This window comes from Oncorhynchus kisutch, linkage group LG6 (genome assembly GCF_002021735.2).
Source record: "Oncorhynchus kisutch isolate 150728-3 linkage group LG6, Okis_V2, whole genome shotgun sequence".
NCBI lineage: Eukaryota > Metazoa > Chordata > Actinopteri > Salmoniformes > Salmonidae > Oncorhynchus > Oncorhynchus kisutch.
In genome coordinates this window covers 53,897,092-54,018,987 of record NC_034179.2, presented here as the reverse complement: position 1 = coordinate 54,018,987, position 121,896 = coordinate 53,897,092, and the positions used below count along the sequence as shown (strand labels likewise).

Genomic DNA, 121,896 nt, shown 5'->3' with positions numbered 1-121,896 from the left:
TGTCTGTTATCAATTGTTGGAAAAATGACTTGTGTCATACACAAAGTAGATGTCCTAACCGACTTGCCAAAACTATAATTTGTTAACAAGAAATTTGTGGAGTGGTTGAAAAACGAGTTTTAATGACTCCAACCTAAGTGTATGTAAACTCCCGACTTCCAACTATATATAATTCAGATATATACTAAAGAAAGGACACAACACAGGTTTTAAAGGTAATATTTTTTGGGAATGGTTTCTCTCGCATCTTCGCAATGTTGAAATTTTAACGGTATAGTTATTTTTTTTTCTTGTCTAATTCAAGTTGTTTATTTAAATGTATTTTGTTCCTAACACCATTCCTCCATGTTTATTGGTAAAAGCAAACATGCTAGTGAGTTAGAAATCCATTTTACAAACAGAATAAATCAAAAATACATACACTTCCTGAAAATATAAACAATAACAAATCCCCCCAAAATATTCTTCCAATAAGTGTTTTACATTTTACACTACCATGTCATAGTAGCGTCCACAAGGTAGTACAAACATTGGGAGAAAATCCTCAAAGCAATTTCTGAAATCTCACTGAAGTAATAGTCTTGCCATTAGATTTCTCCTACTGAAGTTATCAAGCAAAGGGCTGTTCATATGTTGCTGTGAAATATGCAATCCAAACAGGAAAAGCACATAGCAAACAAGGGTACTGTGCAGTGAAAAACTACAATTTCTTATTATCCGCATTGTCCTTCTAGAGCAACCCTTTTCCTGGAGAGCTACCGTCCTGTAGGTTCTCACTCCTACCTTAAATCAAACCCAAATCTAATAATCAGCTGGTTGATAAGCGGAATCAGGTGTTACAGCTGGGATTGGAGTGAAATCCTACAGGAGGGTCGCTCTTCACGAACAGGGTTGGAGAGCCCTGTTCTGGGGTCTGACTGGCGTCCCTTTCTCACATTCCAATGGGCTTTTTATTGATCTCCAAAAAGAAACATGTTGTGACCTAACTGATATCAAATTGTCATGCTGATAAAGTTATCGCCAAGCCTCACACTGATAGGACAGTCAAAGTCTAGAGAGGAGTCTTACTTTCCTGTTACTCCAATCTCCTAACTTTCCCAAGAAGACTGCAAAATTAACAAGGGTCAAAATCTTATAGGGGCTACGGCAACATAACCGTTTTCAGCGCTTATATTGAATCCAATGGTTTAGTCTTGAGTTACAACAGGGTGGTTGGTCCTGGCCAAATAGGAAAGCATAACACGCTATATGGTTCAATATCTATACTTCAGGGGCATCTCTAAAGAATTTCAGCTCTCCCTCTCTTGAATAAATGTAAATACAGTATGGAAATATAGCTTTTGTTTTTCATCAATTATACAAGAGTTGATGTTAGTTAACACATTCAGAGCCACCAACGTTTCTCCACTTGCAGGGTGGTATGGGGGGGGGGATCCTCACTCATTAACATCCGGTGCCTCGCTTATGTGGAAATGGATTCACTTGCTGATGTATGTAAATTAAGATCCGAAACTGTGCATGGAAACATTACCAATCTGGTTATTTGACAACTCTGTCAAAACCATACATTTTCCCTTGAAGATGAATCCTGGCAGAGATGAGTTGGTATGAATGTGTCTTTGATGTTATGTGAAGTGACGCTACAAGGGATGGTTTAAACACAAACCTATGTTAAATAAGCAGAGTAAGTGGGACCTCTTTTCCTGACAATTTCCACATCCATTCAAATGACTAAAAATGGGGGGGGGGGGGAAGTATCAAAGTAAATCCTATTGCAAACATTTACAACATTTACAGAAGAAAAATCACTCATCTCATAAAAAGTCAGCCTTCTGCTGATTACGTAAGGCAAAATTAGAGATACAAATCAAATGTTCAGTATACATTCAAACAACATTGTCTACAGAAATCCAACACGTTTGACAATAAATGACTAGCTCCTCATCCAAATATGTCTTTGGCTTTCAGACGACTAAGGGAAGATGACTTGGGAAAACAGTTGTTACACACCATCTCAAAAGTGCGTAACAGTCTTGGTGTTCATATGTACATAAAGTGGCACCACACATTTAGTCGACAACAAAATACTCAGGGGAATATCAATTGTATCTCGAAATTCAAGACGGAGGTTGTATCTAATTTGCAAGGGCATTTCAACAGGGGACTGTAAACTTAGTGACCTCTGCTGATAGACTGAGACGGTGAGATCTGTGAGGGTGTGGCCGTCCCTAGACTGAGGACCTTTGAGCCTCGAAATTATAGACAACATTAGCCAAACAAGGGAGCGAAGGAAACCATAGCTTAAATATATATAAAAATAACTAGCTATTCACAGTAGTCACAAATGTTGTGTGTTACCGATTATCTAGTAACCACATCGAAACATACATCTATTTATAATGGTTTAGATTTTTTTCTCAGAAAAAGTGAGATTTGAATAATTATTCAGATGTTTGAAGAGAAAAAACAGTCTGCCTTTTCAAGCTTCAAACGTATCATTAAAGGAACTGCTTTCTCTCATGTGTTTCATTCTTCAGTCTCAAAATACTGGAAATTGCAACAACAAAAAAACAAGTGATTTCGTCAAATCGGCTTGAATTTGTTTTTAAAAAATAAAGTAATTCCCACTAAAAAGTGTGACGTTCGTATTGCATTCATCGCCTCCATGAACGACTCTCGTACTCGTCATCCTCATCGTCGTCTTCCTCCATAAGCAGGTAGGGGCTGACTTCCTCCTGGAGGAATGAAATCAAAGAACATGCATTTTGATGTCATTAAAACATTGACTAAAAACGATCTATAATTCCGCAAAATAAATACAAAACTCACTAAATCAACCATTTTGCAATCGATAATTCGTATTAGGACACAGCTATTCTGCACTCTTATTTATATAAATTTAATTCTTATTTATTAACATGACACGCTTTTCCAAAATGCCTAAATGGTAAAAAAACAGGAAATGTATGGGGGAGAGATGTATAGTAACGTACCTTATTGGCCTCGTCCTTCAACGACTCCTCTTCAGGTTCTGTGGACATGGATGGAGTCTTCGGCTTGTGCCATGAAATCTGTAGAACGCGACCTTTGAACTTTGCTCCTTGGTTTGCAGCCTATAAAATGTGAAAATTATCATGAAGGGTGAAATTCAATTCAAACTTGTGTTAACTGTCTGTTATAAAGGCATCTAAATGTTACGAGCTACTGTGTGTCATATCTGCAGGACATACATTCTCTGCTTCACTCCGGGTCTTGAACGTTATGACAACGCTGGTGGCATCCTGATCATGAAGCTCTTGTATCTCACCAAATTTCTGTGACAAAGACAAGAATAACAAACAGCCCGTAAGTGCCAGTGGAAACTCCTTTACACATCTTCTCAGGCATTGTTTTTACTACTATAATGATTCATGCTTTGTGCCACAGGATGAGTTCTAGCTCTGACTTTCCAATGTTAAAATAAGCCATTTTGGGGGAAACATGCAACTAGCTGGATAGGATAAGATGTGATGGTTGTATTTCCTTACCACAAAGTGAGGCAGCAGCTCCTCCTTCTCTTCCTGTGTGACTCCCATGATGGCGATGGCCCGGGGCCTGTGGTCCACCACCATGTGATTGCCCCCTCCTCTTCCTCCTCCTCTGTGTCCCCGTCCCCTGCCCCTTCCTCGGCCTCGGCCCCTGCCCCTGACGCCTATTGGATCATCCACCTTTCCCCGCCCGGTCGGTATCAAGCCCAACCACGTGGCCTAGGGGAACACAGCCAACAAAGTCATCAGATCCACAGCTACTCCTCAACATCACACAAAATGAGGTGCCACCTGGCACTATTAGGAGAGTACCACAGAGACAGATGTGGAAGCAAGAAAGACAGTTGTGCCACCTGGCATATCCTCAGCAAACAGTGCCATGCAGCATCAGTATCTAGGAAGAAAATGTAATGCCACTCAGAACAAGTCTACCACAGGTCTGGTATCCATCTTTAATGAGTCCAAGGGAATATGGACCAGCAGGCTGATTGTGATGGGCCTGATGTCTTGGAGCGGCAGGTAGCCTAGTGGTTAAGGGCGTAGGGCGAGAAAACAAAAGATGGCTGGTTCAAATCCCCAAGCTGACTTGGTGAAAAATCTGTCTGTATCCTTGAGCAAGGTACTTAACCCTAAATTATCCTGTAAGTCGCTCTGGATAAGAGAGTCTGCTAAATAACTCAAATGTAAAAATGGTGAACGCCAACACTCGTCCTTCCCCACCCCTCCTACTAAATGTCATCCCTCTATTTTCTTACAAGGAACACGAGCTCAAACTTTAATGAAATCAGATGCATCAATGTAGGATATGTGTTTCTTTAGGATTCGTTAGTGGGTGTCCTCTGGGCTTGGTAAGTGCCTGCAGTTTAATGTGCAGAAGAGGGATAAAGCAATGCATATTTCATGGAAGCTAATTTAAGCACACCAGGCTGGGAAAGCCATGCAGAGGTGTTGCCATGAGAAGAAGAAAAACAACAACGAGTTTGTTGTTTAGAACCTGATCCTCTGACACCGAGGACGTGTTTTTCCTCTGGAATTGATTGTAGAATTTTTATTTTTGGGGTATGCCGGCAATGATTTTGCCCTGGTGCAGCACCCCAGCTAAATGACTGCAGAGGAAACACTGGGCAACATATGTGACTAGCAGCAAACGAGAGAAGCTGTGTGGCAAGGTATACGTTCACATCCAAGGTGATGTCCTGCTGCTCGCTTCAGACCACTCTTCTAAAAGGTTGCACATTTGTTGGAGTTGTCTTGTCTGCCACTACTCTTTCAGTATGCCAGAACACTGCCACATTCCAGACATGGTCATTAGTTCTAGAGAGAGGACTTCCGAAAGTATGGATACTCCGTCTACCCACCTCAACCTGTAGCTGACCCAGTTTCTGCTTCAGGTCTGTCGTGTCCTCTCCAGAACTCATCTTCTTGTGGAAATCAAGCTCTGCATCCAGAAGCTCCTTTTGTTTCTGAGGGAAAGCACAAATCAAACAGAGCCATTGATATTACATTTGGATTTCCCCAATGCATGAACTACATAGTATAAGCAAATACTGTAAATGGCGGTGATGGCGCAATTAAGTAATTACAGCCCTATATGATATGGTAGGTAGACTCACATCTATCTTGGTCTTGGACTGGGCCGTTGAGTGGGAGGCTGGGTTCATCTCGTTCTGGAGCTGGGAGATCTTGTCGGTCAGATCCTTCAGAGTCTTCATAAGGTTGGCCCTCTCCTCTGGCTTCAATGTGGCCCGGTTCTTTTCAAGTCTGTTTATTAGAGCCTATAGGAGGAAGGACATGAGATTGACTAATCAGTGCTAGACAAGCAGGGTTTTCCAGGACAACACACAGGCTCTTTTGGTCTTACTGGTGTCCTTGGTTTTGATAGTGAATGGACAATGTGATGATGATCACTGCATGTGGCTTATGTGCAACTGTAAAATGGAAGGTGGTGATGGTGGTATCCTTTAAATTATTAACTACACTGAACAGAAATATCAACGCAACATGCAACAATTTCAAAGATCTGAACCGTTTATAAGGGAATCAGTCAATTGAAATAAATGAATTAGGCCCTAATCTATAGATTCACATGACTGGGAATACAGATACAATCCATTTGGAAAGTATTCAGACCCCTTCCCCTTTTCCACATTTTGTTACGTGACAGCCTTATTCTAAAATGAATTAAATCATTTTTTGCCCCTCATCAATCTACACACAATACCCCACAATGTCAAAGTGAAAACAGGTGATTCGAAATTGTAGCAAATTTATTACAAATAAACAGAAATACCTTATTTAGATAAATATTCAGACCCTTTGCTATGAGACTCAAAATCAAGCTCAGGTGTATCCGGCTTCCATTGATCATCCTTGAGATGCTTCTACAACTTGGAGTCCACCTGTGGTCAATTCAATTGATTGGACATGATTTGGAAAGGCACATACATCTGAACAGCTAACCGATCGCTGCAGCTGTACAGTCTATCGGTAAATAGCCCACCCAATTTTACCTACCTCATCCCCATACTGTTTATATTTATTTACTTTTCTGCTCTTTTGCACACCAATATCTCTACCTGTACATGACCATCTGATCATTTATCACTCCAGTGTTAATCTGCAAAATTGTAATTATTCGCCTACCTCCTCATGCCTTTTGCACACAATGTATATAGACTCTCTTTTTTTCTACTGTGTTATTGACTTGTTAATTTTTTACTCCATGTGTAACTCTGTGTTGTCTGTTCACACTGCTATGCTTTATCTTGGCCAGTTCGCAGTTGCAAATGCGAACTTGTTCTCAACTAGCCTACCTGGTTAAATAAAGGTGAAAATTAAAAAAAAGGTCAGAGACAGGATTGTGTTGAGGCACAGATCTGGGGAAAACATTTATGCAGCATTGAAGGACCCCAAGAACAGTGGCCTCCATCATTCTTAAATGGAAGAAGTTTGGAACCACCAAGACTCTACCAAGACTCTTCCTAGAGCTGGCCGCTCAGCCAAACTGAGCAATCGGGTGAGAAGGGCCTTGGTCAGGGAGGTGACCAAGAACCCAATGGTCACTGACAGAGCACCAGAGGTCCTCTGTGGAGATGGGAGAACCTTCCGGAATCTCTGCAGCACTCTACCGATCAGGCCTTTATGGTAGTGGCCAGACTAAAGCCACTAAAGCCTGAATGTCAAGCATGGAGGAAACCTGACACCATCCCTACGGTGAAGCATGGTTGTGGCAGCATGTTGTGGAGGATGTTTTTCAGCGGTATTGACTGGGAGACGAGTCAGGATCGAGGGAAAGATGAACGGAGCAAAGTACAGAGAGATCCTTGATGAAAACCTGCTCTAGATGGCTCAGGATCTCAGACCGGGGTGATAGTTCACCTTTCAAAAGGACAACGACCCTAAGCACACAGCCAAGACAATGCAGGACAATGCAGGAGTGGCTGTGAATGTCCTTGAGGGGAGCCCAGTCAGAGCCCGGACTTGAACCCAATCGAACATCTCTGGATAGGCTTGAAAATAGCTGTGCAGTGACGCTCCCTATCCAACCTGACAGAGCTTGAGAGGATCTGCAGAGAAGAAGGGCAGAAAGTCCCCAAATACAGGTGTGCCAATCTTGTAGCGTCATATCAAAGAAGACTCAAGGCTGTAATTGCTGCCAAAGGTACTGAGTAAAAGGGTCTGAATACTTAAAAGTGATATTTCCCCAAAAATGTTATACATTAGCAATAAATTATAAAAACCTGTTTTTGCTTTGTCATTATGGGGTATTGTGTGTAGATTGAGGGGGGGAAACTAATCAATTTTAGAATACGGCTGTAACGTAACAAAATGTGGAAAAATGCACTCTATGCATCTGCTGGTCAGAGATACCTTGGAAAAAAAAAAGTGGGGGTGTGGACCAGAAAAACCAGTCAGTATCTGGTGCGACCACCATTTCCCTCATGCAGCGCGATACATCTCCTTTGCATAGAGTTGAATCAGAATGTTGATTGTGGCCTGTGGAATGTTGTCCCATTCCTCTTCAATGGCTGTGCGAAGTTGCTGGATATTGGCAGGAACAGGAACACGCTGTCGTACATGTCGATCCAGAGCATCCCAAACATGCTGAATGGGTGTACAGGTCCTTGCGACATGGGGCTGTGCAATATCATGCTGAAACATGAGGTGATGGATTAGGATGAATGGCACAATGGGCCTCAGGATCTGATTACGGTCTCTGTGCATTGAAATTGCCATCCATAGAATGCAATTGTGTTCGTTGTCCGTAGCTTATGCCTGCCCATACCATAACCCCACCATGGGGCACTCTGTTCACAACGTTGGCATTAACAAATAGCACTACCACACGATGCCATACACGTTGTCTGCCATCTGCGTGGTACAGTTGAAGTCGGAATTCATCTGTGTGAGAGCACACTTCTGCCAGTGGCCATTGAAGTCAGCTACAACTCTGAACTTCAGTCAGGTCAAGACCCCGGTGAAGCACAAAGATGAGCTTCCCTGAGACGGTTTCTGACAGTTCTTCGGAAATTCTTTGGTTGTGGAAACCCCCGTTTCATCAGCTGTCCGGGTGGCTGGTCTCAGACGATCCCGCAGGTGAATTCAGATTTGTAGGTCCTAGGCTGGCGTGGTCACATGTGGTCTGCGGTTTTGAGGCGTGTTGGAAGTACTGCCAAACTCTCTAAAACGACATTGGAGGCGGCTTATGGTAGATAAATTAAATTAAATTATCTGGCAACAGCTCTGGTGTACATTCCTGCAGTCAGCATGCCAATTGCACACTCCCTCAACTTGAGACACGTGGCATTGTGTTGTGTGACACAACTGCACATTTTAGAGTGACCTTTTGTCCCCAGCACAAGGTGCACCTGTGTAATGAGCATGCTGTTTAATCAGATTCTTGATATGCCACACCTGTCAGGTGGATGGATTATCTTGGTAAAGGAGAAATGCTCAATAACAGGGATGTAAACACATTTGTGCACACAATTTGAGAGAAAAATATGCTTTTTGTTTCATATGGAACATTAATGAAATATTTTATTTCATCTCATGAAACATGGGACCAACACTTCACATGTTGTGTTTATATTTTTGTTCAGTATATATGTAATATAAGCAAGCATACCTTCTGGCATTCAATCTGTTTCTCAAGCATCTCCTGTTTTTTTTTCCTCATGTCCTGTTGCAACTTCAATGTCTCCTGAATGAACAAAGAACAAACCAAACACTTGATTAGAGTGGAATTTAGATTTTTGTATGAAAGGTGATGATACACTGAAGCTTATTCAAAATGCTAACAGCAAAACTGACTTGCCTGCTTCTTTTTCAAGACCTCCAGTTCTTCAAGTGCTTTGGCAGTTTTACCAAGTGACTTGGATGTTGCCTTGAGGACTGTGGATATGTAGGGTCCCTTCTGAAGGACCCCAGAGGAGGCGAGGAGTGCCTGGGATAGAAAGAGACAAACAGACCCTTTGATTACTACCTTACCCCCTGTGTCAATCCACTCTCTTTGCCAAAATACAACACCGTGCTGCAGACATTTATAGGTGCACACTCAGACCCACAGAGCATAGGAAATTACTGCTTACTGCTGCAGTGTCCGTGCTGGGGTGCAGGGAGTCCAGTTTGCCCCCGGCCACAGCCCCAACACCGTGGCAATGTTTGGGCACCGTCTTATTATTCAGCACATAGGCCCCGGGACTGTGCTGCTTTATCACCTGCTGGTTTATACAGAAAGATAGAAAGTAATGCATAGATGATGATCACTGCTGACCTGGAACTTAGAACTTCTCTGTTCAAAACCAAAACTGCTGGTTGAATGAATTAATGGTTTGACCAGCTAAGAAAAGTTTTTTTGCAGTAGTCACAAGTGCGCTGTTCACCTTGTGGACGTTGGGTTGCTGTTGCCCCATGGCAGAGCTCTGGCTCAGTCCGTCCCCCTGACCCTGACCCATGCTCTGTCCCTGCTGCTGGGTGTTGGCCTCTCGGTGCCAGTACACACGGATGAAGCGGTTGTTGAGCACCGCCTCAATGCTGGAGATGGCCCGCCGTGCCTCTTCGTTGGCTGTGTACTGGATCAGAGCTGCCTCTGGGTCACCACCAAACACCACCTATTGGAGACGGGACAGGTCAAAGAAGATACAGGAAGTAATGATATAGGCAAGCAGGTGTGTCCTTGATTACCATCGAAAGTATGTAGACGCCCCAATAATGATCTAAAACGTTCCTGTGTTTAGTGGTACAAATGATATCAAGAAATTGTGAGTAAAGTGCTGTCGAGATAAAAAAAAAAAAAGCGAATGAAACAGTCATGTTACTCTTACCTGAATATTCACGATGGTACCAAACTTGCTGAAGTGTTCATTCAATTTGGTGATGTTGTTGAGATCTCGGGGGATTTTGCGAACTTCCAGCTTAGTGTTTACATAGTGATTCTTCTTGGGGAAGCCCCCGTGTTGGGGCTTGTTGTTGGGGAAGTTGAGTTGGTTGTTGGCCTGGTAGTTTGACCTGGAAGAGAATGACAGAAGTGAGTGACAAGGCAGAGGAGCCAATGACAGTGATCTGTGAAACGGAGTTCGGGTCAAGTAATGAGCCATCTAAATCCAGGCTCTTACAGAGCTCAATTAAAACTGTAATTGAACTGGAATCGCTCACAACGCTGCAGTGGTGGAGGGTGGGTACTGTGCATGTTCAGGGTGGCCCTTGTGTGTGTGTGTGTGTGTGTTCTTACTTGTCCATCCAGAGTTTTTTGGGCAGCTGGCCCTCTGTGGGCCCCAGGGGCCTCTTCCTGCTCTCCTGCTCGGTGCTGCTGTAGCGGGACACACTGCTGGGAACACTGGCCACCGCTGGCTCTGTCTGGATCACTATGTTAGCTGCTGGGAAAAGGAGAAAAGCAGTCGGTCGTAATGACACAGCTAGAATCTGGACGACAATAAGGATATGTAAAGTGATTCTAGCTGCTCGAGTTGTTTGATCCTGTTCTCCAAATAAATTAACATATGGAACTTGTCTCATGTTTCGTATTGGTTAGGAGCAGAGGAAAGGCCCAATCTAAATAACTAAAGTGACTGTGTTAAATAAAAGGGATCGATTAATTAAAGTGGGACAGGATAGACCCACATGTGATACCTCTGGATCCCTGGCCATCTCCAGAAGTGAGGCCAATCAGGTTGGGTCTCTGGGTCTGGATGCGGGGGATGAACTGCCTGTACTGGGGCCGGCTGGCTGCAGTGATGCCTGGAGACTCTGGGTTGTAGGCCTCTGGGTCATAATTATCTGGCAACACAAGGGATGGGACACATCATTAGAAGAACTAAAACAGCATTTTACACTGTGGAGAGTGACAATTCCCAAACAGGCATATCTGTAATAACACCTACTTTAACTGTATGCATGCATGCTTACAAGGAAAACCTAAGTATAACCATACTATTGAGCTCAATATTATAAAGTCTGATTTTTCTATATAATAGGCTATGGCTTTGGACTGTCAAGAATGCATGCACTAAGCTAAAACATGGAGACACCCAGAGCAAGTAAAATAAATACACACACACGCAGAGTTCCTCTGTCAAGTGTCTGTGTTCTTTTGCCCATCTTAATGTTTTATTTTTATTGGCCAGTCTGAGATATGGCTTTTTCTTTGCAACTCTGCCTAGAAGGCCAGCATCCCGGAGTCGCCTCTTCACTGTTGACGTTGAGACTGGTGTTTTGCGGGTACTATTTAATGAAACTGCCAGTTGAGAACTTGTGAGGCGTCTGTTTCTCAAACTAGACACTAATGTACTTGTCCTCTTGCTCAGTTGTGCACCGGGGCCTCCACTCCTCTTTCTATTCAGGTTAGGGCCAGTTCGCGCTGTTCTGTGAAGGGAGTAGTACACAGCGTTGTACGAGATCTTCAGTTTCTTGGCAATTTCTCACATGGAATAGCCTTAATTTCTCAGAACAAGAATAGACCGACGAGTTTCTGGCCATTTTGAGCCTGTAATCGAACCCACAAATGCTGATGCTCCAGATACTCAACTAGTCTAAAGAAAGCCAGTTTTATTGCTTCTTTAAATCACCACAACAGTTTTCAGCTAAGCTAACATAATTGCAAAATGGTTTTTCTAATGATCAATTAGCCTTTTAAAATGATAAACTTGGATTAGCTAACACAATGTGCCATTGGAACACAGGAGTGATGGTTGCTGATAATGGGCCTCTGTACACCTATGTAGATATTCCATTTTTTAAACATACACATATATATTTTTTATCTGCTGTTTCCAGCTACAACAGTCATTTACGAACAATTTGATGTTATTTTTAATGGACAAAAACAATTGGCTTTTCTTTCAAAAACAAGGACATTTCTAAGTGACCCCATACCTTTGAACGGTAGTGTGTGTGTGTCTGTGTTATATATATATATATATATATATATATATATATATATAGAATTATTTTGTATTAAGAGTAGAGAGATGGATGGCATTTCAATTCATTCATTTTCTCACGTATGTGGGCAGGATTAGTCAAATAAAGTTTGCACTTATCTAATGTGCACCTTACAGCACCAACAGTAGATTTCCAGTTCAGAAACAGTGTGACCCTCTGGTCAACATATGTTATTGCACCCTAAATAAATGACTTAATCATGCAGGCAAGGCAGTAGGACACAAAAACAAAACTAACACCACCACCCAAAAAGGAAATAATTTGCAAAACGTGAATGAACCATAAACATTTTAAACCATTATAATTTCTGTCTTTCCTCACTTACTACAGTCAAACTGAACAATGCCATTTGGTTCACATTGATTTGAAAGATGCTGTATTTCAAAGAAAATAAACTGACAAAAAGTTAAATAATATGGGAGCTATGCTTAAAAGTACCACTTTTCCATGCCAATTGAGATAATCATAGCTGCTTACATTCTGACTGAGAATATTGGGGGTGTAGAGAGACTGAAGAAGATGGAGGTGGTGGAGGAAGAGGAGGAGGAGGTCCCACTCCAGGCGGTCCCAGAGAGGAGGCAGAACTCGCTCCTGAGTTGTTGGGAGTATCTATCCCACTTGCTGGTATTAATGGGGGCCCTATGGGAGATACAAATCCAAGCTGAACCCAGTTAATACTAGACAAAAGCCATTTACTTAAACAGAAAAGGCTAGGTAAAGCAGACATGCAGTATAGGGTGAGCACTAGGGTAAGACAACAACAAAGACAGCTGTTTCTCTGAGGTGCGTATCTGCACTGAACAATTTCAAAGATTTTAATGAGTTATAGTTCATATAAGAAATCAGTCAATTTAATTAAATTCATTAGGCCCTTATCTATGGATTTCACATGGCTGGGCAGTGGTGTAGCCATGGGTGGGACTTGGAGGGCATAGGCTTACCCACTTGGCAGCCAGGCCCAGCCAATCAGAATAAGTTTTTCTCCACTAAAGTGCCCTATTACAGACAGAAATAGTCCACAGCAATGACATTGTAGGTAGCTTATGGTGGAGAAATAAATATTACATTCTCTTACAACAGCTCCGGTGGACATTCCTGCAGTCAGCATGCCAATTGCATGCTCCCTTAAAACTTGAGACATCTGTGGCATTGTGTTGTGTGACAACTGTACATTTTAAAGCGGCCTTATATTGTCCCCAGCAAAAGGTGCACTTGTGTAATGATCATGCTGCTAAATCAGCTTCCGGCGGGAATGAAGCCCTCTACCTTAAACAAATGCTAACGGCTTCCTACTCAATGATGTAAACCAGTGGTTACCAACCTTTTCTGAGTCTAGATCACCTTGAGTCAAAATGCAGGCCGATTTAAAAAAAATATATATATTTTTTTTAAATGTGACTTAAAAAGACGTAAGCCTACACAATAACCTATTAAAACAATTCCGTAGCAATGAGGTTTGTATTAGGCTATATGCAGAATACATTATCCCTGCATATTGGCTATGCTTGAATTGCCCTGCCAATGTTCTTCTCAAACCATTTTGAAATGATATTTTAGGTATATGATCACACTGGCAATTGATCATTTGCTGAGCATAATCATTTTTTATTTTACTGGACTGATGGCCTGCATCTGATGGTCAACCTGAGGGGAGGGAGAGCGTATCAGTGAGGCTGCCTCTCACCCGACTCACCGTCCCTCCCTCCGCTGAGAAAAGGGGACAGTCTTCCAGCTGATGGCGAAACTCAAGTCGAAGTAGGGAGAACGTTCAACACTTTTATAAGCCATAAAATGCGCAAAGTGTTGACAGTGCTGAATAACAAGTTAAACATGAAGTTACTAATAAAAACAGCAGTGCTTTGCTGTATTCGTTGAATCTCTATCTAGTCATGGTTTTAAAAGTTTTAAAAATCTCAGAGTATCAACTTTGCTGTGCGCTCAAGACTTATTTTTACAGTCTAAGAAACTGTGCAGACACGGTGATCTGAGCTATCGGATTGGCCAGCAGTTGGCCTGTAGGTGCACTTGATTTGCACTCTGGGCCTGCCTGGTAGGCGGAATTCTACCTTCAGACACATGAAACGGTTCAAAATGGTCACACTTTGCCTTCCCAGCGCTAGGGCTGCTGAATCAAGTGCGCCTAACGCCAACAGCATGAAGCGAATAAAAAAGAAAAACTTAATTGCCAGGCTTTATCGTTGTTTTTTTTACAGAAATGTTTGGTGATCAACTAGGAACGCGATCGACCGGTTGTTGACCACTGATGTAAACAAACATCCATGCATCCTAAAATGACTCTCACCACATTAGGATCTAAAGTTAGGGCCCTGGGTTTTTCCTAATCATGTGACCTGACCAGGAAAAACACTTGGCCTTAACCTATGTCAAACACAGACTGGTAAGCATTCAGGGATCAGGAGTGATGGTCGAATTGGAGACGGCATCATAGCAGAGACATGGTAACAGTACTCACCAGGAGGAGGCATAGGGAAGATGCACGGTGGGGGCGGCTGGCCGTGGGGGGGCATGGGCATCCTGATGGCAGGGGGCGGCTCGGTCATGGGTGGCATGGCCATCCGGGCCGGCGGTGGCATTCCAGGTGGGGGAAACGGGATCATAGCGGGCAGCGTGACGTCGTCCACAATCAGAGGATCATTGCCGTGGTCAAAGGGACAGAGGTCACCACGCACACAGAAACCTTTCTCTGCGGAAGTAAGAAAGGAAAATCGATGAAAATTGCTTAAAAATGATCAATTACATTCTTACCATAATTGCGCTCAGAATTGCTTTCCCCCCAGTCATATAAAAAATTACATCAGCCATAAATTAGATGCATCTACTTTGCAACCGTTTTGTTTAGAGCTCTTGATAACATCCAGGCAATTCTCTGAACCCTCAATGGTGGGGCAGAGTGAGAAATATCGCTGCGCTGTTGAGACTGTTGGATAAATATAAACAGTGTCCCATTGGAGAAGCAGCTCTAAGCCTGATCTGCACTCTCAGGGGAAGGATGTTGAACCTGGGTCATTAGTGGTGCTTTAAAGGCTCACACTTACTGAGGTTTAGAATGCAACCAACCTACCGCATTGAATTCATAAACAAACAATTGGCTGATATTTGACTGTAAATAAATATTTGTACAATTTGACTACTGTAGACACATGAACTTAACACTCTACAGCTAAGGCTCCTAGCATATACAATAACTAGAAGGCCATCCAAGGCCACCTGCTTCAATATTGAAATCCTTTCACAAGTTTTTGCATGTACATTAGAAACTATTTTGGATATGGATGAGTTAGTCTTGTCGTTCAGTCACTAAAACCGATAAAAGATGTTCAGCTACATAAACAACAGGTCATTATTGTAAAAGAGAATGGGTTCTCAATGACTTACCTGGTTAAATCAAGGCACAAGTAAAAGCCAGATATTGTTGCTAGATTAACTGTAGGGCTAAGAGACATAGGTAACATCTAATTTCATAATATAGACCTAAGATCAGAGTGAAATGAGACTATTTCAGTTGAAAAGTCATTCTCCAGAATAACCCAGAGGTGAGCCCTTACCGTCGTAGTCGCGACAGCGGTGCTTGACTGAAGTGCTCTTGTTGAACAACTTGCCCTCCCTGTGATTGGAGTAGTAATTAGACCAGCTCTCCGTGGTGCTGTCGGGCAGGTGAGCGGGCGCTACCACGGTAACAGAGCTGGGGACAGCTTGGCCAGCAGAGGAGGGGAACGGGTGCTGCTGGGGGGTTGGCAGGAGAGGTGGCGGATGCTGGTGTTGCTGCTGTTGTTGGGTACCCAGGGACACAGAGGTGGAGTTGAAACTCTCAGGCTCCTTCCTCTCCACTTCAAACTTTGACCTGTAATCTGTTGAACATACAGAGACACAGAGAAAAGCTTTAACCCAAAAGTCACAATGCGAACTTAACATTACTTTACACCACTGGTTCAAGGTTTAGTTTAAAAAACGTTGAAGTACTACTTAAGTCATTTTTTGGGGTAGCCATACTTGACTCCTATAATTATATATTTTTTTACAACTTTTAACTCCACCACAAACCTAAAGATAATATTTACTTTTTACTCCCATACATTTCCCCTGACACCCAAAAATACCCGTTACATTTCGAACGCTCATGCAGAACAGCAATATGGTCCAATTCACACACCTATCAATATAACTTGTTGTAATCCCAACTGTAGTGTGCCTGTCTGTACAAAAAAAAAAATTGTGTCATCTGTTTTGCTTAATATAAACAATTTGATGTGTAGCATTTACTTTTACTCAAGTATGACAATTTAGTACTCTTTCCACCACTGTACTTCAGTACATTTAAAACCAGATACTTTTAGATTTACTCAAGTAGTATTTTACTGGGTGACTTTCACTGGAGTCATTTTTTATGAATATATCTTCACTTTTACTCAAGTATGACAATTGAGTACTTTTCAAACCACTGCCCAGAATTGATCATAATCTTTATTATGAGACATCCACCCCACAGAGGATCTCCCCAGTACAAGTCCAATCAATAGGCTAATTTCTTGAATCTTGCCTCTTCTTAGCAAAGATTTGTTTTCAACCTTTTAGGTTAACATTTGAAGTGAAGCAGATTTATCCATGTCCGCGCCCCTGTGAGTCTCACCTCTCCCTCTGCTGTGCTCCTTGTCCCTGCTCATGTCTCGGCTCCCACTTCGGCTGCGGCTCCTGCTGCGGCTGTAGCTGCGCCCACGAGAGTTGCCTCCGCGCCGGTCATGTCTATCGCGGTGGGAATCTGTGCTTTTACCGTGACGGTCCATGTCACGCCGCTTGCGGTCGTCTCGTCTGCGGTCATCACGGCCCCTGTGTGGTCAGGCGATCAAGGCATGTTGGTTAGTTATTTAGCAGCACTTTTTATACAGTACCAAACTTTTCATGGTAATTTGTACTACTGATGTGACTATCATTTCAACAACAAGACCTACATTGTGTGTCAAAGATCATTAGACATAAGGGCCTAATCAAACCAACATCTTGACCTCCAGAGAGCATCATCACTGTCAAGAGGTGAACTCACTGGAGAGAACCAGGAAAATAACACAAACATAGATATCAGCCTTACCTTGACTCGTTGAAGTCAGAGCGGTTTCTCAGTGGACTTCTTCTCCTCCTGTTATCCCCCCTATCCTCTTCTACATTTTCAACCTTAAGATTAAGAAAATAACAATAATGAGCTATATCCCAACCATCAAAGACTGAAACATAATACAACAGAATGGATTCTGCATGAAGCCAGTTTAACAAATGCCCTTACCTCCACAGCCTCCTGTTTTAGTACAGGGAGTTTGGTGTCCTCTTTGGGAACTTCCTTAGCTACTGGATTACCCAAGTAGTTTTTGGTGGTCAAACATTCAAAGAGCTTATCAACAAATCCAGTGGTTTCTGTAATAGGTGAAGTATCAAGGCATAAGACTTTTATAAACATTTCTCTTGAATTATTTCAGACTATCATTCAGTCACCTAAATGTTTCCACAATGGAACTACTAGTTTGTGATGAAAAACAACACTGACATTAATGAGTTGCGTGTCCTACCTTTTTGTAAGAAGACATCCAGTTGATCTGCACAAAGTGCTTTTAGCTCTTTCTCAGTTTTGTCCTTCTTTACCAAAGCCACAACATAATTGGCTAAAGCAGAGGGGTCAGCATCACATCTGCAAAAGCAACATTACCCATATTGCTCAGAACAGGGTTTGTATCAGACAATATCTGTCAATAATCATGTATAGCCAAGCCAAGAAAGTTTGAGATTTTGAATTGAGGCAGGTTAGACACTAATCTAGTTCTACCTAACATATATGTTAGCAATGACAACACACACTTATATAAACTGGGATGTCAGGCTTTCTAACTGGCTAGCTAGCTGGTTGGCTATAAATGCTAGACGTCACTACTAGCAGTGTCTAGGGGTAGCTAAGCTACCTTAGTCACTACATTTATAACTACGCCAGTCTAGTTCATTTAATATCCTAACTAGTTCATTTAATATCCTAAGTTACCCATACGTCACAAGCCACACTTGCTGTGCAATAGTAATATCAATGATTATCGTTGATTGGGACGATGTTGATTGAGTTTAACTAGCCAACTTTAGTTAGCTGGTAGTCAGACAAAGTTAACTAGTTAGCTAGCTTTCCAGCTGGCTAGTTAGTTAATGTATTGCGGCAGCGACACCAAAACACATAACGTTATCTAGAATGCCTTCATGTGATCAGTGTCTACAATTTGCCCAACATACCAGATATGCAGACTGTTTAACGCCGTATAATTTACACAAACGTTCAATTGGTATTTGCACTGCCACATAGCAAGCTAGCGGTGGCGTAGCTAGTTAGCGTGCTAACTCGTGCAAGCTAGCTAAGTGTAATTTCAATTCATCACTCACATTGGCTCCAGGAGTTTTGCGAGCCACGACTTCAAAGCTTCCACATTTTCTATGATCATCGTGAAAACGGCTTAATAATACTGACTATAAGTTCAAGGTGTGTTGTGATATTCCTACTTTCATCGTCTATAAATGTATATTAAGCTTAGGCCTTTACTAATCACTTCACTTGCAGGTCGTACGAGTTGCTTTACGTTCAAACACAGGCATGGCAACATAAGGTTCATTGCTATTTTGGATCATTGGGACGTCCCAACTCTGACGTTACCCCCATTGAAATTGAAAATGTTAAGGTTAGGGTTTGATAATGGTTAAGGTAAGATTTAGGGTAGTGATTAAGGTTCAGGTTAGGGTTAGGGTTAAGGGTATGGACGTCCCAAGGATACCAGATAGCACTAACCGCGACATAACGGGCATGTCGTAAGCCAATCTGCTGGCCAAACCAAGGGGTTGTCACTAGTTATCACAGCCACAAGGTCTACAGAAAATCGTAAACATTAATGAAAACTAAAATGAGCTTTTTGGTCTTAATTTAAGGTTAGGGTTAAGCATACGTTTACTAGTTTTGTCAAGGTTAGGTTCAAGGTTAGGTTTAAAATCAGATTTTAAGAAGACAAGTTGTATAAATGGGCGGGGTTTATATATTTGTGGATGTGGTAACTAGTGACGACTAAACCAAGGGGTAACCATCATTCAACTTTTGTAGTAGGAAATATTTGTTTCTCTTTTGGTCCATTCAACAACAGAGCGATACGACCCTTGTTTCAGCAGGATGTTGTATCTATCTATAACTTATGTCATGCCTTATTGGAATGGGTGTATTGATAATATCTGTTGGAAGTTTGGATGTTGCCACACACATACCTACTTGTTTACAAAATTGAAGAAGTTTCCTTTAAAATGATTCATAAATATTATCCTGCCAACCACTATATGAAGAAGTTTAAGGAAAATATCAACTCAAATTGCTCCTTTTGTAATGACCACCCAGAAACAGTGTTGCATCTTTTTTGGCATTGTATTCATGTAAGAAAACTGTGGCAAGACATCAGTAGATTTATAATTGAACACTTTTATGAAGGTCTTACACTGTTGTGGGGAGATGTACTGCTTGGATTCTTTACCTACGATAGGAATAAGCTGAAACATTTTTATGTAATTAATTTCATTATTCTTTTGGCCAAATTTCATATTCACAAATGTACATTTTACGAACAAAAAAAAAACACATTTTCTTACCTTACAAAAAGAAATTGAACTGTATTTTAAGACAATTAAATACTCTACTAATAAAAAAGCTGTTAGAATTATAAGTGTATGTATGTCCCTTAAGGTCTTTGTGTAATGTGATATTGTACCCCCTAGCTCAATTGTCCATTGTATATAATCTATATATACTTGTGTTCCCTCATGTTCTCTCTGTATTGATTTGTTCTCAATAAAAAATAAAATCATAAAAACACTTTTGTAGGATTTCGCTCTAGGTTTTGCAAATTTATTTAAAAATTCAATTTCAAAGTTTCAATCATACTGGAGCCAGGCCAGGGTTGACTCTTCACTCAGATGGTAGGAAAATAAGACCTTGCCTAAAATCGTATCAAAATCATTTCACCTTGTTAAAAAAAAAAAACATATATATATATATATATATGTATAGTTTATATGCATTTATATGCGTTGATATATGTGTGAAATATTTTTATTGTGTTTTTGTACTCCAGAGAAAGTAGTCTGTGTCCATATGCTGTAAAAGAGCCACTCGCTTATACTACATTTCCCAGAAGTCTGCATAGGCTGTCCCTTGCTGTAGTGTAGATGTCATCAGCCAAGTGCCGAAGCTGTTGGCGTGTTTTTTTTTGACAGATTATCAGTTTTTACCGTTTTCTGTATATTTCTATATCAAAATGACGGTACGTCGTGGCTACTTACTCCACTTGTGCATGTATGATGCTTTTCAGGTTTAATGCTAGTCATGTTATGCATAACTAGCCAACTACTTTGTTAGCTAGCACTTAGCTTCATTAGCATTAGCTAACTTGAACTAGCTTGCTAGCTAGCAGCTAACACGTTACTTAGAAAAGACGAAACTAGACACCGGGAAGAGACCTACGTCTGGCTATCTAGTTAAGACGCCTATTTGATGTTTAATAATAATAATAACAAATATACATTTAAATTATACATTACATTAATTTTAGGAACGGAAGGGAACAGCTAAGTTGGACTTCCTCAGAAAGATAGAAGAGGACATGCAGCAGAAATGGGAGAAGGAAAGAACGTTTGATTGTGATGCACCCACCACTATTGGGGAAAGCACCAAGTAAGTCTACTGCAACTGTTATTTTATGATCATCAACGCTCTATTTTAGTTTTCATGTCCACTTTTCCCAACCAATTTCTAATGGACCACCCTCTCCTTTGTAGCAAAAACAAATACTTTGTCACCTTCCCCTACCCTTACATGAATGGAAGGCTGCATCTTGGTCATACTTTCTGCCTTTCGAAGTGCGAGGTAAGATTTATATAGATTTGACTTACACTTAGCACTATAGGTCTTATGTTAAATATCCTCTGTGAAAGATTCATTTTACAATTTGCTGACATATGTCTTTTTCTTTGTAGTTTGCTGTTGGTTTCCAACGCTTGAAAGGGAAGCAATGCCTATTTCCATTTGGGTTACATTGTACAGGAATGCCAATCAAAGTGAGTTAATTTTAATCCCTTGTTTGCTGTGTACATTATACATGGTCATGGTTGGAATTTAGACATTAAAATGTATTTTAATCCACAGGCCTGTGCAGACAAGCTGAAGAGAGAGATGGAGGTTTATGGGAACCCACCACAGTTTCCTGAAGAGGAGGAGGAAGAAGAGGAGAAGCCCAAGTTTGCAGATGAGTTCATCATCAAGGACAAAGCTAAGGGCAAAAAGGTGAACTTTAGATGAAAATTTCAATTGATCCTCTGCGCTACTCATATTCTTGGGGGAAATTGTTCCCATTCATACACCATGTAATCTCATTGTGATCTCTTGTGTGATCATCAGAGCAAAGCAGTGGCAAAGGCTGGAGGGTCAAAATTCCAGTGGGACATAATGAAGTCTCTGGGGTTGAGTGACATGGAGATAGTGCCGTTTGCAAACGCGGCGCACTGGCTGGAGTACTTCCCACCCATGACCGTGAAAGACCTGAAGATGATGGGTGTGAAGGTGAGTGATAATGTCTCGAGGCTGCCTGCTGGTTCGACTTAGGAGGCGCGCACACCTCCAACCGCTTCCGAGTATATTACTTGCTAATGTTCAGTCTTTGGATAACAAAGTTGATGAGCTTAGAGCAAGGATTTCTTTCCAGAGAGACATCGGGCCTGTAACATACTTTGTTAAATGGAAACATGGCTCTCTCGGGATACTCTGTCGGAGTCGGTGAAGCCAGCAGTATTCTCAATACATCGCGCAGAAAGGAATAAATATCTCTCCAGGATACGGAGGGGTGTATTTCATGATTAACAACTCATGGTGTAATTTTAGGAACATACAGGATCTCAAGTCCTTTTTGTTCACTCGACGTAGAATACATCAATTAAATATCCACCTTATTATCTCCCAAGAGAGTTCTCTGTCATTGCCACGGCCGTTTACATCCCACCTCAAGCCAATACCTCGACGGCCCTTAAGGAACTTCACTGGACTGACTTTATGTAAACTGGAAACCACATATCCTGAGGCTGCATTTATTATAGCTGGGGATTTTAATAAAGCAAATCTGAGGACTAGGCTGCCGAAATTCTATCAACATATCGACTGTACTACTCGCGCTGCTAAGACTCTACCATTGCTTTTCAAACTTCAGGAATGATAAGAAGGCCCATCCTCCTTTTGGGAAAATCTGACCACCACTCCATCTTGCTCCTCCCATCCTATATGCAAAAACTAAAACAGTTCTTCGAACTATTCAACGCTTGTCTGACCAATCGGAATCCACGCTTCAGGATTGTTTTGATCACGTGAACTGGGATATGTTTCGGGTAGGTTGCGAGTATAATCTAGATGCATACACGGATACGGTGACTGAGTTTATAAGGCAGTATATAGGAGATGTAGTACCCACTGACTATTAAAACCTACCCTAACCTAACCATGGATAGATGTTAGCATTCGCGAACCACCGCATTTAACCATGGCAAGGTGACTGTTTATATTCTGCCATATTACCAGTATAGTTATTCAATCCGCCAGGCAATCAAACAAGCTAAACCTCAGTATAGAGACAAAGTGGAGTCGCAATTCAACGGCTCAGACACAAGACGTATGTGGCATTGACTACAGACAATCATGGACTACAAAAGGAAAACCAGCCATGTCGTGGAGACCGACGTCATGCTTCCGGACAGGCAACCGCAAGGCTATCCAGAGGGTGGTGTGGTCTGCCTAACATATTACCGGGGGCAAACTACCCGCCCTCCAGGACACTTTCAGCACCCAATGTCACAGGAAGGCCAAAAAGATCATCAAGGACATCAACCACCCGAGCCACTTCCTGTTCATCCCGCTATCACCCAGAAGGCCAGGTCAGTACAGGTGCATCAAAGATGGGACCGAGAGACTGAAAAACAGCTTCTATCTCAAGGCCGTCAGACTGTTAAACAGCCATCATTAGCACATTAGAGGATGTTGCCTATAGGCATAAACTTGAAATCTCTGGCCACTTTAAGGAATGGAACACTTTAATGTTTACATATCTGGCATTACTCATCTCATATGTATTTACTGTATTGTGGACCATGTTAGTCAGATTTGGGTATATGTTGAGTAATTTGTTAGATATTACTGCACTGTCAGAGCTAGAAGCACAAGCATTTCGCCACACCCGCAATAACATCTGAAAATCATGTGTATGTGACCAATACAATTTGATTTAATGACAAGAAACCAGTAAACTGAGCTTGATTCTTGTATGCAGTACCATGAATCCTGATGTTAAAGGGTAGGGAGCAAAAACGTAACATATGGATTTGTATTAGTATATATATATTCAAGTTATAACAAATTTTGTATTTTTCGAGTAATTACATAAAACCGATCAGAATGCCGATGTCATGCCGGAAAATGTTTTTCCGTGGAGTGGGTAATATGGACTGCCTTGCAAGCCAGCCTATTCCCTATACTGTGAACTCTTAACATAAATAACTTAAAATGTGTAACTTCAAATTAAACCATCGTTTGCACTGATTACTACTGGTTTCAATAAAATGTTCAGGCAACTTACAAGCAAATACTTTATGAATTTGTTACAAATCAGCTTGCAAGTTTGCGAGCCAACTTGCCTGCTAACGTTAGCCCTACCAGCCAGTTGAGTCAGCCAGTTGCTATCAATACCTAGCTTACAGATGCAATAAAGTAAACCAAAGTTTGGGAAATGCATAACGCCATCTAACCAGTTATCAAGTAATGTTATATACAGTTGCCTTAGCCAGCCAGTTAAAGTTAGATATTTTTGCCTGTTCGCTAGCCTAGCCCGCTAACTAGCCTAGCTAGCCAACCACCATGGTCGATATAGCTACGTAATAAGCCAGAAATCAACACCAACTAGTATAGCAGAGGCAGGATCCCACAGAACACACAAAAGCCAGCCGATATAAAGTAGAGACTTACCGATTGACGGCTGAGTTAGGAGCGAGGCACTTCAGAGCAAGAGACTGCTTCACTGGTCGAGGGAGAGTCAACTAATCCAATAGCGATATAGTGTGGTAAATCCAAGTAGATAGGAAGAACGGGTTGAAAAATTGACCAAACAAATTGGGGGATGAAAAAGAAGTCCAGACAAGGTACTAAATAGTTCAATCAGGTACAGGAGAAGTCAGAGCAACCCAGACTAGAAAAGCAGAGCAGGATCATCCGTCCCCCACATGTGGGGAATCTGGCTGTTTTTAAGTCAAATTTTGATTGGTGAATTGTAGCTCACCACTACCAATACTCGGTCTGCATGGCTAATGGTTAACGTTAGCCAGCTCAAGTTAGCTAACGCAGAGTAGATTCTCCATATGATGAGAGTACATTGTGGGTAGTTTAGAAGATATATCCTGAAATAATTGAATAAATATGTAAAATCATAACTGTTTGAAGTTATAGGTAACCAGATCGTGACCAATGTTCCCTTTTATTTTGTAACTAAGCAAATTTCATGTCTCCTGGGCACTAACTTGAACATTGTGGAAATTCTATGCAGCTTCCAGCTCACGCGTTTACTGTGAACACTGAGACTGTACCTGCTTTTAGTTTTAACAGTGGTCAAGTTGGCTACTGTCACTATTTGATCATAATGTAGGCCTACCAGAGTGTCCTACCGTCAAGAACAATGGAGAAAATGCATCCCATAACAGCTTTAACATGGAAATAGCTCTTCTCATTCAGCCTACTGTAGCACCCAATGTATGGTGTTCAATGTAGGCCTACATTCCATGAGACTTTTGAAAAAAACACGCATGGCTTGATATTACCCTGTTTATCAACTTGTCCTTCAGACAAGGTGACTGAAAATGTTGTTTGATGCAAGAAACCACTTTCAAAATAAAATAGATAATTATTCCCATACCATTATCAGAATCTCAAATTATGCTACACTCTGCCTATAGGCTTCAATAAGCTAAGTAGCCAGTCTCAAAATACAACACTGCCCCTTTAAGACAAAAGAAACAGATCTTTACCTGACTCGCTTTTCAAAGATGTTTAGAAATGTACACATTTTGGCCTCCCGAGTGGCGCAGCAGTCTAAGTCACTTACAGATCCTGGTTTGATACCGGGCAGTGTTGCAGCCGGCCGCGAACGGGAGATCCATGAGGCGACGCAAAATTGGCGCAGCGTCGTCCGGGTTAGTGAAGGGTTTGACCGGCCGGGATGTCCTTGTCCCATCGCGCTCTACCGTCTCCACTGGCGGGCCAAGCGCATGCACTCTTGACACAGTCACCAGGTGTTTCCTCCGACACATTGGTGTGGCTGGCTTCCAGGTTAAGTGAGCATTGTGTCAAGAGGCAGTGTGGCTTGGCGGGGTCGTGTTTCAGAGGATGCATGGCACTTGACCTTCGCCTCTCCCGAGTCCATGCGGGAGCTGCATTGATGGGACAATTGGATACCACGAAATTGGGGAGGAAAAAGGGGATACAAGAATAAAATGCATGCACACATTTTATGCTCTTGAAGGACGCAATCACTCCCCTATTGCTGACTACAAATGATCTATAACTGGGCTAATACCTCAATAACTGGATAGAATATGTACAAAATGTGCACACGCGACTACATGCAGCTCTCGCTTTGATATCACAACAAGCGCATCTACTCACGACCGCTAATGCTGTCAACACAGTCCAGTTCAAAATAAACGGCACAGATCCATATCTGACAATGGTCTATTTGCATCTAGGCCTACTGCATCTCTGATTGTTTATGCCGCACCGGTCTGTGTCGAGTCCGGGCTGAGTCGTGCGTGTCAATGCAATAGAATCCTACTTCGATGCTTTCTGCCTACAACAAAATCTCTTGCATTGTTCATTTTGGTATGTTGCATTGAAAGTGGGTAATACTGCGTTGATTAGATCACAATTGCCGCAGTTAAGGGAATAGTTCATAGTGCTAACAGGGAAAACTAGAACAGTGGTCACCAACCTTTTCTGAATCAGTGTAAGCCTAATCTAATGCTCAGATTCTTTTTAAACATGACTTAAATGTAAGCCTATGCAAAGTTAACCAATTAAAAACAGTACTGTAGCAATGACATCCATGTATGACTATTTGAAAGTTAAATGTGTGGTTCTCAAGTTAAGATTCAGACCTAAATGTACAGATCAACAACCATTACTTCACTTTGAAAGTATTTCAGGTGCTGTCCAGGTTCTTAAGCATAATTATATCACAGGTGGACTGGCGACGCTCCTTCATCACAACCGATGTCAACCCGTTCTACGACTCCTTCGTGAGGTGGCAGTTCATCACCCTGAAAGAGAGGAAGAAAATTAAGTTTGGTAAAAGGTATGTTTAGAACTTGGAAAGGTTTATTATAACCTTGCAATGTGTAAACCTTGTAGCATTATTACATAGAATGTAAATCAAACTTTTTGCAGGTATACCATCTACTCTCCAAAAGATGGACAGCCATGTATGGACCATGACAGGCAGACTGGAGAGGTGAGATTTTCTTGCCACTACATGAACTTTTATTCATCACATGCTTTGGAAAAAACAGGTAACAATGAAATGCTTACTTACGGGCCCTTTCCAACAATGCAGAGAGAAAGAAAATGGAGAAATAATAATAATAATAAATGCACAATGTGTAGTGATAACTTGGCTATATACACGGGGTTACCAGTACTGAGTCGATATGCAGGAGTATGAAGTAATTGATTTAGGTAAGTACATATAACTTGGAATAAAGTGACAGATAATAAACAGTAGCAGCAGTGTATCTGATGAGTCAAAGTTAGTGGAAAAAGTGTCAGTGCAGATAGTCCGTGTATCTATTTGGTTAATTATTTAATCAACTATTTAGTAGACTTATGGCTAGGGGGTAGAAGATTTTCAGGGTCATGTTGGTTCTAGACTTGCTGTACCAGCGGGAACAGGTTATGACTTGGGTCGCTGGAGTTTGACAATTTTTAGGGCCTTCCTCTGACACTGCATGGTATAGATGGATGGCAGGAACATCATCTCAATGAGGTTTTGTCCCTCTGTTGTGTAGCTGCAGCTCTATAATCACGTTTTTACATTCTAGGGAGTTGGACCACAGGAGTATACCCTCATCAAGATGAAGGTTTTGGAGCCTTACCCTGCGAAACTAAGGTACTGTATGTAGCAGACTAGACATAGTGTTTTTTTTAGCATAACCTACATTGTCATTGATATGATATACAATCAACTTTGTCACATTTTAGACCTAGCAGTTTGGCCTGATAGCAGGTAACATTTGTTGCTGGTTGGGGAAAGACTACCATCCACCTTCTGCTAATACTCTACTGAAAACTGTTACCCTCAGTGGCCTTAAAGGAAAGAACATCTTCTTGGTGGCAGCTACTCTCAGACCAGAGACCATGTTTGGCCAGACTAACTGCTGGGTCCATCCTGACATCAAGTACATAGCCTTTGAGATGGCCTGTGGAGACGTGTTCATTAGCACGAGGAGGTCAGCTAGGAACATGTCTTACCAAGGCTTCTCCAAGGAGAACGGCAAGGTTACAGTGATCATGGATGTTCTGGGAAAGGTGTGCACATTTAAATTACATCCTTACGTTTAAGTGTCTGCACACACATTTACGCAATAATGTATGTTAAATAGCCTGAGTTCCCTCTGACACACACGCACGCACCTTATGAGTTTGACCACACACACTCACATAGTGGTAAATGTCTTTTTACCTTCTCTGTAGGATATTCTTGGATGTGCTCTTAGTGCCCCGCTGTCGTCTTACCGGACCATCTATGCCCTGCCCATGCTTACCATCAAGGAGGACAAAGGTATTGGAATAAAGTATTGAGAATGCTCCAAATACTGCTTTTTAACTGCATCCATCCTGTCTCTGCTAGAGCACATTGAGACAGCTTGAGGCAGTCCTCCTTTTGAAGAACTAAAGTGAAGGAGACATAAGTCATTGTAGAGCACAGTGAACATTGCTGAAATGGACAACAGATTACTTTTTATTAGGGGGTAGATCAGCTTTAATATTACAGATAGATTGTGGATTCCATCAATGTAATTGCCTGCATAATGTACAATCCCCCATATTTTATTGATAAATATTTTTTATGTGTTGTTATTATATTCCCCCAACACTACCACCCCTCCCTTAATTGAAGTAAACTAATAGAGAACAACACTTACAATTCTAAGTGCATTCGGGAAGTATTCAGACCCCATGACTTTTTCCACATTTTGTTACAGCCTTATTCTAAAATTGATTAAATTGTCCCCCCCCCCCCTCAATCTACACACACTACCTCATAACGACATTTTTGATAAATTATAACAAATAAATCATATCACATGTAAGTATTCAGACCCTTTACTCAGTACTTTGTTAAAATCAAATCATATTTTATTGGTCAAAAACACGTGTATAGCAGATGTTATTGCGGGAGTAGCTAAATGCTTGTTTCTAGCTCCGACACTGCAGTAATATCTAACAATTTCACAACATACACACATCTAAGTAAATGGAATTTAGAATGGAATTAAGAATGTATATGGATGAGCAATGTCAGAGCGGCATAGACTAAGATACAGTAGATAGTATAGAATACAGTACATATGAGATGAGTAATGCAAGATATGTAAACATGATTAAAATGACTAGTGTTCCATTTTATTAAAGTGGCCAGTGATTAAGTCTATGTATGTAGGCAGCAGCGTCTATGTGCCAGTGATGGCTATTTAAGTCTTATGGTCTTGAGCTAGATAGAAGCTGTTTTTCAGTCTCTCCGTCCCAGCTTTGATGCACCTGAACTGACCTCACCTTCTAGATGGTAGTGGTGTGAACAGGCAGTGGCTCAGGTGATTATTGTCCTTGATGATCTTTTTGGCCTAACTGTGACATCGGGTGCTGAAGGTGTCCTGGAGGGGAGGTAGTTTGCACCTTTGGCAGCGAGTCTTCTTGGGTATGACGGTACAAGCTTGGCACACTGTACACTGCACACTGTATTTGGGGAGTTTCTCCCATTCTTCTCTGCAGGTCTTCTCAAGCTCTGTCAAGTTGGACGGGGAGCGTCGCTGCACAGCTATTTTCAGATCTCCGGAGATCAGGTTCAAGTCCAGACTCTGGCTAGGCCACTCGAGGACATTGAGAGACTTGTCCTGAAGCCAATCTGGTGTTGTGTTGTCTTGGCTGTGTGCTTAGGGTTGTTGTCCCTTTGGAAGGTGAACCTTTGCTCAAGTCTGAGGTCCTGAGCGCTCTGGAGCAGGTTTTCATCAAGGATTTCTCTGTACTTTGCTCTGTTCATCTTTTCCTTCGATCCTGACTAGTTTCCCAGTCCCTGCCGCTGAAATTACATCCCCATAGCATGATGCTGCCACCACCATGCTTCACCGTAGGGATGGTGCCAGGTGTCCTCCAGATGTGACGCTTGACTTTCAGGCCAAAGAGTTCAATCTTGGTTTCATCAGACCAGAGAATCTTGTTTCTCATGGCCTGAGAGCACTTTCGGCTCCTTTTGGCAAACTCCAAGCAGGCTGTCATGTGCGTTTTACTGAGGAGTGGCTTCCGTCTGGTCACTCTACCATAAATGCCTGATTGATGGACTGCTGCAGCGATGGTTGTCCTTCTGGAAGGTTCTACCATCACCACAGAGGAGCTCTGGGTTCTTGGTCACCTCCCTGACCATGGCCCTTCTCCCCCAATTGCTCCGTTTGGTTGGGCGGCCAGCTCTAGGAAGAGTCTTGGAGGTTCTAAACTTCTTCCATTTAAGAATGATGGAAGCCATTGTGTTCTTGGGGGACCTTCAATGCTGCAGACATTTTTTGTGACCCTTCCCCAGATCTGTGCCTCGACACAATCCTGTCTCGGAGCTCTACTGACAATTCCTTCAACCTCATGGCTTCGTTTTTGCTCTGACATGCACTGTCAACTGTGGGAACTTGTATAGACAGTTGTGTACCTTCCCAAATCATGACCAATCAATTGAATTTACCACAGGTGGACTCCAATCTAGTTGTAGAAACATCTCAAGGATGATCAATGGAAACAACATGCACCTGAGCTCAATTTAGTCTCTTAGCAAAGTCTGAGTCTGAATTCAGCAGAGTCTGAATACTTGTGTTAATGTTTTATTTTTTAATACATTTGCAAAAAAAATCTCAACCTTTTTTCTAGTTGTAATTATGGGTGTTGTGTGTAGATTTAGGGGACTTTTTTGTTGATCCATTTTGGAATAAGGATGTAACGTAACCAAATGTGGAAGAAGTCAAGGGGTCTGAATATTTTCCCGGCTGCACAGTAATATGCATTTTACGGACACAGTATATTTTACAATAGGTATCCTTTTGTTTTTAGTCCCATTATTCAGCTTCCCTCAACCCCCTCCCATCAATCTTTGAACACCATCCATTTTATTTTTAGATAACATTTTTTTACTCTGCTGTGATGTTTCACACAAGTTCTGAACCTTTCTATTATCATTGTTTCTACAGATTGTAAATTAAAGAGATTCTTTTTGCTAAGAGTATTATATTAAGTTAAGTATATATATTATATATATATATATTAAGTATATATATATAATACTTATATATCAAGTATTATATATTGATCGATTGACTAGGACTTTTTAAAGTCAACCAAAAGTGCGATTTGCAGCGTTGGTTCCAGGTAATGTTGCAATTTTTCAGCCATTACTGAACCTGCGAACAAAGAAAATCTACATATTTTGCTACAATTTTGTTAAATTGAAAAATGCTACATTTTGAATCCGGTGTCGTTTTGTGTATCAGTTCATTGCTATATGGCACAGCGGTGACATTTTTTGTCCTTTTTAAACTGGTCTACTTTTTTGTTTATCAAACATTTCTTTAACCAATTTTGGTCTTGAATGCAGGGCCGACAGACAAGTTGTGACTTACTGATGTATACCTGATGGGATGCTGCACTATTGGTCATTACAATTAATAATTTTGGTCCGCTGTGCTCCAGGCACTGGCATTGTCACCAGCGTACCGTCCGACGCACCTGATGACATCGCTGCCCTCAGGGATATCAAAAAGAAACAGGTGACACTAACTGTACAAAACTGCCCATTTGTGGCTACTGGTCTATTTTAGTTAACCTATGCATTGCAAAATGTGTTTTTGTTATTGATGTAATTGGAGATCACTTGGATTCCTCTTATAGGCCCTGAGAGAGAAATATGGTATCGAAGACAAGATGGTCCTACCTTTTGAGCCGGTAAGCTTAAGTCACACTGACACCCTCGCCTTGCCTCTCACGTCCTTTATCCGGTCCCTAAATGATCAGACAGTGCAGTGTGTGCCTAATATTCACTGCTGCCCTACTCCTCCAGGTGCCTATCATTGAGATCCCTGGCTATGGGAACCTGTCTGCTCCTCTGGTGTGTGACGAGTTGAAGATCCAGAGCCAGAATGACCGTGAGAAGCTGGCAGAGGCCAAGGAGAAGGTTTACCTCAAGGGGTACTATGAAGGGGTGAGTCCTAATGGCTACACAGAACATCTCAACTATGTATACATATAATACAATGCAGCTTTATTTATCCCCATAGAACAGTTCAGGATACTGGGGGCTATAGATGTGCATCAGAGGTGTTCAACAACATACAATGGTATAGGAAAAATAACATCCACATGTTCTCTGATTTTCTAATGAATGGTCTTTTCTCAGATCATGCTGGTTGAAGGCTACAAGGGCCAAAAGGTGCAGGATGTCAAGAAACCCATCCAGAAGATGATGGTGGAGAAGGTACCCTGGTTGAAATCAATTATTTGATACCAATCTATTTATTGCGATTCTGTTTATTTTCTTCAACTATGTTTACAATGTGGTGCTGTATGCTACTGTTGGTTATTTCTCTGACCTGTATGATGTGTTTGATACGGTTCTTTATGTGTCTCTGTTTTCTAACTGGGATCTCTACCAATGTTCCCAGGGCCAAGCTTTGATCTACATGGAGCCAGAGAAGCAGGTGATGTCACGCTCTTCAGACGAGTGTGTGGTGGCACTATGCGACCAGTGGTGAGTATGGGAGCCTGAAAATACTCCCTGATTTATGGTAGTTTTTCCTGTTTATTCACTGATAGCAATGGTGAAATGGCGCGATGTTCAGTGTGGATCCAAGGCTACCTGACAGCATAGACAAGTATCTAAGGGTAATTATTAGGGAAACTCTAAACTGAACATTTCTGAGCTGAATTCCTAAAGTATGTGGTGTCCGTCTGACAGGTATCTGGATTATGGAGACAAAGAGTGGAAACAGCAGGCCATGGAATGCCTGAAGCCACTGGAGACGTGAGTCATTCCGCTGTTCTGTCGCTCAACTGCCCCAGCTCCCTCCAGTGACTATACCACTGCTAACAAGCTCCTTGTCAAAGCAGTGTGTTGACGATTTTGTTGGTCAAACTGTGCTTCCTGTATATGTTTGACTCTTTAGGTTCTGTGACGAGACAAGGAAGAACTTTGAGGCCACTCTGGACTGGCTCCAGGAGCACGCCTGCTCTCGTACCTACGGACTGGGTGAGGAGGGTGACGGGAGTTGGAGGAGGGTGACGGGAGTTAGTTTGTCACAACACAGCGGATTCTGTGCAGAACCAGGAGGTTTTACTGACCATGTGACCTTACAACTCTGGGCCTAGCAATAGCTATAAAATACAGTCTATAACTAGACCCCATAGAGTCACATTGTCAGAAAACATTCTGGGACCTCTCACGTCCAGAGCATCTTTTGAGACCACCAGTAACTGTTCAGAGCATTTTTGGAATTTGCAAGGACTTAAGATGGAGACAAAATACCCACAATAAGGAAGCATGTTTTAGTAGGTCATGTGCCATACTGCAGGAAGGACACGTTTCACATGCTTAATGATCAGTTGTCCATTTCATTGGTGGACCCAGCATGCTAAGCCATAGTAATCATATGATAATCATATCCCTTACTGTTCACATTAAGTGTTTGATTGTTGTTGTTTTTTGTACGGTGTGCTTGTTGCTATAGGTACAAGGTTGCCATGGGACCAGCAGTGGCTGATCGAGTCCCTATCTGACTCCACCATTTACATGGCCTACTACACCGTGGCTCACTTCCTCCAGGGGGGAGTGCTCAACGGACAGGGACCCTCTCCTCTAGGGATCAAGTATGCGCCACTCGACTCTCACGCGGTTGTCTTATTTAGCGGCGATAGGCATCTGTAGATGCAGACGGAAGATATTGCAGCATGTTCAGATGTCCTTTTAAACATATTGCAATGGAGAAAGTTTGTATTTTAATAGTTGGAGATATGTGATCATCATGTACTGTTTTGCACATGTATTCCGTTTCGAAGAAGAAGATAAATGCGCTGTGCCAGATTTTTAAATCCCTATTTGGTTATGGATACAGTACTATTGGAGCCACTACATAATCTGAGTCTGTGCCTGCACTCTCTCTCTCTGTAAGGCCAGAGCAGATGACCAGGGAGGTGTGGGACTTCATCTTCTTCAAGAGCTCTCCCTTCCCCAAGACGGACATCCCCAAGGAGCACCTGCAGAGGCTGAGGAGGGAGTTTGAGTACTGGTACCCCGTGGATGCCCGTGTGTCTGGGAAGGACCTGGTGCCCAACCACCTATCCTACTACCTGTACAACCACGTGGCCATGTGGCCCAATGACAGGTGAGACGTACCACCTTCCTGTCTCTGCCTGCCTGCCTCTCTCTGGTTCTAGGGCTGCTGCAGGGGTACAAGTCCGGTATTCCTCCTAATTAATATAATAGTTTAGATTTAAACATTTACATGCTTTGTTAGAATAACGTAGCCTTACGTAGAGGAGTTTGAAATGAAACGAGACAATGGTAGCTTTTAGTAGTTTTAAAATGTTTTCAATTTTAAGTTTTACCCCTTTAGTATCTACTATCTTGTCTCATCGCTACAACTCCCGTACGGGCTCGGGAGAGACGAAGGTTGCAAGTCATGCTTCCTCCGATACACAACCCAACCAAGCCGCACTGCTTCTTAACACAGCGCGCATCCAACCCGGAAGCCAACCGCACCAATGTGTCGGAGGAAACACCGTGCACCTGGCAACCTTGGTTAGCGTGCACTGCGCCCGGCCCGCCACAGGAGTCGCTGGTGCGCGATGAGACAAGGACATCCCTACCGGCCAAGCCCTCCATAACCCGGACAACGCTGGGCCAATTGTGCGTCGCCCCACGGATCTCCCGGTCGCGGCCGGTTGCGACAGAACCTGGGCGCGAACCCAGAGTCTGATTGCACAGCTGGCGCTGCAGTACAGCGCCCTTAACCACTGTGCCGCCCGGGAGGCCCAAAAAAGTAGTTTTAAGGGTAATATAAAAAAAGTAACTGGTGCACATTGTTATAAACTTATCGTTATCGTGATAATTCAGTACATTTATCATGATATGGATTCTTGCCCATATCGCCCAGCTTTAAGCCTAATGGCAATTCACTGCAGGGTCTAAACAGTTATGGGTTTGACGCCTTGCCGATTGATTGGAATGTACGACAATCCCTCCAGAGAGCCCCATGATTTTCAAGGAGATTATCTTTGTGTACACAGCGGAAAATGGCCGCAGGCAGTCCGAGCCAATGGTCACCTGTTATTGAACTCTGAAAAGGTGCGTTTATTTCCTTCTCAAATTGATTTTGTTAACTGCAATGAACTCTCCTTTTTCTGTCTCCTGCTCTGGCATGATGGGAGCGGTGTGTTTGTCTTAAGACGTCAGTGTCTTACACAAAAAGCGTGTGTTTTTTTGTGTGATCCTCCTAACGATCTGTGTTTGTATTCATCAGATGTCTAAATCCACGGGCAATTTCCTCACTCTGAGTGGAGCCATCGCCAAGTTCTCTGCTGACGGTAAGCATTCCAGCCTCTTACCACAATGCTTCCTAATTGCTAGGAAGCTTGATGAGAGGAGCAGTCATTTATTTCCGGAAGTCGTTAGCATAATCAATTAGTTGTCCTTTACTTCTCAATGTTCCTTCTGTTTCTCCTCTGATGGGAGGGTGGCTAGTTTTACTTGAGGAACAGAAGGGGGAGCAGAGCAGTGGGATAGCTTCTCCTGCCTTCCTTTTGATCTCCTCTTCCTACTTGGAGAATAGAAATCAATGCCATCTGTCCCAGAGTGGTGATGGGAGATGAATCATTTTGAGATGATGCCATGCCTGTGGCGGAGTGCTTCGTTCTGGTTATTTATGTAGAAGTTGGACTGCCTAAATACACTGCACTCTTCACATACTTTTGTAGTAGACAGGAGGGGAATTGTTTTGAAGCTCTGATTGTTATTATGCATCATTTAACAAATTGATCGGACTCTGCTTTTTTAGTGTCAAAGTGCTTGTTTCTAGCAGTGCCGCTGTAATAGTGTGTTTGTGTTTAACACTCAGGGAACGCACACAGTCTTACTGTGGTGTGTGTGTGCGCCCTGAGTGTTTTGTGTGCGCCCTGAGTGTTAAACAGTCTTACCATGTTGTGTGTGTGTGCCTTTGCCCAGGGATGCGCATGGCCCTGGCGGACGCAGGAGACACAGTGGAAGACGCTAACTTTGTGGAGGCCATGGCCGACGCTGGCATCCTGCGCCTCTACACCTGGGTGGAGTGGGTCAAGGAGATGATAGCCAATCAGAACAACCTGAGGACCGGGCCAGCCGACACCTTCAACGACCGCGTGTTCGGCAGGTATAGTCCAATGAGACACAAATTTGTGTGGATTCGTCATCTAAACTCCAACTAATTGATTTCTAGCGAGGATAAATGTCTGACCTTAGCATAGTTCTAAGACTTGTTGATTTATTTCCCCCTGTTCAGTGACATGAATGCAGGCATCATGAAGACCGAGCAGCACTATCAGAGGATGATGTACAAGGAGGCGTTGAAGAGCGGCTTCTTTGAGTTCCAGGTAACAAGCTGACATCTGTCAGTGTTTGGGCTGTGTGCAGCATTCCCAATCACCAGTGATGAGACCCTAAACTGTGTGTGTGTCCTGGCAGGCAGCCAAGGATAAGTACAGGGAGCTGGCCATCGAGGGGATGCACCGGGACCTGGTGTTCCAGTTCATTGAGAAGCAGACCCTGCTGCTGGCCCCCATCTGCCCACACCTCTGTGAACACACCTGGGGTCTCATGGGCAAGGTAAGGGGGACAGGGCTCACAATATGACAACCTCTAAAGGCCATACATCCATATCAGAACCTTGTCGGGATGAGAGGCTATACTTTGTTTCCGAATAACAACACATTTTTAATAGGTTACGCGTGTCCGCACTGTAACTATTTTCTATACAATTTCCCCTTTCGCAGTCCAGTTACGTTTGGCTTTTAAAAAAGGATGTAGGATCAGCTTTCCCTACTGAAGTTGGAACCGCAACCCCCTCCCCCAAAAAAGGTTGTGGTCATAAATATTGCCATAATACCCCCTCTCTCCCCAGACTGGCTCTCTGATGAAAGCATTGTGGCCAGTGGCAGGTCCAGTAGACGAGGTGCTGATGCGCTCTTCTCAGTACGTCATGGAGACAGCACATGACCTGAGAATACGTCTCAAGGCCTACCTGGCACCCCCCAAGAGCAAGGTAAGACCTATAGCTAGCTACCTGGCACCCCACTAAGAGCAAGGTAAGACTTATAGCTAGCTACCTGGCACCCCACTAAGAGCAAGGTAAGACCTATAGCTACATACCTGGCACCCCACTAAGAGCAAGGTAAGACCTATAGCTAGCTACCTGGCACCCCACTAAGAGCAAGGTAAGACCTATAGCTACATACCTGGCACCCCACTAAGAGCAAGGTCACATTAACGCTCTGCCAAGGTGCAGAGAGATCTGGGCACACAGCCAACAGGGAACTAGCCATTTTATTGCAATGACAATACATTTGTACCAGTACCACAGTAATACCGTGAGTGAATATTAATGTGTGCTTTATGGAGCTGAACTCAGTTTTGAAATGCACTTTTGTGGTTCATGTTTGAATAGTCTAATTGTTAAATGAGACACAATAGTCCTGCAGAATCTTCTCCATTTCACAGAGCACATTGAGCCAGAAAACAAGTCACTTAATTAAACCATGACAATACCAGCCTTGGCTACAGGCGAATCCCACTAAGTTGTGCAGCCATTCCCCAATAGTGACATGTTAGATCTCATTGTTTTAGTAATGTTCTCACAGCACTGCAGAGACCAATGAGCTCTCACTCTCAAATGGATACAGTCCTAGACAGATGTTAAAATGTCAGGTTCCATCACCATCGTCAGGTTATCCTGTGTAGTATTCCGTTTTAGTGACATGCGTGTATGGCGGAGCGCTATATAGTCATAGCTTCTAGCATGTGTGTTTATTTTTCAACCTTGTCTACATTTTGACATTCCATTAGTAAGTGCCTGGAGGCAGCAGGGAGCACAGATCCTATAATTCATATATAGTTCTAGCTATATCTAAGTCTTTGGCAAAGGAGAATATTATTAACAACTTGAAGCTCTCGCTTTCATACATTTTATTCATGTTGTCCTTTTTAATTTTTTTTATTTTTACAACACTTGAATTTGTATACTCAATAGGAAATTACCCATACGTTTCAATCGCACTATATAGCTGAACTTCCGCGACATGGATTGAATCGTGACCATCAGTGGAGAACAGCTCTACTTCAGAGACCATTAGAGTAGCTGTAGCATCCTGCCATGGGGACTAGACATATTTAATGTGTGGCTCACACACACCCTCCACTACTCATCTAAGAAGAGGGGGGGGGGGGTGACCGTGAAGGCAAAGTGTCTAGCATGGTGACTGGAAGAGACGACAGCTGTCATGTAAAATGAGTTCACGGATGCCCGGCTCCACTTGGCACAGAGACTAGTTCACACAGTAGCTTTTAGAGCGGGATAATGACTACTGCCGATAGGTTTCAGCAGAGGGTGATCTTGTATAACGGAGTAGAGTAGGCCTGGCAGCATTAACTAGAGTGACTTTTCTCAGTCATGTCATGTTAACCCAGGCGGTGTGATAATGGATGTCAGGCTGGATCAGGACTGCCTGCTCTGATGCGCATCGCAGCCAGGGTAATGCTACTGCTGTTGTTTAATAAGACTGGAACAGTACTAGCAGACTGGCTGAGCTCTCCGTTTTCCGTCTCTGTCTGTGTCCCTCCCCTCAACAGAAGGGTGACGTGAAGCCCACGGCCAAGCCCTCCCACTGCACTATCTACGTGGCCAAGACGTACCCCTCTTGGCAGCACAGCGCCCTCTCGCTGTTGGGAAAACACTACAAGGCAAGTACCAACCCCCAGGAATTTGCCTGATGGGGAATCATACAAGGCAGACCGAGAGAATCTGGGGGAAAGAATCCACTGAACCTGACTCAACTAGGTTTTTAAACTGAGTCCCAAAGGACACCCTATTTCCTATGTAGTGCACTACCTTTTACCAGGGCTCATAGGCTGGGTCCTATAGGTTTCTGGTCAAAAGTAGTGCACTATATAGGGAATAGGGTGCCATTTGTGAGACATCCTAAGTCTGTTTAGAAATAGATAGTTATAAAATGTGAGTTCAAGCTGTTCCCTCCTGTTGTTTTGGGGTGGAGTTGCAACAGAATGGAGAGACCCTACTGTGAGCTGTGATCTGCCCAGAGGCAGAGAATGTCATTCTGCTGACAACCTGGAATCCCCTTGATGATAGACTCTGACACTCTCCCCCCCTGTACGTGTGTGTGTGTTCTTCCCTGTGTGTGTGTTCAGAGCAACAAGGGCGCTCTGCCTGATAACAAGGTCATTGCCATGGAGCTTGGCGCCCTGCCGGAGCTCAAAAAGTACATGAAGAGAATGATGCCATTCGTGGCCATGATCAAGGTGAGGCTGAGGACAGGAGGGTTGGCCCTTTTCTGCTCCCCCAGGGCCCTGATCAGTGGTGGGTTGGGGGGGTCTCACTATAACGGGGTTCTCAGCTGACCTCTGCCAGGCTCTGCATTCTCACAAGGAGACTAATAAAAATAAACATATCTCTGTACAGTTATTAAGCACATTGAGGACAAGATTCCCTTCATTAAATCAATTGTATTCATACTGGGGCAGCACAATAGTGATTTGCTAGCCTTACTCAGTGGTTCAGAGCTCAGCATGGTGTATTGCTAGAGGTATGGCTGTGCCAAAGTGATCAAACAAACAAAGTCTTCCAAGCCAGATGATTGCCTGTGTTAACTGTAAAACCATGCTGTGTGTCAAATAAACGGATGTGAACACGAGCGCTTTAAGGCCAACTACTGTGTGTTGTGTTCCTCAGGAAAACCTGGAAAAGAATGGCGCCAGGGTTCTGGACCTGGAACTGGAGTTTGACGAGCGAGCCGTGCTGCTGGAGAACCTAGTTTATCTGACTAACTCTTTGGAGGTACACCAAACACACTTCCCTCACTTTCTCCCAGCACTGCACGTTTCATGGAATATGTTGTGGAGGACAGACTCCACAACCTGATGTTCGTTCTCTAACTCTTAGCCCCCTGGTCATCACCGAAACAAGTGTATACATCCATCAAGCTGTTGTTTTTAAACATCCCTCGTTCCTGTTGACTTCTCTTTTTTAGTTTGCCTGTTCATTTATCCCTCACCTCGAGGGTGGAATGCAGCTATTTTGTATCTGCTTTCGAGCACTGCTGTCCATACAGCCCTATGTGTTTTATCAATCTAACCTATTTCCCACCTCATTCATTATCCAAGCTAATTCCCCACTAGAGAAGTGTACTTTATTAGTACTGTATTGACCAGAGTGATTCAGCCAGCCCCCTTTATTTAGAGGCTATTGACACACAAAGATCTAGTTTGTAATCCCCTCTGTAGCCAGTCTCAATTATACTGAAACGACAACAGTTGCCTTGAATGTGCAATCAGGGTAACTTTGCTGCAGCGCCAAGCGCATCAGGATTTCAGGCCAATGCCAACACTCTTTTATTTGCACTCCACCTGTTCACCACAGTATGAATTCACAATGCCTCAAACACACTCTGCATGTCACACTGGCTACTGCGCTAATCGTTTCTCCCTCAATCTTTCTCATTCTCTCTCTTGCTCTCTCACTCTCCTCTTTTCATCCCCAGCTTGATCAGATAGATGTGGTATTCGCATCAGAGGCAGATGACAAAATAAAGGAGGACTGTTGCCCAGGGAAACCGTTCAGTGTCTTCAGATCCGAAGTAAATCCTACCACTATTTCTGCTTGATTAGCCCTCCACACAGATTTTTGCATCACTGTTGTTGCATCATTGTAGTGTTGAGACATCTTTTTATTTTTAGACCTTTCATCATTTTTTCTTAAACCACAATGTGCACTTCAACATTTGACAGCCATGGTAAATAATTCCTTGACACTGAAACATGTGATTTATGACAACATGTATGTCTGTATAATGATTTGAACACTTCGTGAATGATGCATTTAGTTCAGACCAGTGAGCTGTGTGTTTGTGTCCCCTAGCCTGGAGTGGCAGTGTCCCTGCTCAACCCCCAGCCATCCAACGGTCTCTTCACCACCACTATTGACATCCGACAGGGCGACAACAGAGACAGCATCATCCGGAGACTATCCAAAGTCAACAGATTCATTAAAGGTATGTTATTAAACCCCTAAAGACCTTGCGACTTCACTGCTTTCCTATTGATACCGTGTAATTGAACCATATTTTATCAAGGTTTGTTAATAGCCTGCCCTGGGCTATTGCTGTTTCCTTGAGTTCACTTTTAAAGTAAACTTTACTGAGAGTATACATTGTTCTTTTAGATGTACTAATTGTTTAAGTCTAGTAGTAATTAGATGAATACCGTGCTCTTAGTTTCTGTACAGTAACTCCTGATCATACAATTAGCAGAATGTTGTTATTTTAGGTTGCTGTTCAACACGTCCCTTATGTTCTGTAGACCTGACTGAAGTGAAGCATTTATATTGTCTTCCTGTCCCCTTGCAGACCTGTCCAAAGTGAAGCTGATGCGCTTTGAGGACCCTGTCCTGGGGCCTCGCCGGGTGCCCATCCTGGGGAGGGAGGAGCAGGGCAAGCTACCTATCTCTGACAAGTCGTCCTTCAGCATCAGCCTGGCTGACAGGAAGGTCCTTATGACAGACAATGGCCTCAGCGTAGACATAGGAGACACCCTGGTGTACCTGGTACAATAGAGCACAGGTCTTGGGTCTGTTTCAATACTTTTACAATGCTTCCATCCTTGAGGAAACCACTGGTCTTACAAGGGCTACTCTAGTCTCAAAGATATCAGTAATTACCTCAAGGAAGGTAGGAAGGATGCATGTTAAAAAGCATTTGAACAGGGCCCTGCTCTCTGTGTAGGGGTGAGGGACTGAACAGCAGGAGGCTGTAACAGAATGACAAGACAGCATTTTTCTGCTGTAGATGTTACTATGTGCTCTGACATACACAGCTCTGTAGAGTACAGCCAGGAAGTAGTCTTGCCTTTACCATTTCTATTCAAGTGGTTAAAAAAAAATAGAATGGTGTCGTGTCCTCCCATCGTATACGAAATGCAATTATGTTGTTTCAGCGATTCAGTGTCTGTCATGCTGTTTTAAAGAATGGACGAAAGAGTAATTGTACAAGGTGACGTGAATTTTCCTAAAATAAATAAATCTTTAACGTATTTGGGTGGTGCATTTCTTTATTTTCATCCATGTTGGGATATATGTCCCGTATTATGGTCACATTGAGCTCCCTCTGCAGTGGTCCTCTAGGTCAGGGTTTCCCAAACTTGGTCCTTCCCCCAGGTGCACGTTTTTGTTTTTTGCCCTAGCACTACACATCTGATTCAAATATCCAATTCCAAAAACCACAACTTGCAACGAGTTTGGGAAACCCTGCTCTAGGTTGCCAGTTGGGTGGGATGCTCACATGACCAACCTAGAAAACACATTGAATAAATGGAAAAACATCTAATGGACTGAAGTCAATCCACTGGCAGTGTGAGCACAGCTAATTAGATCCCCTTTGGAAATCAGTCATGTAGTTGAAACGGTCTACCTCTCTCTCTACTTTGTAGTGTGTGTTTATAGAAACATGCTAGAAAAATGCTTTTTTGCTTTGAAATGTTCTCAGCTGTTCAGAGAATCATGGTGAGATGTTTCTTATTTGACTATGAGCTTCCCTAGCCCATTACTGTCAAACTGTTATTACTGTCAAAGACGGCACCAAAAAAAGCAGATGTGATCAGGTCGATGTGCGCTCATTAAGAGGAAATGCTTTAAGGCAGCAACCACAAGAGTACATGCAGACGCTCGCTTAGTGTGTGTCTTTGGTTGTGAGCGAGTCATTTGCCGTAACTACAGCTCTCTGGTAGCACGTAGCTGGTGTCTATGATTAAGGTAAGTAGTGTGTTTTCTTTTACAATGATTTTCTTTTTGTCACTGCTGTCAATGCCTGGGTGAGTATTCTTTATCTTGGGAAGAGCTCTCTCTGTTGGGGGTATGAACCTTCTCATCCGCAGGCTCTCTAGCTGGCTGGCTAGCTCTGGCCTGGCCTTGGCCCCTACACTGGTGGTGTGCCATTTGCACTGTATCAAGAGGGCGTTGCGAGCCCCTAGAAAAGGAGGACCAAAATGTGTTATCTTCCCAGAGCAGCCACTGGCAGGGCTGCTGCGCTCCAGCCCTATCTGGAAGAGCACACCCCATCTTAGTGGGAAGCTCACCCAGTCTCCCCCCTCCTTCCCTGGCAGGGAGCAGTCAGCATGGAGGATACCACAGCCATAGTCACAGCCACCACAGACCAGTAAGTGTTTGGCCCTTATCAGTAGAGATTACCATTGTTGGGTGTGATATGTCATTCCAACATGTTCTTAAGCCCTTTTTGAGGTGTTATGTTTATTTATTTTTAACCCCTATTCGAGCCACATTGCAGTACTGCTAATCCTACATCAATTTCTATACTTTAAATGCCACTGCCGTTTCGGTTTGTCTTGTTTATCTCAGTTGTGCACCAGTCACCAAAGCAGCATTGCAGCAGGCCCCAGGTTATGAGGAGGAAGCCGGGGGCTGGGACATAGGAACAGGAAGTGCAGGTTGGAACCCACAGAGTGCTGCTGCTGCAATGGAACTTCCCGTTCTCACGCAGCCTGGCTTGGGGGTAACCAAGACGACAGTGACCACGATCACTCAGACTGGAGGGGACTGGAACAGCAGCCTGTTCAACGTGTGTGGAGACAAGACTACATGTGAGGCAGACATAGCCCTGGGCTTATCTCACTGCATTGCACACACACTCAGGTTAAGTGTGAAAGTCAAAGTTACCGGTTTGGGTAACTCAACGGGTCAAATGGTGGATGGCTATACTGTTGTCTTACATGGGCCTACTCCCTGTTATGCTCTACCTTTGTTAATTAAGGGAATTCTGTGTTTTTTATGGAGGATTTATCATGGAGATGACGATTCTCTTGCATGATACCACATAAAATCTATCAACTCTGTAGGGTTGCTAAACATGTATTTAAGTTAAAGTTGTCTAACCGACTACTACTGTCTTGTGGAGAATTGCGGAGAACTAAACTTAGCCCTGTGTTTCTCTCTGCCCATGCAGGTCTCTTAGGGGCCTTTGTGCCCTGCTGCCTGGACCTGAGTCTGGCCCACCACTATGGGGAGTGTCTGTGTTTGCCCCTGCTTCCTGGCTCCACGTTTGCCATGCGGGTGGGCATCAGGGAGAGATACAAGATACGGGTGAGGATTGTTACGCAATAGTGAAGAGGAGGTTTATTGGGTGTTATTGAGGTCGATGTCCGTGTGGAAATTGGCGACGTCATCACGTTTGATTAAGTATAACACTGTGGGTCCATACTCGCAAGCGTTTCGAAAAAGTTAAAGTTTAAAATGTTTCTCCAAATGCATACCAGCCAATTAAATTCATTGACATAGTTGCACTTGATAAAACACTACATGTTAGCTGTTCCCGAAAGATTAACTGAGACATTTAGCCCGATACGAACTTTACCAGCCGGCAGTCATTATTTCCTGTAGAAAATTAAGCATCAGCCAATTACAAATGTTGATGTAGTTGGATGTGATCGAACACTTCCATGAGCGCGTCCTTGACAGATATCAAACGACACCATCTGCTAAAACACATACTAAATTTCAACTGGAGGAATGACTCAGTGTAGTGAGCCTGGCTCCTGGTAGTTTTTGCAGTTTGCTACAAGTTTGAATCCCAGGTGAGATATTGTTTTTTTTCCCCCTTTGAAATGTAGAATTACATTTAGTGTGTAGTGAAGGGAAGTGCAGCCAACACATTGAAAATGAAGATTAAGAATACATTTAATGAGGAACTGCATCTTTCTATAGCCTTGTAGACAAGCACTGCTAATAATCAAGTTTATTAGGCCTACAAACACTGAGTGTACAAAACATTAGGAACACCTTAGTAATATTGAGTTGCAACCCTTTTGCCCTCAGTTGGCTGAATGTCTTTTGGGTGGTGGATCATTCTTGAAGCAAGTTGGCTGAATGTCCTTTTGGTGGTAGATCATTCTTGATGCACACATGGGAAACTGTTGAGTGTGAACAACCCAGCAGCCTTGCAGTTCTTGACACACTCAAACCGGTGAGCCTGGCACCTACTGTACTACCATACCCCGTTCAAAGACACTTAAATCTTTTGTCTTGCCTATTCACCCACTGAATGGCACACATACACAATCCATGTCTCAAGGTTTTAAAATCCTTCTTAAACATGTCTCCACCCCTTCATCTACACTGTTTTGAAGTGGATTTACCAAGTGACCTCAATAAGGGATCATAGCGTTCACCTCGATTCACCTGGCCAGCCTGTCATGGAAAGAGCAGGTGTACCTAATATTTTTTACTGTGTATATTACATAGATGTGCAAGCTACACTTACGTGTACAATGTTTTATATACATTATTAGAATCATCCACTTCGTCACAAATGCGTAATTTGAGTCGAGCGTTGAGGACCTCAAACCCACAGTTAATGTATCCAATTGATTAACAATTTACCTGTTTAGTGGTGTACTGTATGCCACCTGGCAGTGGTTGTAATGGAGCTACATGACAGCTATTTGCCAAGACCATAACGCTCTTCCACCTTTTTTACAATGTAGGATACACTTAAATGTTGTATAGATCTCATTTAATCTTTTTCCCAAAAAAGCACATGGATGTGTTTTGAAACGGATAAGTAAAAACGTGGGATTTTGTTATATGTGCAAAAACCTGCCTCTTGAACATTAGTAGCTCGTAGCCTAGTCAAGGATGCACCATGAGGTATTGTCACACTACAATTGTGATTGGCCAAGTGGAACAAAAGAATACCTTAAAATATCCCTCTTATGGCCAAGTTGACCTATTTTCAGAAATGGATAGCTTGGGGCTCTAAGGTTTTATCTGCATCTTTGTCAAAGTGTTGTTGTTGACAGCCTTGTTCTGTCCATTGTTCTCTACCTATATAGTACTCTAAATACCCAAATGCATGTTAAGTTCAAAATAATACAAGATAAAAATTGCAGCATTTAAACCAATAAGGGTTCGGAACTTTAAAACCAATTATCTCAGAATCATCTTTTTGCAGATAGAACCTTATTGTCCCAAACTCTCAAAATACCATTGGTTGGTGGATTTAAAGTCTGTCTTTGATAGGCTGATGCAGAATTGTACATAAATCACTGCCAGGAGGTCAGGTTAGCATAGGGCTAAATGTGCCATGTAATCTAATGGGAACAGATAACATGCAGCGTTTTAACACATTCTACTTTAATTGACAGAATGTTTATTTAAACGTAAACTTTTTGTAATGTTTGCAATTATGGACCCTGGGTGTAAGCAAAAGTTTGAGTATGACCTTGAGTGTGTTGACGCTAGAGACTTCCTGTTTTTTTTTGCATGGGCTCCGTCTCAATCCACTGAATCCGCTGGTGTTGGCCATTCGCCTATGCGGTAGACAGGCCTTTCCCAAAATCGGTGTTTGTCAGACATGAGAGGATGCAGAAAGGTTACTTTTCACAAAAACATCTGAAGTCCGAATGGTTTGAGCCAGAAACTATTTGGGACCCCACCATCAAACTAAGACTCTCAGGAACACTGATATGGTGGCTGTTTCGCAAGACACTTCTGACTGTAACCCAGTACTGGACAGTGAAAATTAATAGGAGATACTGTAGAATGTGCCAAAACTAAAGGGGTCAAATTTGAGAAATAAATATACAGTGGCAAGAAAAAGTATGTGAACCCTTTGGAATTATCTACATTTCTGCATGAATTGGTAATAAAATTTGATCTGATCTAAGTCACAACAACAGACAAACACAGTCTGCTTAAACTAATAACACACAAATTATTGTATTTTTCTTGTCTATGTTGAATACATAATTTAAACATTCACAGTGTAGGTTTGAAAAAGTATGTGAACCCCTACACAAATGTCTTCACGAAAATCTAATCGGTGTCAGCTGACCTGGAGTACAATCATTGAGACGAGATTGGGAATATTTTTTAGAGGTGCCCTTCCCCTGGAGGCCAGGTCATCTGATGCAGCACTCTCCTTCTTGGTCAAATAGCACTTACACAGCCTGGATGTGTGTTGGGTCATTGTCCTTTTGAAAAACAAATGATAGTCCCACTAAGCGCAAACCAGATGTGATGGCGTATTGCTGCAGAATGCTGTGGTAGCCATGCTGGTTAAGTGTGCCTTGAATTCTAAATAAATCACAGACAGTGTCACCAGCAAAGCACACCCACGCCATCACACCTCCATGCTTCATGGTGGGAATCACATATGGGGAGATCATCCGTTCACCTACTCTGCGTCTCACAAAGACACAGTGGTTGGAACCAAAAATCTCCGATTTGGACTCATCAGACCAAAGGACAGATTTTCACTGGTCTAATGTCCATTGTTTGTTTTTCTTGGCCCAATCAAGTCTCTTCTTCTTATTGGTGTCCTTTAGTAGTGGTTTCTTTGCAGCAATTCGACCATGAAGGCCTGATTTTACAGTCTCCTCTGATCAGTTGATGTTCAGATGTGTCTGTTACTCAAACTCTGTGAAGCATTTATTTGGGCTGCAATCTGATGGGCAGTTAATTCTAATGAACGTATCTTCTGCAGCAGAGGTAACTCTAAGTCGTCCTTTCCTTTGGCGGTCCTTATGAGAGCCAGTCATCATGAAGCTTGATTGTTTTTTGCGACTGCATTTGAAAAAACTTTCAAAGTTCTTGAAATATTTCGGATTGCCTGACCTTTATGTTTTGAAGTAATGATGGACTATCGTTTCTCTTTGCTTATTTGAGCTGTTCTTGCCATAATATGGACTTGGTCTTTTACCAAATAGGGCTATCTTCTGTATACCACCCCTACCTTGGCACAACACAACTGATTGGCTCAAACGCATTAAGAAGGAAAGAAATTCCACAAATTTACTTTTAAGGCACACCTGTTAATTGAAATGCATTCCAGGTGACAACCTCATGAAGCTGGTTGAAAGAATGCCATGAGTGTGCAAAGCTGTCAACAAGGCTATGGGTGGCTAGTATCAAGAATCTCAAATATAAAATATATTTTTTAGATGTTTAACACTTTTTTGGTTACATGATTCCATAGTTTTGACGTCTTCGCTATTATTCTACAATGTTGAAAATAATAAAAAAATTAAGAAAAACCCTTGAATGAGTAGGTGTGTTCAAACGTTTGACTGGTACTGTAATATCATTGAAATGATGTGGAAACGACGTTGATTCAATCAGTGTGTGGTGTCATGGGCACAAAAGCAGTGTTCACTCACAGAAAGAACAATTAAGTCTCACTGTCTTTATTTCAAGATATTTAGGTTGGACTTTGTGCTAGTGTATAATGAAATGTTTCACTCACATTTACTTTCGCTCTCTCTACTAACAGTGGATCACTTCATTTATTTTGTATGGCATGCGGTTGGCAATTCGTTTAGGATTTGTTTTGAAAAGACTCAGAAAAAGACCATGCCACCACATTTGTTCTGCAGCCAGGCTTAAGATAGGTAAGCACTCTTTCACCGGAGACCAAATGTGACCAGGCCCTGTGTGTGTGTGTGTAGGGCAGTGTCTGTGAGGACTGGACCACGGTGTACTGCTGCTACCCCCTGGCCGTCTGTCAGATGATCCGAGAGATGAAGAGGAGGATGAAGAGCCAGACCTACCAGGTGTCCACTGCACTGGAGTGCTCCTGACAACATGGCTGTGCACTAGGTTCATTAATCCAGGTTAGGACAACATCGCATTCATGTATGTTATGGGATATTAGAATATTCACGACCTAACCTTGGTATCTAACAACCTTGGCTGTGTATAGAACCTTCATAGGCTCATGTCACTGCCATGTCACTTCCTTTGTACATCACATGGTGTCTGAGGGTCATCATACTACAGGTGCCCATTTGGTTTCTTATGAGCTCTCATTATCCAAGGTTTCTGAAGACTTTCCTGTTAAAGACGAGTCTGTATATGTTAAATGAATGGTGAGTTGGTTGAGTCAAGATCCATTTGGTTAGTGATACTTTTCTTTATTTGCGAGTGGGGACTTGCAGTAGGTTTAGTGTTTTAGCCCATTTAGTATCTGTAACATCAGAGCTACTTTACCAGACAAGGGTTATAAATGTTTGTAAATTAAGTTTTCAGCCAGGTTTATGAAACAATCCATGTACGCCATGAAATAATAAAAACCTATTTGCATATTTGTTTTATTTTCTCATTTTATCTATGACAATACCCTGCGGCTGACAATCACGTTAATCTAATTTTGTACGTTCCTCTCTAAACCTCTTGCTAGTCAGCACCAGGATATGAAAATGTTATTCATTTACAAAGCTAGGATGTATCTAAAGGCGGAGTATGCAATTTGTGAAATGTTATTGATGTATTTTTTTATTTGACCTTTTATTTAACTAGGTAAATCAGTTAAGAACAAATTCTTATTTACAATGATGGCCTACACCAGCCAAACCCAAGTTCCTTTGGTCTGATGTACATCGACTGTTTATTGCTTCATACAGCATTATATGTCGAATACGGAACTCATTTTAAAAGTCTACTACAATGATTTCATAAAAGGAAGTGTAAGTATCAAAATAATCCTTGCCATTTAATCTCCCTGGATTAGAACTGCAGTCTTTATGACAGCCTGTGAAGAGGATGGCTAGCTGGGAACATGGTGATAGTAGCATGGGAATGCTAGGGTTGCAGTGCTACTGGTATTTTACCAAAGTTACCATCTTCGTTAATCTATGGTAATGTTGGTAATATACAATACCAATCAAAAGTTTGGGGACACCTACTTATTCAAGGTTAAAAAAAAGAAAGTTTTTACTATATTATACATTGTAGAACAATAATGAAGACATCAAAACTATGAAATAACACATTAAATCATGTATTAACCATTATGAGATTCTTCCAAGGAGCCACCCTTTGCCTTGATGACAGCTTTGCACACTCTTGGCATTCTCTCAACCAGCTTCTTGAGGTAGTCACCTGGAATGCATTGCAATTAACAGGTGTGCCTTGTTAAAAGTTCTTGTGGCATTTCTTTCCTTAATGCATTTCAGCCAATCGTGTTTTGTGACAAGGTAGGGGTGGTATACAGAATATTCGGTAAAATACCACATTTGGATGTCTTCACGATTATTGTACAATGTAGAAAATAGTAAAAATAAGAAAAACCTTGGAATGAGTAGGTGTGTCCAAACTTTTGACTGGTACTGTATACTTGAACAACTATGTGTTCATATATACTATTACTTTTTATGTGTCCATGTTGTCCATGAGTTTCTTGTGGAGAGATCATATGCTTCAATAGAAAATAGCCTAATTAACTCTGCAACTCTTCCAACTATTGCATTAAGGATAATGTGTTCCAGATTTCTCATTCTATTTTCTCTCTTATTATTTTATATATTTGACATATACATTGCCTTGCGAAAGTATTCGGCCCCCTTGAACTTTGCGACCTTTTGCCACATTTCCGGCTTCAAACATAAAGATATAAAACTATTTTTTTGAAGAATCAACAACAAGTGGGACACAATCATGAAGTGGAACGACATTTATTGGATATTTCAAACTTTTTTAACAAATCAAAAACTGAAAAATTGGGCGTGCAAAATTATTCAGCCCCCTTAAGTTAATACTTTGTAGCGCCACCTTTTGCTGCGATTACAGCTGTAAGTCGCTTTGGGTATGTCTTTATCAGTTTTGCACATCGAGAGACTGAAATTTTTTCCCATTCCTCCTTGCAAAACAGCTCGAGCTCAGTGAGGTTGGATGGAGAGCATTTGTGAACAGCAGTTTTCAGTTCTTTCCACAGATTCTCGATTGGATTCAGGTCTGGACTTTGACTTGGCCATTCTAACACCTGGATATGTTTATTTTTGAACCATTCCATTGTAGATTTTGCTTTATGTTTTGGATCATTGTCTTGTCGGAAGACAAATCTCCATCCCAGTCTCAGGTCTTTTGCAGACTCCATCAGGTTTTCTTCCAGAATGGTCCTGTATTTGGCTCCATCCATCTTCCCATCAATTCTAACCAGCTTCCCTGTCCCTGCTGAAGAAAAGCAGGCCCAAACCATGATGCTGCCACCACCATGTTTGACAGTGGGGATTGTGTGGTCAGGGTGATGAGCTGTGTTGCTTTTACGCCAAACATAACGTTTTGCATTGTTGCCAAAAAGTTCCATTTTGGTTTCATCTGACCAGAGCACCTTCTTCCACATGTTTGGTGTGTCCCCCAGGTGGCTTGTGGAAAACTTTAAACAACACTTTTTATGGATATCTTTAAGAAATGGCTTTCTTCTTGCCACTCTTCCATAAAGGCCAGATTTGTTCAATATACGACTGATTGTTGTCCTATGGACAGAGTCTCCCACCTCAGCTGTAGATCTCTGCAGTTCATCCAGAGTGATCATGGGCCTCTTGGCTGCATCTCTGATCAGTCTTCTCCTTGTATGAGCTGAAAGTTTAGAGGGACGGCCAGGTCTTGGTAGATTTGCAGTGGTCTGATACTCCTTCCATTTCAATATTATCGCTTGCACAGTGCTCCTTGGGATGTTTAAAGCTTGGGAAATCTTTTTGTATCCAAATCCGGCTTTAAACTTCTTCACAACACTATCTCGGACCTGCCTGGTGTGTTCCTTGTTCTTCATGATGCTCTCTGCGCTTTTAACGGACCTCTGAGACTATCACAGTGCAGGTGCATTTATACGGAGACTTGATTACACACAGGTGGATTGTATTTATCATCATTAGTCATTTAGGTCAACATTGGATCATTCAGAGATCCTCACTGAACTTCTGGAGAGAGTTTGCTGCACTGAAAGTAAAGGGGCTGAATAATTTTGCATGCCCAATTTTTCAGTTTTTGATTTGTTAAAAAAGTTTGAAATATCCAATAAATGTCGTTCCACTTCATGATTGTGTCCCACTTGTTGTTGATTCTTCACAAAAAAATACAGTTTTATATCTTTGTTTGAAGCCTGAAATGTGGCAAAAGGTCGCAAAGTTCAAGGGGGCCGAATACTTTCGCAAGGCACTGTAAGGCCACACAGAGGGCCATAGATAATAAGGCACCTGGGTTAATCTGAAGTATCCAAAAGCGTTGGGGCAGTAACCGAAAGGTCCCTGGTTCGAATTCCCCCAGCGGACAAGGTGAAAAATCTCTGTGCCCTTGAACGAGGCACTTGACCCTAATATGCTCCAGGGCTGACCCTGTAAAACAACACTGTTCACTGCACCTATTCAGTGAATGTGACAACTTTTTTTTTAATGGTAAAATTCTCCAAAAAACATTAGTTACAGAACTTCTGATAGTTACTAGTAAACAAAGTTTCCAGTAATATACTCTTCATTTGCAAACCTAGGTGTTACAGTATCATGATTTCATAAGACTCCAATGGTGATTTTGCATTCATACCCTCATTATTGAAAAGGTTTCTCAGTCAAATAACAATCTGGTTTGAGCCAGATGGACAGGAAAACCTGCTGTATCGCCCAATGCTTGACGCATGCACCCCGGTCGAAACTGTTCACGCATATGTTATGACAAAATGTGACGTTTTTGTTCATTTTGGTGTTCGTGCACACACAATTTGTTCCCAAGGCAAGTCTAAGTTCAGTAGCCGAAGTCTACGCCTCTTCGTCTTTAGGGAGTATGCGAGCACAGATGTTTACCTTGCCTTGCCATGTTAAACTATCCACAAACCGAACCTATGCATGCGGGCACCTGTAAAGACAATGATTGATTGTGTTTATGCTTGATTCGAGGCTCCATAGGCATGCAGAGGACAAAATGAGCTCCATACTGCATCGCCATGTACCTCCCAAATTTTGTAACAATGCGCATTGCTCCGCGTTGACATGTTTGGTGGGCGGGAGGTACTTTTTTTTAAACACAAACTCACTTACTTGACAACCGGGTATGAATGCCCTGACTGCAGAGGCCTTTAGACCAGAAATGGCTGCACTACCAATGTAGACGTCGGATTGACCATGCAAGCGAGCGCATTTTAGTGACCCGTGTCAACAGCAGTTGCATCCAACCCCCCTTTACATATACCTACCAGCAGATGGCAATGTTGCCACAGAGCTGCAGAACTACAGCTGCTGCTCTGCTGCCCCCTTGGCTTTGCATGGAAACGGAAGGGTGTGTGTGTGTCCCGCTTGGTGCACCAGGTGTGCAGGTGATGCTGTTGGTCTGTGGTGAGACCCCTGGGGTGCGGGACTGCTGGATCCAAACTACTGCAGAGCCCATGAGATGATGAGAGGGAGGGGAAGGGAAAAACAACAACAGCAGTGAATGCTGTAGATGCATGCACAGCCTCCCTTTGTAGTCTTCTCATACATTTCACAGCGTGGTAGGTTAAATGTTTTATATTTTATACACACTGTCTCGACGCTTTTACGTTCCATGCAGTCATGTTATAACTGCTCCTGCCTGTTGGTATTCAAATTCCATTTAAAGGATTGCTTTAAGTGGAATACGCCACTGGGTTTATTGACATTTCTGCAATCCAAGAAGGTTTTTCTTACATTCCTCTTAGCTGCCATACCATCCCTCCTACAGAGCATGTCTGTCAATCAGCTTCTAGTAGCACAACTTTATGGTATGAGTAAGACAAAGGAAGGAAAGGAGGTGTGGTGCAGGGGGATCTGGGAAGTTGGCACAGTGAGTCCCCTTGGTGACTCTATCCAGGGTAACAACAGTCACCTGGGGCTTACGTAAGAATCCACTTCCCGGGCAGCAGCAGCACACGCAGGAGGAGGGCTGTTCTGATATTCGGAGCCTGGCAGTCAGCAAGTTCTGCAGCTAAGTAGACAGCGCTACACGGTGTAGATTGCCTTTGCCAAAGGAGGGGGATTTCAATCTGTGAAATATTTCAGTTTATTCCCGGCTGGGAAACCAAGTTGAAACGGGAGGTGTACTTTGTGTTACGCATGTTTTATGCATTGTCAGTCAGACTGTTCCCCAAGGCGGTTAGAGGTTGACAGTCATTATTCAGCCTATTTACCACTGTCATGATTTTGGAGGGCGAGTCTGCTCTGTGTTTCCCTGATAGTGCCATGGTCCACTGCATCTGTCTTGGCTAGGGGCATGTCTTTGCTGCTTCCCTCTGGAATCCATTTCATCTTGTTTTACCCCCTCCGGCCTTATGAAGGGATGGAAGAACAGGCATGCCTAGTTGGTTAGCAGGACCCCATCTGTCTCTCTTCCTTGTCTTGGCTCACACCTCTAAGCTAAAGTGACATCATCACATGTTGTGGATGGGGTGGTTTGTTGTTCTGGGACCTGTTGTTGAATAATGTGTCTTATCTTGCTCTACATACAGGCTTCTTAAGGTTGTGGCTCCATTGATGTTGTTGCTCTTTCATCTGCCATGACTGGTGTCTCATGTTGTTGGGTGTTGTTAAAGGCTTTCACTGTGGCGACTTGTGGCGAATGGAATTGATGCTGTGTGTGTGTGTGTGTGTGTGTGTGTGTGTGTGTGTGTGTGTGTGTGGCACTGATGCTGAGGATAGATCATAGCACCTCTCTCATTGCTCCTCTCTTTCTTAATGGTTGCTCCTCCCCTCCCTGGCTTTGGATGTGGTCCAAAGAGGTTTGTTACCTTGACTGTAAACAGATGAGGACAACTACAGAAAAGTGATCAGACTACCAGACAGGTAGAATTTATTTTACGATTCTAGATCCCTGACTGGAATTATTCATTGTGTTCTTAGGGAATATTGTGATCGGATCTTGTCCAACCCATCACTCTCTAAACTACTCATACAATCAGCATATCACCCAGCTCTCATTTAATCACAACAAGCACACCGCATAACCCCTCACACTCAGTGCACTGCTCTGTTGGTGACATAGTTTGATAAGATAATGACTGTCATAGCATGTGGGTAAAGAACCTGACGACAGCACAGCATAAGGTATGCTTGCAATGACGCACACATGCAGATGCACCAGATTTATGCAGAACATCAAAACAAACAGCTATGTGGAGCTCAATAAAACACATTCAGATCCCTAAAATAAACCATATTAATCAAATTATGAAACGCACACACACACCCTCATTGTGATAGTGTAACTGTCCTACTGAAAGTCACAGTAGGATCCCTAAATCAACATTTTATAACAGATGGACTACCACACCTCGGTACTATTGACATCCTTTCAACAAAGGAATTAAAGTAGAACTGCTCCCTCGACAGGGAAGGCATCCAGATTTTAACTCCAGCAGGGAATTAACTCAATGGTCACAGCACTGAACAGCCATTTCATCCAGAAGCCTAGCTGGCTGCGTACATATGTTGTCAAATCAAATACACTTACCATGAAATGCTTACTTACAAGCCCTTAACCAACAATGCAGTAAAATAAATAGTTAAGAAAATATTGACTAAATAAACAAAAGTTAAAAATAAAAAAAATACAATTACATTACAATAACGAGGCTATATACAGGGAGTACCGGTACCAAATCTATGTGTGGGGGTACAGGTTAGTGGAGGTACTTTGTAAAGTTACTATGCATAGATAATAAACCGGGAGTAGCAACAGTGTAAAAACAAAGGGGGGGGTGTCAATGTAAATAGGCCGGGTGGCCATTTGATTAATTGTTCAGCAGTCTTACCGCTTGGGGGTAGAAGCTGTTGAGGAGTCTTTTGGTCATAGACTTGGCAGTGTCTGCTGTGCTGTAGCAGAGAGAACAGTATGACTTGGATGTCTGGAGTCTTTGACATTTTCTTGGGCCTTCCTTCCTAGTATATACAGTATCAGTCAAGTTTGGACACACCTACTCATTCACACGTTTTTCTTTTCTTTACTTTACTATTATTCTACAACGCAGAAAATAGTCAAAGATATCAAAACTATGAAATAACACATATGGAATCATGTAGTAACCAAGAAAGTGTTAAACAAATCTAAATATATTTTAGATTTTATATTCTACAAAGTAGCCACCCTTTGCCTTGATGACAGCTTCGCACACTCTTGGCATTCTCTCAACCAGCTTCATGAGGAATGCTTTTCCAACCGTCGTGAAGGAGTTCCCACATATGCTGAGCATTTGTTGGCTGCTTTTGGCTCTGATGTCCAACTCATCCCAAACCATCTCAATTGGTTTGAGGTCGGGTGATTGTGGAGGCCAGGTAATCTGACGCAGCACTCCATCACTCACTTGATCAAATACCCTTAACACAGCCTGGAGGTGTGTTTTGGGTCATTGTCCTGCGGAAAAACAAATGATAGTCTCACTAAGGGCAAACCAGATGGGATGGCGTATCGCTGCAGAATTCTGTGGTAGCCATGCTGGTTAAGTGCGCCTTGAATTCTAAATAAATCACTGACGGTGTCACCAGCAAAGCATCCACACACCATCACACCTCCTTCTCCATGCTTCAAGGTGGGAACCCCACATGGGGAGATCATCCGTTCACCTACTCTGCGTCTCACAAAGACACAGTGGTTGGAACCAAAGGACAGATTTCCACCTGTCTAATGTCCATTGCTCATGTTTCTTGGCCCAAACAAGTCTCTTCTTCTTATTGATGTCCTTTGGTAGTGGTTTCTTTACAGAAATGTGATAACGAAGGCCTGATTTCATGCAGTCTCCTCTGAACTGTTGATGTTGAGATGTGTCTGTTCATTGACCTCTGAAGCATTTATTTGGGCTAGGATCTGAGGTTGGTAACTCTGACAAACTTATCCTCTGCAGCAGAGGTAACTGTGGGTGAACACTGCACAAGTTTTGGGACACGGTAAAGTTCCTGGAGAATAAGAGCCAATAAATCCATGATACTCAAGAATTTCAATAAGCATGGCTCTATGGCTGGCCATGCTTTACACCTTCAATGCCATACAGCACTCCTTCCGTGGCCTCCAACTGCTCTTAATTGCTAGTACAACTAAATGCATGCTCTTCAACCGATCGCTGCCCACACCTGCCCGCCCGATTTTGCAGAAAATCACTGTATGATTTTTAAGTAATTTATCTGCATGACATAAGTATTTGATCACCTACCAATCAGTAAGAATTCCGGCTCACACAGACCTGTTAGTTTTTCTTTAAGAAGTCCACCTGTTCTCCACTCATTACCTGTATTAACTGCACCTGTTTGAAATCGTTACCTGGATAAAAGACACCTGTCCACACACTCAATCAAACAGACTCCAGCCTCTCCACAATGGCCAAGACCAGAGAGCTGTGTAAGGACATCGGGGATAAAATTGTAGACCTGCACAAAGCTGGGATGGGCTACAGGACAATAGGCAAGCAGCTTGGTGAGAAGGCAACAACTGTTGGCGCAATTATTAGAAAATGGAAGAAGTTCAAGATGACGGTCAATCACCCTCGGTCTGGGGCTCCATGCAAGATCTCACCTCGTGGGGCATCAATGATCATGAGGAAGGTGAGGGATCAGCCCAGAACTACACGGCAGGACCTGGTCAATGACCTGAAGAGAGCTGGGACCACAGTCTCAAAGAAAACCATTACGCACTACGCCGTCATGGATTAAAATCCTGCAGCGCACGCAAGGTCCCCCTGCTCAAGCCAGCGCATGTCCAGGCCCGTCTGAAGTTTGCCAATGACCATCTGGATGATCCAGAGGAGGAATGGGAGAAGGTCATGTGGTCTGATGAGACAAAAATATAGCTTTTTGGTCTAAACTCCACTCGCCGTGTTTTGAGGAAGAAGAAGGATGAGTACAACCCCAAGAACACCATCCCAACCGTGAAGCATGGAGGTGGAAACATCATTCTTTGGGGATGCTTTTCTGCAAACGGGACAGGACGACTGCACCGTATTGAGGGGATGATGGATGGGGCCATGTATCGCGAGATCTTGGCCAACAACCTCCATTCCTCAGTAAGAGCATTGAAGATGGGTCGTGGCTGGGTCTTCCAGCATGACAACGACCCGAAACACACAGCCAGGGCAACTAAGGAGTGGCTCTGTAAGAAGCATCTCAAGGTCCTGGAGTGGCCTAGCCAGTTTCCAGACCTGATCCCAATGGAAAATCTTTGGAGGGAGCTGAAAGTCCGTATTGCCCAGCGACAGCCCCGAAACCTGAAGGATCTGGAGAAGGTCTGTATGGAGGAGTGGGCCAAAATCCCTGCTTCAGTGTGTGCAAACCTGGTCACGAACTACAGGAAACGTATGATCTCTGTAATTGCAAACAAAGGTTTCTGTACCAAATATTAAGTTATACTTTTCTGATGTATCAAATACTTATGTCATGCAATAAAATACAAATGAATTACTTAAAAATCATACAATGTGATTTTCTGGATTTTTGTTTTAGATTACGTCTCTCACAGTTGAAGTGTACCTATGATAAAAATGACAGACGTCTACATGCTTTGTAAGTAGGAAAACCTGCAAAATCGGCAGTGTATCAAATACTTGTTCTCCCCACTGTAAATACCTAGGCATCTGGCTAGACTGTAAACTCTCCTTCCAGACTCACAATAAGCATCTCCAATACAAAAATAAATCTAGAATCGGTTTCCTATTTGGCAACAAAACCTCCATGCTGCCAAACATACCCTCGTAAAACTGTCTGTTCTACTGATCCTTGACCTCGACGATGTCATTTACAAAATAGCCTCCAACACTCTAGTCAACAAATTGGATGTAGTCTATCACAATACCATCCGTTTTGTCACCAAAGCCCCAATTACTACCCACCACTGCGACCTGTATGTTCTCATCGGCTGGTCCTTGCTACATATTCGTTGCCAAACCCACTGGCTACAGGTCATCTATAAGTCTTTGCTTGGTAAAGCTCAACCTTATCTCAGCTCACTGGTCACCATAGCAACACCCACCCGTAGCATGTGCTCCAGCAGGTATATTTCACTGGTCATCCCCAAAGCCAACACTTCCTTTGGCCACCTTTCCTTCCTGTTATCTGCCGCCAATGACTGGAACGAATTGCAAAAATAACTGAAGTTGGAGATACATCTCCCTCACTAACTTATATCCGTTCAGCCAAGTCTCGGTGAAACATAAGATATTACAATTTTTATGTCCCATGGGTAGGATAGTCTTAGTCGTAGATCGTCCCGTTTGTTTTCCCAAGAAAATATGGCCAATAATACGAAGGGTATTGGGGATTCACCTACTCGTCGGCAAATTCTTAAAAGGCACCTTCGCGTTGGACTCATTAAAGAAAAAAAATCTCCACCCAGTTCGAGGTGAGTAATCGCTGTTCTGATGACCAGAAGATATTTTCGGTCATAAGAGACGGTAGCAGCAACATTATGTACAAAATGAGTTACAAACAATGCGTAAAAACAAACAAAATAGCACAGTTGGTTAGGAGCCTGTAAAGCGGCAGCCATCCCCTCCGGCGCCATACCTGTTGTTGCTCTACTCTCAGCGTTTCTCACCAAACTCCATTACCCATACCACATCATTATTTTCTCTTTATTAATAAGGTCAGATTGTATCCCAGGCAAGTATTTCACATCGCAGTCTTTGTCTGTAGCGGAATAGGGATTGTGGGGAGGTAAGTCGGATCACCTTTTATCCAAGAATCTCTGTAGTTCTCTAACACAGAACTAGAGGGTTCATCAAGTCAACTTATTTCACACTGACACTTTCATCAGCAGCTGATTAAAGCCATGTGAAAAAAGGAGTTGAGGTAAATCTGTTTTCAAACAATGAAGACTTGAAGTAAAGTAATATTCTGGGTTGCAAGCCGCGGGGGGGGGGACCCCATTGATATCTCCTCTAAGATGTAGGAGAAGAACAGGTGGATTCCATACTCAGTGCATTTTTATACCTAATGCAGTAAATGGCTTAGCTTATCACTGAGCTGCCTGTATGATCCCGTGACTGCGGGATTCTCCTCGCAGGCTGGGGGTCCGCTTCAAGCTTCCACTCTGGAAACACCTTCTCATATTCCCTTCAATGGAATGACTGCCACTATGTCAAAATACCCCAGTGGAAAAACAGAAATATCACCTTTACATAAGTATTCAGACCCTTTACTCAGTGCTTTGTTGATGTACCTTTGAGAGCGACTACAGTATAGAGTTTTCTTGGGTATGACACCACAAGCTTGGCACACCTGTATCTGGAGAGTTTCTCCCATTCTTGTCTGCAGATCCTCTAAAGCTCTATCAGGTTGGATAGGGAGCATTGCTGCACAGCTATTTTAAGGTCTTTCAAGCAATGTTCGACCGGCTTCAAGTCTGGGTTCTGGCTGGGCCACTCAAGAACATTCCGAGACTTATCCCCAAGCCATTTCTGCGTTGTCTTGGCTGTGTGCTTAGGGTCGTTGTCATGTTGGAAGGTAAACATTCACCCCAGTCTGAGGTCCAGAGCACTCTGTTTTCATCAAGGATCTTTCTGTACTTTGCTCCGTTCATCTTTCCCTCAATCCTGACTAGTCTCCCAGTCCCTGCCGCTGAAAAACATCCCCATAGCATGATGCTGCAGCCATCATGCTTCACCGTAGGGATGGTGCCAGGGTTCCTCCAGGCGTGATGCTTGGCATTCAGGCCAGCTTGGTTTTATCAGACAAGAGAATCTTGTTTCTCATGGTCTGAGTCCTTTAGGTGCTTTTTCACAAACTCCAAGAGGGCTTTCATGTGCCTTTTACTGAGTAGTGGCTTCCATCTGGCCACTCTACCATAAATGTCTGATTAGTTGAGTGCTGCAGAGATGGTTGTCCTTCTGGAAGGTTCTTCCATCTCCACAGAGGAACTCTGGAGCTCTGTCAGAGTGACCAACGGATTCTTGGTCACCTCCCTGACCAAGGCCCTTCTCTCCCGATTGCTCAGTTGGGCTGGGCGGCTAGCTCTAGGAAGAATCATGGTGGTTCCAAACTACTTCCATTTAAGAATGAAGGAGGCCACTGTGTTCTTGGGGACCTTCAATGCTGCAGAATCTTGTTTTGTACCCTTCTTCAGATCTGTGCTTTAACACAATCCTGTCTCGGAGCTCTATGGACAATTAATTTGACCTCACGGCTTGGTTTTTGCTCTGACATGCACTGCCAACTGTGGGACCTTATATAGACAGGTGTTTGCATTTTCAAGTCATGTCCTATCAATTGAATTTACCACAGGTGGACTCCAATCAAGTTGTATAAACATTTCAAGGATCATCAATGGAAACAAGATTCACTTGAGCTGAATACTTATGTAAATAATGTATTTCTGTTTTTTAGCTTTAATAAATGTGCACAATTGGATAAAAAAAACTGTTTTCATTTGGTCATTATGGGGTATTGTGTGTAGATTGATGTGAATTTTTTATTTCATGAATTTTAAAATAAGGCTGTAATGTAACAGAATGTGTAAAAAGTCAAGAGGTCTGAAAACTTTCCGAATGCACTGTATAGGCAAATCAGAGAGATTAAATGTTACGGGCAGGCCTTGTCTGGATCAAAATGGGAATTTTATTTGTCTAGAAATGAGTGCCAACAAGAGTACAAGCCTTATCGTTCCACTAGAGTAGCTTATTTAAAGATCCATAGCTCTTGTCAACTGATCATACCATTCCCCCATCAGAGAGTAATACTATCACAGAACTCCAAAAGTATGAAGCGCTAAAAATACACTAGCACTGTCTATATTCGAATAGACAACAAGATCCTAGAAGCATGTCCAATTTAGGCTTGTGAGCGATCTAAACATCTTTTGTAGATGACATGTCACTCAAGTGAACAGAGCACAATGGAGGGTGATGAAGCATCATGACTGTTTGAGTTGCAATAGCTCAGGCTTCACTCAGCACACAAACCCCTGTCTGGCTGCTTATTCTCACACACAGACAGAGACAGAGAGAGCGCAGGCAGGCGAGCTGACATGAATACTTCTAGAAAAGGAGACTGTAGAGAGTGATGAGAAAGAGTGGCATCTGGGATTCAATTATACCATATTTGTGCTGGTGTCCACTCTGGCGTACGTTAGCAGACGACAGCCTGTCGGCGGCGAGAGCAGAGGGGTACATGAGGACCTCTCACACAGTGGTGGAAAAAGTAAAAGTGAAAGTCACCCAGTACATTACTACTTGAGTAAAAGTCTAAAAGCATTTGGTTTTAAATATACTTAATTGTCAAAAGTAACATTTTAAATCACTTCACATTCCTATACTAAGCAAACCAGAGGATAATTGTTTTTGTTTTTTTGTAAGGATAGCCAGGGGCACACTCCAACACCCAAACATAGTTTACAATTGAAGCATTTGTGTTTAGTGAGTCCGTCAGATCAGAGGCAGTAGGGATGTTCTCTTGAGAAGTGTGTGTATTGGACCATTTTCCTGTCCTGCTAAGCATTCGAAATGTAACGATTACTTTTGGGTGTCGGGGGAAAATGTATGGAGAAGAAAGTACATTATTTTCTTTAGGAATGTGGTGAAGTAAAAGTTGTCAAAAATGTCAATAGTAAAGTACAGATACCCCAAAAACGACTGAAGTAGTACTTGAAAGCAGTTTTACTTAAGTACTTTACACCACTGCTCTCACATTGCACTTGATGACACTTCAACATAGACATGTTTGCGTGCAAGTCGGTGCAAGGGGGACAGAACCTTGACTTAGACCAAAGTAATGTGGGCCTCATCTATAGTTCTGGTAGAGCTAGATGCATGCATGCTTGCCGGATAATAAAAGAGAACAGACATATTTTTTGTGTGTGAGCCAAAGTGTGCATCATTCATCCTTTCAGCGACCCGAAGAGGGAGGGGAGGAATTGGGGCAGAGTTGTATTGGTGGGTAGAGGACTTTGAGATCTTAGGAAATGAATAAATACAAAAAGTTGGAGAAAAAAATTCAGTTAAATTGGGGGACAATAATGACCTGGGTGGACTAGACTGGAGAAATGCCTAACTTAAATGACCCGCAATCAAATCTTCCACCAAAAACAGAATATTCATATAATTAAATTTTTTATAAAAGTTAGTAGCTATTGGTCGCCGTTTTCTTTGACGTCGTCATTATAAAGAAAATAAGTGAAGAAACCCCAAGGATGTCTCACAGCCTCTTTAGAACATATTTTACCTTCAGACACTGGTCGTGTCCGAATACCCATACTAGCGTACTACATACAGTACCAGTCAAAAGTTTGGACATCAAAACTATAAAATAACACATGGAATCATGTAGTAACTTAAAGTGTTATACAAATCAAAATATATAGTAGCCACCCTTTGCCTTGATGACAGCTTTGCTCACTCTTGGTATTCTCTCAACCAGCTTCACCTGGTTGAGAGAATTACAGTCTTCAACAGTCTTGAAGGAGTTACCACATATTGTGGCATGTTTAACATCTTATCCCGTTTACTTTTGTTTTTTTGCAGCCTGCGCAGGTGCAGTTTCACATATTATGGGTGTTGTGTGATGTTTTCATCTGATTGTCAAATCACTTAATTGAAAAGACGTATAAAATACATATTTTCTAGACGTTGAGGTTAGGTTTAATTTAGGTGCTGAATGAAAGGTGGAAATAAGTATTTTCCGTATGTTTAAAATGTGTTACAAACGTCAAATTTCAAAGTGTTTATGGTTAAGGTAAGTTCCAGATCTGGGCTGACTTAAAACAAAAATCTCAAAAACAACTTTCTTTTGCTGGATTCAAACATGCAGCCTTTGACACCAGAGGCAGATACTTACACCCATCCACAAACACAAAACTGAATCTTACTACTTGAAGGTAACAGCGCTCACTGTTGCCCCTAGTGGCTGGTTTCCATATCTTCTGATGTCCTCAGACATGGATGGATGTCGAATACTGGCGTTACTATTGTGTTGAAGGCTGGGCTGAGCACACACCTCTGTGGGGCCCCCAGAGTTGCAGAGGTGTTGTTGCCTACCTTCACCATCTCGTCAGGAAGTCTAGGACCTGGTTGCACAACGCAGGTTTCAGACCCAGGGCCCTGAGCTTAGTGATGAGCTTGGAGGACACTACAGTGTTAAAGGCTCAACTGTAGTCGATATACAGCATTGTTAAATTCCTCGTCCAGGTGAGATTGTGCAGTGCAATGGCGATTGCGTCGCCTGTGGCTCTGTTGGTGCTGTATGCAAATTATAGTGGGTCTAGGCTACCGGGTAAGGTGGAGGTAGCCTCTCAAAGCACTTCATGATGACAGAAGTGAGTGCTATGTGGCAATAGTCATTTAGTTCAGTTACCTTTGCTTTTTGGGGTTCCGGGAACAAATGTGGACATTTTGAAGCAAGTGGGAACAACAGACTGGGAAAGGGAGAGATTGAGTATGACCATAAACACTCCAGCCAGCTGGTCTGCACATGCTCTGAGGATGCCGTTCAATTTAATACCTATTTTATTTACATTAATATTTATCAAGGTAGATAAGGAACTATGAGAGCATGGATTCTAAAGACCTTACACGTTCTCTCCTGCGCACTCCACTGGGCCTGCTGTGGGTCATTTGCGTGTTAAAGTGTCATCCATCCGCCTGTGAACAACAAATAGCAACACTTTTAGCCTCTCTCCTGTTGGTGTGCCAGAGCAAGGAGGGGAAAACCTGTGTGGGGATGGGACTGCTGAATTATTCAGAGGTTGAGGCATCAGTTCTAGGCAGGGCACAAATGGCTTATCTATATCCCGCCCTGCATCGCTACTGTTTCTCAAAAGCCAACGCCTGCAGGAGGTCTCAGTAACACTGTTAAAACCCAATGAGCTCACAGCGTGACTCTGTCTCTGTTTCCTGTAATAAGGCTGGCACGTTGTGACACAGTGGTCTGGGCTGGCGTGAGCCCGGAGAGCAACATCTGAGAGGTCAGCAGCAGTGTGGACTTGACACACGTGCGCACACACACACACCTCGTCATCTCCCACCAGGTGTTATGTGAAGGTTCACTTTGAGCCACAGGACGCCATCCCTCAAGACAGGTGGAGCTCGTTAGGAATGCATGAGAAACTCAGTGATTCTATTTAATGCTGTCAACATTTATCAGTGAACTGTAAGTGTGATTAATGATAGAGCGCCTGTCCCCTGTACTACTTAACCAAACAGTCATTTACAGTAATGCATGGGGAGAGTTGAGACAAACTCATGTGAGTCCTGAAGGCAGGTGTGCACAGTAGCTTACAAATTGCTGACCCAGCTCAACCTCAACAGACAGATAAAGTACTTTAATTGTATTGACTTTATTGTCCCCATGGGGAAATATTGTTGCAGTGTCATGTACACATTTACAAATTGACTGTACAACTTTCATAACAGTTACATACCAATAAAAAGAGACGAGCCTGCTGACTTTACTGGGTCGGAAGGAACATTAGCCCGAGCTATTTAGGAGGGATATCACATCTGGCACAAAATATGTCTAGTTCTGTTTTTCCTGCAGAGGGGTGCCGTTTACCTGCACCCAGAGGGGAGCAGTTCAAAGTCCGGGTACAGGGGGTGGCTTGGGTCTAAAATTATTTTGTGAGCCTTGCGGAAGGCCCTGACCTTAAAGATCTCATCCAGGCCTGCCTGTTTGACTCCAAGTACCTTGCTTGCTGTGGTGATAATCCTTCTCAGCATATTTCTCTGGCTGACAGTGGCATTGCCAAACAAATAAACATTGCAAAAAGTTTAAATACTCTCAATGAAAGATTTGTGAAACAGAGTCAGTATAGTACAGTCAACATTAAAAGATCCCTGCTTTTTGAGAAAGTACAGTCTCTGTTGACTCTTTTTGTAGATCAGGTCTGTACATTTACTCCACTGAAGTATATTGTCCAAGAGGACACCCAGATATTTGTATCCCTCTACAATCTCTATGTTCTGACCTCTGATAGATGTTGCAGAGGTACTGTATGTGTTGTACGCTTACTGAAGTCTATACATAGACTTGCACAGGTTCTTTCCTCAACTTCCTCAAACTTGGAATATATTATTTCAGTAGTTCAGTTCTTGTTTTAGTTTGAACTCTTGGCCGCAGTCAGGTGTATGGCTAAGTGATACGAAAGACAGGAGTCTAGAAGACAATTTTTTTTTTTTACCCCCTTTTCTCCCCAATTTCGTGGTATCCAATTGTTTAGTAGCTACTATCTTGTCTCATCGCTACAACTCCCGTACGGGCTCGGGAGAGACGAAGGTTGAAAGTCATGCGTCCTCTGATAAACAACCCAACCAAGCCGCACTGCTTCTTAACACAGTGCGCATCCAACCCGGAAGCCAGCCGCACCAATATGTCGGAGGAAACACCGTGCACCTGGCAACCTTGGTTAGCGCGCACTGTGCCCGGCCCACCACAGGAGTCGCTGGTGCGCGATGAGTCAAGGATATCCCTACCGGCCAAGCCCTCCCTAACCCGGACGACGCTGGGCCAATTGTGCGTCGCCCCACGGACCTCCTGGTCGCGGCCGGTTGCGACAGAGCCTGGGCGCTAACCCAGTCTCTGGTGGCACAGCTGGCACTGCAGTACAGCGCCCTTAACAACTGCGCCACCCGGGAGGCCTAGAAGACAATTCTTATGCTCTACTTCCCTTTTTCTTGGTTGCTTCATGTGGCAGATAGGGGTTCAGTTCCTCACTCTGTTTCTATGTAGATATCCTGGGTTCTATCCCTTTATCTGACAGCAAGCAGGAAGCAGGGAGACTGTTGTGGTTAGGTGCAGGAAGCGCAAGAATGGACACAACTTTGCCAAAGCATACCGTCTGGGATAATGCATCCCAGTAATGTGTTAGACAGCATTTCAGTGCATCAACATTCTGTTAGTCTGCACGAGTCAAGCGTCATAGGCTCAGTGAGGCTCACCACCACCAGAAGCAGCATGTGATTCACTCACACATAGGATGCTTCCTAAATGGCACTTTATTCCCTATATAGTGAACTATTTTAGACCAGGGCACATTGTGCGCTGGTCAAAAGTAGTGCGCTATTTAGTAATAGTGTGACATTTGGGAGCCATCCACAGTCATATCTGATATTGGCATCCGGCATTCAATTCATTATCCATTCAAACAACCAGGTATAGCTTCTTCGAGTCTACAGGAGCTTTAGCACCAAGAAAATGAATGTCTGGTTTTACCTCCCATAGGCTAAACCATGTCATCCCCCCCAAAATGCCTTGAAGTTAATATCCAACAGAAATCTTGCGGAATACGTCAAAGTATAGTTTTAAAGGACAACTCTGCCACTTTTAACATTTGGGTTATTTTTATGAAGTATTCAATAATGTCTTACACATTTTTTGTGTAATTGTATGATTTCATGTTTATTGACTTAAATAAATAAATAAATAAATAAATAAACAAAGAAAAAACAGAAACTGTTTCTCTGAGACATTTTCAAGTAGGATCCCAGAAATGACTAATACAATACATTATGGACAGTAATTTTCAGTGATCTACACTGATCAAAAATATAAATGCAACATGTAAAGTGTTGGATCCCTTGTTTCATGAACTGGAAAACAAAAATCCCAGAAATTTTCCATATGCACGAAAGGCGTATTTCTCTCAAATTTTGTGCACACATTTGTTTACATCAATGTTTGTTAGCATTTCTCATTTGCCATCCAAATGATAACCCATCCATCTGAAAGGTGTGGCATGTCAAGAATCTGATTAAACAGCATGATCATTACACAGGTGCACCTTGTGCTACAGATATCTCAAGTTTTGAGGGAGAATACAACTGGCATGCTGACTGCAGGAATGTCCACCAGAGCTGTTGCCAGAGAATTTTATGTTAATTTCTCTACCATAAGCTGCTTCCAACATAGTTTTAGAGAACTTGGCAGTGCGTCCAACTGGCCTCACAACCGCAGACCATGTGTAACCTCCACATCCAGCTTCTTAAATGCCAGGATCGTCTGAGGGGAGTATTTCTGTCTGTAATAAAGCCATTTAGTGAGGAAAAAGCAATTCTGATTTGCCATGCCTGGCTCCCTATTGGTTGGGACTGGCTGCCAAGTGGGTGGGCCCATGCCCTCCAAGCAGGGTTGGGTAGGTTATTTTCTAAATGTAATCCGTTACAGTTACTAGTTGCCTGTCCAAAATTGTAATCAGTAACGTAACTTTTGGATTACCCAAACTCTAACAATGTGATTACATTCCGTTAATTTTAGATTACTTCCCCTTAAGAGCCATTAAAAGAAGACGAAAATATGTTACCAATTGAACGACATCTATTGCAGGATAAATCAATGTTAAAGTTTACAAAGCTGGCCATATATGGACGTAACATTTAATTTATTGGTTGGTTACGCAGGCTTTTTCTAACCCATCGCTTTCTACTACATAAAATAATATGATTACATTATATCTTTACATTAAAAACCAAAGTCTATCAGAATTCCAGTCATTCCAAAAAAAATGTATACCCCTTTACCTTCAAGAATAGGACTTGGAGATAAGCATGACCCCAAAACTAAGGACATATTAGCCAGCCATACTCTGTTGTTAATGATTTTCTTGTCATGGAGGACTGATTGGGCTCATTGGTTCCGAGTTGAAAAATAAATGCTGCGCTCATGGAATGGCATGCTTTGAGCACTACTGAAAAGTGCTATATGCAAGTGAAAAATGAATGCCATGTGCTGCATTTGCTATAAGCCTATTGTTTGGGTTGAGGTCGGGTGATTGCAGAGGCCAGGTCATCTGATGCAGCACTCATTCACTCTCCTTGGTGAAATAGCTTTTACACAGCCTGGAGGTGTGTTGGGTCCTGTTGAAAAACAAATCATAGTCCGACTAAGCGCAAACCAGATGTGATGGCGTTTTGCTGCAGAATGCTGTGGTAGCCATGCTGGTTATGTGTGCCTTGAATTCTAAATAAACTTCCTCCTCCATGCTTCACGGAGGGAACCACAAATGCTGAGATCATCCGTTCACCTACTCTGCGTCTCACAAAGACACAGAGGTTGGAACCAAAAATCTCAGATTTGGACTCATCAGACCAAAGGACATATTTCCACTGGTCTAATGTCCATTGCTCGTGTTTCTTGGCCCAAGCAAGTCTCTTCTTCCTATTGGTGTCCTTTAGTAGTGGTTTCTTTGCAGCTATTCAACCATGAAGGCCTGATTCACTCAGTCTCCTCTGAACAGTTGATGTTGAGATATGTCTGTTACTTGAACTCTGTGAAGCATTTATTTGGGCTGCAATCTAATGTCCAATTAACTCTAATGAACTTATCCATGCAGTAGAGGTAACTCTTAGTCTTCCATTCCCGTGGCGGTCCTCGAGAGAGCCAGTTTCATCATAGCGCTTGGTGGTTTTGACGACTGCACTTGAAGAAACTTTCAAAGTTCTTGAAATATTCTGTGTTGACGGACCTTCCTGTCTTAAAGTAATGATGGACTATCGTTTCTCTTTGCTTATTTGAGCTGTTCTTGCCATAATATGGACTTGGTCTTTTACCAAATAGGGCTATCTTCTGTATACCACTTTTACCTTGTCGCAACACAACTGATTGGCTCAAATGCATTAAGAAGGAAAGACATTCCACAAATGAACTTTTAAGGCACACCTGTTAATTGAAATGGATTCCAGGTGACTACCTTATGAAGCTTTTTGAGAGAATGCCAAGAGTGTGCAAAGCTGTCATCAGGGCAAAGGATGGCTAGAATCGCAAATATAAAATATATTTAGTTTTGTTTAACACTTTTTTGCTTATGACATGATTCCATATGTGTTGTTTCATGATGTTGATATCTTCACGATTATTCTATAATGTAGAAAATTGTCAAAATAAAGAAAAACCCTGGAATGGGTAGGTATGTCTAAACGTTTGAGTAGTACCATGATCCAGTAGACCCATGAGGCAGTACACAATTGGCCCAGCATTGTCCGGGTTAGGGGAGGGTTTGGCTGGCCGTAATTTCCCTTTCCCATCACGCTCTAGCAACTCCTTATGGCGGGCCATGCACCTGCAAGCTGACTACTTTCGCCAGCTGGACGGTGATTCCTCCGACACATTGTTGTGGCTTATTTAAGGGTCAAGCGACCTTTGCCTCTCCCGAGTCCATATGGAAGTTGCAGTGATGGGTCACACCTGTTACTACCAATTGGATATCATGAAATTGGGGATAAAAAAGGGGTACCTTTTTTAAAAAAATTTGCGGGGGGAAAACAGTTTTTTCTTTGTCATTATGGGGTATTGTCTGTCGATTGATGGAAAAAATACAATTCAATCCATTTTAGAATAAGGCTGTAACGTAACAAAATGTGAAAAAAGTCAAGGGACCGCATACTTTCCGAATGCACTGTATACAGTTGAAGTCAGAAGTTTACCTATTTCCTCCAGCATCTTCACAAGGTCATTTGCTGTTGTTCTGGGATTGATTTGCACTTTTCGCACCAAAGTATGTTCATCTCTAGGAGACAGAACGCGTCTCCTTCCTGAGCGGTATGACGGCTGCGTGGTCCCATGGTGTTTATACTTGTGTACTATTGTTTGTACAGATGAATGTGGTACCTTCAGGCGTTTGGAAATTGCTCCCAATGATGAACCAGATTTTCTTTTCTGAGGTCTTGGCAGATTTCTTTGGGTTTTCCCATCATGTCAAGCAAAGACGCACTGAGTTTGAAGGTAGACCTTGAAATACACCTCCAATTGACTCAAATGATGTCAATTAGCCTATCAGAAGCTTCTAAAGCCATGACATCATTTTATGGAATTTTCCAAGCTGTTTAAAGGCACAGTCAACTTAGTGTATGTAAACTTCTGACCCACTGGAATTGTGATACGGTGAATTATAAGTGAAATAATTTGTCTGTAAACAATTGTTGGAAAACATACTTGTGTCATGCACAAAGTAGTTGTCCTAACTGACATGCCCAAATTATAGTTTGTTAACAAGAAATTTGTGGAGTGGTTGAAAAAGGAGTTTTAATGACTCCAACCTAAGTGTATGTAAACTTCCGACTTCAACTGTATGAACATTTTATAAATTATATCATTGCGTGATATGATAGCATTTTGCCAACCCGGTCCTCTTGTTGCCCCAAGATGAGTGGTTTTGACCTCTAAAGTTTTGCTTCACACTATTGGTCTAAAGTTAACTAGAAATCACAAGTGTCTATCAAGATAATGAAAAGGGACCCACAAAAGAAAATTCAAAGAACATATAGTTTCAAGTCATTTGCAGTGTGCATGATTATGAGCAAAGTCATTGTGACCTATCATTTTACTTCCCCTGTAAGAATCATGAACACGGGCTGACACGGCTTTTCTGTATCGCAGCCGAAGCTTGCCAGCAGCCTACCAAAGGTCGCACTGTGTCCATTCCAATGTGGAAAAACATATTAGCTGTCTTTCAATAGTTATCCATAGCTTCATCTATTATTTCAAACTATTTCTATGGCAGATTCACGGCCGCAATTTATGGAAGATGACAAAACTTTGGAGACAACAATAGATGGCAAAGCCAAAGATAGGCTATTGGTTTTCATCTGTGGCAAATTTTTTCACTTGATCTATGCTTATGACAAATCCAGCTCCAGCCATAGAGCCAGCTGGCTAATCTTTTGAATCTGGTGTAGTAAAAAAACAAACAGCAATAACATTAGCTAGCAAGATAAGGTTAGCAAGATAGCTAGATAAGGTTAGCATGCAAGCTGGCTACACCGACAGCTATCAGTGTCCTATTTGTTGAATCTTTATCAACTCCCTGTGGAAATTCCCACACCCAATTTGTGAATATGTACAGTATACGTAACCTTAGTCATTCTTCAGATGTGGAACCTAAACGTGCATTTCATCTCTAGGACATGAAATGTCTAAATAGTAGCAGCAACGTACTCTGGGGGGTCCTTTAACTCTTCGTGCATTCATTGTGTTTCTTAATAAAGAATATAGAGGTGACTGAACTCTCACTGGGTAATTTTACCCCATTCTCCCGCCAGAAGTCAATAACTTTTCCTTTTACGCTGTCTTTTCCCTTTTAGTTACAGCACGTCACCGAATGCCTCTTGCATATTTTTTGTCAATAAAGAAACTTCTGATTATGAACTGGGTTTAGTTTGTCACTTGAGCACTTCAAGACATTGCTGTGACATAGGACATATGTCACTTCTCATTGTTATGGGAAAGGGATATAATGGTATAACTGAAGAGAAACAGGCACTGTTGCATTTTCCAACCCTGATTCCATGTTATTACATAGAAACCACTATCTCAGTTTCCAGGTAACAAACCATGGCTAGTTAGGAAAGGATTGGGAGGAAACTTCATTGGGAACTACCACTGGTAACGAATGGTAATTACTAGCTAATTACTTAGTAAATACGTCATTATTACCCGAGCTGGACTATAAAACGCTCCCAGTTTTTCTTACATTTTTTTTTCTCTTGTGTTGAAATGAAAAATTTAAAATGGTGACTCTGCTCAGTATTTCAAATGAAGCTCTGTTGGGATTGCACTGAGAGCTCCTTGATGAATAATGGAAATGTATGGTAGTTTAAAGCACTTCGATTGTACTGAGTACACTATATGAGTGCTACTATTGAGCTCCCAGCCACATCATTAAAGCAATTAAAATGAGGAACAAAACAAAGACACATTCCTAACTGACTAACTCACTTCTGGGAATATGTGGTAATAATCCATACTGCTCAAATTATCGTCTTCAGTCCTAGCAGGTTACCTTGTGATGACATTCAAGCAAAAGTGTAAAATGTTGAGCCAGTGAAAGCTCCATGAGGGTATTACATGGAGTCACATTCACAATTCCCTGTTTCTCCACCTGGGCTGTGATTTTTTTTTTTTTATAAATTTGTACCCATATTTTGCAGAATCTTATGTTTTCTATGGTGCAGTAATACTGAACAAAGCAAAACACACATTAAAAAAAATACAAATGAAGAAGTTAAGAAATGTCAGACTCCGGAATATAAATATATATGCATATGATGGTGTGTATGGACAGTATATGAATAAAAAAGGTGTGTACAGCAGTAGTTATATTAGATGAGCATTGACTATAATACAGTATGTTTGAGTTTATTTTTATTTTTACAGGGACAGTGCACATTAATCAACATTTCAGTAAAAGTGCCGGTTTTAGCCAACCGGCTAATTTTCAACCGCAGTCCCTGGGCAGGTTATTAAAAACAATTACAATATAGACAATAGCAACATAGAACAAGCAAGACATAGCATACAGACAGAGCAACATAGGACAAGCAAGACATAGCATACAGACAGAGCAGCATAAAACAAAAAGCAGCAAGACAAAATTCATAAAAGCAACAAAGTGTTTCCACACCTCACAAGCTACAGACAACAGACAACATGGAGTGGCAACACACAGCTAGGGACCATGTTCACAAATCTGATTGACCTTTAGCCATGTCTTCAAGCATTTTGTGAAAGTGTGATATGTGGTGCAGTTATGTGTGTTTGATGGCAGTGTATTCCAGACATGGGAAGCTCTCACAGAGAATGCAGATTTACTAAAGGTGCTTTTCCTTAGGGGAACTATACAGTCACCTCTCATGGCAGACCTTGTGGATCTGCTGCCATATGTCTGGGTTTTCTGTTTAACAAAAATATTGAGTGGAGGGGGAGCCAGGCCATTGAGGATCTTGAATACAAGACATGCGTCGGTGTATTGCACAAGATTTTCCCAACTCAAGAGCTCATGCTTTCTAAGGATGTGACAATGATGATGGCTATTGGGCTTCCTATCAAGCACTTTGAGAGCCTGTTTGTAGACAGACTGAATAGGTTTTAATGTTGTACAGCAAGCTTGGGCCCAACTAGTCAAGCAGTATGTTAAGTGGGGGAGTATCATAGATTTGAAGTACAGTTTTGCTACCTCTGTAGTCAAACAATTTCGTATAAATCGGAAATTAGCTAGGTTGAATTTGGTTATTTGAATTACCTTTTTCACATGCTTTTTAAAAGAGAGGTTGGAATCAAGTATGATGCCAAGGTACTTAAAATCGGATACCACCTGGAGCTTCTCCCCTGACACATAGACATCTGGCTCAGTAGCATCTGTTGCCCTCTTTGTGAAGAACATGCAAACAGTTTTTTTCACATTGAGATGCAAACACGAGTCACTGAGCCACTTTGTAACCTGGACCATTACAGTAGTGAGTTCTTGTGCAGCTTGTTGTTTGCTCTTTGCATGCACATATATCACTGTATCATCTGCATACATTTGAACTTCAGACCCAGTACAGACAGAAGGCAGATCATTAATGTACAGGCTGAACAGGAGGGGCCCCAGTATTGACCCTTGGGGCACGCCCACATCATAGCTACGAGTGGGCGACAGCTCATTGCTCACTCTGACACACTGAGTTCTGCCTTCAAGGTATGATTTCATCCATCTCAAGGCATCAGGGGAAAAGTTGAACTTGGACAATTTTGTGATGAGAATCTCATGGTTAACAGTATCAAAAGCCTTCCTTAGGTCCAGAAACACAGCCCCAACAGCACCCCCTTTGTCCATCTTGGACTTCACATTTTCCAGAAGAAAGCAGTTGGCCGTTTCTGTGGAGTGTTTCGCTCTGAAGCCAAACTGCATGGAGTGTAATGTGAAGGGGCTGTTGTTGAGGTGGGCAATCAGTTGTTCTGCTACACACTTTTCAACAACCTTTGACACCACAGGTAATATACTAATGGGCCTGTAGTTACTCACGTTAGCAGGGTCTCCTGATTTAAAGATGGCAGTTATTATGGCCGACTTCCATACCCTTGGAAACACACAGAGACCAATAGATGTGTTGGTGACCTTAGTAATGGGGCCAATGAGTGACTCTTTGTAGTTTTTAAGAAAGGTAGAGTCCATCCCAAACACATCTTTGGCTTTAGAGTTCTTTAGTGAGCTAATCACCTTGTTCACCTTTGACTCAGAAACCTCCCTTATGATGAAGACAGGTTGAGTGTCATTCACTAGCACTGAGCCCAAGAAACAAGTGGAGGGGTTCTGTGTCAGTACCCTGACAGAGTCAATAAAGTAGGAATTGAAGGCTATTGCTATTTCGACTGCATCCTGTGTTAGATTGTTATTCACCATGATTTCTAGTCTTTTTGCAGTGTTACTATGGTCTTTCCCTGTTAACTTTTTTAGATTCTCCCATATCAATTTAGAATTTCCCTTTGCTTCACCAATTATGTTAATAAAAAAGTTTGCCTTGGCCTGTCTGATTTCTTTCATCACCTTATTTCTCAACATGGTAAACCTACGTCTGTCATGCTCTAATTTAGATTTTAGGGCTATTTTTAGAGCATAATCTCGTTCTTTCATCAATTTCCAGATTTCTCCATTTAGCCAAGGAAGAGTGCTCTTTTGGCCAGGTTTGGATTTGATTTTTTTTAGGAAGCCATTTATTGTAGTCTGGATTGTGGATAGAAAAACCTGACTATCAGCTTCCACGTCTGTATAGGACATGAGATCATTCCAGTTTATTCCCTTAATTGCTTTTTCAAAATTATTTAATTCACTCTTAGGTATTCTGAGTTGATCCGGCTTTCTAACAGTAGAGAGGTTAAACCTGCTCTTAGACAGCTTTCTGGCTATAAGTGTCAGATTATGATCAGACAGCCCAGTAACCATATTGAATGATTTAGTCACTCTCTCTGGTTTATTACTGAACACCAAATCAATCTGTGTTTTAGAGCAACAAGTCACCCTGGTTGGCCCTTTAACTAGCTGTGTAAGGTCAAAGGTATTAGTGATCCGTTTGAGGGTTTTCAATCAAAACTTGTCTTCATAATTAATGTTAAAATCTCCCATTAAGATGACCTCTTTCCCAAAATCACATTCCCTAAGCATGGTATTAAACTGATCAAAAAACACACTTTTGGTGGAAGGTGGCCTATACATTCCAATGAGGGTAAAAGACATTTGGGGAGACAGTGTAACGTTCAGGCCGATACATTCTAGTTCATTATCACATGACCACTCAATTTGTTTACATCGGATATGTTCTTTAATGTAAATCATCACACCCCCTCCTCTTCCCTCAATCCTGTCTCTCCTGAAAACATTGTAGCCAGGCACAACCAAAGCAGCACATGGAGAGTGTTTATGAAGCCATGTCTCTGAGAGGCAGAGAAAGTCAAGGTTGGAGTCTGTGAGTAGATTTTGAATTTGATAACTTTTTGGAATGACACTACGAATGTTCAAGTGCACCCCTAGTAGTCCCTTGGGCTTAGCTCGTGGGTCCCAGATGACTCGAGAGTGATTGACACATTGAAAAAAGTTACATTTTCTGTGTTTTCTGACGGCTGGGTTTAGGCCGTTTTGTTTCGTTTTGATTAGGGGCAGTTCGGTAGCGCAATTAACAATCCCTCCCGCCTGCACTGGATGCGGGGAACTAATTAAAATAGCTTGCGTACCAGAAGCAGAGTCAGGGATCGCATATAGCGACTCTGGTATGTTTGAAGAGTCAAAATCTATCCTGGAACCGGGTGAGTCGAGAGAAACCATAGGACCATAGCACTCACCCACCTCCACTGCGGCGACGACCAGTGGACGAGGCCATCCACCGCTCTCCACTCCGGTGCGTATCACTGGCTCGGTGATATTGGGCCCAGGATTGAGTTGTACATCCCCGGAGAGCAGGAGGGTAGCGAACATGTAGTTTAACAGTTTCCGATAAATGTTGGACTTGTGTTTGTTACGCCTAAGCGGTTCAGTAGAATAAGGAGCGAGGTAGACTTGGCCATTATTCAGAACATTATGGTATGCTGTGTACTGTCCGCTCCCGTGGAACGGTGAACCAATGTGTTTGGTGTTGATATTCTCCGGTAGTAGACTGATTGTGTCATCCCAGCAAGGACGCACTGAGATTATCAGTAGAGCAGCTACATAACTGACAATCATGGCAGAGTACTGGAGATAAAACACATAATTGCGCTTTAACTCTTTGCATGAGTTACTTAGCTGGGATCGGCGTACACCTGATGGTTTAGATAAAATTACAGCATTCGAATGAGAAGCGGCACTTGCCGCACCACCCTGTCTTCCGTCCGCCATTTTGTTGGTCCGTCTTGGAATCATCAAGTGGTACTTAGCTAGCTAGTTCTTACCAGTGTCTGGATGTCGGCATTTCAGAGCAAGTTCACCATAGAGGCCAATATCTTTCTCTCTCGTGTTTGTACATATGAAGTGGGTAAAACAGTATGTAAACATTATTAAAGTGACCAGTGTCCAATGATTATGTACATAACATAGGGCAGCAGTCGCTAAGGAGCAAGTTAGAGTACCGGGTGGTAGCCGGCTAGTAACAGTGACTAAGTTCAGGGCAGGGTACTCGGCGGAGACCAGCTAGTGGTGACTATTTAACAATCTGATAGCCTGGAGATAGAAGCTTTTTCTCAGTCTCAGGTCCCAGCTTTGATTCATTGTACGGAAGTCCAGGATCCAGTTGCATAGGGTAAGGTTCAGACCCAGGGCCCGAGCTTAGTGATGAGCTTGGATGGCACTGTTGTGTGTCGATGAGCAATATTCTTACATAGGTATTCCTCTTGTCCAGATGTGATAGGGTAGTGTGCAGTGCGATAGTGATTGCATTATCCGTGGATCTTTTGGGGCATTATACAAATTGTAATGGGTCTAGGGTGTCGGATGATCCTTTGCTAGCCTCTCAAAGCACTTCATGATGACAGAAGTGAGTGCTACGGGGCAATAGTCATTTAGTTACCTTCGCTTTCTTGGGTACAGGAACAATGGTGTACATCTTGAAGCAAGTAGGGTCAACAGACTGGGATAGGGAGAGATTGAATATGTCTGTAAACACTCCAGCCAGATGGTCTGCATAAGCTCTGAGGACGCGGCTTGGAATGCAGTCTGGGTCGGCAGCCTTGTGAGGATTAAAACGCTTAAATATCTTACTCATGTCTGCCACAGACAACAAGAGCTCACAGTCCTCGTGAGCGGTGGTGGCCCGTGTCGGCGGTGGCACTGTGTTTTCCTCAAAGCAGGAGAAGAATGTGTTTAGCTGGTCCAGGAGCAAGGCATCAGTGTCCGCGACGTGGCAGGCTTTCCCTTTATAATCCGTGATTGTCTGGAGTCCCTGCCACATACGTCTCGTGTTTGAGCTGTTGAATTGCGACTCTACTTTGTCCCTGTACTGCTGTTTTGCCTGTTTGATTGCCTTACGGAGGGCATAGCTGGTCTGATTGTACAAGTCCAGGTTCTCAGTCATCTTGCCATGGTTTAAATGTGGTGGTTTGCGCTTTCAGTTTTGTGCGAATGCTGCCATATATCCACAGTTTCCATTTGGATAAGTTCTAATCATCACAGTGAGAACCAATATCCCCTATAGACTTGATTATGTTGTCCATTGGATATCCTTAATTTTTTCCTACACCTCGCTTGACCAAGTACATATAATACAGAATTCTGACACAATAGGCCTCTGCCTATAGGCTGCCGTCTTATCAGCGGCAGCCTGGCTGGGTTGTCCAAACAGCAGTGTCTTCTCTGCCCATGGCCTCAGGCCTGCCATTCTGTACCTTACAGACTCTGCCCTGGAATACTGACCTCTGTCTGCCCTTGACCTGTCGTTTGCATGCCCTGTTTTGTAAATACATTTCTGTGATTCGAACTGTCTGCATCTGGGTCTTATCCTGAGTTCTGATAGTACGAACTGGCCATGACTGACACAGCAGACATGGACCAGCTCCGCAACACTGTCTCCTCCCAAGGATCCACCATTGGGAGACACGAGGAGTTACTTCAAGGTCTTTTGGAACCATTCCAGACCTTGGCGGAATGCCATGAATGTTCCTTGAATACATTGCTGGAGCAATTCAGTAGATTGTCTGTTAGGAATCCAACCATAACCGTAACCTCCCAGCCCCTTAGTAACCCCGCAGTCAGCAGCACGTCTCTCCAGGCCACCCTGGCATCTCCAGAACTCCACTTACCTCCCCCAGAACGTTTCACTGTAGAGTCAGGAACTTGTCAGGTGTTTTTCTCCCAGTTTTCCCTCATCTTCGAGCTGCAGCTCTCTTGTCGTTTCCCTCTGACCGCTCGAAGATAGCATACCTCATAATGCTGATGTCCGGGAGGGCCCTCGCCTGGCTATGACTGTGTGGGAACAACAATCTGCCGTGTGCTTCAGTCTGGAGGAGTTCATGGCTGAGGTGAAAAAGGTTTTTGATTCTCCATTGTCTGGGAGAGTGGCTGCCCGGAAGTTACTCCAGCTTTGTCAAGACTCCTGCGGTGTGGCAGACTATGCAATTGATTTCCGCACATTGGCTGCCAAGAGTGCCTGGAACCGGAATCCCTGTTCGACACATTCCTCCACGGATTATCGGAGGAGGTGAAAGATGGGCTCACAGTCCGGGAACTGCCTATGGATCTCAACTCGCTCATCACGTTGACCACAGGAACGTAGGATGGAGAGGTGGTCTGATTCCGGTCCCACTCGATCGCCCAAGGATCCCACCTCGCCTCAGAGGAATCCCGGAAGTCCACGGAGTCTACATTTCCGAGTGAATCCGTGGTTACCCGAGTTCCCCTAAGAGTCTCCGAAGTTTGCCGATACAACTCGGCAGAGCTAGGTTTTCTCCAGCCGAATGTTTACGCAGGCGTAACACCAAAAGTTGTCTGTATTGTGGGACTACCGGTCATTATGTATCTACCTGTCCATTAAAAGACCAGGCTCATCAGTAGGTACGAGTACTCTGGTGGGCCATACAGATCATTTTCCTTCTCCCCTTACTCGTAACCCTCTCCATGCCATCCTGCGGTGGGGCCACCAGTCGAAATCTCTGTGTACTCATTGACTCTGGGGCAGATGGACACTACCCTGGTGTCAGAGCTGGGCATCCCCACTCAGCCCCTCTCCAATCACATGGACGTTAGAGCGCTGGATGGGCGCTCAATAGGCAGAGCTATCAACCTGCGAGTGTCAGGGAACAACAATGAGACTATGTAGTTCATGCTCATCAAGTCTCCTCGGGTACCCGTGGTATTAGGGTTTTCGTGGCTCCAGCGTCACAATCCCCTCATCGACTGGACTGCTGGTGTTATTATGGGCTGGAGCCCGTTCTGCCATGCTCATTGCCTGAAGTCGGCATAGCCTGCCCTGGGACGTCTTCCTGTGGGCTCGGAAGAAGCCTCAGACTTCTCCACCGTTCTTGCGGAGTACCAGGACCTCCAGGAGGTTTTCAGCAAAGCCTGGGCCACTTCGCTTCATCCCTATGACTGGGTGATTGACGTTCTCCCGGGCACTACTCCCCCATGGGGATGGCTGTATTCACTGTCAGGTCCGGAGAACAAGTCTATGGAAATGTACATCAAGGAGAAGGCCCAGCTCATGGTGCTGCACAACTTCTGGATCCTTTGACTTCCAGTCAACATGGCCTCCAATCGTGGTGCTCAGATCTCGTCCCGGTTCTGGAAGGAGTTCTGCACCCGAATTGGGTCGTCGGACAGCCTGTCTTCTGGTTTTCAGCCCTAATCTAATGGCCAGTCACAGAGAGCCAATCGGGACCTGGAGACGGAACTTCGTTGCCTCGTCCCCGCCAACCCCACCACCTGGAGCCAGCAACTCGTGTGGGTGAAATATGCCCGTAACACCTTTCCCTGCTCGACCACTGGTCTCTCACCCTTTGAGTGTTCCTTGGGATATCAGCCCAAGGAACACTATGTTTTGTACCTTTTGATACTGCCCTGGATTACTGACATCTGCCTGCCCTGACCCTGAGTCTGCCTGCCCCACTGTTTTGTAATCACTTCTGTGATTCGAACTGTCTTTATCTGGGTCTTATCCTGAGTTCTAATTGCATACACATGACCATAGACGACCATAGCTAATTAATAGCTAAACTTTGTGTGAAGATTAAATATTAATATGAGAAGGACTAACCACATTTTGTAATTTGATAGATACTGTAATTAAGATAACGTTTACTAATTTTTTGTTGTTGTTTTTAAATAAAAGCCTAATAGATCACCTACTCTGTAAAAATCTAATATTTGTGATTTTTTTCCCCCTGCTCAACAAACTCCTTTAACATATTGGAAACTCCTGAATCCTCTCTTTGTCTACTTGCAAAATAAACTTGTTCCATTGTGCTGAAATAAACCGGGTGTCAATCTCAGTCCAAAATAATTATGTATTGAATCAGTTCAGCAATAATTTAAGACGGACATGAATATTTCATGCTCATCTGTAGCTTCCCATCTTGTCAGAGGATGGAGTGTGATGACAAAGTCAAAGTACAACTTCAATTCCATGTGCAAGACAGTAATAGATCCGTAATGTCTGCCTAGAACAAATCACTTGCAATGCATTATGGATGAGATTCTGAAAGGGAACAGAGACTATATTGGCTGCTATATTGTATTTTCTGGGACTAGACCCACATAAGCCAACGAAGTCAGTTTACAAAGAGGAGTTATTCATCAGTAACTCTGCTAGGGCTCTCTCAGTAACTTTGCCACTGTCAGTGAATTCATATTTTCAGAGACATGTTCTATTAGGATTATATGACTTGACACATGGGTGTACTTGAAATTGTGTTCAATCCTATTTCCAAATGATGTGCAATTCATGTATTCAGTGTAAAACCTTGTAGCTGTCTTCAAAACTGTTCTGAATTACTTTTTAGATAGTCATGACAAACAAAAATAGTGTTTGTGTTTTAAGACGTATGCTAATTATTATTTAGCCCAGACATAGCATGTGTTTGTTGTATCTGCAAACACATGCTGAGGCCAGGCAGAGTGATGCCTTGCGGAAGGTCACTGAAAGCGATGATTTATTATGACTATTGAACACATTTGAAATGCATCAGTGCGGTGTTAAAAAGAAATATTAAAAAACATCAGAGCTACATTTGAGATCACAGTGGCAATACTTTCAACCAAACCAGCAGGATTCCTTGGACATTAAATGATTCCTTTACTGAGATGCAACCAAAACTATTTATCTCATGAACGCGCCCATGGTTCAAGTGCAATCAGATTACACAGACTTGGACTGGGTAAAAGGAAACAAAAGGGGGATCCATCTAAGCCTTGCATTGACTCACAATATAATAACAGTTATCTGTGGAGATAATTGCAAGATTGATTTAAACATGCATGGGGGTTAATGGCAGCTATTTGTTCGATTAGTCGGCCATCTAAAAGGGCTCCTCACAGGCATATGGCCCAACCCTAAAAGCTAATACTGATATTTGTGATTTCTAAACAGAGATACAGTTGAAGTCGGAAGTTTACATACACTTAGGTTGGAGTCATTGAAACTCGTTTTTCCACCACTCCACAAATGTCTTGTTAACAAACTATAGTTTTGGCAAGTTGGTTAGGACATCTACTTTGTGCATGACACAAGTCATTTTTCCAACAATTGTTTACAGACAGATTATTTCACTTATAATTCACTATATCACAATTCCAGTGGGTCAGAGGTTTACATACACTAAGTTGACTGTGACTTTAAACAGCTTGGAAAATTCCAGAAAATTATGTCATGGCTTTAGAAGCTTCTGATAGGCTAATTGACATCATTTGAGTCAATTGGAGTTGCACCTGTGGATGTATTTCAGGGCCAACTTTCAAACTCAGTGACTCTTTGCTTTATATGATGAGAAAATCAAAATAAAGCAATTTCCAAACGCCTGAAGGTACCACGTTCATCTGTACACACAATAGTACGCAAGTATGAACACTATGGGACCAAGCAGCAGTCATACCACTCAGGAAGGAGACGCGTTCAGTCTCCTAGAGATGAACGTACTTTGGTGCGAAAGTGCAAATCAATCCCAGAACAACAGCAAAGGACCTTGAGAAGATGCTGGAGGAAATAGGTACAGAAGTATCTTTATCCACAGTAAAATGAGTCCTATATCGACATAACCTGAAAGGTCGCTCAGCAAGGAAGAAGCCACTGTCCAATACCGCCATACAAAAGACTATGGTTTGCAAGTGCACATGGGGACACTTTTTGGAGAAATGTCCTCTGGTCTGATGAAACAAAAATAGAACTGTTTGGCCATAATGACCATCATTATGTTTGGAGGAAAAAGGGGGAGGCGTGCAAGCCGAAGAACCCATCCCTACCGTGAAGCACAGGGGTGGCAGCATCATGTTGTGGGGGTGCTTTGCTGCAGGAGGGACTGGTGCACTTCACAAAATAGATGGCATCATGAGGTAGGAAAATGATGTGGATATATTGAAGAAACATCTCAAGATATCAGTCAGGAAGTTAAAGCTTGGTCACAAATGGGTCTTACAAATGGACATTGACCCCAAGCATACTTCCAAAGTTGTGACAAAATGGCTTAAGGACAACAAAGTTAAGGTATTGGAGTGGCCATCACAAAGCCCTGACCTCAATCCTATAGAAAATATGTGGACAGAACTGAAAAAGCATGTGCGAGCAAGGAGGCCTACAAACCTGACTCAGTTACACAAGCTTTGTCAGGGGGAATGGGCCAAAATTCACCCAACCTATTGTGGGAAACTTGTGGAAGGCTACCCAAAACGTTTGACCCAAGTTAAACAATTTAAAGGCATTATACCAAATACTAATTGAGTGTATGTAAACTTCTTACCCACTGGGAATGTGATGAAAGAAATAAAATATTAAATAAATCATTCTCTCTACTATTATTCTGACATTTCACATTCTTAAAATAAAGTAGTGATCCTAACTGACCTAAGACAGGGGATTTTTACGAGGATTAAATGTCAGGAATTGTTAAAAACTGAGTTTAAATGTATTTGGCTAAGGTGTATGTAAACTTCCGACTTCAACTGTACCTACACACTCCATGGGAGCATGATAGTATATTATAGTCTGAACATGTATGTGCCATGGGATGAAACACATGTTGTCAGAGCTAAATGGCTGCTGATTGCATAGTACTGGACTGGAGTGCAACATCAGTACACCTACATTTTCATGTGTCCTTTCCAAGCCTTCATGCCAATGGTAAAACATCACGCCCACAATTCTTCTTTTGAACACGCCGCTACTCCCACAAACATTATTATTTGATGATATGGTCTCAGTGTCCCCAATGAATAATTTACTGAATAATTCAGCTGTGGTAGATAGAGACAGACAGCAGGTAGAGGTAGGCTGATCTCAAGCAGTCCGTGGACTCCATATCTTACAAGCTCATTGTTCAGGTAGGTACATAGGGTCTCAGACAGATTGTCACAGTCACATTTCCTACCAGCAGAACCATCGAGGAGCTCCAGAGGAACCTGGACAAGAAGTATGACAGCAACCAGAGGTACCACAGCAAGTCCTGGAAGGTGAGGTTCAAACTGGCCTCGTCGGTCAGTGACAGGATGCTGAAGCATGTGTTCGAGGATGGCCAGGAACTTGACAGCCCAGAGGAGAAGTACCCCCACAGCTTCCACAGCCACAACATGCCCAGACACCTGGAGATGGTGCAGCTTTGAGGCTTCCAGGACATGCAGGACCAGGGCCCACCTACCGGACCGATGACCCAGAGGATTAACATCTACAGCGGGGGGCTAACGATAGACCCCCTGCCCGCAGCGATGCGCCAAGGCGAGACTCCAACGTAAGTAGTAGCGGCGTTGTTGAAAAACTATGCTATGAAAACTGTTGATATGTAGCTTAATACACAACCTCAAGATTCCCCTTCACCCTTCACCCTACTCCTATTTAGTTTCATTACCTTTTGTAGTGCATGCTTTATGGTTTTCGATTAGTAATTCATTCTCTTCTGACGGGTGGATGCTTGTCTATGAGATTCTCTAAATGCCTCTGAGGTGAATGAACCAAGTGAGTTACACTCATTCAGCTTTAAACAAAGGGAAGAACTTTAACAGAGGAAAACAGGGCCAGCGTTATGAGCAGGCCTTAGGCGGCCTGGCCAGACCTACCGTACGTTCTTGCCCATCCAAATAAAATATTGAAATGTTGATAATTTATTTGACCGAGACGCACACCGACAGAAAGACACATCAATCTCAGATAAAGCATCCAAGCAAGTGAAGCAGCACCCCTCTGTCTCAGTATGTGTAAAGCTTGTATCTGATGCTGTCTGGACCAAAAGAGTATGGCATATCATACTATTTCTTGTTAGACAGCATCAGATACATGGGCTACATATATTGAGACAGAGGGGTGCTGTTTTGGAGCATTTGGGGTGCTCCATTGGAGGGATGCTCATTTGGAGCATCCGGTGAGAGAGTATCAGCAGAGAGGAAGAGGCAAAGCAAGAGAGAATCAGCCCACAGCGTTTCAATGGGCATAATATGCAGACCTACTGTAAGCTTGTCGACTGCCTTCCTGCCTTTGAGACAACCACTCCCATTGTAAGGGCGAAGACATGAGCATCTAGTCATTATACACAGAACTCTGGTTTCAGCCTGTGAATTGGAAAGGAAAGTTGGCAGGTGCACAGTGCACTATCATGATGCTGGCTTCCCCTGAAGTAAATTGATGTTTTGCCTAAATTATCTAATTACTCCTCTCAAAATAAAAACATTCAAAATATTTAGCTACAGAGGATCATTAGCTTCTTTAAAAAATAAATTGCTGTGGTACATGCCTATGCCCTTTTGGGCAGCAGGTGTTGCAATATTTCTAGCTGACTGAGTTGCGGCTGTCAGTGAAAAGCATCTAAAATAAGTGAGAAGATAATGTGTCTTGAATACAACTTAAAATGTTGCAACAAGAAGAAGGGGAAGGGTGTGTGGTGAAGATATGGCACTTCTCTCTCTCCAGAATGCATTCACTCAGCACTCCAGAATGTGCTCAGCGGTCTCCCACCAATTCTGGCCCATTCATTGTTTCATTTCCCAGGTGGGGGTACCTCCTGTTTCAGGAAGTAATGTCACTGAGTACTGCCCCTATATATAGGACCTGGGATATGGATGCCTGATGAAGACCTAAAGGTTGAAAAGTTGCTAATAAATATCACATGGTAGCATGAGCGGGGCAGTGTGCTGCATTTTCCTTTCTGTTTCCATATGTAACCAATAGACCTAATAAATGTACCGTTAATCCCTGTAATTTGGTTACATACATTTCTGTTAATGCATGTATTAAGTACAGTAATTTACCATTCTCATTCTCAGAGTGGAAACATTGTTTCAACCTGCTACATTTGTGAGAAACGAGTTTTGGTTTATTTTATAACCATTACCAGTTTTGTCAATCTTTTCAATAGCTGTGTTCGGATACTCATACTACCTGCACCAACAGTACTATTTGTGGCATATATTGAGTATGTAGTGTGCTTATTGGTCATAGTATGGACATAGTTAGTATGCCAAAAGTTCCCGGATGTCATACTACATTTGCCAAAATATGAAGTATACAAGCAGTGGACACTATTTCCGTGCTTTAAGGGCCCATAATCCAATTCTTCAGAAAATCGGCGTGGCTTTACAACGTTTTCAGATTTTAAGAAAATGTCGGGAAATATGCAGCCAAAATCCGAGGAGAGCAGATACAAATTATGACACAAGTTAAGATAATGTTGAGCAATGTAATAAAGTAATGACTGTAATGACTTTGTAAATTCAGAGCGTTCCGCTCTCTGAGCGTTTAGAGCGCATTCTGGACGCTCTGGCCCAGGAGTAGGGTTGATCGGAGCGTTCTGACCTCACAATGGCAGTCAAGCACCCAAGCTAACTGGCTAACGTTGGCTAGCTTGCTAGCTACTTGAAGACACAAATAAGAGAACACCTCACTCTGATAATTTTACTCGCCCGAGCAGAGCTGGTTAGGCTGTTTTCATGTTATCCAGAGCGTTGGTGACTGTAACTGTGCTGCTGGCAACAATTTAATTACGATGTTTACTGACATATTCAACAGGTCATATTCAACAGGTGTTGAGAGTTCGTAAATTCATCAGTTATTCTGCGCTTTGGCACACAGATGAGAGTGCTCTGAAATCGGAGTAGAACTTCAGAGTGAATTTACAAACGCAACCTATTGAATTGATTGTTCACGTCATTCTTAGCTTAGATAAGTGGTATAGTCGTTGTGCATTGTTAATGAAGTCGTATGATTTCTAGCTCGTAATTTGTTGTGCTAGCAAGAATTTGCATAGCAACAGCATCAACTTCCGGTAGATAGGAGAAGTGCTAGTATGCTCAACTGAAAGAATACCATTAGTTTACATTATACTAAAATGAACTAATAGTAGGTTGTATATACTCATTAAGTATGTAGTATACAGTATGTTACATGTAGTATGGGTATTGGAACACAGCTACAGTCTTTTGTTTGGAGTGCTTCGTCCTGATAACGTTGTAGGAGTGTGCACGCCTGAGCACGCATACAAGTAGGTTTACCTGACATGTTACATGCAAATGTAGGAAAGTGCCCATTTGGCAATGTCTGATTTCTGATTGTCTTAACTCACCATGTCCACCACAAATAAACTGAGCTTCTCAGTCATTTCTTCTTCACCTCACACATTGTAAACTAAGTCTTTTTTTATTTTTTACATCCATTACAAATGATAGTTCCTCAGTATTTGATCAATCTTTCCAACTCTCCCGGCCTCGATAATCCCCAAGCCTCGGTGTGAGGGAAACTCTGAGGGCCCGGAATAGGCTAGTTGATACAATCGATCGGATCCAGTTGATGAATTTATGCAATGTTGCACTTCACCAGTAATAGTGTAAGTCAAGAAAGATAGAAAGGGAGGCAGACACCGGAATAAATACGGTTTTCCTTAAACCTCTGCTCTCTGCGCCTGACTCCGCACCCACCACTCCTAGTTCCGTAACACGCATCAGAACATTCACACAGATGGGAAGCAATTTTAGGAAAACTGTAAGCTTCCCCAAACTCTAAACTCACAAGCTGCCTGTGGTCTTTACTATTGCACCCAGTTAAGGAAACCTATACTAAATATGCATTTTGCGGTGTTAGTGAACCCTTTATTAGTCCATATTCCCTATTAAATATGGTTGTGTGACACAACACTAGCCATTCATTTTTACTTGCACAATCATATGTTATAATGGCATAAGATTCAATGGCTCGTCTTATAACAGTTCCAATATGTTATTTCATATGAGCTGTTGGCCTATCGAACTGTGTTAAAACCAAGGACAAAACCAAGTTTTTGTTTCATACTGTCATTTGCCAACCTCAATGTGTTTGCAATATTTTATCAATACAGCAATTAAGAGTCAGCTGATCAGATTACAGTCACATCTTCAGTATTTTATTTACTGGAGCGAGTCAGGAGAAATGTCTCGACTGTAGTCTATCCGCTGATGTTCAGACTAGACAATATACGAAAAGAAAAAGATGTTTACTTTCATCACTATGTCAAATTTCTCCAAATTACTTAATAAAAATGCCTTTGAATAAATTACAAGGCATGTATCACACAGTCCCATAAACAATTTAGGATAGTACACTTACAAAGCCCCTCAGAAAGTTGTGTCTGCTGAAGCAAATAAAGACACAGGCCATAACCACTAAAACATCAATTCATATTCGAGTCTGTCTTTATCAATATCTTTATACTGAGTAATGCACATCATTGACCAGGCTTTTTGTTTTGTGTCCTCCAGTCTTCAGTATTGTACTTTGGAAAGATAATAATCTACACCAGCAATCTGCGGATCATCCGGGCCTATCAGAGTGAAGGAAGGACATGGAGACATCCTCAGCTCCCTGGGGGAATGGACGAGTTCTCACAGGGAGGCCCAAAGCCCTCTGTGCTCACAGGGAGGGGCAGAGCACCGATCGACCGGACAAGGTAATGGTGCCTGACCAGACCATCTTGTGCCTCTCTCTAACCACATTGTCTCATCTCTCTGCCTGCTGACTGTGCACAGATAGTGATGACTACTCAGGTTCTCTGATCCTTATGAGCTGGGATACTCTCAGTAATTCCCCATGGTCACTTTTACTGATTGCAGGTTTCTCTCTCTCTCTCTCTCTCTCTCTCTCCTCTCTCTCTTTCTCTCTCTCTCTCTCTCTCTCTGTCTTTCCATTCCTAACTCAATTCTCTTTCTCTCACTGGTTTTTCTCTAATTTGTCTCTTTTTCTCTTGTTTTTTTGTTGCCTTTTTCGCATTCTCTGTTTGGACCCAGGTCATGTTTCTTTTACTTGTAATATTGCGGCTAGGGTTACAAAACTACCGGTAATTTACCAAAGTTACCGTAATCTTCAGTAATTTTGTTAATCAACAGAAAATCTCTGGTAATCTATCGTAACTTTGGTAATTTGCACATGAATATCTTTTAGAAAATGCATTAATATAAAGTTTTCATTAGTTATGTCTGTGTCCATATTGTCCATGAGTTTCAAATAGATAGACTGTATGGTTCACGAGAAAATAGTCTATACAGTGCATTTGGAAACTATTCAGACCTCTTGACTTTTTCCACATTTTGTTACGTTACAGCCTTATTCTAAAATGAATTAAATACACTATTCCCTCATCAATTTACACACAATACCCCATAATGACAAGGCAAAAACTGGTTTTAACTATTCAGACCCTTTGGTGTGAGACTCGAAATTGAGCTCATGTGCATCCTGTTTCTACTGATCATCCTTGAGATGTTTCTACAACTTGATCGGAGTCCATCTTTGGTATATTCAATTGATTGGACATTATTTGGAAAGGCACACACCTGTTTATATAAGGTCCCACAGCTGACAGTGCATGTCAGAGCAAAAACCAAGCCACGAGGTCGAAGAATTGTCTGAAGAGACAGGATTGTGTCGAGGCACAGATCTGGGGAAGGGTACCAAAAACTGTCTGCAGCATTGAAGGTCCCCAAGATCACAGTGACCTCCATCATTCATAAATGGAAGACATTTGGGACCACCAAGGCCCTTCCTACAGCTGGCCGCCCAGCCAAACTGAGCAATCGGGGGGAGAAGGGCCTTGGTCAGGGAGGTGACCAAGAACCCAATGGTCACTCTGATCGAGCTCCAGAGCTCCACTGTGGAGATGGGAGAACCTTCCAGAAGGACAACAATCTCTGTAGCACTCCACCAATCAGGCCTTTATGGTAGAGTGGCCAGACTAAAGCCACTCGTCAGTAAAAGGCACATGACAGCCCACTTGAAGTTTGCCAAAAGGCACCTAAAGACTCTCAGACTATGAGACACAAGATTCTCTTGTCTGATGAAACCAAGATTGAACTCTTTGGCCTGAATGCCAAGCGTCATGTCTGGAGGTAACCTGGCACCATCCTGAAGCATGGTAGTGGCAGCATCATGTTGTTGGTATGTTTTTCAGCGGCAGGCACTGGGAGTCTAGTCAGAATCAAGGGAAAGGTGAACGGAGCAAAATACAAAGAGATGAAAACCTGCTCCAGGGCACTCAGGACCTCAGACTGAGGTGAAGGTTCACCTTCCAACAGGACAATGGCCCTAAGCACACAGCCAAGACAAGGCAGGAGTGGCTTCAGGACAAGTCTCTGAATGTCCTTGAGTGGCCAGCCAGAGCCCAGACTTGAACCCTGGCACCCATCTCTGGAGAGCCCTGAAAATAGCTGTGCAGTGACACTCCCCATCCAACCTGACAGAGCTTGAGAGTATCTGCAGAGAAGAAAGCGAGAAACTCCCCAAATACAGGTGTGCCAAGCTTACCCAAGAAGCTTGAGGCTGTAATTGCTGCAAAAGGTACAGGTGTGCCAAGCTTACCCAAGAAGACTTGAGGCTGTAATTGCTGCAAAAGGTACTTCAACAATGTACTGAGTAAAGGGTCTGAATACTTATGTAAATGTGATTGCACACAAAAAAACAGTTTGCTTTGTCATTATTGGTTATTGTGTGTAGATTTATTTATTAGAGGAAAAAATGATTTAATCAATTGTAGAATAAGGCTGTAACGTAACAAAATGTGGAAAATGTCAAGGGGTCTCCCCTAGAGCGACTTAGAGGAGAAATTAGGGTTAAGTGCCTAGCTCAAGGGCACATCGACAGATTTTTCACCGAGTTGGCTCAGATATTTGAACTAGCAACCTATAGGTTACTGGCCCAACACTCTTAACTGCTAGACTACCTGCTGACCATTTTTTACCTCTGAAATCTGTCCAACAATCAACTTTCTTCACAACTGCCACCCGTTTGACCCCAAAACATTGACAACAAATACATATTTACATTATAAAATAAATTTGTGTGTAAAAATAAAATATTTAATGTTGAAACCCTCATATTAAACGTGAATGGTATTGACTAAGTTGATGGTTTATATTTAGGATGTTTTACAGCTTGGTCATTCTATTCTTTATTTTAAAAATCATATTATTGAATTATTTCATATATTTTAGATGGAATAAGGCCACACAGAGGGCTAGAGATAATTACAGATGCCTGTGATAATCTGTCTTGTGATATATTTAATCAAATCCTTGAAAGATACCAACATTCTGGTAGTTTACTGGTAAACTTAGAAAGTTTTTAGTAATATACCTTCCCTTTGCAACCCTAATTTTGCCACACCATTTGATCAATACATTAGTTATGATACAGTATCTTATATGAGTTTACATAGGTGGCAGTGTCCCTCTGTGTTGTTTGTGACACTGTGTGTTTATTTGTGTGCCTCCAGCAAGATGATGCATCCAGCTGCCAGCATTGTGGAGGTTCGAACTGTCCCCTGCTCTTTGTGCCATGGCAACTGTCCATACTGGCCAACTGCTTCAACGAGTCTATCAGTGTGCTGTGATGCCAGTCCTGCTACTCTGATGGACTGGAGAGGTACCAGTCCTGTACCAAATGACACCAACCACTGGCTGTGTGTGCCAATGGTACTGCTGCAATGAGGTAATATCACTGTAATACAAAATGCTTATGATGGGTATGGGAGCACTGTGTATGTTTTTGTAAGGAATCAGAATTTTTGGAAAGGAAGGATTCTACCATACATGCAGCCGGCTGAATTATAGAGAACAATTAGTGTGTGCAGTGAATATTGCATATGATAAGAAAACATATTCACTCTTTTGGTGTAGCTGGTGCATCTGAGTCCCTACAAAAATAACATGTACCTTCAACTGGTTTCTTCATGACAACATGTCATTTTAAGAAAAATATTGTAAAACCATTGCATTTTATTTTATCCACAAGGCAAGCTGTCCTATCGTCCACACATTGAGAGAAAACTGCTTTTTATCTCCCATGTTATATACTGTACAAAGGTAATTGATGCTTTCATTTTCACTAAGCTTAATAATGAGAGAGAGCGGGAGAAACTGACGGTAATAAATGGTGATGGAGAGGCTTTTGGTCAGCTCTGGAGGTAGAAAGAAATTAATTTGTTTATTGTCGTCCTAATTCTGAGGTAATTGCTTCCAGAGTTGTCTTGGGTGAAAATGTATAGAATGGACTCGTGCCTTATTTTAATTGGCTCATATTAGTCAATTAAATAATCCATTTAAGTTTATAGGCTCTACTAGTAGAAATGGAGATACACGGGTTGTACAGCAAATATCCATGAAAGAAGTTTGTTGATATTACAGTTGTTGCTGGAGGTTTCTTAATGGCTTTATCTCAGCTGAACACACACATAACTGTAGTGCCAAAAAGTCAAAGAGCTGGTCTTATTCGTTGCCTCTCCTCTGTGTGGGGAAATTGCTGCATCAGAGCATTGAGCTGCTGCTCTTACAAGGAATCCTGCAGCATGGAGAGCTACTGTAGCTGCAATAATTATGTGAGGTTCTGTCAAAGCCTCAGAGGTGTGACTAATTACCTCGTTAGCTCCCCAAGAAATTGTATTGATCAATTGTGTTCACCTGTATTGTATTTAAGCCTTGTTTCTTTTTGTTTGAGGGACGGCTGCCCACAGGAGGGAATACAGGCCAGAGGTATGGTTGTTTCAAGGAGCATGGGGGTAATGGAGTCTGAAACGTTGGAAGTTATGGGAAAAAAGATGGACTCCTACCCCCTTTTGTTTCTGTTCAAATCAAATCAAATTTTATTTGTCACATACACATGGTTAGCAGATGTTAATGCGAGTGTAGCGAAATGCTTGTGCTTCTAGTTCCGACAATGCAGTAATAACCAACAAGTAATCTAACCTAACAATTTCACAACTACCTTATATACACAAGTATAAAGGGATGAAGAATATGTACATAAAGATATATGAATGAGTGATTTTACAGAACGGCATAGGCAAGATGCAGAAGATGGTATCGAGTACAGTATATACATATGAGATGAGTAATGTAGGGTATGTAAACATATAAAAGTGGCATTGTTTAAAGTGGCTAGTGATACATGTATTACAAAAAGATGGCAAGATGCAGTAGATGGTATAGAGTACAGTATATACATATGAGATGAGTAATGTACATTTATGTAAACATTATATTAAGTGGCATTGTTTAAAGTGGCTAGTGATAAAATGTTTACACCAACTTTTCCAATATTAAAGTGGCTGGAGTTGAGTCAGTATGTTGGCAGCAGCCACTCAATGTTAATGGTGGCTGTTTAACAGTCTGATAGAAGCTGTTTTTCAGTCTCTCGGTCCCTGCTTTGATGCACCTGTACTGACCTCGCCTTCTGGATGATAGCGGGGTGAACAGGCAGTGGCTCGGGTGGTTGTTGTCCTTGATGATCTTTATGGCCTTCCTGTGACATCGGGTGGTGTAGGTGTCCTGGAGGGCAGGTAGTTTGCTCCCGGTGATGCATTGTGCAGACCTCACTACCCTCTGGAGAGCCTTACGGTTGTGGGTGGAGCATTTGCCGTACCAGGCGTTGATACAGCCCGACAGGATGCTCTCGATTGTGCATCTGTAAAAGTTTGTGAGTGCTTTTGGTGACAAGCCAAATTTCTTCACCATGCTGTCTGTGTGGGTGGACCAATTCAGATTGTCAGTGATGTGTACGCAGAGGAACTTAAAACTTACTACCCTCTCCACTACTGTCCCGTCGGTGTGGATAGGGGGGTGATCCCTCTGCTGTTTCCTGAAGTCCACGATCATCTCCTTTGTTTTGTTGACATTGAGTGTGAGGCTATTTTCCTGACACCACACTCCGAGGGACCTCACCTCTATCCTGTAGGCAGTCTCGTCGTTGTTGGTAATCAAGCCTACCACTGTAGTGTCATCTGCAAACTTCATGATTGAGTTGGAGGCGTGCATGGCCACGCAGTCGTGGGTGAACAGGGAGTACAGGAGAGGGCTCAGAATGCACCCTTGTGGGGCCAAAATGTTGAGGATCAGCAGGGTGGAGATGTTGTTACCTACCCTCACCACCTGGGGGCGGCCCGTCAGGATGTCCAGTACCCAGTTGCACAGGGCGGGGTCGAGACCCAGGGTCTCCAGCATTCTCACATAGGTATTCCTCTTGTCCAAATGGGTTAGGGCAGTGTGTGGTTGCGATTGCTTCGTCTGTGGACCTATTGTGGCGGTAAGCAAATTGGAGTTGGTCTAGGGTGTCAGGTAGGGTGGAGGTGATATGGTCCTGACTAGTCTCTCAAAGCACTTCATGATGACGGAAGTGAGTGCTCTGGGGCGGTAGTCGTTTAGCTCAGTTACCTTAGCTTTCTTGGGAACAGGAACAGTGGTGGCCCTCTTGAAGCATGTGGGAACAGCAGACTGGGATAAGGATTGATTGAATATGTCCGTAAACACACCAGCCAGCTGGTCTGCGCATGCTCTGAGGACGCGGGTGGGGATGCCGTCTGGGCCTGCAGCCTTGCGAGGGATAACACGTTTAAATGTTTTACTCACTTCGGCTGCAGTGAAGGAGAGTCCGCAGGTTTTGGTAGTGGGCCGTGTCAGTGGCACTGTATTGTCCTCAAAGCAAGCAAAGAAGTTGCTTAGTCTGTCTGGGAGCAAGACATCCTGGTCTGAGACAGGGCTGGTTTTCTTTTTGTAATCCGTGATTGACTGTAGATCCTGCCACATACCTCTTGTGTCTGAGCCGTTGAATTGTGATTCTACTTTGTCTTTATACTGATGCTTAGCATGTTTGATTGCCTTGCGGAGGGAATAGCTACATTGTTTGTATTCGGTCGTGTTTCCGGTCACCTTGCTCTGGTTAAAAGCAGTGGTTCGCTCCTTCAGTTTTGTGCGAATGCTGCCATCAATCCACGGTTTCTGGTTTGGGAATGTTTTAATAGTTGCTGTGGGTACGACATCGCCGATGCACTTGCTAATAAACTTGTTCACCGAATCAGCGTATTCATCAATGTTGTTGTTTGACGCAATGCGGAACATATTCCAATCCACATGATCGAAGCAATCTTGAAGTGTGGAATCAGATTGGTCGGACCAGCGTTGAACAGACCTGCGGAACAGGTCAGGAGCTCGGGAGCTTCCTGTTTTAGTCTCTGTCTATAGGCAGGGAGCAACAAAATGGAGCCGTGGTCAGCTTTTCCGAAAAGAGGGCGGGGGAGGGCCTTATATTCGTCGCGGAAGTTAGAATGACAATGATCCAGGGTTTTACCAGTCCTGGTAGCACAATTGATATGCTGATAGAATTTAGGGAGTCTTGTTTTCAGATTAGCCTTGTTAAAATCCCCAGCTACAATGAATGCAGCCTCAGGATATATGGTTTCCAGTTTACATAGAGTCAAATAAAGTTTGTTCAGGGCCATCGATGTGTCTGCTTGGGGGGGAATATATGTGGCTGTGATTATAATCGAAGAGAATTCTTTTGGTAGATAATGTGGTCGACATTTGATTGTGATGAATTCTAAGTCAGGTGAACAGAAGGACTTGAGTTGACCAGAAGACCGCTTCGGCTGCCCCTTTTACGGCATCATTGTTTTGGTTCGCCGGCTGGGATCCGATCCATTGTCCTGGGTGGTGGGCAAAACACAGGATCCGCTTCGGGAAAGCCGTATTCCTGGTCGTAATGATGGTGAGTTGACGTTGCTCTTATATCCAGTAGTTCCTCCCGACTGTATGTAATGAAACCTAAGATTACCTGAGGTACCAATGTAAGTAATAACACGTAAAAAAACAAAATACTGCATAGTTTCCTAGGAACGCAAATCGAGGCGGCCATCTCGGTCGGCGCCGGAAGTAATTGTGTTTAGTGATAGGAAACTGAGGCTTTCTGAAGGCCTTGGAGCGTTCACCAAATTGTGCCGTAAAATGGTTGGTCACAATGCACATTAGTGACATCTGCTGGTCCGCAATAAATAGCAGCATTTGATTGTAAGATGTTTTTTCAACTGTATTCATCAAAACTCTGTGGCACAGAGTTGGAATACCAGGTTGGCATCTTACGTCATGCTTTAAATTTTTTGCCTTCATGTTTACTAATTTTCATAAACTGAATCTATGGTAGAATTTAGGATGATTAAGACAGAAGCTCATTCTATATGAAATAATAATGATTATTTTAACAACAATGTGCAGAGTGTGGGGTTTCACATAAAACGATTTTCAAAATAGTGTACCTTGACCAGGATCCGACCCCATACCCTCACATCCCTGAATATTCCACAGTTCCCTACTATACCTGCTAAGCTACCAGTCAGAAGAAACTAGCAGTAAAAAATCCTAACTATATTTGTAAGTACTGCACAGTGTCTAGTAGAGGTTGGTGTTTGAAAGCGGCTTGGAATCTAAGAAAGCACCGGAACCACGGCGAAAACAGTGGGATCTCGCATTTTGCAGCACACAATTTGAAAAAGCACGTGATCAAAAGAAGCTTGGGACATCATTGATGACGTGCATCTGATAGTGATACTCTGCTTTGATCTTGAACGCATCCCCCGGCGCGCCAGAATCGAACATAACATCACTAGTTGAGTTATTTGGTATGTTTAACATTCGCATGTTTTATTTATTGTGTTCTTGGGCCAACCAGAGGGGTATCCTACGAAGCAAGCTCGATCTACTCAGGGTTTTCTAAAGCTAACCAGCTTCAGTTAGCATCACATTCCAGCTCAGGCTTCATCTGTACTGAGACGGTGGATATTGGTTTGTCCAGCTGCCGCTAACTCTAGCAGGCTTTTAACTGCATGTGCATGTCACACATGGCTCGTCAAACGCTGAACTCTTCATTGAGACAATGTTGAAACATCAACCCATGGGCGAGTCAGTGCCACATTTTCATTTGTGCTGAAATCAAAATGAAGTCTTGTGCTGACTTTAGTGTGCACAACCACAAGCACCTTATTTCCCGCTCCTATCGATAAAATCATTTATTTAGCTTATAGTCATACAAGTCATACAAGTGTTAATGTGCGTGAAGTGTAAAATGCATTTACTATTTTTTAATCCACAAAAAAACATTTAATTAATAAAATGTTTAATCAGTCGTCTTCCTCAAATGAAGAGGATGAGGGGATCTTCATTTCATTGGGCCTCAACTCAGCTCAGTCATTTCATTTAGGGTGAGTGGAGATATCTTTGAGTTAGCCTGCCCCGGAGTAGGTTAGTTCTGAAGAATTCGTTGCTATAGAAATGTACCAAATTAATTTGACTAATTTAACAGCCACCATTGACTATGGACCTAACTTGCTTACAACTTTTTCCATGTGGTTTCTTCCTTCATAGACTCCATGAAAGGATGACCTAAGTTTTGGTCAAATGATTCATTTTGTGTATGATTTCCTAGAAACAAGGATGGCTTAACTTACCCCTTTGGTTCGATTTACCCCACTCTTCCCTACTGAAGACATTGTTGTCTTTGTGCTGGAACCTGGCCAAAGACACTCAGCTTGGACAATTTTCCTAAAAAGTATCCTATGGTAGTGCCCCTAGGCTAACAATGTTCAGAGCAGACCATGTTTTTTGTTTGCTGTACACACACCATTTATATGGAATTGTTTTAAAAAGATCATACCAAGGATCATTTAGCTATTTGATTTGACCCCTTGAACCTAAAAAAAATATACAGTATACGTATATTTGATTAAAACAAATATTTTTGGCCTTACTTCTATTAGACCATTGAATAACAGGTTCACTACATGGAACAACAGACAGTCCCAAACAAAAATCAAAAGGACGTTTGTTCTGAAGTGTCTCTCCTATATCTGAGAGATATAAGAAAGATCAGGAACCATTATTATTATTATTATTTTTTACATGTATTTAACACCATAGTTTTGGCATTAAACAGTCTCCATATATACTTCCAGTAATTTTTTAAGCTGATAGCGGAGGACCTTCAGATGAGTTGTGTGAGGTCTGTGGGCATCCTAGAGCAAAACAACCAACAAGTACAGTACCGATCAAAGGTTTTAGAACACCTACTCATTCAAGGGTTTTTATTTATTTTTACTATTTTCTACATTGTTTAATAATAGTGAAAACATTGTCCTGATGATAAACAAATTATACTGTAGTCCCACTAAGTGAAAACCAGATGGGATGGCATATCGCTGCAGAATGCTGTGGTAGCCATGCTGGTTAGGTGTGCCTTGAATTCTAAATAAATCACTGACAGTGTCACTGGCAAAGCACCCCCACACCATAACACCTCCACCTCCATGCTTCACGGTGGGAAATACAGATACGGAGATCATCACCCACACCGCGTCTCACAAAGACAAATTTCCACCGGTCTAATGTCCATTGCTCGTGTTTCTTGGTCCAAGGAAGTATCTTCTTAATATTAGTGTCCTTTAGTAGTGGTTTCTTTGCAGCAAGTCAACCATGAATGTCTGGTTCACATAGTTGATGTTGATGTCGAAAATGTGTATGTTACTTGAACTCTGTGAAGAATTTATTTGGGCTGCAATTTCTGAGGCTGGTAACTCTAATGAACTTATCCTCTGCAGCAGAGGTAACTCTGGGTCTGCCATTCCTGTGGTGGTGGCTCATGAGAGCCAGTTTCATCATAGCACTTGATGGTTGTGACTGCACTTGAAGAAATGTTCAAAGTTCTTGAAATGTTCCGTATTAACTGTCTTAAAGGAATGATGGACTGTCGTTTCTCTTTCTTATTTGTGCTGTCCCTGCCATAATATTGACTTGGTCTTTTACCAACTTTTACCTACCTTGTAACAATACAACTGATTGGTTCAAACCCAAGAAGGAAAGACATTTCACAAATTCACTTTTAAGAAGGCACACCTGTTAATTGAAATACACGAAAAATAAGAAGAAATATGAAGAACACAATAAGTAAGCAAGCATACTATATACAGTGTCAGTTTCAATACCATAATTACAATGTGCAGGGATACTGGAGTGATGGAGGTAGATATGTATAGGGTTAAGGTGACTAGGCAAGGGGATATATAATAAACAGAGTAGCAGCAGCGTGTATGTGAGTAGGTGTGTGTGTGTATAGAGTCAGTATAAATGTATGTGCATGTGTGTTTGTGAGCAGATTATGGAGTGAGTGTGTGTGTGTGTGAGTGTGAAGGGCCCTGTGAGTGTGCATAGAGACAGGGCAAAAATAAAAATGTAAAAGATACAAGGTTAACTCAGATAGTCTGTGTATCTATTCTGTTAGCTATTTATCATTCTTATTGCTTGGAGATAGAAGCTGTTCAAGAGTCTGTTGTTGTCAGACTTGATGCACCAATACCGCTTGTCATGCATAATCAGAGAGAATAGTCTTTGGCTTGGGTGGGTGGAGTCTTTAACGATTCTCCGGGCCTTCCTTCCACACCGCCTGATACAGATGTCCTGGAAGGCAGCTCGGCCCCAGTGATGTACTGGGGTGTCCACACAACCCTCTGTAGCGCCATGCGATCGGGGTTGGTGCTATTGCCATACCATGCAGTGATGCAGCCAGTCAAGATGCTCTCAGTGGTACAGCTGTATAACTTTCTGAGTATTTGAGGGACCATGCCAAACCTTTTCAACCTCCTGAGGGGGAAGAGGCGCTGTCGCGCATTCTTCAAGACTATGCTTGTGTATTTGGATTCTTTTAAGTCTTTAGTGATTTGGACACAGAGGATCTTGAAGCTCTTGTCCTGCTCTACTGCAACCCTGTTGATGTGGATATTTTGACTCCGCAGAGGTCATAGAGGGAATTCTTGTACTTGTTGCTGTCCTCAGACTTAGCCTCAGAGTCCTCTATGATAGCTCTGTGTGTGGTAGCCCTGTCCTTTAGTTTAGTGACAACCTTGGTGTTAATCCATGGCTTTTGATTGGGGAAGCAGTGTGCCCTCACCGTGGGGACAATGTCGGCCGATGCATTTTCTAATGAAGCCAATGATGGAGGTGGTTACCTCATCAATGTTATCAGCGGAGCCTGAAAACATATTCCAATCAGCGCTAGCAAAGCAGTCCTGTAGCATAATCTCTGATTCTGGTGATTGAAATATGTAACTTTTTGGGCTACCTGACCAAATTCACATTGAAATAAGGAGATACCTAGTCAGTTGTACAACTGAATGGGTACAACTGAACGCATCTACTGCATTTAACCCAATCAGAGAGTTGTGGGGGGCTGCCATAATCAACATCCACATCTTCGCCACCCGGGGCCTTGCTCAGGGGAAAACGACAGGTTTTTACCTTGTCAGCTCAGTGATTGTCAGCAACCTTCTGGTTACTGGCCCAATGCTCTAACCACTAGGCTACCTGTAGATCTGTCATTCTCATTGAAAGCAAGTCTAAGAAGCAGTAGATCTGTTCTATGTGTGCTATTTCTATGCTTCCTGTTCTTAAGTTTCATTTTTGTGTCTTTTACTTTCAGTTTTGTGCACCAGCTTCAAACAGCTAAAAATACAATATTTTGGTCATGGAAAAGGCATTTATACAATTTTACCGAAACTTCTTATTTCCATCATAGCTGTCGTGATTTTTGAAAATTTGGTATGACTTTACTCACATAAAAACTGTGGATGGAAACGTGGTTACTTCTAGAGACTACTTTTCTATTGTTGAACCTCTTCACTGCTGGCAATGCAATATTCTATTGGCAGAAAACCAAGTTTCCATGAATGCAAATTTGAGAGAAAAAGACTCCTGGCCAGGTAAAGTAGTTTGTTCAAGCCACTTTAAACTGGTTTGGGACATTGCAAAGTATTTGATATGTAAATGACAACAAGTCACCTGATTATGTCAGGACCATCATCAATATGTAATATTTCTCATTGAGAGTAAATGACTGTTCAGATCAGTAGCTAGATATTTAAGGTAGGTATATTCCAAATACCTGGTCTATTCCATATGGCTACAGAAAGTATTTATACCTCTTGACTTATTCCACATGTTGTTGTTGTGTTACAGCCTGAATTAAAAATGTATAAAATTTTTGTTCCTCCCCCATCTACACACAATACCATATAATGACAAAGTGAAAACATGTTTTTAGACATTTTAGCTAATGTATTGGAAATGAAATACAGACATATCTCATTTACATATGTATTCACAACCATTTGCTATGACACTCCAAATTGAGCTCAGAGGCATCCAATTTCCTTTGACTTTCCTTGAGATTTCCCTACAACTTTATTGGAGTGCACCTGTTGCTAATTCAATTGTTTGGACATGATTTAGAAAGAAACACACCTGTCTACATAAGGTCCCACTGTTGACAGTGCAAATCAGAGCAGAAACTATACAATGAAGTCCATGTCTGTAGATCTCTGAGATAGAATTGTGATGAGACATATATATGAGTACGGGTATAAAACAATTTCTAGAGCGTTTAAAGTTTCTAAGAGCACAGTGGTCTCCATCATTGGAAAATTGAAAATTTGGAACTACCCAGACCGGGCAAGAAGGACCTTGGTCAGGTAGGTGACCAAGAACCCAATGACCACTGACAGAAGTACAGAGTTCCTTGGCTGAGATGGGAGAACCTGCCAGAAGGTCAATAGTCTCTATAGCGCTTCACAAATCTGGGCTTTATGGGAGAGCGGCCAGACAGAAGCCACTCCTGAGAAAAAGGCACATGACAACACGCCTGGAGTTTCCAAAAAGGCATGTGAAAGACTCTGAGAGCATAAGGTAAAATATTCTGTGGTCTGATGAGACAAAAAATGTACTCTTTGGCCTGAATGCAAAGCGCTATGTCTGGAGAAAACTAGGCACAGCTCATCACCCGACTAACACCATCCCTACCCTGAAGCATGGTGGTGGCAACATCATGCTATAGGGATACTTTTCAGCTGCAGGACAATGACCCCAGGCACACAGCCAAATAAATGCTAGAATGACTTCAGAACAAGAATGTGAAAGTCATTGAGTCGCCCAGCCAAAGCCCAGATCTGTGGAATTACTTGAAGATTGCTGTACACTGCCGCTCCCCATCTAATTTAACAGAGCTTGAGAAAATCTGTGTGTAATAATGGGAGACAATTCCCAAATCCAGATGTGCAATGTTGATACAGACACAACCAAGATGACTGTAATCGCCGCCAAATGTGTTTCTACAAAGTATTGACTCGGGTGTGAATACTTTTGTAATTGATATATTTCTGTATTTCATTAAATATGTCTAAAAACATATTTCCCTTTGTCATTATGTGGTATTGTGTGTAGATGGATGAGAGAAAAACATAAATTGAATCCATTTTTAATTCAGGCTGTAACACAATAAAATGTGGAATAGGTCAAGAGGTATGAATACTTTCTGAAGGGACTGTATATCATACTGCAAATGGAAATCCTACTGGGCAAATAATGTTTAATGAAAAATAGAATTACAGAAGTAGCATCTACAATGTTTATTCTTATTGTGCATTTACTATAAATGTCTGGACATAATAACAATGTGCGTTTGAATGTGTCAAAATGAAAGCCTTCAGTTGTGCATTACTGATGTGTCCTTTGTTTCCTTGTTGTACACAGTACACACTGAGCTTATACAACATACATTATATGTTTTGAGGGATACTGGATAGAAAGAATGGGATGAATAAAACAAACCATATTATTGTGCTTTGAAGGAACTGATATCAGATTTGCCATTTACTGCTTCTCTCCTCAATCCGTCCAAATACCCCTCTCTTTCTGAGATCAAGGCCACAGACAACCCTTTTGACAGAACGTATACATTGTAAATGACCATCAGCCCTCAAAGCCAATCATTTCACAGTTGCTTATCATCTCTCCACCGAAACTGAATTGAGATTCTGTGTGTTAGGACTGCCAGGGGAAGATATGCACCAAGCAGTGGCAGTTTAAATTGGCTTATTTGATACCTGCCTGGATCAGAAGGACTATAACAGGTATTCAGGGGATACTGCAGTGTAGAAGTTACTGAAGGCTTCTTTATTTTTTTATATTTTTTTTCGGAATGACTCCAGGCAAGTCCGTCTGTGCTGTTAAAACAATTATATGTGTAACGGTTTTCTTTAGGTGAAGTAGAGGCGGACCAAAATGCAGCGTGGTTGTTATTCATTGTACTTTAATAAAGAAACTGTACACGAATAAACTAACAACAAAAGTGCGAAAACCTAAAACAGTCCTATCTGGTACAAAACACAGAGACAGGAACAATCACCCACAAACACACAGTGAAACCCAGGCTACCTAAATATGGTTCTCAATCAGAGACAATGACTAACACCTGCCTCTGATTGAGAACCATATCAGGCCAGACATAGAAATAGACAAACAAGACATCCAACATAGAATGCCCACTCAGATCACACCAAATCAAATCAAATCAAATCAAATTTATTTATATAGCCCTTCGTACATCAGCTGATATCTCAAAGTGCTGTACAGAAACCCAGCCTAAAACCCCAAACAGCAAGCAATGCAGGTGTAGAAGCACGGCACACCCTGACCAACCAAAACATAGAAACATACAAAGCAAACTATGGTCAGGGTGTGACACTATGGCTAAATGTCCAACCTTGACTGAAGTGCTTACTCACAACTTTTGTCTTGGTGAATAATATATGTTCAGGTTCCCCCCCCCCCCCCCCCCTGCTATATTGCTTTTCTCTATTACAGTATGACATATGAGGAGAGTGTACATTCCCATGAGAAACATAATTTTAAAAACGACCATTTATATGTGTTGTTAATGGTACTGCGACAGGATCAGCACCATGCACAGCTTCGACATTTTGTAAGAGTACTCGCCACAACAAATACAGGGGATAAGCAGGCCAAGAGTACTGATTGGATCAGCCTTTGAAACCACTCCACTGTACAGTCAAGGAAAATGGAAACTCACTTAGAGTTAATAGACAAGTGAGAACAGTGGAGTGCAGTCATTGTTACCTCCATGAAGGACCTTTGCAAGGACCTCATGAGCATACAGTCCTCCTGCCTGCTGCTTCTCTCAGGTGAGGCCATCGTAGCGGTGCCACTGCCACCCGTTACCTCTGTGTCTGGTGTCAGCATTCAATGAACTCGGGCCATTGAGTGATATGTTGCAGGCCATTTGGTCACTAGATTTGATTTCCTCCTCTATCTATAGGTAAGGGACCGTGCGGTCTCGGGAAATGTGTCCTTCAAAGTGATGCTTGGCCTTCAAAAAGGAGCCACTCCCCACAGACTCAGTTCACCAATCACTTAGAGCTTCTCTACAAATGAGGCACCATAGCAGTTTGAAAAACAACATCGGCAGCTTGGTTCTGGTAATTCTTACATCTTTCAACTTGTGTAGATGTTAAGGGTCTGCTGAAATCCTGGGGTAGTGTACATCAATGGAATTCTATGGGGTCATCTTAGACCGCGTACACATGACTGGTTAGAGGATGATGGAGATGTAGAGAAAATAAGGTTGGAAAGCTTTAGATTTGCTTCGTGTATAGAAATATCAACATGTACATCTACATTATATAATTTACCATCCAATTAAATCAATTAGATAAATGAAATCTATTTCATGAGGCTGTTTGTCAACTGTTAAAGTCCTTTGATGACTGGTAAGTGAAAGCTGTGTTCATAACTGGGAATATTGCAGAAAATAAGAAATATATACTCAGTGCCAGGAAAACATTCCCCACACCATTACACCATCTCCGCCAGCCTGGAACGTTGACATCAGGCAGGATGGGGCCATGGATTCATGCTGCTTACACCAAATCCTGACTCTGCCATCAGTATGATGCAACAGGAACCAGCATTCGTCGGACCAGGCAATGTTTTTCCACTCCTAAATTGTCCAGTGTTGGTGATCGAGTGCCCACTGGAGTCGCTACTTCTTGTTTTTAGCTGATAGGAGTGGAACCCGTTGTGGTCATCTGCTGCAATAGCCCATCTGTGACAAGGACCGACGAGTTGTGCGTTCCATTCTCCTTCGACCTCTCATCATCGAACTGTTTTCGCCCACAGGACTGCTGCTGACTAGATGTTTTTTTTGTTTGTCGCACCATTCTCTGTAAACCCTAAGCACTGTCGTGCGTGAAAAGCCCAGGAGGCCTGCCGTTTCTGAGATACTGGAACTGGCTCTCCTGTCACTGACAATCATGCCACACTCAAAGTTGCCAATTCTAACGTTCAATCGAAAAGTAACTGAATGACCTCGATGCCTGTCTCCTTGCTTTACTGTACAGTGACTCACTATCTGTAGGAGCGAACCATTTTCGCGAACGGGCCACTGAGTGTATTTCTCTGTGTTATACATAATAAATACAGTAGACTATATTTTGTAAGTGCAGGATTTGTCGGATACCTTTGGTGATCATTTGAAGCACATCAGCCCTGCACATCCTCCTCACGTCAACACCCTGCTCCAACTCTAACCTAGTAGGACAAGTCTTAACATTTCTATACACCCTTTGGTGAATGACCCATTGACCTGACACCAACTTTAGCCTGCCTTTTATCTGTTGTGTGAAATAAAACAAGATGGTCAGGAGGCAGATCAAAGCCAGGCACTGGCCAATCAGCTGTGTTGATATTGTTGAGCGATCCGGATCACAGAGTTCAAGGTGCCTTTGCCCCTGGGTGGCTGGCTCTCTGGTCTTCCAGGAGTTCGTTAGCTCTGGAGCTCTTGTCTCCTCACCTTATAGTCAGATGGATGTGCAGCTTTCTGTTCTTCTTTTGTTGTCCATTAAATTATCCGTAACAATTAAACCACTTGGAGGGTGCATGGCTCCATAAAAAGTGTATCCATAAAAGTGACATCAGTAATGATTTTGCAAGCAACAGGAAACGATGTGGTGGACTGCTCACACTACGAATGGCATGAAGATGTCTAAATGTTTATTGTAGAGGCTGTTTCTTTTGCTGTCTCTGTGCAAAAAGCTTTTAATTAATCTGTTCACTGGTGAAAGTCATTGCGTAAAAGGTGTCAACGTTGACGTGTCCTATCAGTAAGATCAGAGGCGGCTATGAGTGTGTGTGATAGGTAAGACCCAGGGGATATGGTTTCCCTATGGTCCTGATAAACCACTGTGAGTGCCAGTGGCACTGTAAAACCCTTATCTGTTTAGTGACTCAAAAGGGAGCCCGTCACAGCTTAGGATGGGAACTATGGGGTTCTCCATGATGTCACTGAACACATTTAACATAACATAATGTGCCTGCATCCACTGCAAGTCATTCCGATGTCTATTTTCCAGACATTGTGTTGCATGCAGAATGGAGGTAGCTGACGTTCCAGCCCTTGAGAGGTTATTTCTGTGGTTCAGGCCATCGTGCCCATAAGATTAATTACAGCAGAAAATTATGAAAATGTGTTTATTCCTAAACTAATTAGGCTATACGATCCATTATTGGACTCAAATGAGCACACTGCATGGCATTCACATTCATTATCATTCTCTTCAGGTCCATTAACTCAATTGATTAATCTAATGAATAACAGTAGTGTTGAGACATGTGACCCATAGACATATACAAATTGTCAAGTTCTCACATATCGATAAATTGTTTTTGCACAGTCACCATCCCATAACTGTATCTCTATGCATTATACTGACAAAAACCTGTTCCACATGACTCTTCAATCCACTATGTAACAACAACATTGAAGCAGCCCATTTGCCTCTCACTAATAATTTGGTCTATTTAACCCTCTTAATTTCACCTAATGTTCTGACTGTTCTACTGTAGCCTATAACCTGTTTTAGAGAAATGCAATAATCAAATATTGTAAGAGTTTTCATTGTCTGCTTATATGCCCCCTTTATTTACCCTACAGGGAGAACACTGTAAGAATGGCCCATGTTCTGAATTCTGCCTCTGTTGTTGTGTCTTTGGCTATATCGGATTAAGTGATATGACATGCTATTCTATAAAATAATTTATCCGTAATTAATATTACCTGATTGAGCTAATCATGTAAGTGTAATTAACTAGAGAGTCAGGGCACCAAAAAAGAATATTTATAGAGCTGTTATCTTCTGAATAAACTCTTAAAGACCTAGTAATATTCTACATCAATAGCAGTCAATATTAATCGTCATCTTAATTCAGTCTCATCTGAAAGTTGTAAATTCTTGGTTATCTGCACGAACCCTGGCTAACAAGTTGAATCAGCAATACAAAATTGGGTTTAATTATTTATTTAATAAATACCTAATACCTAATAACTAATCACACAGAATTACACATAAATCATAACTTGATTACAAATTACATCATAAAGGATGTAATAAAGGACTTGCTTTTTTTCCCCACACCAAGATTTACATGCTAAAATTGCCACTGCATTGAGTCCAGCCTACTTGGGTTCAAGCATTGTGATCTCAAGTTTGGTGGTGGTACAGAGTTGTTACTGTTAGGCTGCGGGTTTGGGAGGTAAGATACTGCATTCAGTCAGGTGCGGACTTGGACAAGAAATCGGCTCTGGCATTTCTAAAACACCTGCCCATTTTTCTTTCACTTGAGGCCCCCGTTATCAGCTAGATAATGACAATATTGCTCAAAAACAACAAGTTCAGTTATGAGGTAGACACGCTTATTGCTAAAAGACATGTCAGTCTAACAGATGTCTTATTGCATTATTACTTCAGAGTTCTAAACTGATCCCATGACCCAATATCAATCATGAGAGAAATTAACAGCTCATTTTCTCTTTCCACCGTCCAGTGCAATTCAGCTTCTCTCTGTCAGGGCCCAACTCTCTTTCCACCTCAGCTCAAATATTCATATTCAAAAATGAATGCTTCATTGCCCTGTTATGAGGAGGAAAAATGTATACATTTGACCTGATAGCTAATAAACATTCACAAACACACCAGCTCACAAATCAGCAGAGGGAAAGTGATTCCGTTATTTAGTCTTCCAAAGACATAACAACATATCATTTTACAGGGGCATTCATTAGCATATTCATGCAGCAGGAGTGCAGATAAATGGGCAAAGCCTCTGTATTAGTCCCAACCAAGGAGTACTAGTTCTGCCATGGAGGGCGCAGACTCACCGAGCTGAGACTAAATATGTACTGTAGTCTCCTCCTGTCATTCAACGCCCGTGTGTGGTCAACCATGAAGTTTCCAGAGCAACTCAACCAGAACTCTTCACAGCTACACTGTAGCTGAGCCATTTCATGCTACCTCCCGCCTCTTGAAAGATGAAACCCTGTGCAGGCTTTGTTCGGTTCCTCTTGAATTAGTAAGAGATGTATGGTTGTTGAACCTAGCTCTAGATGCACACTATTTCATTTTAGTTAATTGCTCCACTGTCATAGTCACACCCAATTTACACCTCTTCATTAGAGCAGATTAGCAGACTACTGGAAATCTCGGAGTTCTGAATGGTTCACATTTTATTTTGAGCTATTTTCCCATGGGACTCTACCTCAGTTTTCATGGGTAAAGGAACACACTGGTGAACACACTCAGAGCCGTCTATAAAATTAAAATTGGTGTTTTATACCACGCAGAAGGCTTGCATTTACTCAGTAGATTACAGCACTCTGTCCAGTGGTGCCAGACAGAGGAGAGCAAATTTGCAGTTTGGTAAACAACTTTGCAATTAGAGTCATTCATTACACACCTGGCTCAGTCGACCATGAGATGGCTATGTCTGCGAAGGCAACATTTTGTCAATCAAATTTCCATTTTATTACTGGCAGTTGTTTCTCTAATATAGGCTCAGAAATGATGGAGGATTGGATTTCAGATGAGGATAATTACAACAATGCTATTAACTTTGTTCCCTCAGGCAAGCAGTGGTGTAAACGTCAACACACGTACTCGGAATGCTTAGATAATAGGTTACCAATTCTGTAGAGTCCATCTTAGCTAGGTATGTGTGGCACATGGAGATGTGTGAAATTTACTCCTCAGCCTGAAGTGTCCCTACTTGTGCCACCGAATAGCTAGCTTTTCTGGTGGGGCTGACATGTAAGATGCTTCAGGAGGGTGGTCACATGTGCTAGCAAGGCAGATGTCCTGGGTTTGAATCAAGGTATGAGCTGAGGAGGAATTGGTACTCGCTAAGCAAGCAGCATGACGTCCTTTATACATGCGCTGTTCACATGGGTTTAGAGAGTTTTTTCTGACCACTTGACCTGGTACCAATAAGTCCCAGTGTTTTTCCTGTTCTGGTCACATTTTAACATGCGGTACTATGAAAGCATGTTTTATTTATTTAACCTTTATTTAACTAGGCAGGTCAGTTAAGAACACATTTTTATTTACAATGACGGCCTACCCCGGCCTACCTGGATGACGCTGGGCCAATTGTGCGCCGCCCTATGGGGCATAATGTGAAAATGAAATGAAACATTGCCCTAAAAACCATGAAAATAATGTGTTATGTATGTACTTGATAATAGCCTATTAGGCAGTAGACCTATTAGGCAGTAGATCTTAAAAGCGCAACAGAAAGGAAATAAACAAACTAATCTGATAGAAAACTGCATCGATATTAGTCAGAAATATTTATTATAGTGTCAAATTTGAACACAATGTGTAAATAGGATAATTTCATTCATAAAGTCAGTCTCGTCCAAAACTAAGTTTTGTAAATTAATTCGTCATGACTTCCTTAGGGGTTGGGTTTTGATTTCGACAATGCTCACTTGCCCACTAACACAGGATACACAGCTGTGGTGAGACTGCAATCAAATTTTTCTTAATGAGCATTCAGTCGCTCTTTAAGGCTGCATGGTATGGGCGTGGTCGGAGGCGTGTCCGACCCACAGTTGCCATCTTGAATTAGGATTATGTCCATGGTTTGAGAAAATTTGAATAAAGAAATTTAATCATGAATCAGTTTATTGGTCTCGTACACAGTTTAACAGATGTTACAGAGGGTGCAACGAAGTGCTTACGTTACTAGCGTCTAACAATGCAGTAAAATATCAAACAGGTACACAAATAATCAATGAAAAAAAACAAAAAAACTGAAAGAACAACAAGAAATCAAGAAATGTCAAATAGCACTGTAACTGTAACTTTACACAAGATATACTATGAATGATAAGTAGAACAGTAGACAGAGTCAAGAATCCAGTATATAAATTCATATGCGGTATGTATAAACAGTGTAACTAAAATGTAATGTACAGTAGTAGAAATATTAGAATGAGCTATGTCGAGAATACAGTATATAAATACACGGTACAAAACCACATAGCGAAATTGATAGAACTGCAGGAAATTAGCTTCTGGACCTGAGTGTAAAGATGTGCTCTGAGAGTCGGGTAGCAAGTTCAAGGAGTGAGTGTTTTAATAAAGAAACACAACATAACACAAAACAAGAAACTCAAACAACACACAGACATGATCCTGGAACAGAAACAATAATGCCTGGGGTAGGAACCAAAGGGAGTAACATATATAGGGACGGTTATCATGGAAGTGATTGAGTCCAGGTGAGTCTGATGACACGTAGGTGCACGTAACGATGGTGACAGGTGTGCGCCATAACGAGCAGCCTGGTGACCTGGAGGTCGGAGAGGGAGCACACGTGACACTGTGAGTCTGGAATAAAAATAATATATACACTACTGTTCAAAAGTTTGGGGTCAACTTAGAAATGTCCTTGTTTTTGAAAATAAGCACTTCCATTATTTTATTTTAATTTAAATAGGCAAGTCAGTTAAGAACAAATTCTTCTTTACAGTGGGTTAACTGCCTTATTCAGGTGTAGAACCATTTTTACCTTGTCAGATCAGATCTAGCAACCTTTTGGTTACTGGCCCAATGCCAGTAGGCTACCTGCCGCCCCAAATACAGTGCATACATTGTTAATGTTGTAAATGACTATTGTAGCTGGAAACGGAAGATATCTACATACAGTAGGCAGCTTCATTAAATAGTACCAGCAAAACACCAGTCTCAACGTCAACATTGAAGAGGTGACTCCGGGATGCTGGCCTTCTAGGCAGAGTTACAAAGAAAAAGCCATATCTCAGACTGGCCAATAAAAATAAAAGATTAAGATGGGCAAAATAACACAGACACTTGACAGAGGAACTCTGCCTAGGCCAACATCCCAGAGTCGCCTCTTCACTGTTGACGTTGAGCCTGGTGTTTTGCGGGTACTGTTTGATGAAGCTGCCAGTTGAGGACCTGTGAGGCGTCTGTTTCTTAAACTAGACACTCTAATGTGCATGTCCTCTTGCTCAGTTGTGCACCGGGGCCTCCCACTCCTCTTTCTATTCCGGTTAGAGACAGTTTGCGCTGTTCTGTTAAGGGAGTAGTACACAGTGTTGTACGAGATCTTCAGTTTCTTGGCAATTTCTCGTGAAATAGCCTTCATATCTCAGAACAAGAATAGACTGACAAGTTTCAGAAGAAATGTCTTTGTTTCTGGCCATTTAGAGCCTGTAATCGAACCCACAAATGCTGATGCTCCAGATACTCAACTAGTCTACAGAAGGCCAGTTTAATTGCTTCTTTAATCAGCACAACAGTTTTCATCTGTCCTAACATAATGATCAATTTGCCTTTAAAAATTATAAACTTGGATTAGCTAACACAACCTACCATTGGAACACAGGAGTGGTTGTTGCTGATAATGGGCCTCTGTACGCCTATGTAGATATTCCATAAAAAATCGGACGTTTCCAGCTACAATAGTCATTTACAACATTAACATTGTCTACACTGTATTTATGATCAATTTGATGTTATTTTAATGGACAAAAAATGTGCTTTTCTTTCAAAAACACGGAAATATCTAAGTGACCCCAAACTTTTGAACGGTCATTTAATTCTCAGCAATTTATTCTGTTACTGCAAGTTATTGCTAGTTTGACCACCAGACCACGCATCTTTGAGAAGCATTTGATAGTATTCCGTATTGGCATTACCAGAGAATTTAAAACCTTTTTGTAATAACATAGTGTATGGGATTAATTTGATTAATATTATGAAAAACAAAACCATTAGGATGGAATGGAAAATATGGCGCTGTACAACGTGGTTGTTGGGAGTAGACTACAGGATTGGAGGATTCTAAATTGTTTGCCTTCATTAGACAACTTTTTCCAATATTTCTGTAAATTTGTGATATTTATTCCCATAGTAATTCGTTATGGATCCATAACTAAATCAACATCTGCAATTTGAAAAGGTATTTTTTATCTTTATTTTATTAACAAAATGTGGTTATTTGTTTATTAGGCTACTGTGCAGTCTACAATACATACTGTAGTAAACATGGGAAAGTGCCTAGTTCCTTAAATAAGGGAGAGCAGGCCATGTCTGTACTACAGAATGGGCACCGGGAGACTGGTTTCCGATAGGATGGAACAGAAAATATGGCGCTGTACAATGTGACGCTCATACATTCAGAGCATTGTCAGTTTGTAAATTCAGACTGTTTCGCTCTCGGAGCGAACACTGGACGTTCGGGCCGAGGAGGAAGGTTGATTTGAGCATTCTGGCCTTACAACGGCAGTCAAGCACCCAAGCTAACGTTGGCTAGCTACTTCCAGACACAAATGAGACCACTCTGCCCATTTTACTCACCCTAGCAGAGCTGGTAAGGCAGTTTTCGTGTTAACCAGAGCGTTGGTGATTGTAAATGTGCTGCTGGAAACTATTTAATTACGTTTTTGCCCCCGACGTTTACTGACACCGGCCATATTCAACGGGTGTAGAGCACTCGTAAAGTAATTATTCTTCGCTCTGGTACACACAGACGAGAGTGCTCTGAAATCCATGTAGATAGTAGGCTGGACATATTATATTTTTAACAACAAAAGAATTCTGATGAAAACTAGTTCATTGCATCCGCCGTGTAGCCCAGTTTCATAATATGACCATATTTCCCAGCTGCTTGCCGTCGTTTTGAAGTAATCGTGAAACAACAGGCCTTATTTTAGTGCATTTTCCACCATGCCAGCTCCTATTAGTTCTATTGACCACAATGGCACCAACTCGCCTTCCAAACATTCTATTCGCAGCTTATTGTTCAACGTCACAATGCCTGCCTCGCTATTGTTGGCAATGAGATCTGCTCACGTTGTTTTATAGTTAAAATGTAAACAACAAAAGTAATATTGGAACTCTGCGGTCTTCCCATTGTTTCCTATTGGGGAAATATAGGCATGTCTGTCTATTTCACCAAATATCTCGCAATGTGTATATTTAGATTTTTTTGGCTAGCTAGTTAGCGGGGTACGCGCTAATAGCGTGTCACTCGTTCTGAGACCTTGAAGTAATTGTTCCCTTTGCTCTGTAAGGTCCGCAGCTTTTGTGGAGCAATGGGTAACTATGCTTTGAAGGTGGCTGTTGTCTATGTGTGCGGAGGGTCCCTGGTTCGAGCCCAGGTAGGGGCGAGGAGAGGTCCGGAAGCAAAACTGTTACACAGACACCATTTTAATCCTCTTTGTAAGTCTGGGCAGCGAGCTCGCTTGTCATCGATCGCTAGACCAGAAATATACGTTTGATTTTTTCCCCTATTTTTTCATTGCACAGTTGACACCATCGAGGTGCGGATGTTTACTTTCAACACAAGTTGTTTTTTTACAGTTTCGTCAGATGAACAGATTGTAGTGGTAAAATTAAAAGACATACATTTTTTATGTTATCACTCCCGTCAAAACAGGCTCTGCGAACGTTCGGTTCCATTAATTTGCTATGGGCTTGCGGTAGTGTTCCAGTTTAGCCAACGTTCTTTAAGCCATTTTTCAGCCATGGGTGAATTTTGACTCATTCTATTGTCAAGCCTATAGATAGCCATAGCGAATTTACGAATGTACCCGAATGTACATTGAGAAAGCACAACGACTATACCATTTAGCTGAGCTAAGAATGACAAGAATAATATAGTCAATAAACCTTGGGTAGTTAGATAGCCTATAATAATATACTGGCAAGTTTGATGTATAACTACTAACGTTAGTTAGCTAGCTGACATACCGGTTCATACTGCTGTAATGATATGCTATGTGGTTCGTAATGACAGCAGAGCTAACAAATTGTCAGCCAACATAACGTGTAAGGTAACTTATTTGACCCCTTGGTCATTCGGGCAAATCTGGTCTGATAGGAGTTTTTTTTTCCACACCTAGCTCGGCTATTAGACTATTCTTTAGTGAAGGTTGAATAGTCTATTGTTCAGCTATGAGCCCCCCTCCCCTACTTGCAACAAATTGTTGTTCCCATCTCATTCCTTTCCCTCTTCCACATGTCATCATTCTGCTCCTGAGTGGCTTGTGGAAGTGGTGGTAGGATATGGCAGCATCTTCGGTTATGCGTCAAGAATTCTGCATACAGTAGCATGTTTGTAGGAAAGTGTGGTTATTCACAGGCAAATTGTTATATGCTATGCAGGTACATTTGTGTCTTTTTGTCAAGAGCAAAACCTTTTTTATTTTCAATCGAAAATAAATGTTCTGAAAGCAACTTTTTTTCCGACACAAAGGAAGTCAAAGCTGACACCTACGAAGATGCCATCTCAGATAAGCAGCACTGGGCTGTATTGACGTATCCTAAAAATCTGCTGCTTTAGATTGAATGGTCATATCTCAGTTATTGTTTTCATATCTATAAAAAATAAGCTGTTTTCTTTACTTTCAGAGAGTGAGCTGATCAAGGTGTCGAAAATCTAGATATTGCCAGATGTTCACGGTCCGAGGAACAGGCTGTGGAAGCTTATTGCTGGAAAAAGTGTCCATAACCAGAGGTAATTAAACTGTTCTCTGTTCTTTTTCTCCATCTCTGCCTGTCTTGTTGTACATGGAACCTGTCTTACATGCATTAATTTAAAAAGCCTTAAGATGTCAGCTGCTAATTTTCAGATCTACACCACATAAACACAGCCATTTTCACCGGACTATCTGTTGCTATCTGTGCTGTCAAGTCATGATTTCCCTGGGGGTTAGCCTTGCAATATCCAAGTGGTGAGACACATAGCCCTCTATATTAAAATGTTTCAGATACACTCCGATAGGTGTCTGCGTCACATCTTCTATTGACATATCTATTATTGTCCTCATGTTTCTGTTTTTCAGCATAAAGTACTCTGTAGCCACTTGTAGCCACTAGGTGAGACCACACACACACAATAACAGTCTCTCTTCTTCACTTCATCCCTCTCCCCCTTCTCCCTAAATCCTCTAGGTTATATCAGCTGTTTTGGTGAACCCCTCCCGCATCTGAACTTGCTGACACATAGGGCACAGCATGATCATAGGTGAGATGTCACTTGGTCGGGTCACCAGGAAGTATTATTAAAGAGATGCTTTACATTGAAATACAGACAGAGATGTAGTAGTTCCAGAGTTAATGATCCAAGGTCAGTTTTGCATTTCACCTCCTGACCGTGTTAGAATAAAAAAAACAAGGTTTAATCATTCTCTCTCTCTTTCCATCTGTCACTCGTCTGCAGGTATGTTTTGATGTGAGAGAGGAAGCCAGTCCCGTCATCGCCACCTTACCCGCTCTTAAGATAACCTTATGGCCAACTGGGGGCCCAAGGCTGGTTAGGAGACAGCGCAATTGTGATGAACTGAGAGAATATTAGGGTAGCACTGTAATTCAATGAATCATATGCTGTCTGCCGTTGTTCTTACCTATTTCCCTTTCTGTATTCTACACCTCTCTCCCCACCTTGTCTTTCTTCCTTATTTTATAATGCACACCATCTGTGCATTGAAGTACAGATTGAACTTGTATTAATAAACAATTGTTGGAAAAATGACTTCTGTCATGCAGAAAGTAGATGTCCTAACCTACCAAAACTATAGTTTGTTAACCAGAAATTTGTGGAGTGGTTGAAAAACAAGTTTTAATGACTCCAACCTAAGTGTATGTAAACTTCCGACTTCAACTGTAAATTACTTCCAGACTAGAGAAAGTAATTTTTCTCACTATATGTTTATTGCTGTATGTTTAAAAAGCTTATCCACGTATGACTTGCTGATGTGGTATGAGGCCACACACTGGACACATCTGTAACAAAATTCGTCTTCCTCTGACGAGGAGTATAAAGGATCGGACCAATATGCAGCGTGGTACGTGTCCAAGTTGATAATTTATTAACATTGAACACCAAAAACAAAATAACAAGTAGAACGAACGAAAACTAAACAGTTCTGTCTGGTAATTACACAGAGACAGAAACAATCACCCACAACTAAAAAGGGTGAAAACAGGCTACCTAAGTATGATTCTCAATCAGAGACAACGAACGACACTTGCCTCTGATTGAGAACCATACCAGGCCAAACACATAAACACAACATAGGAAGAAGAACATAGACTACCCACCCCAACTCACACCCTGACCAAACTAACACAAAGACATAAATAAAGGAACTAAGGTCAGAATGTGACAACATCTGCTGGTAATCATGTTGGAAAATTGATAAAGCGAGATGTACAACCTTCTGAAGTATCACTAGGGTACAGGCTGAGTGGCAGCGCATCTTCCTCAGCTCTACCTCTCCTGTCAGTTATGATATGAACTAGCAATGAATGTATTTAGACATGTATAGAGGCTACAATACCATGCTCTGAGACACCATGCCAGATATATTCACCAGGCAACAGGGTGTGGAAGAAGGGTTTATTTGACAAACATATGTGACCGACCATGTTGATTCGGTCTTATGGAGCAACAATTTGTTTTTAAAATATTCGATAAAAGCAGACATAGAGCTACACAATGGTACAGTCGAAGTCGGAAGTTTACATACACTTAGGTTGGAGTCATTAAAACTCGTTTTTCAACCACTCCACAAATTTCTTGTTAACAAACTATAGTTTTGGCAAGTCGGTTGAGACATCTACTTTCTGCATGACAGAAGTAATTTTTCCAACAATTGTTTACAGACAGATTATTTCACTTATAATTCACTGTATCACAATTCCAGTGGGTCAGAAGTTTACAAACACTTAGTTGACTGTGCCTTAAACAGCTTGGAAAATTCCAGAAAATTATGTAATGTCTTTAGAAGCTTCTGATATGTTAATTGACATAATTTGAGTCAATTGGATGTGTACCTGTGGATGTATTTCAAGGCCAACCTTCAAACTAAGTGCCTCTTTGCTTGACATCATGGGAAAATGAAAATAAATGATCCAAGACCTCAGAAAAAAATTGTAGACCTCCACATGTCTGGTTCATCCTTGGGAGCAATTTCCAAATGCCTGAAGGTACCACGGTCATCTGTACAAACAATAGTACGCAGGTATAAACACCATTGGACCACGCAGCCGTCATACCGCTCAGGAAGGAGACGCGTTCAGTCTCCTAGAGATGCATGTACTTTGGTGCGAAAAGTGCAAATCAATCCCAGAACAACAGCAAAGAACCTTGCGAAGATGCTGGAGGAAACAGGTACAAAAGTATCTATATCCATAGTAAAACGAGTCCTATATTGACACAACCTGAACAGCCGCTCAGCAAGCAAGGTCATTGCTCCAAAACCGCCATAAAAAAGCCAGACTACTTGTTTTAGTAGCTACTATCTTGTCTCATCGCTACAACTCCCGTATGGGCTCGGGAGAGACGAAGGTTGAAAGTCATGCGTCCTCCGATACACAACCCAACCAGCCGCACTGCTTCTTAACACAGCGCGCATCCAACCCGGAAGCCAGCCGCACCAATGTGTCGGAGGATACACCGTGCACCTGGCAACCTTGGTTAGCGCGCACTGCGCCCGGCCCACCACAGGAGTCGCTGGTGCGCGATGAGACAAGGACATCCCTACCGACCAAGCCCTCCCTAACCCGTATGACACTAGGCCAATTGTGCATCGTCCCATGGACCTCCCGGTCTCGGCCGGTTACGACAGAGCCTGGGCGCGAACCCAGGGACTCAGCTGGCGCTGCAGTACAGCGCCCTTAACCACTGCGCCACCCGGGAGGCTTATAGTGGAGTCTTTTGTTAAGAGATGTAGCTAGGTAAACAATTAACCATAATCCCAACTCATGATGTTACGAGATGTAGCTAGCTAGCTCCTAACTCATGACATTACTACCCTGCATGAATCTGCAGGTAGCTAACCAACCAGGTTCAATGTTAGCTAGCTAACAGTAGGCTATAACTAGCAAAGCAAAGCAAATGGCTCTGAGATACGAATAATAAGGTCATACATGTAATGTTAGCTAGCAAGTCAGCTAGCTAATGTTAGCTGCCTAGCTAACAGGACACTTTAACCAAATTAGAAACGTGTAATATCTGAAAATGTAGCTAGCTAGACTATCATACCCATATACATCAGGGATGGACGCTTCTTTCTGTCACGGATGCCATGGTTGCCCTTAGTTTGAAGATGTAATCCGGAGGCAGGTGCTTTCTCCATTTCCTTAGCTATCATACTCTAATTCCACTGATTTCAAAACTCGGTCCTCCAGAAAGTGGAGAGCAACACTTATGCAGTTCTACTACACAATGCATTTAAAAAATGCTGCGTTTGACAGGATTACCTACGCACACTGACCAGCTCAAATAGACAGAAGCGTGCTATATGGCAGACTAATCCGAACTCATCTCTCGGCATGTCCAGCCCACTCATTATCTCAGCCAACCATGGTTAGTGTAAAGATTGCTGTCTTATTCTGTGGCTAAACCAACTAGGCTCATAATTTAACAATGTTATTCTTACAGTGCCTTGCGAAAGTATTCGGCCCCCTTGAACTTTGCGATCTTTTGCCACATTTCAGGCTTCAAACATAAAGATATAAAACCATTTTTTTGTGAAGAATCAACAACAAGTGGGACACAATCATGAAGTGGAACGACATTTATTGGATATTTCAAACTTTTTTAACAAATCAAAAACTGAAAAATTGGGCGTGCAAAATTATTCAGCCCCCTTAAGTTAATACTTTGTAGCGCCACCTTTTGCTGCGATTACAGCTGTAAGTCGCTTGGGGTATGTCTCTATCAGTTTTGCACATCGAGAGACTGACATTTTTTTCCATTCCTCCTTGCAAAACAGCTCGAGCTCAGTGAGGTTGGATGGAGAGCATTTGTGAACAGCAGTTTTCAGTTCTTTCCACAGATTCTCGATTGGATTCAGGTCTGGACTTTGACTTGGCCATTCTAACACCTGGATATGTTTATTTTTGAACCATTCCATTGTAGATTTTGCTTTATGTTTTGGATCATTGTCTTGTTGGAAGACAAATCTCTGTCCCAGTCTCAGGTCTTTTGCAGACTCCATCAGGTTTTCTTCCAGAATGGTCCTGTATTTGGCTCCATCCATCTTCCCATCAATTTTAACCATCTTCCCTGTCCCTGCTGACGAAAAGCAGGCCCAAACCATGATGCTGCCAACACCATGTTTGACAGTGGGGATGGTGTTCAGGGTGATGAGCTGTGTTGCTTTTACGCCAAACATAACGTTTTGCATTGTTGCCAAAGGGTTCAATTTTGGTTTCATCTGACCAGAGCACCTTCTTCCACATGTTTGGTGTGTCTCCCAGGTGACTTGTGGCAAACTTTAAACAACACTTTTTATGGATATCTTTAAGAAATGGCTTTCTTCTTGCCACTCTTCCATAAAGGCCAGATTTGTGCAATATACGACTGATTGTTGTTCTATGGACAGAGTCTCCCACCTCAGCTGTAGATCTCTGCAGTTCATCCAGAGTGATCATGGGCCTCTTGGCTGCATCTCTGATCAGTCTTCTCCTTGTATGAGCTGAATGTTTAGAGGGACGGCCAGGTCTTGGTAGATTTGCAGTGGTCTGATACTCCTTCCATTTCAATATTATCGCTTGCACAGTGCTCCTTGGGATGTTTAAAGCTTAGGAAATCTTTTTGTATCCAAATCCGGCTTTAAACTTCTTCACAACAGTATCTCGGACCTGCCTGGTGTGTTCCTTGTTCTTCATGATGCTCTCTGCGCTTTTAACGGACCTCTGAGACTATCACAGTGCATGTGCATTTATACGGAGACTTGATTACACACAGGTGGATTGTATTTATCATCATTAGTCATTTAGGTCAACATTGGATCATTCAGAGATCCTCACTGAACTTCTGGAGAGAGTTTGCTGCACTGAAAGTAAAGGGGCTGAATAATTTTGCACGCCCAATTTTTCAGTTTTTGATTTGTTAAAAAAAATTGAAATATCCAATAAATGTCGTTCCACTTCATGATTGTGTCCCACTTGTTGTTGATTCTTCACAAAAAAATACAGTTTTATATCTTTATGTTTGAAGCCTGAAATGTGGCAAAAGGTTGCAAAGTTCAAGGGGACCGAATACTTTCGCAAGGCACTGTATTTACAGATGACATACAAGTTTGTTATTAAGGCACATGAAAGTTCACATGTTCCAGAAGGCATTTCTGCCAAAAAACGAGGAGGTAGGATAATGACAGTTCACAGAAGTAACAAGTAAAGGTAATTGATTTATACATTTTTCAATTATTTATAAAGGTTTATGATTTATTAATGGATTAAAAGACGGAAATTGACTTGGAGTTCATAGTCACAAAACATAGTTGGGTCACCTGCTACTGTCCTCCCTTCCACTGGCATACTGTTATGTTCAACTCATAACTCTTTTTTTCACCCTCTTTCTGTTATTTGGTGGTCAAAGTAAGACTGTAAAAAATTGTCTGGACAACTCCTCCCTATCACTGTCTCTCTCTCTTCTCACTCTCTTTAGTTAATGACACCTCTCCCAGCTCTTCCTGACACCTACCACCTACCCACTTTCCATTTACTGTAATAAACATCCCCACCCACTGAGCACCGACTGACACTGGACGTCAATGGACTTTGAAAAGTAGTTGAAATTGGGTCAGTCCGCCCTGGCCGGACAGAATCTGAACCAATCATAAACGTCTATGTTTCACAAGTTTGGACAGGACGTCAATGGACTTTGAAAAGTAGTTGAAATTGGGTCAGTCCGCCCTGGCAGGACAGAATCTGAACCAATCATAAACGTCTATGTTTCACAAGTTTGGACAGTACAGTACAGCAAAGCACAGCACAGTAGAGAACAGTGCAGTAAATCAGTACAGTACAGTAGAGAATACTATAGTAGAGTACAGTATAATGTACTGTATTGTACTATACTGAACATATCTACTTTACTGTACTCTACTGTACTGAACTTTAATATGCTGTACTGTAGTCTACTGTGCGCTGATGTCCAAACTTGTGGAACATAGACTTCTCTGATTGCTTTAGATTTGGTCTGGTTGGACCAACCAAATTAGGTCTTATTAAGGAGCTCATTACAATAATAACCAGTGTGTAGAATAATACCCAAATATGCTAAATAAAATTCTATTCACATCCATAATTATGCATTTCCATATAATACAGATCAGGGACCCATGATGAAATCCATTACTGTAATCTGCTTCACCTACTGTAGTTCAATAACCAAAATACCACTTTTCAAACTCAAAGTGTCATGTTATAGCTGACACCTCATTCTTTCTGCAGACATTTTCTAAATCTTAATTCGGCGCAGATATTTAACAGAGTTTTTGAGAAACATGGTAGCTGCATGTGATTGAGCATTTGATGTTGATGAATTCTGCAATTTCATCCAAGCATAATGGTTTCTGGGAAGAATAAAAATAAGCTAAAATTAGAGTCAGCCATGGGACACCACATGCTGCCCCCTATGTTCTACCTCCAATAGTGCAGTCTGATAGAGTCATCTGGCCTCTCATTTCATTCTCATTAGGCAGGATAATGAGGAGGCTTCGCACAGGCAACAGTATTCGAGGGATATTCATACCCGTGAAAAAAAGCTAACAAACACTAACGATTAGCTTCATGTTGACACAGAGGATACTAGACACATCTGCTCTAAATTACCCCAGACTGGGGACAATACCACACTGTGTGTCTCACACTTTCGAGCAGGCTTTAGTAATTAAATGGGAATTCAATGGTTCTCTCACCGGACATTGTGTCAGTAGACGATATTTCTATTTATTTACAAAATGTAAGATGGAAGGTTCAGAATGTGAGTAATCACCTGTAGTTTGTGACTGATGGCAGGGTTTGCTGGGAAGCCTACCAGGCAAGGGCACTCCATGCTGACTTCGTGTTCACCCTTTATTTGTACTTCTGTCTAGTGTGGGAAATGAAAACCCTACAAAAGTGAAATGAATTCAGTTGAGATCTTTCTCTCATCTCTTCAATCTCCCTCTACATCTGTCTCTGTCCCTTTCCCTCTCACTGACAACAGTAATGTACAAAATATTATATTACTTTGATCACTAGCTGATTTAGAATGTATTTCTACACTTTGTGGTTTTGATATATTGATATACACTATATATACTCAAAAGTATTTGAATACACATTCAAAATAGTGGATTTGGCTA

General features: G+C 42.2%; 3 protein-coding genes across 12 annotated transcripts; 2 read left to right on the top strand and 1 right to left on the bottom strand.

Moving 5' to 3' along the window:
• Positions 1-211: 211 nt before the first annotated feature.
• Positions 212-18,628, bottom strand: LOC109892984 (RNA-binding protein 27-like). 7 transcript variants are annotated; one of them, XM_020485929.2, is made up of 21 exons: positions 18,396-18,627; positions 17,546-17,664; positions 17,266-17,393; positions 17,074-17,156; positions 16,618-16,814; positions 15,536-15,838; positions 14,443-14,673; positions 12,447-12,608; positions 10,650-10,805; positions 10,261-10,402; positions 9,854-10,037; positions 9,413-9,640; positions 9,119-9,250; positions 8,845-8,973; positions 8,656-8,730; positions 5,141-5,302; positions 4,886-4,990; positions 3,528-3,746; positions 3,231-3,314; positions 2,994-3,113; positions 212-2,735 (listed from the first exon to the last, which is right to left on the bottom strand). In XM_020485929.2, exons 1-21 carry the CDS (start codon positions 18,452-18,454, stop codon positions 2,655-2,657), a joined length of 3,099 nt encoding a protein of 1,032 aa, XP_020341518.1. In that variant the 5' UTR covers positions 18,455-18,627; the 3' UTR covers positions 212-2,654. The 7 variants fall into 7 exon arrangements, with proteins under 7 accessions (XP_020341518.1, XP_020341519.1, XP_020341520.1 ...); XM_020485930.2 differs by having other exon boundaries at positions 9,119-9,247; XM_020485931.2 differs by having other exon boundaries at positions 10,261-10,405; positions 10,659-10,805.
• Positions 18,629-20,170: 1,542 nt separating this feature from the next.
• Positions 20,171-41,710, top strand: LOC109892983 (leucine--tRNA ligase, cytoplasmic). Its single transcript, XM_020485928.2, has 32 exons — positions 20,171-20,305; positions 20,594-20,715; positions 20,820-20,907; positions 21,018-21,098; positions 21,187-21,324; positions 21,439-21,600; positions 26,304-26,416; positions 26,509-26,572; positions 27,159-27,226; positions 27,420-27,645; positions 27,811-27,898; positions 31,063-31,139; positions 31,261-31,314; positions 31,430-31,570; positions 31,766-31,843; positions 32,031-32,116; positions 32,324-32,389; positions 32,532-32,614; positions 33,093-33,231; positions 33,534-33,746; positions 34,651-34,708; positions 34,884-34,947; positions 35,585-35,768; positions 35,898-35,988; positions 36,080-36,220; positions 36,516-36,656; positions 38,240-38,350; positions 38,816-38,926; positions 39,357-39,461; positions 40,165-40,260; positions 40,542-40,674; positions 41,029-41,710. The coding sequence occupies exons 1-32, from the start codon at positions 20,300-20,302 to the stop codon at positions 41,232-41,234; spliced, it is 3,534 nt and encodes a 1,177-aa protein (XP_020341517.1). The 5' UTR covers positions 20,171-20,299; the 3' UTR covers positions 41,235-41,710.
• Positions 41,711-42,303: 593 nt separating this feature from the next.
• Positions 42,304-48,769, top strand: LOC109892982 (PLAC8-like protein 1). Of its 4 annotated transcripts, none has more exons than XM_020485925.2 (5): positions 42,304-42,428; positions 42,779-42,831; positions 43,032-43,273; positions 43,636-43,772; positions 48,134-48,769. In XM_020485925.2, exons 1-5 carry the CDS (start codon positions 42,420-42,422, stop codon positions 48,263-48,265), a joined length of 573 nt encoding a protein of 190 aa, XP_020341514.1. In that variant the 5' UTR covers positions 42,304-42,419; the 3' UTR covers positions 48,266-48,769. The 4 variants fall into 4 exon arrangements, with proteins under 4 accessions (XP_020341514.1, XP_020341516.1, XP_031682795.1 ...); XM_020485927.2 differs by having other exon boundaries at positions 42,323-42,428; positions 42,679-42,831; XM_031826935.1 differs by having other exon boundaries at positions 42,330-42,428; positions 42,551-42,831.
• The last annotated feature ends 73,127 nt before the right edge of the window (positions 48,770-121,896 follow it).

Bases quoted from the DNA above. Each gene is read 5' to 3' on its own strand.
- LOC109892983 (XM_020485928.2), top strand. The intron at 20,908-21,017 runs GTAAGATTTATA...TTTTCTTTGTAG, and splicing joins TCTGCCTTTCGAAGTGCGAG to TTTGCTGTTGGTTTCCAACG. The intron at 36,221-36,515 runs GTAAGGGGGACA...CTCTCTCCCCAG, and splicing joins CCTGGGGTCTCATGGGCAAG to ACTGGCTCTCTGATGAAAGC.
- LOC109892984 (XM_020485929.2), bottom strand. From the start codon at position 18,454: ATGATCATAGAAAATGTGGAAGCTTTGAAGTCGTGGCTCGCAAAACTC. The intron at 10,403-10,649 runs GTGGGTCTATCC...TTTTCCCAGCAG, and splicing joins GGGATCCAGAGGTATCACAT to CTAACATAGTGATCCAGACA. The intron at 4,991-5,140 runs GTGAGTCTACCT...GCTTTCCCTCAG, and splicing joins AGTCCAAGACCAAGATAGAT to AAACAAAAGGAGCTTCTGGA.
- LOC109892982 (XM_020485925.2), top strand. The intron at 42,832-43,031 runs GTAAGTGTTTGG...TGTTTATCTCAG, and splicing joins GTCACAGCCACCACAGACCA to TTGTGCACCAGTCACCAAAG. The intron at 43,274-43,635 runs GTGAGGCAGACA...CTGCCCATGCAG, and splicing joins GTGTGGAGACAAGACTACAT to GTCTCTTAGGGGCCTTTGTG.